The 144,179-nt window shown below is 39.8% G+C and overlaps 1 protein-coding gene across 1 annotated transcript; it reads left to right on the top strand.

Moving 5' to 3' along the window:
- The first annotated feature begins 28,006 nt into the window (after positions 1–28,006).
- On the top strand, positions 28,007–125,999 carry ENAH (ENAH actin regulator). Its single transcript, XM_080341825.1, has 15 exons — positions 28,007–28,114; positions 77,787–77,952; positions 79,380–79,557; positions 92,081–92,165; positions 106,874–107,193; positions 108,417–109,217; positions 110,959–111,266; positions 111,533–111,672; positions 112,083–112,137; positions 112,428–112,476; positions 115,257–115,323; positions 117,773–117,835; positions 122,079–122,157; positions 124,524–124,581; positions 125,716–125,999. The coding sequence occupies exons 1-15, from the start codon at positions 28,110–28,112 to the stop codon at positions 125,751–125,753; spliced, it is 2,412 nt and encodes an 803-aa protein (XP_080197951.1). The 5' UTR covers positions 28,007–28,109; the 3' UTR covers positions 125,754–125,999.
- Positions 126,000–144,179: the final 18,180 nt, after the last annotated feature.

The following is a 144,179-nucleotide window of genomic DNA, read 5'->3' as shown; positions in this document are numbered from 1 at the left end:
TCTTGAGCCTACACAGAAATTTTAACCTCAAATCTGTACGTTTAGCTTTTAATGAGATTTGAAGTATGTCAAAAATATGAAAGGAGATGTGGGTAGTGTTTAGGAGTGGGGGCAAGGCTGTGACTTTATGTCAAAGGGATAACTACCAACAAGATCTGAAATGTGTCCGAACAACTGCATTCTTGCTGAGGTGTTTTTCTCTCTTCATTAGCAACTTTTTGATTTCGTTATTTTATTTTATGCATACAAAGCAAGCCAAAGGTTGAAGTGATCTTGCTGCTTCAGGAATAAATGACAAGAGTTACCCCTTCTTTCAGAGGTGGCTGAAGTTTAGAGGTCACACAGACACCAGAAACACATATGCAAGGGATGCAGACAAAGGAGGAAATATTTACCTCTCTCATCATTTTAAAGCCTGGAGAAAGATGCAGGGCCTTTAATCAATTCCCAGCCTGATGCCCACCCTCCTTCCTTCTCTCCCTGCCTCTTACCCACGCATGGCTGGGAGGGAGAGGAATTGGGAACGGGATCTGCATGTTTTCTGAGGAGTCTCTGTACCAGATCTCTATTTATAAGGATTCAGCCAATCTGTGTCCCCCTTATGCAGCACAAAGAGATGAGGCAGGGCAGTGTGTCTGCTCATACATATTTCAAACACCTTTTTTAAAAAATAGGGTTGTTTTCACTTTTATTTGAAAACAGGCTAAATCTGGCTGCCCTAAAGCTATCTCCTCTTCTATGTAGTTTAGTCTTGTTGATTTAAAAACAAGAATCATGAGAAAGATTTGCCAGTGTAGCGTTTGCTATGCAAAATTTACATGCAGCTGCTTTGAACTGAATTCCCAGCAGAAGTGAAAGGATTTTGAGGCTTCCAGATCTTAGCAGACTGCTGGTTTTTTGCAGACAGAAATCTGTATGATATGTACTTCTCCAGAGATCCCTCCCAGCCAGCTAGGACTGTACTATCGTTCTACACTGCCGAGACATATTATCAGCTTTTGGGAGGGGATCCTTCTGGACCTAGAAAGTTAATGAGCTTTGCTTGCTGATGTCTGCCACTGAAGTGACTGATTACTTTTTGGAGGGAACGAAAACTCTCGTCTCTAGAGTTGAAAACAGCAAAAACATGCAAATTTGTGTAAATCTTGATGCTTATTTATCTCCTGTGGGGAAACACTCTTCTCCATATGTGGGGAAACTTTTCCAGCAGTTCTATTTCAGTTTCTGGAACTGTAGGTTGCATCATAAATCTAGTCTTATAGATGGAGATCAGGAGTGTTTGAAGGCTGTTTGCAAATCGAATGCTGGTAAAGTCAATTAAGACAGTCTTGCCTTGCTTGACTCCAGCCTGACCAGTTTCACAGAAGCTGAGCATCTGTTGACACGGATAGGTTTTTTTTGGGTAATGAAGCCATGATCTAATCAAGGACCAGAGCGGTAAACAAGTGGTTTGCTGTTTAGACATGTAACTAACACAATGAAGTTAATGCAGGCCCCTTATGGGTGAGGTAAAGATGTCTCCTGTGCTGACGCAGAAACCTCCTCACTCCTTGGTGGCAATGCTAACTTCAGCATGTGGATGCTTTTCTCTTTAGGAGCAGGATCAATTTGATGCCCCATAAATCTTACAAGGTATTCTGTTCATTCCTCAGAGAAGTATCATGAGGGTTAATTATTTCTCTGCTCTGACTCAGGCAGTGATTTTGTGCCAGAGGATTCTGGCAGTGCGTATAATCCTGGTGATACCCTCAGTGAGGAAACCATTGTTAACGGTGTTGATGAGGAAGCGCTAATGGAACCTGAACCACAGCCTGATATAGAATTTGAGAGACCTAAGGCAAACAAAGGAAAGAGGTTGGAAACTTCACTCTTTGCTGCCTTCAGAAGCACATCTTATGGAAAATAACTCTTTGTCTTCTTCCCCTTTCCTCCCCATCCGAACGCAGGCTGCGGAATGGCTCTCCTGAGGCCAAGCTGTGCTGGAGGGAGGGAGGGGATGAAGTGCTGGTGTCGATCGTTGTTCCCCTGGGAAGCCATGCAGCAAGGAGCAGGTTTCAAACAGAGTAAGTGTCTCTTCAACAGCAGAATGAGGCTGCCAGATGGGGGGCTGAGGCCCTCGCTCTGCCCAGGCTCCAGTGAGGCATCGCTCCAGGGCCGGTCAGCACTGTGGATTACAAACACATTGGCCCTGTTACTCTGTTTGGGACCGGTGCTGTGGAGTTAAGATGTTGCATGAATAAACTATATTTTCCATACTGTTTTCCTCTATTGGTATTTTATAAGCTCAAGGGGAGAGAACAGTGATATCTACCTGCTGTGTAACTGTGCTGTGAGGGGCCGAGGGGCTCCCTGTGCCAGCACACAGGGCTCGTCACAACTTAGCCCTTAAAAAGTTTCCCTTGTCCCAAAAAGATTATTTTCCTCTCCTAGTCTTGTATGGTTTCCAAGGCCCAGTTTAAACACATACAATGACATAGGATAGATAGCTATTTTCCATACATGGCATTGGTTGTTCAGCAGGAAGCATTCGTTGCTGTTAGTACTGAAAGGGATTCTGTTCTGCACTCCAAAAGTGAAGCAGGCAGGATTATCTTGGGTCACATCCTTCTTCTGTTAGTCAAATGGTGAAACCAAACATCTGAGTTGTTTCAGTCTGTGACCTTACCCCGTGCTTCCTGACAGATCTCACAGCTTTTCAGTTGTCCCTAGTTTGTATGCAGGATTCTTCAGTCCCCCTGGCAATCTGCATTCTTTCTTGAGGTTTTTCCTGGTGTCTCGGGCCCTTGGGAGACCACAGCCTCACCTTGGTTTCTATGTGGCTGCATAGCTAACCACTCCAGTAATTCACTGCCTTCATCTGGATCCCTCCGCTGAACAGGCTGAAAGGTATTCATGGCCTTCTCCAATGTTTCTTGATGCTATTCAACCTATACAGTGTTCTTTCAATTCGCATTCTTCCTGGATGCCTCCAGAAGCAGAACAGCAGGCTCCAACATTTCCTGACACTGTGGCCCTTTATAGCAACCAGCAGTTTACACATTTGTCATTCAGCTCACAATCTGCTTCCCTGTTTCTGGCATCTTACAGTCACTCTCTCATTTCCTAATGTGCTATATCCCTCTTTAGGCTCAGCAGCTGCTCCAAGAAGGTTCCTAAGGCTGGGGAGGCTTTTGCTGAAAACATTTTTGACTCTCCCTCATGCTCTCTAGCAATGATTTTTTTTTTTTTTTCTATTTCATGAAATAATATGTTTTTCCTTGACATATTTCTGATTGCTTCTTCATTTACCTTTGCCAGCCCCTGATACCAGTAGTCTGTGTTATTCCGCATAGCATCTGGACACTGTGACTTTATAATTTCAAACATCCTTGTAGCTACACTCAGCAGTTGTAGCCCTTCTTGATGCAACTGATTCAGTAACATTCCCTTGCGTTAGCTGACTGTCTTTTGCATCCCCAGCAATTCTCAGCTTTCTCTGGTTTTCATCATTATCCCGAGGCTTGCATCTCATAGCATTGTGAGGCTTTCTCAGACAGCTCTGTCATGACGATGTCTCCGCTGGTTTTCTGTGTCACCCTGGGACCTTGCTCAACAAACGTATCTTATTCAATTTCCCTCATGTCCCACAGCACTACACAGGCTTTTCCTACATCCTCAGCAACTTCCATGGTACTCTGATGTCCCCTGGCTGTTATCAGGCTCTCTTTGATCTTTCCCAGCTGAACTGCAGCCCTCTTAATATCCCTCTCTATATCCTCTATGATCTTCACAGGCACCTCTGGCTCACTAATGGTTATTTCCACATTCTTTTTTGACTCAAAACATTTTTGCTCCACTACAAACGTTCACAATCATGCAGCCAAAAAAGACTTTCTGGTAAAGGAGAAGTTCAAGCATTCATGTTTTTTCTCTGACAACATTTTTTAAAAGAAAATACGTGGCTGTCTTAATGAATTATGAGAACAGGAGGTTGTTACAGCATTTGCAGAAATGTGTATGAGCAGTCCAAGGCTCTTTCTCCAAGTGACTAAAGTAAGGTAAGGATTATACCACAGTGAGCTTGCTCCATATGTAAAGACTCTGCAGAAAATACGCTTGGAAATGCTCTTGAAAATTTGATCCATAATAGCAGTGGCTTTGCTTCTCTTTAATAAGATGCATATCACTGTTCAATGCAAATTCACCTAGCAGTATTTGTAAAGTACTTGAAATATTTGGGTGATGGGTACTGTGGAAGTTTAGACTGTTGCTATTCTTACATCAGACACGTTTACCCATAGTGATTAATAAAAAAATCCTAAGTTGGACATGATCATCATCAGACTCATGCCTGCTGGTGTAATGTAAGCAAACTGCATCCATTTTATGTGGATATCATTACAGACTGAATATTTCTTCTTCATAAAAATTCCAGCTCTCAAACATGTTTGTATACTTTGACTCTCTCCTTGTCCCCAGTGCTTTGATTGCAGTAAGAATCCTAAAATGAATTTGTTTCTGTTGTTTGTCTTGTGCAAACATGCGCACCCATTCCTGGTTTCCACTTACAAAGATAACAAAAAAAATCCACATGATATAAATCATACAATAGTGCATTACAGTTTTATTTAGTTCCTCAGTCAACCATGCTTTTAGTTATACCCGGCAGCAGACGCCATGTTTAACCACGCAAGGGCTACGTGCTTATGTGCTTACTTTATTTCCTTTCCTGCTGAAGTTTTAAAGCAGTCAACAGCACTTGAAATACGGATTTATTACTGCTTACGTACCACTGCACTGCAGGGGAAGGAGGATAAAAATGTTACCGAGTACAGTGGGGTCAGTTTCTTTTTTCATGAAAGGACTGTTGAACAGAAGAGGAAGGAGCTGGACCTTGTGCCAGCTATTTTTGCACAAGCCAGGTCCTGCCATCAAAACTGCTGTGCAGAAGGGTAAGGTTAGCTGAAGCTCCCAGGTATACTTTTCCACAGATCCCCGGTCCTTCCCTTCCTCTCTCTTCACTTCCCTCCCCTCAACCCCTTCTGGGACAAGTGCAGGAGCCAGCTCATCCAGGTGGACATCGTCAGGTAGAAGTCTGTGATGGTTGTGGCTGCTCTGGAGAACCTAATTCAGCAAGTGATCCAAGTTCAGTCACAGCCTAACTGCGTGTAAATTACTTTTTTAACATGAAAGCTGAGCTTGACCTGGCAGCTTTTAAAACCCGGAAGATTTGAGGGGCAAGGCAAGACAAAAAATACTGAATACATTACTCTTGCATCAGATAGAAGCTTCTTTTATTGTTTTTTCTCAGTAGGAATTTCCCTGGTGTGAAGAATTCCTCTGTGTGTGCAGACTGGACATGACCACCTTCTTACCCTGTGTAGGTTGCCATCATGGAGGCTGGAGCCTAACCACAGAATAATTTAGGCTCAAGTGGACCTCCGGAGGTTATTTGGTCCAACCTCTTTTCCAAACAGGGCCAAGCAGGTGAGGCGGCTTGCTGATCATCCTCCTCTGATAGACGGACCATGGTGAAAATAAAGCCTTTAAGTTTAGATTAGGAAAGCATTTCTTAAACTTCTTGTGAGCCCCCTCTAGAATAATTTGTCTTCCCAAGATTTTCCTGAGTGCAGCATTTCTGCCCAGACTAGGGAACAGCTAACTTCTGCTGACTGATAGCAACAGCTCAAATTCCTCCAAGGTGAGGGAGTGGGAATTGATTATAATTCACTCGCTTAAAGTGTGAAGATCCATTTCTTTGCCTTGGAAAAACTGCACTTCAGTGAGCAGCGAGATGAGCTTGTGTAAGTACATGCCGCCAGTTCTTATGCCCAGGCCCTGCAGGAAATGAGCAGCATCTACTAAGTAGATTAATTGCTGTTCTCCATCTTGGTTTGATACTGTATTTTTTTCCTCTCTGTAGTTTACCTATATTTATGGTTCATGCTTCTTAATTAAGAAGGAAAAGATATTTTCTCTCTCTTAAATGTTTCAGATTTCTTGTGATTCAATTTCAAAGTCTTTTCATTGCTGTCTTTGGCCTAGCACTGGGTAAGTACCAGAATTGGAGAACTGCTGCTTAGCAAGCAGGTTGAACATGGGCATTGCAAAATTAAGTTTTCTATTGCTCTTGCTTTGTAGTTTGCCTCAATATTGATGAGGTGGCATTGCCTCTAGCAATGCTCATTTTCTCTTTAGCCTCTGTATTGATATTCCTCCCAATAAGTGAGAAATCTATTTTTGTGAGCATCTTGTGACAACTGGCTCAAGTGACATAAGCCACTGAACAGCTATTGAACAAATCTAGGCCAGATTCAGAATAGTAAATTAGAGGCAGAACTTTCCACATTCAAATAGTAACAACAGATTGATCTGAAACAAACTTTTGTCCTTCAGCTTCTACTTTGTGTGACAACTGTTCACTTAAAATAGTGTTCAAATGACAAAGAAAGGCAGCTGTGACAGTACTTGCAGTCCCCCTGCAGAAGGTGTTGGTTCACCCCAATACATAATGCACAGCCTCTCCAAAATACATGTCCCATCTGTTCTCAGCATCCACAATGTGATGAAGCAGTTCGGAAAAGAAAGGGAAGAATAACTTCTCCAAATGCAGCTGGAGGGGAGAAGTTTGAGAGAGCCCTGGATATAATTACCTGAGCTGGAGTCCAGCCAGGAGAATGCTGAGCTAAGGAACAGTAAAGTCCTGACTCTGCAGAAGGGATCCAGACAAATTTAAAAGAAACTGCAATAGCAGAAGCGGGATTTGAGCATCTGGGAAGACGTTTGAGACAGTGAATGAATACAAACGAAGGCCTCTGGGAGTCTGATAGGAAACAAAAGGAGCAAAATCAAGAGCGGAGGAGTGTAATGGTAATATATGTGGCACTGACTCTCTTGTATTCCGTCAGTGCTACCTGGTAGAACCGTATCTTGTACATGATCTAAGAGAACTAACTTCTCTGAATTCATTTAACCCTCTACCCAAGCCAAACTACATGAACAAGGATGAAAATAAGACAAGCTATCTCTCCTGCATTTTTAAATAGCAATGAATAAGAACTGAGTCAGACCTGATAAATATGATAAATCTTTAACATAACAGCAGGTTAATTAGCCACCACTAAAGGAAAGCTTGTACAGGAAGAAGGATTTCTCTTTCCTCAGCTAAGGAGACCTGGTCTCAGCCTGGAAGGACTTTTACGTTTAATCCCAAATTCCTTCAAGGGTACTTACTCTAACACTTGGCCATTGTTTCTTGCCAGCACCAGTATCAAACCAGCGTTTCCATTTTCCTTCACTCTTTTACAAAGTCTTCACAAATCCAAAATCAGCAAACTGACATACCTAACGGAAGGATGATAAGGGGTTTGCTATTGACTACCTTTCATTTTAAGGTCCTGTTCTGTTTTCCCTCGTATTTTCTGGGAGCTAAGAGCATTCTCAGGCAGCTACCATTGATCAGACCATGCACAAAGCTTTTTGGTGCTCCTGAACTGTTCTCATTCAGACACTCTAAATGGTTTATAAGATTTGTCAAAGAAAATTGGTTTCAAAAGAAATGCAAATGAAAAAGCAGAGAGCTGATGGAGGAGAGCAGGGAAGGTGGTCCAGAAGGCAATGTTAAAAAACTAAAACTAAAACTAATAATTAAAAAAACAAAACAAAAACCAAACCAACAAAAAAATGGAAGTGGCTGGAGGGAAGTTGGAATACGGGGAAATCCAAGTGGGGTAGCATCCGGAATTTGAAACTCTGCATTCTTCCCACTGGCAGTTTTTTTCTTACTTTCCCGTAGCTCGCTCTTTCCTTTTCCCCTGGCTCATTTGTTTTATGCTAAGAGGCTTATTTGTCTTTCTTGGGTTATTTGTAGTGCTTCTGGATGGAGGCATCCTGATAAATCAGTTCCTCTGAAGACTGTGATTTAAAAATTAATGTTGGGATGGATTTTGAGCTAATTTAAACTGGTATACATCTGATGAAGTGAAGTTTAGCCTTGTAAAATTCCACCGCTGGAGCAAATGCATAAACAATGAACATTATTCGTCTTCACTGTGTCAGAAAAAGAAATTGCCTGCTTCTTCCAAAGAGATTATTTTAAATTTGAAACACATACCTATAAATGTCTGTATTTTGCAGTTTTGAAAATCTAAGCATGGAAATGTATTATGTTAACAACTATCACACTTCAAGAGATTGTCTTCCACTGAACACATTATGTCTGAGAAGCAGTAAACCTTTCATTAGTTTTATCTGCCTGAATAGATTGGTTTAATTTTGTTTTATTTGCTTCTATAATATCACGTGTATTATTGTGCTTCAGCAGACAAATGTAAGCTGGGGTCAGAGTGCAAGCTCAGATAACCGTTCGCAGTTTTCAGCACCCTGCAGGATTCAGCACTTAGTATTTTTGGGTTTTATTTTATTACTAAACACAGAATGAGAACACCATAGAACTGATTCATCTTGGTCACTGTTCCTATATGACTGGCTTGGAATCGAAAAAAGATATTTTAGAGACAGTTTTGCTTCTGATCTTAGGGAAAGCACTGATGGGAATTAGTTAGGCGCTGCTACTTATAATACATATAATTAGAATCCAAATTTTAATCATACTGCCTTTGAAAGCAAAACCAAATCAGTAATAATCTGAAATCATGTCCCTTGCCACTTTTCACTCTAGTCAGGGGATGCCCAATTCCCACCAATGCCAGGGGCGTTACTCCGCGTTGAAGAATGAGATCTGATGGATTTTGCCGCAGCAGCTACAGAAGTGGCTGCTCCACTGCAGGTGGTTGCTGTCACAGCAACGTCAGCAGAAGAGAGTACGTCACACCTCAGTTTCTTCATGGTAAGCCTGTTTGTCTACTTTCATTCACCTCAGCTGGATTTTAAACTGGATTTGCACCAGTGTCCCCAGGAAGGTAGGAGCATGGGCATCCTGCTGCGCACTCAGCCATCGGGTGGAAACCTCCGTCAGAAGGACGGGGCAGCTGAGAATGGTGGCTCTTGGTGCTACCACGGCGATACTCATGTCTCAGTGCTGGGGAAGTGTCAGCTCGGCGGTCCGTGATGACTGTGTGGCAACAGTAAATTAGGCAAGGAAAAAAAAAGGTAAATTAGGGACCTTAACAGGAAAATCAACAAAATCACACATCTATAGAAATAAGAGAAGGCCAAAATGCTTTAAGATCCAAACATGAATTTGTATGGTGAGTAAAAGGATCATTTATTGGAGAGCTACAATTCCACATCTTTTCTAACAAGGATTTTTCTCTCGCTTTAAGCTACAGCCGATGTTCTGACGACTTGCTTAATTAAAAAGAAAAAAAAAAAAACATACACAAACCCAAAAAACTAACAGAGAAAACCACTGGATGAGCTGGGGGCTTGGCAGTAGGAAATGAAGACTTTGAGCTGCATGTCAGTAGTCACAGTGCTGTCTGAACAGGTCTTGATTGTGTTACCAGCTAACGCTGCTGAGTGTCTTCTGTGAAATGGCACAAGGATGTCTGACCATCTCCTAGTGACGGCTAATGGAGCTTTGCATCCAACCGGGCGGTCAGAACAGAAAGGATAGAGGATGAGCAACCAGTGGACACTGAGTTATAAAATTGCTTTCAAGATGGCAAAAGATAAGTTAGGTTGGACAAAAAATGGGGATAAACAGAAAAAGATTTGTGCTTTTATTGTCATATGTGTGAGGTCCAAGTGACACCACACCAGTGGTGCTTAGGCTTTTTATTATCTCTGAAGATATGAGAATTACACTCAGAATAAAAGTGTGAGGACACTGTGCCTTCCACTGGATCTACTACCTGGCATTAGAAAAAAACCCTATAATCAACTTCAAACGTTTGGAGTTCAAAGATACTGGCACGCTATCCTTAACTAATGGATATTAGTTCTTGTCCCTTAGTCTAACCAGAGACCCAATGTTTAGACATCTGATTTCTTAATTCATTATTCACCTGAACCCTGACTATGAGCAAAATACATTTGTCCAGCAAACTGTGTGCAATTGCTCTGGAAACTGCTGAGCTCCTGCCTTTTAGGTTCGGTGCTGAAAATCAAATTATATAGCTTCAGAAACAGAACTATAATTAGGGTCGGTGGAAAACTGTGGGTAGGATAATATTGTGGATTCTGCAGTTTTTGTCATGTTGCTCCATAATATGCCAGAAGCCAGTGAGCCTCATTGCTCTGCAGTGTGTTAACGCACCCCCTGCTTACTGACGGGGAGCTGGCCCTTCTGTGAGCACATTGCCAGCGCTGGCAAAATTTACAGGGATCCACAACTGTGCTCCTGCTGGAGTTGATGGCAAAGCTCCTGTGAAGTTCTGTCAGAGCTGGGCAGGCCTGGGCAGGGAAAACAGGGATGGACGAGGAAGACGATAGAGCAGAGCTGAGGAGAAAAGAAGGCAGGTTATCATGTTTCATTATAATCTCTGCAGTTATCACTGGATCTCATACTGATATCACCAGGAGGTTTGTTCATAGATGAAAATTATGTTTCAACTAAAATTTAATCAGTGCTCATTTTCTCGTGCTCCATCACACTAAGAAAATCTCTCCTCTAGGCTACTGCTCCTTCTGCCTCTGGGCTCTTAAGTTCCTCCTTTTCCTCCCCAGATTTTCTTCTGCTTGTCCCTCATCCCCCCTGCACATCTTTCAGTGACTGCCAGATCTCACCCCTTGGGGGGCTTCATTTTCTCCCCTTGCACCATTCCAATCCCAAAATAGTCAGCTGTGTGCAGCCTAACGACTGGCCGTGATGTGCCATTGCCGGTCCGTTCAGCCAGGAGAATACACCTCTTAAGATCCTTCTTTCAGGATGTCAGCAAACTCAGGCAACTGTTAAAAGACTGATATCATAGTTGGAAGGCTGCCCAGAATCCGTTTGTAACAAAAAAAAATTTAAAGAAGCAAGTTTTAACTCTCATGACTATAGAGGTGGTCTGAAGACGTAATAAACGTTCAAATAATTACAAAGATAGTGCAGGATCCAGGCTCATGCGTCATTCCTTGTGACAGAAGAAGGAAATAAAAGTGAAGAAGGAAAAAAAAAAGTGAGCTAATTGTGGGAAAGAAGCATAAACAGAGAGGGTGGAGAAGGAACCAGAAATGGAGCAATATAGAACACTCTCATTTTTACTGAAAAAGTGTGAAACAAACAAAAAATAAACAAAAGCCTAAGGAGTGAAGAAGAAATAAAAGGAGGAAGAGAAGGAAGACTAGTGATACAAGCTGGGAGTTGGTTGAATTAAATTTGAGCACTGCAGTGAAAAGTTCCAGCTATTGAATTACAGTCCAGATTCTTTAGATTGCAAAGCTGTCCATGAAGAGACTGGCTCTCCGCTGTGCTTACACAACAACCACCAACTTAGGGACAACTGCCACACAAATACTTACTAAAGTTAATAATAAAATGTTGAAGTAATTCATGTGCAGCAGATGACTTGGAGGAACCTCTACATGAGGTGGCAGAAATAAAGTCTGTATAAAAATATTTGCAAGTGGTCACAGCAGATGAGCAACGGTTGCAAGGTCAACATCAATTATTGTTCTTCCTATTTTCTGAATGCAGTGACACTGCAAATACCTTCCACACTAGTTTATGTGTATATACACACACACACACATATATAAGAATTTCTTAGCTTTTTAAGGAAGGAAAGTTGATGTCCTTTCACGTTACTGCCTTTAGTTCCCTTTGTTTCATTAGAAGGGTTGGAATTCCATATCCACAAATTGAAGCAGAAGTCTGTGAACAACTCTTAGTATGTAGAAGCGTATCATCCTCTGTGCGGGCTGCAAGGAGAAAAGACATTAAGTTATTTTTTTAGTGGATCTCAGTAGGAAAAGTAGAAAAATACTACATGTCAGAAATGCTGGGTTCTGTTCCAGATTCTGGGAGGAGCAAAGCCAGGCACAGGGTCAGCTCTTAGCAAGCTCTGAAGTGTTCAGCTCCCAGTCCCTCTAGCTTTTCCTACTTAAAGTCCCAGTTTCTCTGCCTTTTACCTTTACATCTCCCTGTCTCCACACCTGTTTCTCAGTCTCCTTTCAGCTCCACCTTTTAGTCCTCACCATTGCTGTGTTCCAGCTGCCAGGAGCCCCTTCTCCCAGTCCTCATCCTAGGCTCCCCTGCTTCCAAGCTTCACTTCATTCAGATTGGATATTGGGTAAAATTTCTTCATGGAAAGGGTCGTCAGGCACTGGAACAGGCTGACCTAGGAAGTGGTGGAGTCACCATCCCTGGAGGTGTTTAAAAGACGTGTAGATGAGGCTCTTAGGGACACAGTTTAGTGCTGGATTTAGGTTATGGCTGGACTCGATGATCTTAAGGGTGTCTTTCAACCAAAATGATTCTGTGATTCCATGGGTCAGCCCCTGGTACCCCAGGTGCCCCTGGCACCTCACCATGGGGCTGCTCCCCTGCTCTCCCACCCAGCAATCTGTCACTCCACACAAGGTTAATCCGAGCTTGGCTGTTCTTGACAAAACAAGTGCAAAGCAATTTTCAGAGGTTAGGCCAAATTGGGAGGCTATGGGAGGTATGAACAGCAAAAGGTGCCTCCTTGATGCCATCATTTGTGATTCCTTCCTCCTTCAGGGTATGGATGGGCCAGGGTAGGATGGGAATGTTTGTGAGGCAAAACAATATCCTTCTTTCTGGCCTAGGTTACTTTGGCTAGAATTATCCAAAAGTATTCAGGTGAGGTGGATACCAGCATGGTAACTTTCAGCTGTCATATTGTAATGCTGTAATTCAGGTAGAAAATAATGACATAAATGGAGAGTGTAAAACACTCAGCTATAGGAAGTCTTATATTTATCACCCATAATGTCACAACCTACTTTGTGAAATAGCTATGTCTACTTTGAAAATTGCAACTGAGGACCTTAAAACATTTACACCTTTAAAACATTTGCAGTTTCTCAGCCTTCCTAGGAGGGGGAAATTGTTACTACACAAGCAGAAATGGAGGCACAGAGGCATCAGAAGGTGGTTTTGGAGTATCACAGGGGGAACGTGAGGAAGGAACAGATCCTGTATTACCCTGAATTCCCATTGTACACTAAATATCATCAATCTCTCCCAGTGGTGTCAACTGATTTACTGAATTACCAGTAAGTGAAGCATAGCATGTGCATTACAGGTGTGCCAGGACAGGCAGTCACCAGCAAGTTCTCCTTTTGCAGACACCAGACAGACACAAACAGTTCTTTTCCCAAAGTTGTTTATGACTGAAGATGCTGTTTGCTGTTGTATCCGTTAATTCATGCATGACGGAGCCCAACCTACTCAAAGATCCTTATGACTTGCAGGATCATGGCTTAAGAAAGGAAGTTAAAAATTACCTTATGACAGTTTTTTGCTGACTTCACCTCACCAGCTTATTTATCATTTAGCACATGACCATGGCTGTCACTGATTTACATATGAAACATAAGAGATGGTTTTTTCCCTCAGATCCTGACGTCCCAAGGCTATGCGTGTGTACATAAAGCATATGTAAAAGAGAGGAGCTCTGTTTTCCAAGTGTGAAAAGGAAATTGTTCTAACGTGACACATACATCATTGGCATCTCTCTCCCTTTGTTCCCAAACATGGTCAGGAGCAATAAAGCTGTTTGTGGGCTACAATGTGACGTCACATTGCACATGCACAGTTCTCATTTTTTAAATACATAGATGTATATAACAATCTCAGTGCGGGCATCCAAAGAATTCATGGTTATGAAATACTGAGCAACAGCAATGTATAAAAGGTAAATGACACATAGCAAAGGAATCTCCCTTCAAATCACATAGCACATGTAACCATTCTGGTCTGTGACAACTACACCACTAGATTTTTTCCATGTTTATCCAAAGTAGCTTAGTAAGCATATCATGCATGCCATTCACTAAGTCTGTGTACCAAAATACAGAGTCTGATGACCCTAAGCGATGTCTGCGGTGCTTGTAAGCTTGTCTGAAAGGGGGACTGGCTGATGTTGCCGCTGCTTTGAAGTACTTATTTCAACTAATTTTTGTGAGAGAAACAACAGAAATAGTTCCCATTCTACTACAGCTATTCAACTGTTATTTTGGTGGAATTATACCTGTGCAACTTTCTTATTAAAAGAGGTAGGAGTTGTGCGCATGTTCTATAAGCTAATGGGACTTCAGAAAAGGTTGTCAAGAATGGCAAAAGGCATACCTATTATTTTCAATTCAGAACCAATCCATTTATCTTTTCTGCTTTCTAAAAAGGGCAATTTCAGGTTTTTTCTGGTGACTGGAAAAAAATGTAATGCTAGATGCAGGCTTCCTTCTGTCCCATATGTCTTAAGTGTACAAAGCTTTTTTTAGAGAATAGCTTTCTTTCAGGGCAAACCAGTTCTTACTAAAAATAATTCCTATGAGATCAGATAAAATGAGAGGAATGTTGCTGGCAGATCCTGGTGCCTTATTTGCAAGAAAATAAGTCTAAATCAGCCTAAGCCAGGCCTATGCTACAAGAAGAGAGCTGAAGGACCTTCCCTGTTCCCCAGGGCTGTGGTTGATGGCTTGAGAGCTGTTTTGGTGGTTGCGGTTGGAGGATGCAAAGGGCTGGTATAGACACCTCCCCCAATCTGCCCCAGTCCCTGGGACTGGCCCACAGAGAGGGGCACGGCCACGTGCTGGGGTTTTTGAAAAGGCACAGGGACAATCTGGGGACCTGCAACCATAAAGCACAAAAGCATATCTTAGGTTAGTAGGACCTACCTAGATACTCATCTGTTTAACTTAAAAAATTCAGGTCTAGGTACGACAGAGTTGAGTGGTGAGGACTGCCTGCATGCACTGAGGGGGATTCTCCTTCCAGCAGGTCGTGGGTTGTATCCAGTATGATGCATGGACATCATGGTTGGACTCGATGATCTTAAGAGTCTCTTCCAACCAAAATGATTCTATGAAAGTAAAACTCTGATGGCATTTTGGTGTTAATGTCCTCTTGACTTCGAACTTTACAGTTCTGTCTCCTCTTTCTTCATACGAATGTCTTCTCTCAAGCCTTTAGCATTGAACAGTGCCACACCTGCACTGCCCCCCATCCCCCAATTTCTGGTGTTGTGTATTATTTTCAAATTTTTAGCCCATCATTGAGGTAGACTGCAAGCCTCTGAGGCAGAGGCTTGCGTCATGTAATTTAAAAAAACGCTCAGTAATTATTTATGATTCATTTGTGGGACAGGATTGCAGCATTTGCATTCATTATTTAATAACAGATATGGACCACAACTGTTCAGCAGACAGAAAGATCCATATTGTCAGGGACACTGAAGGTGATGCTGCTGATTGCACGTGTTGTCAAATACCTACATCAATAGGCAGATTGACTGCGCATGTATAATGCATTTGAATCAAGACAGCACACTGGACACCTTTTAGTTGCTTAAATATTTGTTCACACAAAGCATTGCGAATTGCCTATCCACACAGTTACTTGAACAGCATCAAGCTAGAATACATGTACTTTGTGGTCTGGTTTTGCATTTAGCTTCCTTTACTCCTCATTTAAGAGGAAAACTGAAAGGTCTGAGAGTGGTTGGGATCTTTTTCTCCAAATAATGTATTTCCTTAAAAAGAATTCATTGACTTACTGTGTTAAAAAACTGTCCCTCGATGACATTAATTTTATTTTCAAACTCAAAGAAGAACCCCGGGATCCAGTTGTTCATTTATAATTCAGCACTAAGCTGAAGAAACGAGCAGAAAATGCATAGTTGTAAATCACGCTAGCAGCCCCAGAACAACATAATGCTGAGCAGCCATTTTAGGTCTTTGGTTGCTTTATACCCTTTCCACATAGTGAAATCTGTTAAATGAATCCTTGTGGGAATCATTCAAGAGGTTTGCATTTTGTACACGAAATTTCAAGTACAAGAGATTGATTTTGCTAAGTAAATGGTAAAATCTGTAAAAATTAGTTCAAGGTACTTTTTTTTGGAAAGGCTTCTTGCCCTCTAAGTGTAACAATAGTATTATCCTTTTAATAAAATATGAATCCATTCTCTCTGAAAAAAAAAAAAAGAAACCAAACAAAAAAAGGAATAAGAGTTCAGTGGGATTATCTGAGTCAGAAAAAATAAAGGTGGCAAATGCAACTCCTCGTGTATTTTCTTCAGAAGGATTCCTAGATAGTCTATAGTTCCATTCATGGACTGGATCCTACCTTCTTCTCTGTTACAGAAATCTCTGAAAGAAACGAGCTGTTGGTGTTTCATTTCAGTTTTCAAAGTGAAGCCCTAACAGTGGATGGAGTAGAGGTTTTGCCTAGTAAACCTGTGTAATCCTAATCCACTTTTTTCCTAATGCTTTGTTGACAAAATTACCACTCTCTCTCTTCCAAAAAGTTGCTTGTGGATAGGTGTATTATTTTCCTCTGTGAGAAATAATCCAGGTGTCTAATCAACCCAAAGGTTGTACATTCATTATTTCTATTTAAGTCAATTAGAATGGTGCAGATGCCTCTTCTATTTGATGATTTGCTTCCAGAGAAAGATTAGAGAATTAATTAAAATACACAATCTAATTGAACTGAAATGATAAGATTTTGTTTCTAGGAAACAACTTATGAGTACAGATGAATCTGAAGTTATGCATTTATACCTAAGTATAGAATGTACCATTTCAAGCCGCTCTACCAAAGTTTGAGGCTGAGGTTAGTTTTCAGACTGCCAGTCTAATTTAGTTTCAGGACGGAGAGTACAGCTTAAGATTCCCAACACCCAGAGACCTGGGTGGGGGCGTAGGGGTTGAAACATGTGATTTTGGTTTCAGTTAATTTTAGGTTTATTTCTGTTTATGAGATCAGTTGTCTATTTCTAAAAGCGTTTTCATTTTGGCAGACTCCTTAAATCAAGGGCTTATTTCGAGACGTTTCCTGTTGAGTAACTGATGTTGCTGCTGCTGAGAGGTAAAAGAAGACATATACAATGATGAAGGGAACGTATGGTAGTGTCATGGTAATGACAGGCATGAAACCAAAGACTGCCAAGATCTTTCCTTCCATCACAGAGGAGCTTAACAGGCAGCACAGAGGGAGAACACAGTATGTAGCATTATCAGATCTATCCCTCCAGCCTTTTGGGTGAGCTCTATTAGCCATGTATTCTGAACATGAATTTACGATTTGTTTTTCGTGTGATCACAGCTTCTAAGCCTTCCAGCTTCTTGTACAGAGAACCCCAGTCAGCTTTGCAAATAATCAGGTTTTGGGGAGCACAAGGATTCTTCATCATTTATTTCCGTTGTGCTAAAGATACTGTAAAACAGCAAAGCGGAATTCTATATGATATTCCCATTTGGACAAAGACATGGTAAAGTGAAATAGCAGGAAAATTTCTGTCTTTTGAGGTGAACATCGAGAAATCTTGGCACTTTGATGAATTCTAGAAGACCACTGTTCCCAACTAAGCATTCGTTTCTGTCTTCCCATACTAATGACCACCGCTGTGCAATTACCGTGTAGTTTATGTACCCATCTAAAATTCTTATTCAGTTTCACAGCTTAATAATAAATTTAACATTAAACAAAGTGTTTCTTTATGTAATAACAGGAGAAGAGACAATGAAGATGCAATGCTAGACAGTTAAGATGAATCTTTTTTTAATTGCCTTGTCGATGCTCTCCGCTTACATTTAAGTTCTCTGAATATGCTTAGACAAACTTTTCTCTCGTTCTTACAGTCAGTCAGAACTCCTTTTGTATAGTTGCTGTAAAAATGCAGTAGCTGGATAGGAATCATTAAATGAGTGAGGTCAGCATCTCAGGAGAGTATGTCTGCAGAACTTGATAGGTATAAACGAGGTTATGGAAAGTTCTTCGCTTTTGAGGAAAACCTGTTGTAAAGGATTTAGCAAATGTACATAGTAGGAACAGAAACACATTTGTGGCTGCTTGAGAGCCCTCACAGAAACCAGTAAGATATGCAAAAGGTAAAAGTCAGAGAATTTGAGGGAGAAATGCTCATGTAGATGAGCAATTTTGTGAATTGCAGCTAACTTCACAAAATTCTTAGTGAAGGAACAAAAACTGCAAGGCAGTCTCTTGTGTGCTTATCTAATGTAATTAACTAATGCATTTTGAACCACTTTTTCTATGCAAAGGGATCTTAATTATAGCATAAAATTCAGACGTAATTGATGTGAAAGATCTTCATGTAAATGAAAATATGAGTTGCTATGTTTGAGACTGAAGGGAAGAGGAAATACCCTGTTGTAAGGCGCCAGCTTATGTGGGTCAGAGTCTCATCTGATTTGTACGTGCTAAAGGTCCAACTCAAACAGAAAGCCACATGTTCAGGTATTAATACTCACGTAGCATAGAAACCAGCTTTATGTCGTCATGGGTCAGAATGTAATGCAGAGATAACGAGGATAATTTTCTTGTGAGTTAAAAGATCCATTCCAAAATTTTCCTGAAAATAGTACAAATGAAGAGCTTTATGGAGTCAGTTCATTGAGCTCCGCTCAAGCAGAGCTCCTGTGTCTGAGACCTTCCTGCAGTATGTACCAGGCTGATCTTCCTGAAAAAAATAAACTGCTTCGGGCTTTCCTCGGAGTTTCGTATGTAAGTGGAGGCCAGAATACCTCTTTCTTCATTAACACATGAGTGCACCCACTAGTATTTGTTTACTGGGGTGAATATTCCTACGTCTTTCTACAAGTCACAGGCAACGATTCCAATGCAATGCTTTCAAGTCTCATTTTGTTCAGGTTTGAAGTTGTCACTTCTAGTGAATGTTCTTTGACTCAATATGATCTGATTTGTATGTAAACCCCCATAAGGCTCCTTGGACTGGTTCTTCTGGGCTTCAGCCAGCTCCTCTCCCTTCCCAGTTGTGGCTTTCAGCACCTTCTGGGCTTCTCTGAGGTACCACATGCACAGTTGAGCCGCAAAGACCATGATGAAGCAGGAATCCCTGCACGTTGACAGGATGGGGAGCACATCTCCCCTTTCAGCTGTCCTCCAAACACACTGTCTATCCCAGATCATGGAGAAGCACATGAAGAGAATGATGAATTTTGTCAAATTAACCGTGTAATGTGTCTTTTTTAAAAATACGTCTTTTTAGCTTCCCTGAGGAAGTTAAGAGATGCAAGGGTGATGCATAGCAACATTATCAGAATAAACAGCCAGCCTTCTTTGGTTTTAAATCTGAAACCAAAATGACAAATGCAAAGCCCACCTCTACAATGGCAGACTGACTTCGGTATTTTATTTTCTCTGAGATCAGACTTTAAACAATGGTATACGAAACACTATCATACAATATTTCTTTAAAAAAAATAATAATCCCTGCCTTTGTAGATGTATATATTGTTATTTTCTCAGAATAAAATGCTGACTAATTCCTATGGAGTTTTATTGCTTGTTTTTTTGTTTTTTGTTTTTTGTTTTTTTTTTGTTGGTTTGTTGGGGTTTTTTTTAGCATTATAACCTCACCACCTTTTGCTAAAATAACATTTATTTTCCTGCTCTTGTTCTCAGCCATTGCTTCAAAGGAGCGCACAAAGATTTCCTTTGCTGCTGGGTTTTAGCAATGAGCTTGCAAATCTTGCATCGCTTTCCATTCAGTTCTGCATTTTTCACGCTGTCAGTCACCTCTTGTGGAAAGGGACAGGCTTCTCATCTTTCTAGCATTTTTTTGTCTGAGTGTGTTCTCTTACCATCGCATCAGCTCGTGTTACTGACGATTTTACGAATACACCAACCCTATCAGATGCTAAGGGCTATGGTGGCTGCTAGCTTAGGTTGTTTCTAAACCATGAACAGGTAAGAGATGGAAGGCTTTTTATTTCTTTGCAGATATGCCAATATCCCAGTTGTACGGTTGTTTTAATAATAATAATAACTTCAAACATTACAAAGCTGGCACTTCCCCTCCACCCACTGGTGTAGTCACAGGGGAATGAATGGTTCATTGTTGTAAGAGTCATTTTGCTGCACAAGGCAACCTCTATTCACAATTAGAAGGTTAGAAGTGTTCAAATGTTCAGCCAGCCATGACAATTAAATAAAACTATTGTCTGAGCATCCCTTAGGGCTATAAGTCAGCCTGTCTTCACACAGTTGGTGCTACCTGCTTTTTGTTATAAATCCACAGAATCTTTTAGAGTGACAACAACCCTAGTGCAAATAGTGCCATGAAATGTGATTTCTGTTTCCACGTTCAGAAGCAAAGAGCAGTTTGCTGCACCTTGAAAAAAGGCACTAGTTTTGCGTACCCAGGTCTGCAAATATTGGAGGGAGCTTAGAACAAAGCCACAAAATGACAGGGGAGGCTTTTGAGAAACTGAGCTATGGGAACATTGAAAAATCTTGTTTAGTGACATAAAGTAGTTGATGTTTTAGGGGTAGGTGATGTCTGAAGAAGCCCATGATAAAATGTATAGCTATTTAGAAGAGAAAAATACAGGGAATGTAGAAGTTATCTAAGCATAGTAGGCCTAAGAGAAACAAGGAAAGTTTTGCAAAGAAGAACTTCCAGCGTGAAATGTATAGAAGGTTGTTTTTTTAAAAAAACTCTAGAAAGTCTCATGAGGAATGGTTTTTGGTTGGCTGGTTGGTTGGTTGTTTTTTAATTGGTCTTTTCCTACCTCTATTTATTTACGTTCTCCAGAAGAGCAAGGCTTTCTTACTCGCCAGTTAGAAACCCCAGCATTCATCAAGCGTTTGAGAAAAGCCGTGTTCCTGTGAAGACCTTTATTTGTTGAATGTAGACTCTCCAGCAGTAGTTTTTAGGGAGAGGTTTGCTCAGAAAGCAGTCGGTTGGCCGTAGTACCTAAATTCCTGACTGCACCATGCCAGTCAGTGGCAAACAATCGGTAGGATTTGTTTAGAAAGAAACCCCTGTGAAATAGGAAATAGGGTACGAGACGGTTGCGTTCAGTCTGAGGCTGGAAGGAGCAGGAGAAAATCCCTCACTGTTTATGTGGTTGTATTTGTGAAACATGGGAGCTGAACTAAGAGAGGAAGCTGAGAATAAATACTCGGCAAAGAGAGTGCTTATTGTTGAAACACAGATCTCTAGTCCTGGAAACATGACTTAGGGCCAATTGCAGGAATTCCTTCTCATTGATTTTATAGAGTATCTCTTAATTTTGAAAGCGTTGCTAACTAGTTATAATAATAATAACGGCATGTGTTAGTGTTGTAATCTCCTAAGAGCTCATTTCTTTGCGTCTTTTTATAGAAACATTAATTCATTTAGCAAACATTTTTGTGATGTTCTTTCTAAAATACTGAAGAAGAATATTTTTGCAACTGCTGCTTTGTGTATTTTGGGTCTCATGCATGATTTATCACTTACTAAATTTGAAATCCAAATTATGGAGTTGGCTATAGCTACTGCCAGAAAGCAAAATCTGCATTGCTGGAAAGGACTAAAGAGGTTATCGTCATCTTACCAAGCTTCTACCTTTCTCGGAACAGTATTTGTATTGTAAGTTACTTCCAGCTTTGCAGTCCACAGGTGCTCACTCACAATAGCAAAAGTGTTGTCATTCATCTATAATCAGGACATTATTTTTATTGCAAGTTATTCCAGCTTTGCAGTCAGTGGAAACTAACCAGTTATAGTAAAAGTGTTGTCATTCATCTATAACTGGGACTGCACTTTCATCGTAAGTTATTCCAACTTTGCAGTGAATGGAGATTAACCAGCAATAGTAAGCGTGTTGTCAGTCATCTAAAATAGAAGGGAGGAGAAAGGAAAAAGATGGTCAAAAGACAGAACGTATTTGCAATGGAGTCAGAGAAGAATATTCCCAGGGTTTCATAGCATCTTTTGCAATTGTTTGGGATGCCTTTTTTATTTGATCAGTTAAAGACAGATTGCAAAGTGCACGGTAGCTTTAGATTGGTAAAATTTGGTACAGGCTTCCAGCTGTAAAGGCTACACCACCTCCTTTAGAATCCCTCCACCTAAACTCGGGCACAGTGAAGGGGTACGGTGCATTGAACGCGCTCTGGTAAAGTCAAACCTCTGCCAGTGTTTGGGCCAAGAAGTGAGATAAGCAGCTGCTTGCAGAGCTCAATGCAGTTTCAGCTGGAATGTACCAGGTAACTGAGTGCAGTATTTTAAAGCTAGCTCAGATACGTGAGACTGCAGTATAGATGTCTCCTCAGAGTAATAGCTCTTTTAGGTCCTTTATTTATGCTACAAGTGCACTGTAGGCACTTTACAATTATTAATAATAACTAATTAATAATGGCCCAAATCCTTGGCTGCGGTTGAGGAACTTAAAACATAACTCATATGGAGTTGTAAGAAAAGATGGCTCAAAACAATCTTAACCAAATCCTGGGCCAGCTTTGTGCCTGGACTTTGCTCCAGCATAAGATAAAGCAGCAGAGTACAATTTGTTCTAAGACATTAGCAAGGGTGAGCAAAGAACATAATGAATAAATTTTATTGGTAATGTGTAAGAAGAATGCAGACTGGTGGCAAATAAGACCATTAGGGAATAAGAGTATAAAATTAGATGGAAAGTACGAGATTGGTCTATCGCAGTGGTCCTAAATCAACATGTCATCTCAGAAACCACAAAAGTCAGCAAGTGAGTGGAGGTGAATGAAAGACAAGGGTCAAAACAACAATCATAATTTAGCCGAGTGTCAGAAAAGCATTTTTACACTTAGTACACAATGCATTGATTTACACTTGATAGACAGTAGCTACACAAAAAGAGACTTCAGCCCTCACTGAATAGTCTGCAGCACAATACAAATTCTTTTCATGATAATCCAGAGGAAAAAACAATCTCTTCTTATTCGTGGAATTTTCACTTAAATATTTGAGTCTTCTGGGAACAGGCTGCAAGACACATACCATACTCCATACTCATGTCTACAGAGGCTTGTGGTTGGATTTGCTGATGCAGTTTGACAGTACGAAGGGCACTAGTAGCAACCGTGGTGGAAAGAGGCGCAGTGGAAGACTTCAGCTCTTGTTTTCATTCCTCTCCGGAGGTGCTTGATGGAAGATCTATGAATTGTTTACCAGTGTAACAAGGAGTGCGTTATGCTGATAGGAAGATGGAGACTCACGTTCAGGGGTCAAAGGACTGTGTTTGATAGCAAAAGATTTGCTTCCTTTTCTGGTGATGTTGTTTTGCCTTTTTTACAATGAAACAAAAATATTATTCCATTAAGAAAAGACCTTGCTGGCTACTGTTGTCCTTATCTGCTGAGTCATGCCAATAGTTGTTTATTTTAGCATTCCTAAAGAATTTTAGAGGTAGTTTACTCCCCCTCCCCCAGAAGACCATTGAGAAATACTGCAGAATTTCATAAATAAAATAAAGCTAAAGAGTTTTTAGTTGAAAGCATTGCCTTTAATGGTCTGCTATGCAACACTTCAGCAGTCGGCTGACTCATGGAGACCTGAAATTGAAAATGACTTAGGGGTGAGGGATAGAAAGAAGAGGCCAGGAAGAATTATACTAGACAATATATTTTAACTATCTATATGCTAGTCTGATCCTCATCTTGTTCAACTAACCATAACCTCGTGGAATTGGTACAGGCGTCAGCTCTGTGTCTGGTCCAGAGCAAAAGATGTATTTATAAATTAGATTAACATAATCAGTGAAGAGAATAATATATTAAATTACTTAATTCACTTCTGGTTTGATAATCTTAGATGCTAACAGGAGCATACTGTCAGAGCCATTTTCTTCTAGTCCACCATTTTTGGAAAGCCCTTCACTGTCACCAGAGAAAGCTCATGCTTTGTTGTTGCAATTCTCTCACTTCTATTATATAGTAAATTGCATTTCCTTTCTATACTAGTTCTATGGAAAATAATCCAAACAAGTGAAATAAAAAAATCTCCTCCTACATATTTGAAAACCAAACTACAGACACATTAAGTAAAAAGAGAATAACCTCCAAAAAACCAAAACCATCAGAAAAACCCACTTCCCCCCACTCTAGAAACCTCTCTGGCTGTGTATCCTGCATTATGCTATTTACAGATCATCAATGAAGGCCAAAGTGATCTTGCATAAGCACTGCTGTCCTAGGACACTGATTGTGGTAAGACATGAAGATCTCAGCTACTTCTTCCTCCTAAATACAAACAAACTTTCCAAAGAAACAAAGACTGCAAACTGGGAGATTGTTTCAGAGAAGATGGGGGGAACCTCACTGTGAGAGGAAGGATTACTTTACTTTTTGAAGCTTTTGGATTCCCCTGAATGTCTCCAGAACATTAGTCACGCATCCTCCTCATGACCCTGTGTTAAGAGTCATCCATGCTGATGAGACGTGGCGGATTCGGCTGGGTTTGCTCAGGAGCAGCCTGCCAAGCCTCTTGCATCTGGCTGATGCTAAACAGAAACACATTCTCTTCTGGTTTATGCCTGGGTGAGCATTCAAAAAGCATTCTCTAGCATTCAAAAAGCCTTCATTAGTCGGGTTGTTTGGAGAGGAGGCACACTGTACCGCTCAACCTGAGCTGGCTTCACCTTTGGAAACATCTGAATTCCAGACCTCGGTTGCAGCTGAGTGGCAGAAAATGCAAGAGGGAGGGATGTGAAGTGGCTTTGGGGTGTTGTGGGCTGCTTGGATCAGGAGGAAGGAGGGTATGAACATGGTCCTTGGATCCAGCTCTGGAGCCCTCAGTACAGGAGAGACACAGACCTGTTGGAGGGGGCCTGGGGGAAGCGACCAAGATGATCAGAGGGCTGGAACAGCTCTGCTGTGAGGACAGGCTGAGAGAGTTGGGGTTGTTCAGACTGGAGAAGAGAAGCAAGGCTCCGGGGGATTTTATTGCAGCCTTTCAGTACTTAAAAGGGGTCTATAAGAAAGATGGGTCAGACTTTTTAGCAGGGCCTGTTGCAGTAGGACAAGGGCTGATGGTTATAAACTAAAAGAGGGAAGATTCAGACTAGACATGAGGAAGAAATTTTTTACAATGAGGGTGGTGAAACCCTGGCCCATGTTGCCCAGAGAGGTGGTAGATGCCCCATCCCTGGAGACATTCCAGGCCAGGGTGGACGGGGCTCTGAGCAACCTGATCTGGGTGAAGATGTCCCTGCTCATGGCAGGGGGTTGGACTGGATGACCTGTGAAAGTCCCTTCCAACACGAACTGTGCTATAATTCTATGATACAGATTAGAAGAGCCATTAAGTGGCGGTGCCTCGTGAGTTGTCAGGGGCCTCAGTTTATTAGCATGACACCACCAGCCATGAAGGCTTTCTGCCATGTTTTTGTCATTGCCAGAAGGGAGAGCGGTGGGGGTGATACGGAGGGCACTAACACCCATGCTGTGCCACTAGGAGATCCCATCAGCGAGAAGGATAACGGCAGAATCACACAAAGTGACTTGGACACTTTGAATGATTACAGCTTGAGAACACGTGGGCCCACTACAAGAGATTACAGATTTCTCAATGCATAATTCAGTATCAAAAACATGTACACAACACTAACTCATTCTTCTGCTAGACTACTTTAATTTCTTGACAATAACATCGCTAAATTGACCTGGAAAGAAAGAGGCACTCAACATCTATAATTGATTTCTGCCCTATATCATTTTGGCTCTCCTCCTTCTCATGTAACTGCTAATATGAGTTACTGCAGATTTAGTATTTTGTTACAGATTAATTCAATGAGATTTTTGACTAAGCTGGCATCCAGAATGACTTTGCACTTGGTGACATCTGCGATGCCAGCATGCAAAATGATTCTTCTGGCATTTTTACAAATTCTATTGTACCACAGAGTACGTCTTGAGAAATCCAGCTAGGACCATATCTGATTTGGCTAAGAACACCAAGTAATACAACATAAATAGCGATAATAGTTATTTTGCGGGAGTAACAGCTTCTGGCTATTTTCATTGCCTCTCAGGCAGACTTGTAGCCCAGGCATACTTTCAGTGGCTTTTATATACCTGTCACAGGCACACTTCTTTTAGATTTGACTAATACGACCAAACAGTTGTATCAGAACTGTCACTTTATGATCCTGATTTTTTCTGGCACAAAACTGGGATCTTAGAACAAAATCCTTTTTCCAACTGTCTCTGCCATTTATGCTACTGATGTATCTGCTGAAGCCCATCTTGGATATATCTATATGGATATGTATATATCAGTTAGACATAGATCTTAACATTTATATTTGTCTGCCTTCAAGATACTTTTCATTGTCAGAATGGTTTTCTTTTAAAACCTTTTATTTGGAGGATGTTCTGGCAATAGGAGGCCCAGATCTTAGAAAATTCACGATTCCTAAAGAACCGAGGTCCACTGTCAGTCATTAGAGTCCTCAGTATTTCCCGGAAGCAATTAAGGTAAATTTATTTACCAGATTCAATTGTGTTCCCTTTTTCAGACTGCATTTAAATTGTTGTCAAAGGTACCCACTTAATTTTGAAGTGCCGCTGCTTTTCTTCTGATTACTCATCTGCATTTTGTGATTCACCTCTACTGCAACATTTTCATTGACATCATCCCTATGCCAGTAAAAACATGTTAATTGTCTTACTAAACTGTTATTCATTAGCTTCCATTTCAGAGCCTGTCCTTTTACCTGAATTAGTACTTTCTAACAATTGACCATCTTTTTCATTGACTATCTCCTCTCATACTGCTTTATTGACACCATTAATTGACAGTGGGTGACTCGGCCTCAGATACCATACTGATCGAGGAGCTTGTATACGTAGTGTGAAATAACTGAGATTCACGGAAAAAAAACTGAAATGTGTGAAACTTAGATCAGAAATACATAAAGAAGACACATATATATATTTCTAAAATTCTTTACCTTTTTATATCTAAAAGTCTAGACATTTATAAAGACTGGGATATGGTTGAGTGTCAGAGTTAGATTATGGTTGGACTCGATGATCTTGGGGGTTTCTTCCAACTGAAATTATTCAATGATTCTATAAAGAAAACATATACATGTTTACTTCTCATGTACAACAATTTTTTACTAACTAAACTGTAGAAAATACTGGTATTTGTTAGGGAACAATGAAATCAGAGTTGTAAAAGCACCAAGATGCCTTATCCTCACTGGAAATTGCAAAGATACTCGCTCATCACTTCTCCTAACGGAGATGAAAGAGATCGGGTATTTGGTGCTTGACAGAAGCAAGCTGAACACGAGCTGGGTTAAAGTTACGCATTCCATGTGCTGGATGCGCCGGGACTGCTAAAAGCAAACCGTAAATCTGTATTTAGCGCAGACGCGGGGTCAGCGAGAGATGTGAAGCTGAAACACATCCCTGGAGTCCTGAAAAACGTGTCTTAGGCCACACGCTGCTGAGGGCACGGAGAGGCAGCCTCAGAGACCCGCAGTGATTTACCTGCCGGGCTCCAGCTGCCAGGGTTCGTGTTCCCTACACGGGTTCCAGCGCTACCGCGGTGCCGGTGGCCGGGCGGACGGAGCCCGGCGCACGGAGGGGAAGGATCTGCTGACGGCCACCCCAAAGCCTCAGGACGCATCGAGCTCCGCCGGGCGGGTCGCGGCTCCGGGGTCACGGCACGGGTCCCGCCGCCGCCACCCCCGGTTCCGCTTCCCCCGGTCCAAGGGGTCTCCCCGCGGTGCCGGCCCCGCCTGTCCCCCGGCCCCGCACGGGGCGGCCGGGCTGAGGAGCGTCCCCGGGGAGCCGCTGCCTCACCTGAGGACGGTCCCTCCTCCCCCGCGCGGGGCCGCCGAGCCCCACGCACCCCACGGGTGGCCGGTGGGCGCGGCCTCCGCGACCCGCCCCCCCGCGCGGCGCCGCGCCCGCCGCTCCCTCAGCCCCGCCGGTGTCTCCGGCCTCCCCCGCACTCCCCCCGCCCGCCCATTCTCCTCCTCCTCCCCCCCCCGCCCTTCCCGCCCGTTGGTTCGCTCCTCCCCGCCCCTTTCCCCCACCTCTCTCGTCCCCTCCCACCCCCCGGCTCCCCGCGGTGGTCTGGCCCGGCCCGGCGGAGCGGAGGGAGCGGCGGAGACGGGCGGGGAGGCGCTGGCGGCCGGGGGTCTCGCTCTCTGTTGACGCGCCGGTCCCTGCGGAGCGGCGAGGAGCGGGGCGGGGGACAGAGCGGAGCGAGCGAGGCAGCGGGAGCGGCTCCCCGACCCCGGGCAGCACCATGAGGTGAGAGGCCGGCCCCAGAGCGGGCGGGCCGGCCGGCGGGGCACGGAGGGGAGCGGGGGGGCGCTCCGTGCTCCCCGCCTCTAACGGTCCGCAGCCGGGGGGGGACCGGCGCTGTGCCGGCGGAGGGGGCGGGCGGCGCGCTGAGGGGAGCCCCGCGGTGGGGGAGGGGCCCATTGTTAGTGGCGGGTGGGGGAGGGGCGGCCCCGCCGTCCCCGTCCCCCGCGGCGGCGAAGTTGCGCTCGGGGGTCGGCAGCGGGGCCCGGGCCGGCGGGGGGCAGCTCCGCTCCGGCGCCTCCCCCGGGCCGGCCGCGGCGCTGCGAGCCGGCACGGCGTGAGCCCCGCTCGCCCGGCTCCTTTCTTTCCCTCCCGGTGTGGGTTTTTTTTCGCCCCTCCGCCTTAACCGGCGCGTGTTGCATTGCAGCAGCAGCTGGGCTTTTCCCTCTGTAATCAATAAAGAGGCGTCGGGGGAGGGGGGATCCCCCTCTCGGCAGCCGGGAAAGTGTCGCGTTGGGAGGTTTGGGATGTAAACAGTGAGGGGGACGCGGCTGGGCCCGGGGAGGAGGGCGGTGGGTGCTGCCCGCCCGCCCGCCGGGACTCCCGCTCCCCGCCGGCTCATTCATTTGAAGGCGATTTTCTGCCTCCCTGGCCCGTCCCCCCCGCCCGCCCGTCCGGCCCCCTCCGCCTCCCTCCCCGGCTCTTTTTTAGTGCCTGTTCTGTTTCCATAATCTTCTTTCTGGATTGGTGCAGGACCCGGTGGGAAATGCGGTTCGGTAGCCCGAGAGCTGGTCTGTCTCTCCGGGGACGTTGTGCTCCCTGTAGGCCTGTCCCTCAGTTAAACAACTGGGGAACCGAGTTGCTTTGGTTTTGTTTTGTTTCTTTTTCCCCTGGAAGATACTGCCTGGCTTGCGGTTGGATTTGAACCTTCTTTGTCTTAGAGGTGACTGTAAATCCTATACTCCTTTGGAGTATAGCTCCTCAAGATTTGGGTGATGAAAATAAGCTAATTCCTCTGCTGCATAAAACTGACGAGCCATTCGAATTCTCTGCAAATTACAGTGAAATCCTAATTACATTTTTTTTTTAACTTGAAGGGCTCTCCCCCACCCCCATGTGTGTATATCTTCAATGGAAAGGGCAGCACTGCAGCGGGAAGCATGGGAACAATCTCCCTGCGGTTTTGTTTAGAAATGTGTTCCTGTATTTCCCTCTAGTTTTCTTTGTTAACTGCAGGTATTTATATCCCGCGTTATTTTAAGCTTTGTTTGGCTTGTGATAATTTATTTTCACTTATTCATGTTGCTCATGTAGAAGTCAGATGCCCTGCAAATAAAAAGCTGCAACTTATAAAACTTACAGTTCGTATCCAGATCCTTTAAACAGAGATTTAAAAAAAATAAATTATTATCTTGACAGTCTTCAACACAATGAGTGCTGTTAACGTAGCAAAAGTTGGCATAAATATTTTGAGAAGCCCCGTATAAAGTTGCTTTTTGTACTGGCAAAAATAATAGTGCGGGCGATGCTGAGTGAAGTAAGGTATATACCAGTAGGACTGCTCTTTCGCTGATGTAACTGTGTGTGTGCTAGGACTTCTGCCAGCTTGGAGGGAGCACAAATATTTCTCTTAACCAGTGTAGCAGGAAAGTGTCTAGGTGGAACCTACCCTTAGGTTGCTGATTTAGGTGTTTGAATAGTTGACTTGAAGCAGTGAGTAAATATAGGCATATGAATATATCATAGGTCTGAAACTTTGTACATGCTTTTAAGTACAGAGCGTTGGGCTGGTAAGAGGGAAGTGGAGTTGCGAGTTGGATGGTCGCTCTGAGTGGTCATCTGGTATTTCAAAGAAATCTGGCTTCAAGAAGGCTGGGTTCCAAGCCTCTCAAAAAAAGAAGCAAACTGTACCAATTAAACTACACAGACTAAGAAAATGATGTGGTTAAAGAAGTATTTTCTCTCTATAGAGGCACTATTAAATTGACTCAGTTTTGTTTAATTGGGCCAACTCCAGGACAATGGCAAGCTTTCACTGCACGCTCTCTCTTTGGACTTGTTTAGACTAGGGTTGGCGGTATAGTTCTGAAACATGTTTAAACAATATCTTCGTGCTGTAATTTGTTGGGGCAGTGTCTTTTAATGCGTATTTGCTGGTCAAGGCAAGTTTGCGATGGGGGAGGAGCAACAATGTGGATGAGACAAGTGACCAGCATTTCATATATATATATATATATAGCTCCTCTGTTTGCAGGTGGTGTTAAATCTTAGCGGTTAATATTAAAAACATACTTTTGATGCAATATTGATGGAATGCATAAACCACATTCTGCGATTGCTGTTCTCCAGGTAAGTATGCAGTCAGTACTCCAAAGAACAGGAGAAGAAATAAATACCAGAAGTCGTACTGAGACGAGTGGGGGGGGAAGAATAAAAAGCCCTCAGTTTCTGTTCTGTCCTTTGGTACACACCAAACCATATTAAAAGAGCCTCATCTTCAGCCGGCATGAGCCTGATTCTGGTGATTTCAGGTTAAGATCTCATATCTGGGTGGTTAGCTGGTCAGTTACTGAAGAGCAAACTGGCTTTCCTTATGTTAAATAAAACTTCACATTGTGGTGAAGAGCATTTTCATATTATAAAATAACCGGCAATTCAGTAAGACGCAAACATCAGCTGTACAAATTGACCACAAGAATTAATTCTAATAGAAGTCTGTTTTGTATTCAAGTGGAAATTATATGCCATTTGAGTAGCATCTGTTAGGAGTTTTAGGTTGCTGATGAACTTGGAATATTAAATATCCCAGTTAAATGGTCTAGCCTAAGTATGAAGTTACGGGTTCAGGAGCCAGCTTGAATAGGGCTTGTGTGTATCTTCCCTGTTTTAGGTAAACAGTCGGTTCCCATGAACACCTGTTGCTCTGGCTGTGTTGTGGTGAGCTGACTAAGTGCTGCTCCTAATAGAGTTTTCTGAATGCACTTATCTCATAATAGGGATCCAGGAATAGGCATATTCAGTGAGTTTTCCATTGACTGGGATGCGGTGTCGGGGAAAGGTGGTTAAAATCTAGGTAGTGGCACAATCTGATGCCCTGGTTCTAGTAATAGTGTAACTTCCCATCATATTTCGTACAAGAAGAACATGTGTGAACAGACTTTTATTGAAGCATATGTTGAAATCGGTATTACGGAAGCTGACAAACGTAACTCTGCTGCTAGTGCTGGGATTCTGCAGTGAAGATTAACTGAATTATCTTTTTTTTTTGTATCTAGCTCATTTTGTATGCTAACTCCAATAAAAATAAATGGGCTTTCCAAGATACTGACTTTTTAAAAATCAAACTGTACAGCCTTCTCTTGGGATTACTACATCCATTTCTTTGTGTGGGAAAGAATTGTTTTTCATTAGTGTGCTAGTCAGAAATCAGACTACTTATTCTGGTTTCATTACCCAAGTTGCGGGAACTGAGAAAGAAACAGTAGTTTCTTAGAATTTTAAATTCTAGTGTTTTCAGAGCACAATATATTTATTTGTGTTTATGACACGCTACTCTGCATATCATATGTGTGAATGTTCATTCTGTGTTTAGATAGGTCAAGCAGCTAAATTATTATAGATTTTGCTTTTTAAGAAAATTGTGTCATATCCTCATTAGTGTTTTCAAGGTAAAAAGATAGCTAAATTTTTGGTCTCCAAACCATACTAAAATTTCTACTTAATTACATTTGGCAGCTGTTCTGCTCAAGTATGTTGCTTTAGAATATAATTCATGTCATCTTTTAAAAGTCAGTGTATTTTGCACCTGGGTTAGTAAGCCTTCATTATATTCTAAATTTTGTGCTAAGAAATCCAATACCATACTCCTTGCTTTTTTATGTCTTTAATACATAAGTGAAAGCCAGCAGCAAAAGTAACAAAACATATACCTTCATTAGGACTAGGAATTCTTGAAGGAACCCACGCGAGTTTCCTAGAGTTTCCAGAAAAATGGGCGTATGAGACCATTGTGTTATTGGTGACAGTAGTGTAGTTCAGTCTACTGCGATAACTGCAGTTGTTTAAGAAAATAAAATACCAGAGTAGCAAAGTCATTAATTTCAAGGGTGGCTTTAAGTTATTGTGTACGTCAATATGTAGGGTAACGCTTTGGAATTGTGCCTTTAGTTTTAATACTTGCGCAAATAGCGTGTTTGAAGTAGAAAGTGTAATTTCGTTGAGAAATACTTGACAAAATGTTGGAAGTGCAAGCAGGCAGTTAAATTAGACTGAATACGCATAACGGCAACCAATACAGTTCCTAAAATTGCTCATATCTCAAGAGTAAAATTGGTGGTGTAGGCAGTTTTTTTTTCAGGTGGATACAATAATTCAGGTTACTTTCCTTGTTCTTAAGTAAACTAACAGATGGACTGAGTCATCTGTCTGATAGAAGTGCAGTCTTTAGTTAGCACTTCATTTGTGACAGTTGCAAGTAATTTTTGGATGGGTTGTTTCTGCCCACCTAATAAGGAATCTGACAACTGTTTTGCCCTCAAGGTCTCTGGATAGTTTAGTGACTTACTTTGATAGTAAAAATACAAGTCTTTAAAAGATAACTGTGTAAATGGCGGGTTTGGGAATCAGAATACTTTTTTTTTTTTAAGAAAAATCTATTTATGACCATGTTAGCGATTATGTTGTCAGCCTCTAAAACTTAGAAACGCTCCGGGATGCTATCTGGAAGGGTACGTGCAAGTTTTTTCTTGACTCTGATTCAGGGCTTCATGCTGTTGGAGGCCAGAAAATAAGACTGAGTTAGTGAGCATCCTACTTCAGACCGCTATAGCATGAAAGCCTTTTTTTTCTACGCTTCCATAAAAAGGAGAGGAATTACTGTTCCGCACCTGTTGCAGCGGATGCTTTGTGGGCACACGGGTGCCCTGAGTGTGACATCTCCCAGCGCTACCTTCCGCGTGTGATGGGAAACGCTTCTCGTAGTGCCAGTGCATTTCATGCACAACTATTACAGAAGTAGGTTATTGAACCACTGAATAGAGTCATTTGCTTTCATTACTAGAGAGCAAATGTAGTTTGTGAAAGAGATACTATTCCCTTCTGTACTTTGACCTTTCATCTAGAATTACTCTTGACAGTTCATGCCTGCTTCCACTCATCAGTGTGGAAATACATGTGCCAGCTCTCTAAACATCCAGACATGTTTAGGTTTTAAGAGTGCTGTAGTGCTGAGAGAAAGCAGAAGATATGTACTTTTTGCGTTTCATTCAAAAAAATTGACTTTTAGTAGTACCCAAAATAAATGTAGCGGAGAGAGAAGCCACCCAAGCCTTGTTGAACAGCTTCAATATATTTAAGTAATTTTTGGTGGTGCCTGCCTCGCTTCTCCACCCCACTCTTGGCTTTCCCTGCCAGTCCTTGTGAATTGTATAAAGCTGTGTTCTTGGGCTGTTGGCATTTCTCTTGGGATTAACATGGGAGCAAAGCGACTTTTGTATCTGTCGGTATTTAAACTGGCTGGATGAAAAGCCAGTCCCTCCCTACCGTAACTTCCCATGTGTTCTCACAAACCTGGAAAAGAATGAGGTTTGTCTGTAGCTATTTTTTTTTTTTTTAAATAACATACAGAATCATTTCCCTTTTAAAAATGGCTGCACTACCTTATTCTAATTTTCAAATTTAAGAAATAAAAACATATCTCTAAGTAACTGACTCTGAAGTAGTTTTGCCTTGTTTTAAAATGCTCTGTACCAATACAGATTTTAGAGGAAAATAGTGAGTTTTATTTCAGATACTCCTTATTAATTGTTCTTATAACTGGTAAGCCTCTCCCCTGCTATCACTTGTGACAAGTCTCCTTCACTGTAGCTTTTCTGTGACTAATGTTTAAAAAGTTAAAAAAAAATAATGTGAAAATCATGCGTACCACCTTTTGCTAGTGTTGGACATGTACTGCTCCTACTGTTATAGTTCTGTAGACACTTAAGGGCAGCTTATGGAGCTACTCCTTGGGAAGATGGTGTAACATATTCCTGGGTTTACTGCCCAAACGCTGGTGACAGCCCAGTGAAGAAAACGGGACAGTTCAATGTGAATTGTCAGTCTACTTTGGATTACTCTTCCCGGTTGAGCTGCTGGTGATAAGCATGTATTTTGGGAATCAGTGTGCAAGTTAATGTGAGGAGTGGAAGCAAGATTGTCTTGTTCTCTGTGAGTAATTTTCAGGCAGGGCTTATTAAAAGAAAATACCTTTCTTGCTTGAATATTGCCTGTATCTGCTCTTAGTTTTCATATATTGAAAATTCTCCAGGCGAAGCTGACTTATATAAAGGAAGAACAGCAAAACTGTTTCAATTTAGTCCAAAACTAGCATGCTTCTCTGCTAAGCCTTGTAAGTTAGTGTTGTGGTTGTGTTTTTCTTTTTTTTTTTGTTTTTAAATTATGGTAAAAAAAGATGCTGGCACCTAGTGAAGTACAGGGAAGAGAAGTGGAAAGTGATGCCCTCCAGAGGGTGGTACAAAAATGCTGCTTTGCTGGACTCATATGCTGCCAGAAATAATTCTCTCAACTCCTGGTTTGTGGCACAAATAAGATTGGAAGGATTTTGTTTCAAATGTTCTCTCATCTTTTTGTTATTCTTAACTAATTTGAAACTTCAGTTTCCTGAATTACAAAGCAATCTATATTTATTGCAAATTCCATAAAGGAGGTGAGGTGAGATTGTTGTGTGTTCTGAGCATACCAGCTGCCCAGCTTAAAAAAGAAAAAGTTTTTAAACTTGGAATTTAGCAGAATAGTAAAACAACAAGAGTAATCGCTGGTATAGCTAAAGTCTGTTATGCCTTAGTTGCAATTTTCTAGCAACTAGAAAAATATTTTAGTTTTCTTTCTAGAGGAACTAGATTTCTTTGTATGTGTCATTCTCCTTAAAGCAACTTCCTAAAATATAGTTTATTGCTTAAATTTTTGTTTAGGCCACTGACTGCTGTCACTTTATTGCAGGTTACAGTGCAGTGATGCCAGATTTTTAACTGCAGTGCTTTAAGGGGCATGTAGTTAGAGGAATGTTGTACTGTGATCTTGTCTGGCTGCTGGTAAATGCTTTTATATTTCAGTTGCATAGACCAGTATACGTCTCCATATGTGGTCATATCCGCTAAAATTGTATATTTTGTAGAGAATTCCATTGAAGTTACATTTTTTTCTTCTCATAGGGGATTGAAAGTGATGCTAAAAGGGAAGATGATTAAGATTCTGTTGTAGTTTGTTTATTTCCGACAAAACTTAAAGTATTGTTATATTAATGGTATCTTTAGGTTCCATTGAGGTTTCTGGTTGACTTTGCAAATCTGACTTAAGCACATGCTCTGACTAAATCTGGGCCTTGAACCTGGTAGTGTTGATGCTGAGAATCGTGAACTCTTGAAATAGCTTTTGTTATTATAAATGTTTTTCAGGTACCAAGCTTCCAACTCTAGGCTAGCAAGAATTATTCTCTTCTAGCTGCTGTAGATGTTTATGTCAATGATGAGTTGCAATGAACAATATACACTGCTACTTGTTTTGAACTCATTTTCTGGGTCTATTTTCTATAAAAATCTCTTTCGCTTCTTTGTTTTCTTTGAAAAGACTGGAGTCTTTTATAAACAGTGCATAGTGATGTATACATATTTTATTTCTTTTCTTGTGTTGAGCTCTTGTTGATATTTGAGGAAAGTATATGATCCTTTTGGCAAACCTTAGTCTGTTAAACAATGCTGACTCTTCTATAAAAGTACTCAGTCGAAGTTAACAGAACAGGTTTTTTTGTATTTTCTTTTTAAACTTGTTGGATTTGTACTTTAATTTTAACACAGTGACACTTTCTTAGTAAACTTGTACTGTGCTCTTGAACACATTTACAAAGCCCATTTTTAGAAAACTGCAGTTGGCTACTGCGGATTAAGTTAAATGGACTTTACAACTCGAGAATAAACATTGTTATCTATTGCCTGAAGTAGATGGTGTGGCTAGACTGACAAAACAGTGAAGCCTAATACAAATGAACCTAATTATGGAGAGATGATAAATCAAAGTAGTGAATGACAGCATTGTTATGAAAACAATGAGTACTGAAGCTCAGCATTTATATGTGTAAGTCTAATCACTGAGCATATTACTTAAGAGCCATCAGAGTTTGGGTGTAGTTACATATATAACTATGTAAAAAATACTTTTTTTTTTTTAAATTAGGTTTAGAGGTACTTTTTTTTTTTTTAGTTTGGGGTACTTCTGCTTTGATGGGAGTCTCTGAATGTAGTCAGAACTCAATAAGCTATTATTATATTTCAATTTATTGTTATAATACACTGATATATTTAGTTGAATCACTTCAGTTTGAGTAGAGCAGGGGAATGGTGCAGGAAGTAGCTGATACACTGAATGGAGATACAAAGTATGTGTATACATGAAATAAACCTATTTTAAACACAGACCTGCCTTACCAGTCAGATATGAACCATCTGGGCTGAAAACAGAGTATGGGGACAGTAGTCACTGTATGTAGTGGTCACGACTTTTCTCTGGAGTAGATCCTGCTGTTCGAGGAGTAAGTGAAGACATGGAAGACCTGTCCAGTTCAATGTTGTTCTGACCAAGAGAAGACCGAAGAGATAGGTTAATCTTAGAAAACGAGCAGGGAATCCATGTCTAATGAAGAGAAGGAAGAGCAGATGAATGGCCAGAGCACTCAAGTAGCAAATCATTGGTAATAAACTTGAATCCAGTACTTCAGCTGCTTCTTCAGCATTGTATATTTTGGAGAGTAATTGAGAACTGAGGTTGAAGTTTCATAGCATTGCAGCAGTCTTGGGTTTTTAGCTACTACGTGGAAATGCAGTACTGGGTTTCGGACGAAAATTTCAATGTGAGATTGAGGGAGAAGACCAAAGCATCAAATACATAAAAGAAGTAAATTAAACAAATTTTCAGCTCTACAGATCTTGTGCTGTAATCTCCAGGATTCTGGTAGTGCCATTTTTCTAGTTTCCACAGAATGGTGCGATGACTCTAGCAGCTTTTAGTTTAGTGGTCAGCTCACATATGAATTATTCTCAAAATTATTACTTCTGAACTTTACACGTGGCCTTACAACTAAGTTGTCAGATGATTAAATCTGGACTGCTGGGTTCAGGGACTTCATTTTGTATTTTGGCAATATCTTGGAGTAATCTTTCATAAAGTTTGGAAGAATAGCACATCTAGGGCTTGTTGGTTTGGCACTCTATGAAGAAAACTTTAAAACCAGTAAGTATTCCTGTATATTTTTTATTTGCTATACCTTTCTTATTCACTGATAGAACAGCTCTATGTTCCTGTAATTGCCACCGTTTCCAACAGTAGCTAAATCTGTGAGTGGATGGCAGTAAGATAAACACAAAGGTTGTCTTGCAGGTTATGGATGCTGCTGCTGTAGCTGTGTTGCTCAAAGGATATAAACAAGACAAAGGTTTTATAAGGAGAGGCAATATCTTTTATTAGATCAGCTGCTGCAGTGGTGGGGAACAGGACACGGACAAGCTTTCAGATGTTCAAGTGCTGAGTTCTTGAGAAAGTTATTCAATTCTTTGGAGACACCATGTGGAGAATTTGTACTGTGTGGATTTTTGCAGGCATGTTGCACATACAGGTAAATGCTCCTGTGTGTGTTATTTTTATAGGTAGCTCATAGTTTTGGTGTCTGACCTAGTAGCAATATTTGGTATAATTCTTATTTCAAAGAATAAGAAATTAAGTGCTTGGTAAGGTGCTTAGATAGGCAGCTGTAGGATACTATTTAAATTGCTATTTGTTTTTGCATTACTCTGCAAATATGATGTCTGCATAAAGGAAGAAGAGACTGCATTGCAGAGAAAAGTGTCAAAAAGTAAAACTGTGAAAATACTTTTTCAAATGTTACTGTTCCTGTGTAGAGGATGAAGGTGTTATTTTCCTTTGAAGCATCTGACTACTGGGCATCACTGGAAAAAATCCTCGGGAGTGCCTTGTTGGAGAAGCCCATCCGTGTTATTTTTGTGGAGACATGGTCTTGGTCACTAGTGCGACTTGTGTGTAGTAAATCTGTGAGGTACAGATAAAAGTGGATTGCATTGCAAGGGTTGCATCTTTAGACATGACTAATGCTTAATAATAGTTAATAGTAGGATTTTATTTTTGCCCTGTTGAAGTCCCTAGTTAGTCATCGCAGAACAGAAGCGTGTACATTTAAGCCAGTTCTGAATATCTTGCTTTCAGTTCATGTGTATCATTCTCTTATGGCAGATGGATGCAAAACAACCAACCTCTCCTCATGCACTCCTCCCTGCCCCAACAATAAAAAGAAAACACAGTTCCTGATACATACTGTTCACTTGTGTGATGCCTGTGCATGAAGGTGTTCCCTTGTATAGGATTTCCAATATTTGATGTGCTATCTTCACCTGCGATCAGGTATCTGATTTCTTTCTGCTCAGTTCTGTGGCTCACCAGTTGTGAACGAAGAGGGAGAGAAGTGACTATGGCGTGAGAAAGCCGTAGCTCGTTTGAGCTGGGAAGTGTTTGTAAACTTGTTCATTAATGATATGCTTTACATTATCTAGGCCTTATGTAGTAAGGCTGTCATAACTTTTTCCCTTAACTTATTCTTCTAAGTAGATTGCACATATTTTGTAAGTGATGTTAGGATGAAGACTGAGCTGTTCGTGTAACTTCTAGGAATGCTTTCAGGTTTGGTGATTTATATTGTGGCAATCTCGGTATCCAGAGTCCATATATTTGAACTCTCGCGTTTTTTCCTTCTAAATAGAACTGAGCTCCCTGTCTTGAAGCGTGTCTGCGTTTGTGGTGGGTGTAGGGAGTGGATTAGCCCCAAAGCCCAGTCATTAGATATTTTGGTTGTAGTTCTCAGGGAGCTTATTGTGGTCTTGTCTGCGAATGGGGAAGGTGTTTAAAAAAACGCAAAGAAAGAAACGGAGAGGAATCTCCCTAATTTGGTGTTGCGTATTTTCATATAACTTGTGATGTATCAATGTATTGATTTTTCTCTATCAGTTGAGTGATCATATTTTTCCTGTTCTTTGGGGAAGGGGGAGAGATTTTGCCCTGTTTCCCTGAAAATAAGACAGGGTCTTACACAATTTTTGCTTCAGAAGATGTTTACTTTTTTACATGTACAGCTTCCTGGGCACTATTTAAATTGACTTTTTAATGGTCTATAACTAGGGCTTATTTTTGGAGTGGGGCTTATATTTTGAGCATCCTCAAAAATCCTGAAAAATCATGCTAGGGCTTATATTCAGGTTAGGTCTTATTTTTGGGGCAACAGGGTATGCAATTCATACTGTTTTAAAAAAAAACCCTTTATTTTCTGTGAAGAGGAACACACTTTAGATGTCCACACATAGTTTAGCTTAAATTCAAAACAGATCTTGAATCCGAAATAGTTTGGATTGATGTAATTTTTATATTTTCATAAAACAAAACCAGCCACCCCCAAACAAATGCACATAAGACAAGCAAAACAAAGCAAAACTATTTCAAAATAAAGCCATAGGATTTTCTTGTACAATTTAAGAGCTTTCATTTTTTTTTCCCATAGTATGACAAAAATCTGGTATAAAATGATGAAAGCACTTGACAATGGAAATTTTGTAAATCCAAGAACTTTTTCTTGGACATTAGTTTAGAATGAAAACATTGCTGCCCATATGCGCTATAGCAATGAATTTTCTCTCAGCAGTACCATGCCCTACAACCATTTAAATGTGCAGAATCACTTTATTGTAAAACAGAGTAAGTGTTGGACATAGCATCTTTGGTTAGATTGCTGACAAGGGTTATGTTTATGCCTTGGATGTTCCGTTTTTCAGGAAGACTGGGGTTAATTGTAGCTTGGCAAGTGGAAAAAAAAAGTTCCATATTGTTTTGTGCAGTAGATTCCTGTTGCTATGCAACAAACAGAATGTCACTTAGTACAGGATATATTGAATTTGTATTCCCGGCACATATCTCCGCACGTTCATTTTCTACTTTAACAGGAGGGTCTGGTTCTGACTTCCTGCAGGACTGTGGTATGAAGCATATATTTGAGTTTCTATTCTGGTGCTTGCTGTAGCCGCGGTGATGTCAGGGTCCTTGCAGAGCCTCTCTTTGTTTTCGGATGGATGGGACACCTGTGCAACACCAATGGGTTTCCAGCCAGCTGAAAAGGGGGGTTGTTGATCTTCCCCGAGGTTGGATGGCATCGCCAAGCAACGTGTTACAACTTCAAAAGGGAGAAATTTCTTGTGTGGAAAAAATGTTATGCTGGGAATTCTGAAAACCTTTAAATGCGATACAGAGAAAGTTAATGCAGATGGCACTATATGAGTCTTTAAACCAAAAGATCCAGTTAATTTTTAATGATTAGAATTAACTTTGACATTTGAATATGTTGACACCCCCTCTCCCTACCTCTCCATTTCCCCTTCATGCTAAAACCAACCAATCCCAGCATCCAAACTCTTTACATTTGCTCTAGATGGATTCTGGAATACATGTCCAGAGTTTCTTTGGGGAAAATTACCTTCTATGGCTCTGGAAACAGTAATTAAGTAATGGACAAATGACAACATCTGGTAAGGCATTATTTTATAATCTAGTTAGACTTCTGTACCAGAAAAGAAGGCAAAAATATTTGAAAGCTATGAGGGTGGTAATTGGATGTTTGCTGCAAAGGCTGTTGTGCAATGTAGGTGACTGAAATACTGAAACTTGAAAGCTGTGGATTTTTAATGCTGTGCTTTTAAGAATAAAATGAACGCATCGTGTCGTACGTGCTGTGACATTTATCCTATATAATAATCCATTTTATTTTAAGCAGTTCTCTGAATTTTGTTGTGGAGTTTGAAAGCCAGCTTACCAAATCTAAGCTGAAATTAAGTTACATACTAAAATTAGCAGGTCAGTTTCTGTCATGTTTTCTGCTCTTAGAACTGAAATGTGCCGTTGCCTAATGTCTCTTTAAATTGTCAGTCTAAAGCAGATTTCTAAGTAGCTGGTTTTTTTTTATGTTATTGTAAACTTACTTGCGTGTGGCTTCGTAATAAAGCAGAAGTCAAAAGGAAGAGTCAAAATGAAGTTAGGAAAGACTCAGAACATCTCTCAGTACTGTTCTCTTGCTCATTTTACCAAGCTGGTGCCTCTAATACCTAAAGTATCATTAAAAGAGCAAGAAGCCATCAATAATACCACTTTCTTTCTTGTAGTCTGCTGCTTAATTCAGAGCTCAGTGCCAGCGTGTTGCGTGCCTGTTCCCAGGCAGACCCCATAAAAACCATTTCTGTGTGTACACAAAGAGAACCTGATGCAACCTGAAAAAATTCTGATGGCATTCTATATTGGGCGAGATCAAACATGAGCTCTGTTACAGAGAAATGATTTAAAGACATGGACAGGGATGCTTGGGGGCTTTTTGCTTTCTGTTTTGGGAAAATGAATCCTTGCTTCTGTTACAGAATGATTTGGTGAGAATGAAAATACTGCCTGTGGCTTTCAATGCTATGATGACTTGTTTTAATGGTATCTTTTGGCACAGGAAACAGTAGGAATTTGTAAAACTGCCCCTTCTTCAGGAGGGGGGCAGAAAGTAATTTAATTGTGAAGCTAACAGTTTTATCTGTAACTTTAATGAAATGAACTTATTTTAATGTGTAGAATGGAGAAGTTTCTGAATATGCACAAGAAATTGGGAAATTTGAGATTACTATAAGTAGTGTGTTGGTAGGTTACTTAGGTAGGAACTCAAAGCAGAAAATACATGTTCTAAAAACTCTCTGTTTGTAGGACAAGAACTTTTAAATGCTTGAAAACACCAATTTATTTTTATCTTCAGGTGTCTAAACTACCCACCCCTCCGCTTATATCTGATTGGACCCTAAATACAACTGTAAAGGTGTTGGAGTAATCTCTTAATTTCTGTTATCATGTAGCCCACTCTTCTTTTTCCTCCAACTCTGGTAACACTATGATTTTTCTGACAGTATCCAGGGCTAAAGAATATCTCCAAAGAAGTTTTCCAAGTATAACTTTGGGATGGAGAAATTAACACCCAGGAACAAACACTGTTTAAGATATTTTTTTTGCTTTTGCTTCCTCCAATATTTTCTTCCTTTTTTTAAATGTTGAGGGGTTTGTACTGTCATGCTTCATAGTATAATGGAGTAGCAATCCAAAATGTGCAAAAAGGTGCAGTGGGTAAAGCAACAATTCCATGTTAATGGTTGCCAGATGAAAGTAATTGGTGTATGGGTAGCACATACTATTTTGATATTTTTTTTAAACTCAGGTGCTATGCTGCTATAAAATAGGGCTATTACAAAATAGCCACATTTTCATATCCATTATCTTTCTCCCACAAATGGAAATTAAATTAGGGAAATCTTGTAGGTTTGATAAAAGAGGTCCAAAGTTCTGTTTGGCTGTTGAAAAGAAGTGATTATATTCTTTATATATGTGTGCTCAATCATACTAGCCTACTAGCTCTTGGTCATTAATAACTGTATGCATACACCATATGCAGAATTATGTATAAAAGAATGTGGAAGCATGTGAATGATTATATGCTATTTTTCCTCACCTACAATAGAGGCTGGATTCTGGTTTGCAGAAAGAATTCGATTGTGAAGGCTGGTTTTTGTGTGTTTTTTTTTAAAATTTCCCCCCCTAGGTTGTGTTTCTCTGTTGCAGAGGTAGGAAAGTCTCTAACGAATGAGGTAGGGAACTACTTGAAGAGAAGATGATTTCATGGTCTCAGCTCACTGGTTTCTGCAAGAACTGACTGCTTTTTATTTTTCAAAGAGTTTCTGGCCTTTGCTGGTTGAGTTGTTTGGAGTTGAAAGATGTTCATTAGCCGCGTCCTACTTATTTTCTTATTGACTAACTTAAGACTGTGGGCCTGATCTCTCAAAACATTTTTCAGCATATACCTTGATGCTTCAAAGCACAGAGAACATTGCATGGCCACTGGAGACAAAGGGCCCTAGATCATCTTGGATTAAATAATCAACATCAGAAGACTTGGTACACCAGTTATTGTGCTTCAGCTCTGCAATGGAGGAAACAGCTTCCCATCTGTTTCTCCTTTAATTTCCAACTTTTGCTAACTTCTTAAAAACAAGTGTGCTCAAGTTTGAAGCTATCAAATGCTGTATTTTATGACACTGTGCTAAACCGCAAATAACTTCTGATTTTTATTCAAAGCAAGTTTTTGATTAACCTGCAAAAAATGTCACTACATATTGAATAAGGAAGAAACCTACTAGCTATTCATTTACTCCTCAGTCCATCTGTCCTAAGTCAGAGTTAGTTTGAGAAAAAAAGATGAGAGAGTAAGTGTAACTAAGTGTAAGTGCGTAACTAAGACTTTTAAATGGTTTTACAACCATAAGTCACTCCGTGTACACAAGCAACCAGAACTTCTAGTTGTTCTTAACTCTTGTACTTTTTTTTTTAACTCCGCAGGTTCATTTTTAACCGTATTAGAGTTTAATTTCTCAGGTTCTCTGCAAATTGAAGTAGTAAGCCAAACATAATGTGCCATGATATTTGAAATATGCATAGATTTGGAACAGCTGGATTCTCAGCGGCACGTGCTACCTGATACCGTTGTAAGTCTTGGTAGTTCTTGTCCTGCTGGTAGAGCATGCACGTGAGGGAAACTGTGATCACAACAGTGTGTGCTTACCAGAGAGGAGCTCTGTAACTTCAGGTTTCTATGTTCTGCTCATACGGTGCTTAATCAAGAGTCATGAGCTTCAACCAAACTAAGATCCATCAATGTTTATTTGTCAGTTTTTATGACAGGACTAGGAAGAACCTCGACACTTGGCTCGGTGTTCTAGTGCTTTGTGTGGGTTAGACCATATGGCTTTTTCTGAAGATGCTTTGAATTCGTCTATCTTGATCTGTCCTTTGCCATGTAACTAAAAGACAGTTAATGTTCACCTGTCTTATATAATGGAACAGTGTACTTAGGTGACTCCTTTTAGATACTTGGAGGTGCAACTGCTCCCTAGTGAATGATGGAATGGGTCACTTTTGTGTGTTTTGGCTACATGGCAGATGCAGGCCTGGTTATTAGAGAAGGAGGTGGTGTGGTACCCTTGGAGCAGAAAGGAACAGGTTTTCAAAATACCTGTATATGCTGTCTGGCTCTGTCTTGATGATGCCAGGGAGTGATCTGGGCAGGCTGATTTTTCTTGCAGACTCTGGTCTAGACTGCAGTTTGGGCACCTCAGTTAAATGTATCTTTAATCTGAGATGGTATTGCCTTTATCAGGAAACTTACTCTGATTCTGAATTATGTTTGGAGTTTTTGTCTCACTACATGATTTAAATCTTTCTTTCTGTATATTGAGGCTTCCATACTGTGGACAGCAAAGAACAGTTTATTCTCCTCTTTGAAGCTACCTCTAGTGTATGTGGGGGTTTATGTTTCTCCTAAGCCTCTTCCAGACTAACATCACCAGTTTCATTAACCTCTCATTGTGGGCTGTTTTTCAGACCTCTTGCCAGTTGTTACTCTCAGTCTGCAGCATTTGGAAGCCAAGGCTGATTGTTGTCTAGTTTGTCATATACTGATTTACATCTGCTCACTGGAATATATCCAAATGTAGACCTGAACTCTTTTTTCTCCAGTCCCTTTTCCAGTATACCAGTATCATTTGGAGTTCTTACTTATCTTCCTTTCTGCTTGGATCTTCTTCCACGCCTCTATCCTCTCTAATGATAACAAATATACTCTTCCATTTCTTTATGGTTCTGCTGCAGCACAGGCATTTTAAAACTGCACTTGAGTGTAGCATAGCTGCTATCTGAATATGGTTTTTGAAACTCCTTTCTATTCTCCTTGCAGTAATTTTTGTGTGTATCTTATGAAAATGCCCTGTAAATTCTGTCAAGGACCAAGTCATACTACAGCAGCTGCTACTTCTTAATGATAGTTAGCGTAGGACTCCAGAAGTCCTGGAGGAAATTAAAATTGTTTGATATTATTAGTACTTAAGTAATGTTGAAGATGTATTTTTTTTTTTATCTGTTAGCAGGTTTTTACTAGTAGTTTGTGCTGCTGTTTTTCTTAGGATTGAGGTTTAATACAGGATCTTTATAAACCTGTCAGCTTGCTTTCTTCCTGGTGCAGAACCTTGCGTCTCATCTGAGAGGTAACCACTGCGCACAGGCTTCTGCACATCTGACCGACGGCCTTCCATGGTTTGAGGTTCTGAACACTAGCTGAAAATACAGTAGTAATACTTGCATGGAAAATTTTGCTGAGTCTCTCCTCAGCTTGGAATGGAATCTGTTCAGTCTAAGCCCCAAAACGGCAGTCTTCTGAAAACGGAGGCATAGAGCTGTGACATTCAGGGTTTTCTCATGATGGGGAAAAAATCCACACTAAATGCAGACACAAAGTATACAAAGAAGTCATCTGCCGTGGTGGAAGCTTGCAACTTTTTACGCAGTTGGAAACATGAGCTTTGTAAAAAGCAGTGTGGGGCAATCTGTTGCTAGTGTTGCTAGTAGTATTGCAGAGAAGAGACTACAGTGTAGAGAGTGAAAATGGAATGAGATTCTTTGGTAAGGTTTGAGGTGTCGTAGAATCATTTTGTCTGGAAGAGACCCTCAAGATCGAGTCCAACTGTTAACCCAACGCTGGCACTAAACCATGTCCCTAAGAACGTCATCTACATGTCTGTTAAATCCCTCCAGGAACGGTTACTGCACCACTTCCCTGGGCAGCCTGTTCCAATGCCCAACAACCCTTTATGTGAAGAAATTTTTCCTGATATCCAATCTCAGCCTCCCCTGGTGCAACTCGATGCCATTTCCCTTTTGAAAATCTTGAGGGATTACCCTCCTGGGATCCAGGTAGGGTGAAATAGCTTATGGGGAAAGCTGTTGGGCTACAGTTTACTGCTAATAACCTAAAAGAGAGGAGGAGGTTGGTTTTGCAGGTATAACCTTCTTTTTACCATAAACTCTTGCTATAGTTGCACAACTGCAGTATGCTTCAGATTTTGTTCCCTTAGTCATGTGTCATAGATGCCTGATTAAAATCCTTTCTGTTTGACCCAGGCTGTTGTTTGCTGCAGTGAATTGTACGAGTTTTATATGGAACCTGAAATGCTTGAGCTTGCTTTGACTTTCAGGAGAAACTCCGGGTTTTCATCAGAATGAAGTATATTGTCACAACAGGAATCTACGTAGTTTAAAAACCTTCAAAGAAGTGTGGTACACTAGAGAATATTTTGTGACTTATAGTCAGTATGTTGTTCTGCTACGGTATAAGCTAATTGTTTTTAGAGCAAAATGGCTTACTTGAAAATAAATCTCTGATTGAAGCTGTTTTGGTTTGTACCATGAGAGTTAATTTTGCTGAGATGTTATTAGCAGTAGCTGTGGCTTCTGCATTTGGCATAAATACTACCTGAAAAGATAAGTGCAGTTTGCCGCCTTTGTACGTGGTTTATTTGTATTTCGCAGGAGCCTGAAAATGTTGGAACTATGACTACACAGTGTTATCACATACTAATTTTCTGCATAGCTTGTTGGTACACTAAAGGGATAGGCTCTTAAACTGGTAATCATGGATTACTCCTAGAAACTAGCTGAATTTTCATTAAAAATTGTCAATGTGACAACTTCTGTCTGCAAAGTAGCTCAAAAATGTGGAAACCTTTCGTTTTGCTTTCCTCTTGTGTTGCAACAAGCTACTCTTTGTAGTTACAGTCTTTTCATGGAGTCACTTTAATTTACTGTGCACTGCTGAGTATCTTTAGGTTTCAGTAACTTCGTGCTGCTTGTCTCCATTTTGGATGTTAGGATTAAAACACTTCGTAGATAATACGGAAGAACAGATCAAAAAGGGCATAGGAGTGGGGAGAGCGTCCAATCTTTTAATCTGGCTCTAGCGAATGCACATACTGAAAGAATTTAACTTACCGAGCTAAGTAAAATGCAGAGGTGCGACGTAAGTGACCGTTTTTCTTAGCAGTAGCATCACATTCCTTTCAAAAAATGAATGCTACTTTTCACTCCACCTGTACATCTTAACTAGCGGGGCCAGCAAAGGCACAAATGACAACCTGAAATAGATATCTGGATTTTAAACCTCTGTTGGTGGAGCTCTTAAGGAAACAGATGCTTTCTCCGTTCACTTGGCACTTAATACCTTTCTGTTGGCTCAACCTGCCAAGCGTGATTTCCGGATGATTACTGTAGGGTTCCAGACACTCAATTTCTGATGGCACTTCTGAGTAGAATCATAGGATAGAATCATAGACTTTCAAGGCCAGGCTGGACGGGGCTCTGAGCAACCTGATCTGGGTGAAGATGTCCCTGCTCATTGCAGGGGGGTTGGACTAGATGACCTTTGAAGGTCCTTTCCAAGCCAAACTATTCCATTATTCTATTCTATACAGATACCTGTAGATGGGATGATCAGGAGAACATCCTCAAGGCAATCTTATAGCTTGGGTTTGTAGCCCAGAGGTCCTGAAGCTGCTACCAAAACATTTAATAGGGTCAAGAAGACGTGATTGGTAGGGGAATTTTCAAACTTGTGTTAATCCACGTAGCTGTTCTCCTTGTTTTCTATTTTACCTCAGTAACTGAGCACAGTTCAGGGTTTTGGAATTTATTATGCTTTGTCAAAATAAATGTTGTTTGTGAAGCTTATCTGATCTGTGCTTTATCTAAGCTTCAGTAAATGCTGATGAGCAATGTCTAGCACTTGCTAAAATTGTAATTAATTGTGAGCTTTGTGGAAATTAGAAGCAGAATAATATTTTTTGTCTAAAACTGTATCTCTGGTTTTTTGCCGTTATTCTTAAGTTTTGAAATTTATTGAATGTTATTATTATTGAACGTTATTTTCTTGTAATGGAAATGAAATATTTTTTCTTGGTGGCTGTTTTTTTTTCTCCTGTGATTTGGATTAACTGGACAAACTTCAGCTGAATGATCAATCCTAAACTTAGTTTGCATTTTTTTTTTTAAATGTCTTGTTTGCAAAACAGATTCTTGTTTAAAATCAGGGCTTTAGTTTCCTAGCTTTAGAATGTCTTGATCTACAGTCTAGGCAAGGCGTGTTCAGCTCAAATAACTTCAGAACCTAATTGCTTACACTTGCCTTCAGAGACTATAGTTTAAAAAGCCATTTTAAAAAAGTGGCTGCAGGCTAGAGAAGCCCCAAGACTTCCCCCAGTATTTCCTCAGTTTGGGGAGAAGCTCAGTGACACAGCCCGTGTACTCTGCGTGACCGTGGCGAAAAACGCTGGGATTATTTGCAGCTCTATTTGATCCGTGGAATGCACAGCGCCTATTGTTAGCTCTCCAGCTGAAGCAAGGGCAGGAGTTGTTTTTCTCTTCTGATATTGTCTGGCCAGACCTGCTGCTCTGCTGTACCGCTCTGGAGTAGTTACAGGTGATAGCACTGGCAGACTTCCCATCCTTTTAGTACCTGTGGGGGAGCTGAGATGTGGGAGACCATAACTTATGTGGCTGGGTTTGCTTTTAAATTCTGAAGGCTGCAGGCAGTGTATCTCTAGAAGCCTGTAAAGTTCACTGTGTTCAGCTTTCCCGTTCCGTTTGGAGTCTCTTGGAAGTATAAGCGCTCTTACCATGGAGATTAAACACCCTTGTGTTTGTGTGTGCGATACTAATGAGGACAAGATTGTTCACATCTAGCTTGTAAATACAACAGTGTCACTAACCCGCATATGCATCCTTTGCTGTTGCAGAATGTAATCTCTTTTATTCTTCGATGTAAAATTTAGACACTGAACACTTCGCGTTCTTACTGTGGAGCTCACACAGATCCATTGTCTAAAATTCAGTCAGTCTGTATTGTACTTCAGCATGTTGTTTTTTTAAATTTCTGACGTCTGATAACATGCTACTACAGGGGCATGTAGCAATGCTTTTCTGATGCTGCTTGATAACTAGAGAACATGGCTTTTGGGGACTTGATTTAGGTTGTGCTTCGTTGTGAAATATTAGATAAGAATATATGCAGTGTAGCGTAGCAATTGATTGCCTGCGAAATCATGCAAATATGTTTGAAAGCTGTTATATCTAAAGTTAATGTCAGATTAAAAAATGAAAGCTTGCAAAGATTTCCCTGGCGTTGATCTCTGGGCAGTGTGGCTGGTTTTTTAAACTGGAACTTCCTTCTGACTGCTTAGAACAATAGAAAATGACTCTTAATCTAAAAGACTTTGCTTCCTATCTTAGATGTAACCCCCTTGATAACAAAGAAAACAGGATGTATAATTCAAGGCAAATTTCAGAGTTCTAGGGTTCCCTGCCCATGGAAGGAGTTACATTTTACATGTAACTAATTTAGGGAGATTCTGATGTCACAGTAGCATTGCAAATGAGATCAGTGTCCTATTGGGGCAGCCCAGTGGCCGATCCAGTCCCATGCTCTGTCCTGGAGAGTGGCAATAGGAGAAACACCTTGGAAAAAATGACCTGCAGCCACTGAGCAATCCCTTGTCCTTCCCCTCTGCAAGCATCCTAGAAACCAGTCTGATTTGAGATGTGCCTGTTGACTATTATTATTATTTAAGAACCTGTTACCCATGAACTCTTCAATTCCCTTTTTAGCTTGCTGATCTTATCTGCCTCTGTGACTTCCTGGAGCAATGAAGTCCAGAAGTTCACCGTCTTTGTATGTAACTTTTTAACCTTGAGGGTGGTGGGGCTTGTTGTTAAGTCAAATTGAAAGTTCAAATTTGGCAGCTGGCTTCACTTTCCCCACCTCATTGTGAGTTCTGTATCTGTTAAGCAGTTTGGTTTATGGTATATAGTAGAGTATAGCGAATACATTTCTTTGAGAGTGGTATGAAATGGAGGAGCAATCCTGTTACTTGTGCTACTCTAAGGCCATAAGGGCATCGTTACTTTCTCTCGGCATGGATTAAGTGGATATGCAGATGAAATAGTTTAGACTATCCAAGTAGCACCTTCCAATTTATTCCTTTTTAGCAAATAAAGGTCTGCACTAGTAAGGAAAGATTTTTCTAAACATTTTGACAATTTTTTGACAGGTTACTTCAGTGATTGCTCTAGCAGTTTGGAATATTTTTATGAAACCGTTTCTATAAAAGTGTTCTTTGTGTACGTAGCAGAGAGGCAGTACATGTTGCATAATTGTTATGGCTGGAGGGAAGAGCTTGAAACTTGTACAGCTCCTGTGTGTGATTTACACTATGCAAGAGCAGGGCTTCCCTGCAGCTATTTCTTCAGGTCACTGTCCTGCTCCTGCACCTCCTGCCTTACTCATATTACAGCTACGTGGAGTTCTGAGTTCTGCTTGTTTTTCTTTTTTACTTTTTTTTTTTAACTATACCTTGGTTGTGTATAGAAAGCAAACCACAGAAAACTGAAGCAGAAGTCCTGTGATGTAGAGGGATATTACATGAGCAAGTGTAGACCTGCAGTCCAGAAATGTTAGTAGTAAGTCTTAAACTTTAAATTCATAGATGCCTGTAGCTCAGGAGAAAAGTCAGTAGATTTTTATGGTGCAGTAGTATCATTTGACTCACCCACATTCCTTTCCTCAATCTCCTTGTTATGAGAATTGTAAAACCAAACTGGAGAAAACACGGTGACCTCTGAAGACAGTTATGAGGTCAGCGCTCTGTATAGTGTGACTTTGATAGAAGTGTTTTACTTGCCACTTGAGGTTTTCAGTGTAAGTATTTATTGCCTGGAAAAAAATCCGCCATCTATAATATCACATCTGAAATCTAGTTAAATGCTTAAATTTACTCCTCTTTTAAGTTGTATGCTAGCTATTACGTTCTTGTTGCTCATATTTGTGGGTTGGTATAGTTTGTGTATCATGAATGCTAGGACTGCTCTGGGAATTTTAACATAAATTTCTAGATGTTTTCAGTCTTAATCTGACACTGAAGAAGGTTTTGGGCTTGATTAGTCTCATTGTCTATTATCATGAACAGGAGTAGTACTTCAGTGGTGGCAGGTGGCAATTTTGTGGGCTTTGTGTATTGAAGAGGTTAATAGTCTAATGCTGAAGTACAGGCAAGAAACTTCCTCGTTTCTTCTGGGGAATCTGAAATGCTATTTTAAAAAGTTCATATCTAGTGTATACACAGGTGTATTTATACCAGGTTTTTTTTTTTTGTCTGACAGTTGCTAGCTGTAAAGAATGAACGTAGCTGTATGTAAGAAAGGTTGTATTCTACTTCATTCAAAATTCAATTAAGTTTCCATGTCAGGACCAAAAGCTGTCTTTATTTACACTTGTAAAGCTCCCGCTGAAAGCAGCATGGTTATGTAATTTAAATTTAGGCCAAACTAGGTTCTCTTGGATGTTTTTGAACAGTGAATAATGCAGAAAAGGCCGTACTTGTCTTGTTTGTCAGGATTACGAAGAGGTAACACCTAATGAGAACATATGCTGACCACAATGAGAAGCCTTTATAAATGACTTGGGTAGAACTCCATTTTAAGGTGGATAACTTTTTAAATACATAAAATCTCTGCCTTTTCTTTTTGCTTTAAAAACCATTGTGAACCTAACAAATTATCTCTTTGTTCCAACTAAGATGTCAAGCTTTGCATTTAACTGTTTTGTTTCTCTGCAGTATTTTTGCAGACAGCTAGCTGCAAAAAATTAGAGCATGCTTAGGTGTTTTGAATGTAAATTATTTACATGTGCTTGATTTTGTCCCAAGAAATCAAACTTCTTGACCGAAAAGGTGTTTCAGGTCTGATGTGTGTTGTTTTCATGTTTTCTTTGTTTCTTTCCTTTTAATAAATGAGTGTGCTATAAATGTTTGTTTTGATATTGTTTTCACAGGCACATATAACACCATTACCTAGATTAAAATACAAAAAATAATGCAATAAATTGTAATTCCTACTAAAATTGTAGTGACAACAGGCAGGAAATGAAATTCTGTTTATAGCAACTTCCTGTTACAATTGAGTCATTTGGTTTGACTTTTATCACTGGAATACCCCAAACTGAATATTGAGGAAGGGTGGACGTGATACTGGCTGGTGTTGCCCCAGAAGTCTTGCAGAGAACAGTATTTCTTAGCTGTTCTGATTCTACATTGGTGTACAGAAAGCAAACTGAACAAGAAGTGTCAAGTAAGAAGAAATAGTCTTCCAATAAAAATCAAAGTGATGGGATTGTTAGTTAAATATAAGTATAGATACTTCAAGTGATTTAAACCTAGACTACATCGGGTAAACTAGACCTAGACTACAGTGCTAATCATTGCAGTATGTATTAATTTTCTGCCATGGCTTTCTCTTCAGAGAAACTGGGAGAAGTTTAAGTGGATTCTGCAATAACTCACTGTTGAAGTAGATACCACTTAAAACTGTGTGAAACATGATACAATGACAGAAGTCAGTGTTGGGCTTCTGATCATAAAGAAGCTTCAGATACATCAGAAACTGAGTGCAACTCTTTGTTTAATGTGTAGGACTTTATGGAAAGTTCTTTTAAACAGCCTCAGAATCAAGAATATGAGGCTTCGTAGGGCAGCTTTTTCTTGCCAAAGTTGTACAGTTTTTAAGACTAGGAACTGCTTTAGAATAACAAGTGATGTTATGGTATCAAAAAGCATTTGAAGTACTTCTGAAAGGTTTGGGAGAGAGAATTTTCTTTTTCTTGAAATTAAGGAGATATTTTTCCATTACAGCTGTGGCCATGCAAACTCAGTCAGTATATTCACCAATTCAAGCTAAAAGCTGTTATGTGAAAAACGAGGACCTGTTGTCTTTCAGGTTGCACTTTGATTCAAACAACGTGCACAGAGCTGGAGACTGAGCAGACATTCTGCAACAGGCCTTATGTTCCTTCTGACTGCTGTTTTATTTAATTCGATTTGTTGTTAAAAATGTAACCTTTCCGTATATGCTGCAGTTAAAACGTTCATAAACATAAATTTGCTGTAAGTATCTTGGTGACTGCAAATATTGCTAATACATGTAAGTTTTAAGTCTAAGCTTCCATTAGCCAGCATTTTTAAAAACATGGCTTTGTATACAAAAGGAGAACATGGATAGAACCAACCTGATTCTGGGACAAAGAGTATCCGTGCAAACTTTCCTGTGCAGTTTTTTTCTCTCTATTTTCTTGCAGACGAATTCAGACTGATCTATAACAAAAGCAGAAGAGAAGGTTCTGCATTTCCTTTTCACCCTTCATACATATTTATGTGCTTGGCATTGAAGGTCATTCGCAGTGGCTGCAGCTTTGGAGGGCAAACAGCAGATTTCAGCACCAACACCTAATACCACACACTCAAAAATGCTCAAACTTTTTTTAGGAAGAGCGAATTAATAGTTACTCAACCTTCAGCAGTTAATTGTCCCGAGGTGTTAAAAATGATCAGAACATTGTAGGATTTCAGAGGAGAGCTGGTGCCTGGTTTCTCAGAGGCACTGGTAAGATTGATTGCTCAAGCATTTGTTGTTCCTTATTGCTGTGGCAGTGGTAGCAGCTAGAGGATAGACATCTGAGGTTATTGATAACTGAAGTTAACTTAAATGTGGGCTGCAGCATCTGAGGAGCGAATGCTGGTGTGGTTCTGCAGCTGTGCTGCGGGGACGGTGTAACCTTGGGTGGGTGGTGAGCAGATACTCAATTGCCATAGCTGCAATTGCCAGCCACCTGCAGATGTTTATGCTGGGTTTCTAGAACAACTCGAGTACAACAGAGAGCATTTTGATAGCAAAATTGACAGTGTGCTACACGTGAGGAGAAGCTGTACGTGGTCAGGAGTGTTGGAACCATCTGTACCCCAAAGCTTTGAAAAAAAGCAGATAGAGATCCAGACTGTTTGAGGGAAATACTTGAATTTTCTTATCAGCTGGAACAAACACAATTTGAGTAACCACAGTGGAATGAGTTTCACCAAGCACCTTTATAATCTGAAACAACTGAAACTTAAGTATAATAATACTAAAACCCAAATGATCTGTTTTACTACATTAAAAATTGATGGGAACTGCAACTAAGAGTCTGTTCCTGGGCTGTTTCGAGTATTGGTTGTTTCATTTTAAGGAAAATTATTGCTGAAAGCTAATGGGTTCTAGAAATTATGAAGACAGATGACACTTTATTTTGATTATTCATCCTCACTCTTCTCCTTTTCCAATTTTCCATCATTTGTGAAGGCCCATAAGGATATACTATAGTGACACATGGAATATCTCCTGATTCTCAGAACAGTACTGTGAATGCCTCCTGTGGAGGTAAAGGAAGGATTTCTGTTTTGTTTCTTCCCCCAAAGAAGTTATTTCTATGTGTGCTACTAAATGTAATATTTGAAAATTGGAATGAGAACATTTGTCTCTGATAACTTGTCTGAAATCTTTAGGACTAATGCTGCTTTTTAACCTTGAAAATATATTTTAGTCTCTCCATCAGCATATGGGAAACACTTAATTAGAACTGTTATTATGCAAGTTGTGCCCTCTTTTGGGGCAAGCGAGAAATGGTTTATTTGTTAGAAACCCTGAAAATCTTCAATGTATCTTGTGGAAGAACATTCTGCTTTAACCATAAAGAGCTCATTCTGTAATTTGTTGTATTGGGACTCAGAATAAATGAGGTGCCAACTCATAACTTGCCAGGAACATTTCTGGACACGACTGCATTTGAGGGACTGTTTATCCTGGGCAGATAAGGCAAATACAAATCAATTGGAGAAGGCTGAGAGAAAACAGTAATAACATTTCTAAGGATATAAAGCTGTATGTCACTTGTGTTGATGAGATATTCTGAATTCAGTGAATGTTTTTTAAGAAGTCTCTCCTCCATTTCCTAAGCTACTGATATAAGCATGAGTGTTTAGAGCCTTGCTCAGTTGGTTTCTCACATTTAACTTTGTCTTTCAAATGTTAAAGGAGCTTGGGATCTTCTGGGCATCTTTATTCTTTTTTTTCTGCCTCAGATATTGAGGGCTGCGATGCAGAGGCTCAAATGACACAGCACGGTGTTTTTGGGCCACCAGCTGGTGCTGTAATTGCAAATTAGTTCAGCTGCAGCCTCAGCTCCTAACGAAGTTACCCGTGCTCCTCGGGTGTTTCTCAGGTGTGGGACCCGAGCCATGGTCTGGGAACACCTGAGCCACGTTCATTTGGCTGATGGGTTCTGACTCCGTGCCTTCTGGAACGGCAGCCTGCTGATCCGAAAACGATAAACCCCGCACCTGCTGAGTGCTGCAGTGCATTTAGTAACTGCCTGATCTTGACCTTGCTTTGCACAGAGCTGGTGTCCGTCTCTTCTGTGTCAGGGTCCCCACAAATGGAGCCAGTCCTGCCTCCTTTCCAGGCTATTCCATCAGGTTTCATAAGATTTCTAAATAGTCCCTTCTAGTACTTAATTGCTGTTACTGTTAGGGGAATTTTGCTGTTACTCATTTTTGCTTATGGACGGTGTTGTTGGTACATTCCCAGGTTTTTTCCTCTGCATTGCATGGTTTGCTTTTTTTATTTTGTGAGCCCCATGTCTTGTTTTGAGATGCTTTGCCTTCCCCGGTGTTTTCCCAATTTATATGTCTGCTATAGTCCAAAGCATGCTTCTTTGTGCTCCTGTTTTTGGAAAGCTTTTCCTTTAGATTTTGCATCTGCCTCCATTTTACTGATTATTTATATGGTGATGTTTTAAATATCAAAACCATTAAAAAAATCATGTACTTTGTGTGCAGTGCCTCTTTTTTATTTGTATTCCAGAGTAAATTGGGTAATGATGAAAAGTAGCGCCTATCTCTTTTGTGTGATCTCTTGTCCTCATTGGTAGCAAGGTGGTAGGTTGCATATACTCTTGTCTGTGCCTGTGTTACCTGAGCCAGATTATCACCAACAGCTCCCAGATGACCACTAGAAATTACAACTTTCTTTTTTACATGCGCTATTTCACAGCAAGCTCCTCATCAATAGTTTAGTCACAGAAAAGGTTGTGAAGTGCTGAATCTTACATTCCACAGCTAACTGGGAATCTAGGTTTTTATAAACATGTTTTTCATACTTCAGGGTAGACTTGCCTTTTGGTAGGAAGTTCTTGCTCAGTTGGCAGTAACGCTACTATTTGAATTATTTCAGCCAAGCCATTGTTAACATCTCTAGATTTTACAGCATGAATGCTGGTTACTTAACAGAATGAAAGAAATTGTTTTATACATCTGCTTTTTTATACTTTTTTTTTAAAAAAACTTTGTATAAAGGCATTCCCTGTTGTGTTATGCTGCTGTATACAAGACTTGATTTGTGTTTTCATGACTCTGCTCCATAAACTGCATGTCTTTACGTGATTCAACAGTAGTTCTGAGTAGTTCAGGATGCCGTTTCACCCCTGTGAAGGGTTTTCTAACTTGTTCTTTAACTGGTGAGGTGAAGGAAGCACTGGTGCTCGTGGTGGGTTCCACTGTATGATGTGTTTTGTGAGGAACTGTGAGCAGTATTTGGTCCATGCTCAGGCTTTACCCATTGCTTTGAAGGCTCACTTAAAATGTGTTGACTAATTTTCTTTTCTACCATTGTTGGGCAGGAAGAGGCAAGGCTGCATGCCAGTGCTTGTCCCTTTGTTTTCTCATTTAGGTATTTTCTTTAATGTGACAATCAAAGTCTTGAGCTTTTTGTGTTGGTTTTGGGAATTTTTAGAAAATTCTTGCTCCTGTGAACATCTCTGTATGGGTCTACTTAATTTAACGGATATTAGTTTGTAAAGAACACTGCCCGATATCCCTGCCCGTGGAGGGAACTGTGGTGCCATATCTAGATAGAAGTAAATTTTGTGTCCTGCTTTGAGTACAGATGATGCTGTTGATCTGACTGAATGGCATAAGAAAAACAGCTACTGACATTCAAACTACTGGTTTTAACAAGGCCTGGATTTGATTAGTCTGCCTAGGTCACTGGCAGCCTTTGCTGGAATTAAAAGCTGAAGTAACTGATTTCTAAACCAAACCAGAACTTTGGATTATTCAGTGAGTTGTGCTGACGGGGTAGCCAGCCAGTTTACTGGGGCTTCTTTTCTCCTCTGGTCTGAAACAGCCTTTCTGTAGCTTTCTGCTTTGCTCACTGCTGGCAATCAGAACCTTGAGTCCCCCAGCCTGTTTTTGCTTTGCATGAGCCCATTTGTCTTCAGTTTAATTTTGTAAAAAGCCACGGAGCACTTCTGAAGCAACTTGTGTGAGAATGCAGGAGCAGAAGAGCCGCGTGGAGCAGCATGTGCTTCTCATCGTTCACGCTGACATTATCCTCACCGGCATGCTGGTAGATGGATTCAGAAGTAGCGTGCAGTCTGACAAAATATGATTAGTCTGCACTTATTGGTACATGCAGTGTCTGGGAAACCCTGATGTAAGTCTTGAAAGGCTTTATCTGAACAGTCTTGCGTGATAGCCTCTGGGAGCTTTTTTCCAAAACAAATGACTCACCGCCCTTGGGTACTTCATAGATGCAGTGAATGCTGTTCTTTGCACATAGGAGGAGGGGGAATGAGCAATTTACCTCTTTGCTTTTAAAGAAAATGATAAACTTTAAAAGACTCAAAACAAACAACCCCCCAAAAAACTTCACAACTAATATGCTGATGTAGGGAAGAAAAAAGTTCCTAATGGAAACAAGTTTAAAGGATATAATTTTCTGAAGTCTATAATAAGCTGTTTACTGTTTTCTGAAACATTACCTTTTCATTTTCTTCATACAGAAGTGTAAACGAAGTTCTGTTGACATTGGTTCATGTTACATTAACCAAATTTTAATGTTACATTTCATCACCTGCTTTTTGAAAAGTGGATTTGGACAACTGAATGTGCACAAATGGGAAAAGGATTATACTATGTCAAGGAGCTGAACTGTGGTTGTAATGGTGCTCACATGTGGCATAAAATTCATAATAAAACTTTTCTGTGTGTCTCCCCACAAAATATATATTTATAGTTGCTACTGCACTCTGCCTGGTTTAGTTTGCTTGCATTAAGTTTGCAGTTGATCACATAATATATTCCAGAATATGAGTATTTAGCTAATCTGAAAATGGAATATCATGTTAAGCCCCTTGTCTTGTGCATTGCTGACCTAAACAAGTGCTGTTGTAGGGCTGGCAACAGCTGGACATAACTGAGTCTTGTTAAGTGTGTAGCTGGTGTTATCAAAATGATGTGTGTGCTACAGCATGTATATAGCTTGAGTTAAAAACAAAAAAAGCCCACCAACCCAAACCAAAAAGAACTAACTAAATGAAAACCCCCAAACTGCCTCAAAACTCTTTGTTTGCAAGGCCCTGGTTAGAGAGTAGGATTCCCAAAGCTACTGTGAAGAGGGAAGATGCCAGATCCCTCCCTGTGTGGTTTAAAGATTAAATTTCTGAGTGTACCTGTTAGAAGGGTGTCATGATACGGGAAAAACCCGGCCTGGCAGTAAATGCTGTGAATAGCAGAACTTTGCCCTGTGTCACCGAGCTTAAGATACCAGCACTTAAATGACTATTGCAGAGAGTAACATAATACATTAAAATCCTGATTAAAATAGAGCAAGATTGCCTGGAAAAGGTGGTTTCTAAAATGAAGTTATAGCTGGAGAGGAAAGATAATACAACAGTTGCACTGTTGATCTACAGTAATGAAAGCCACATTAAATTTCCAGCTCCATACCAGCCATCTTGTACAATGAGAGAGGCCCATGGGATGCCCACTGGATTGTGCTGCTTTTATACTTTAAAATAGCATTTTGCGATAATTACAGATGGATTAGCTGAGCTGCTGGAAATCCGTGTTCAAATAAAGCTTTCTGGCACTTCCAGCTAGCACAAACCTGAACAATGGGTATGCTGATACGGAGTCTTAATTTTCCAGTGTGATCACAATCATTCTTCACCTCACCTTTGTGTTATAGTTACTTCGTTAGCACAAAAAAAATCAGTGAATACATAATAATGATTGTTTGTTTGTTTGTTTGTTTTCCAGTTCAAACTTATAAATGTCTGGGGTTTTTCTAGTATAGGTCTCTAGCTTTTTGCTCCTCTGCTCTATTTTTAATAGTTTTAATATTAAAACAACAGATTAAAAGCCCTAATTGGCTAGAGCTCCTTCTCTTTTTGGACTCTTTATATTGGTGCTTTCTGCACTGAGCTTATATCTTCAATCTAATGAGAAATATTTGCTTATGTAATGATTCACTGGAGTAACTTAGGTAATAAAAGATTAGCAGAAAAATGTAAGTACACAGTAGTAGTAGCCGTGCACTACTTTGGGTTTAAATACTGGGCTTTCAATGTGAGATAGAGTTACATTCCTTAAAGAGGAGGAGACAGAATAACTGACATCTGATTATAGCTAACATTAGCGAAAGTGTCTAAACATCTCTTCCAGTTTTGATAGCAGTGTAATAAATGCACTCTTTTTAGATCAGTTATTTTTTATATTACTGCTGTTTTGAAAACTTTATTTTCCTGTTTTTCTAGTAAAGGAAGCCAGTAGCTACTTTTCACTCTGCCCTAAAAGGAAAAAATATTTTTGTTAGACCTTTAAGGAACTTCCCGATTAGTGCTGATAATACCATTGTGTAGAAAAGATTTATACAATGGAATTTTTTAATATAATGCATTATATATCCAGTATAATACATGACATTTTTTCATTGGAGTAATGTTGTCTGCAGATTTAGCCCACTCTGCGGTCAAATCTTGTGCCTAAATATAAATAGAACTTAATTATTTGTGTATGTTTATGCAGATATAGTTAAGAAAGGTATAAATTGTCCTTTAAGTCGAGAGGTCTTTTGGGAAATACAGTCTCCTTTTGCTGCTGTCACCAGTTGATGTGATGCTGATTTCTGACAACCAATGGTAAGACAAGGGGCAGTGGGTACAAACTGGAACACAAGAGGTTCCACTTAAATTTGAGAAGAAACTTCTTCTCAGTGAGGATGCCAGAGCACTGGAACAGGCTGCCCAGGGAGGTTGTGGAGTCTCCTACTCTGGAGACATTCAAAACCCGCCTGGACACCTTCCTGTGTACCCTCATCTGGGTGTTCCTGCTCTGACAGGGGGATTGGACTGGATGATCTTTCAAGGTCCCTTCCAGTCCCTGACATTCTGTGATTCTTCTAAAACTTGAGGGTGGAGGTAGGTGGTATTCTAATGGAACAGGAGTTCTTCAGGTGAACATGGTTATGCCCCTGTTACTCTAGAGCTTAGAGTTTAACAGCTTTGCCTATTTAAGATTAAACTTACTGTGGAGTTGACTTTCCAGTCCTAAAATTCAGGTGTGTGGTGTTTTTTTCTTTCTCGAAACATTAACATTTGCAAAGTGGAGAGAACAACAGGGGATGCAGCTGAATTGCACAGGAATTGAGACCAGGAAACAATGGCAAACAGTTTCTCACTGTTTAACTTGGTAACTGTTTGTTGTTTTTTTTTTCTGGTGTGAAGGTAGATCTCAAACTGTATTTAAGAAGCAAACAAACAAAATATCCTATGATGAGAGGAAATAAAGTGTTGCAATCTTAGACAATAATTACTTTGCTGGAGGTTTGAAATACTAGAAGAGCTGGTCTCTGGGAAAACAGTGCGTGGTGATAAAGGTGTTGATCAATTTTATAACTTGTGTGAACTTGCCTCATATTTTAGTAATTTCTTATACGTGTGTGTTTTCTGCTCTGGAGTAAGACTGTTCTTTGTTATTTTTCACAGGGTATCTATTTTTGTAGTTTTGATTAAAAAAACCTGTTTAAGAGAGACAAGATAGGTTGAAAAATAGTTTTACTCATTGAGATGGCACTTAATGTCCTTTTATTCTATCTTCCCTTCAAGCAAGTGTTGAGAGGACCCACCTGCATTGATCTGCTTCTATCCAAGGGCTGTGTGATTGATTACTGCCATTCGCTCTGGCTGCTTCATCTTTATTGCAAGAGATGTGTGAAATAACCGGCATTAGTGAGAAACTCACAATGGAACTCGATGGTTCATGGTACATTCAGATCATCCCTTTTTCTAGGACATAATGTTAGATGTAATGAAAGCACAAACGTTAATGTTAATTATTAACTAGGTTGAATTAGTTACTGCAATAGTTGGTTGGTGTTCAAAGTTAAAAGTGGGTCACTGAGAATCAAAATAGTATTGCAATGAATTCTGGCATTGATTTTTGTATTTCTGCTTGTGCTGTTCTTTGGGTGGTGTTTGGAGAGGAAGAGTAGAACACTTCAGGCCTCATTAATCGAAAAATAGCTGTCACTTCTGTTAGAATTACTGTAGCACATACATTACAATACTGAATAATTTGAATTCCTTCACCAGCTCCTGAAAAATTATTTTCTTTTAAAATCATGCATGGCTACCATAAAACAGTAGTAGAGTTTTTAGATCAAATCACCTTTACTACCTTATTATCAAAATCATTAAATGATGAAGCCAAACTTCAGGCTTTGGGAAATGAGAAAAAAATTAAATATTATTAACTTGTTAAATAACACTGTATGAAGAATACTCAGAGAAAAAGCTTATAGGTCTATATTATTATAGGTTAATTTAAGCTGCATTTAATAGAAGAGTGCATGAAAGTGGGTTTATACCTAGTGGACTAGATTTTAAAAATATGAGCCTTAGTATCTTAATGGAAGTGTATTAATAAAAATTTCTGGAAGAAGTGAGGGATTGGGGTGTATGTAGGGTAAAATCAGGACTTTTTTTCAAGTTAGAGGCTAAAACCTGACTGACTGAGTCAAACTTGGAAGAATGGCTTCTGAAGTGGCTGTGTGAATAACCATTTGAAGAAGGATATTACTAATAAGTAGGGTACAGGAGGAGTGAAATAATAATGACTTGCTTAAGAAGTGATATTTAGAGCTTAAGTGGTGAGGGAGAGAAATCAGAGGTATTCAAAATAAGGCTGAATTAGACTTGCCAAAAAGTAATTTGGATCAAAGAAGTGAAGTGTGAAAGAAAAATGTGCTATTCAGTGAGTAAATGCAGTAGTTTGGCATGAAAGTTGAATTCATATTTTAATATAGGTGATAACTTCGACTGTGTTCAAAGGCAAATGTAAATAAACCATAATTGGAAGCAAAATGCTTCCAGATTGCGGCAACTTGATGATGATAATCTCTCCTTGAGTTGTGGTGGAATTTGTATGGGGAAACCCAAGCTCTACTGTAGATTGGCATGTAAGTGGAAATTTAGCATTTCTTTGTTTTACAGATGATCACAAATGTCTCTACTGAATATACAACATGAGAATGCTCCTTAGATGTTCCTGTGGAAGGAAGCAGTTGTAACTACAGTAATTTTGACAGATGAGTATTTGCTTACTACACCATGACTGGTCTCAAGTTAAGAGTGAACTTGCTTAGAGTTGCTTGAATAAGGCCTGTAACTTTGCTGTATCCTGGAGCCCTCAGAAATAAGGACAAGATCGTCATGAGGTGTTTGAAGTATTTTGTAATACAGGCTTGTTAAGAGACTTCAGAAATTCATGAATTGATCTTACGTGCTTTGTTGGGAGGAGAATCTGCAATAAGCAAGGCTTGTTGCACAAAAGACATTTTTTGTCTTGCTGACAAACCATATGTACTTCTACCACAATGTTTTTCACTTTTTATTGACTCAGAAATAATTACTGAAAATTGTAGGATTCTGTTTAACATGAATTCAGTTTTTTTTTTTAAGAGGTTTCTACAACAGGTTAATTTAGTATTGTCAGTTATTTCTAATATTTTTGATTTTTCAAAGGTGATTTTTGTGTATAATTGAAATAAAATCTAAAAATGTGATGTATGTGTATTGAAAAATACATATACATATATGTGAGACACAATGAACTGGCATGAATGCTAGAACAGTTTACTAAGCTGCTGTGTTAATGTGCCAGGTTAGGAAATTTATTTGTCTTAAGTCTTTCAAGTAGAGAAAATTGTTGCCTCTTGCATATGCTTTAAAATACATGTACTGCTTTCTAAAGAAGAAGAGGATGGAGTAGAAGAAAAATGGCACAAGACAAAGGTTTTAGCAGTACATCTGTTTTAGGGAACAGAAAGTATTTAAAGATTGACTTGAGAAAATTGAGTTGTTGCTTTGTCTTTGCTGTTGCTGCTCTTTGTGAAGAGTAGCAAAGAGCTTTGTGCAAAGTACAGGATACATTTTCAGAATATTAAGACTACTAACATGATGGGTATTTCTCTGGTTTGGCAGTTGCCTATAAAAATGATCCTGAACTTTTTGTTTCAGTGACTTGAAACTAACCTGGTAGTTTTTCTTCTAATTTTATAATGGTTTTAGAAAATACTAGTAGACTCTAGGAATAATCATTGTCATGATTGTAAGCAGATCTATAATGTTTAGTGTAAATGTCATCCAGCATCATTGCTTGGAAATTAAATAACTTGAGTAGGATACTCTCTACGTTTGAGGTGTGCCCTGGGCTGGTTGGTGAGGTGGTAGAAAGCAGACTAGGGTGCCTATCAGACACAGCTGCTCACCCTAAATACTGAGTTTAGTGTATTTACTGGAAGGCGGCCTGGTAGGTGAGCAAGGTGTGGCTGTGCTGACTTGGCAGGCATGGTATTTATGAGTACTGAGGTGTTTAGTTGCACAACGTCATGGTGTGATGCGAGGGGGTTTAGTTGGAGATGCAGGGGTTTTTTTCTTTGTTAAAAATAAAACTTCAGTATCTCAGTGTTGTAAAAAGGTGTGTTGACACCTTTCTTCTGCAATATTTGGTAAATATCAACTGCTATGTCAAATGAACTGCTGTTTATGAGGCTAGTGTAAGTTTGTTCAGTGTTGCACTCTTCCATGTCAACTTAATGATAAATTAACTCTTCTTGTCAACTTAATGATAAATTCTGTGCCCTGCGAGATACTTCCCTGTGAAAACACAGACTAGTCGCCAGATTTTACAGTTCTTTTTCTGGCAGACCATAAATCAGGCGAGCATTTGAAGCATACGGAAAAAGAACACTGTTTTATGAAACGGGCCTTTTCTTGTCCGGCAGTTCTAAATTGGGGAGAGGCATCTCTCTAGTGAACATGTCCAGGCAAATGAGGTGCAGATCTCCGTGGGATCTGTGCCTCTGAGGCCTGTTGCCAGTTCAGAAGAGCAGTTTAGGCGCAGGCTCATCTTATTACTAGTTCGTAATAGGGGTAATATATGATGAGATGGAGACTGGTGAGACTGGGAAGCAGCGAGGAGCGGGAGGTTCTCCTCCCCCTTTGCTCTGCCCTGGTGAGGCCACATCTGCAGTACTGTGTCCAGTTGTGGGCTCCCCAGTTTAAGAAGGACAAGGAATTACTGGAGGGGGTCCAGCAGAGGACTACAAAAACAATGGGGGACCTAGAGCACCCTTCCTATGAGCAGAGACTGAGAGAGCTGGGTCTGTTCAGCCTGGAGAAGAGCAGGCTGAGAGGGGATCTCATCAATGCTTATAAATATCCTCAAGAGTGGGTGTCAAGAGGACGGGACCAGACTCCTTTCAGTGGTGCCCAATGACAGGATGAGGGGCAACGGGCACAGACTGAAACACAGGAGGTTCCATCTGAATATGAGGAGAAACTTCTTAACTTTGAGGGTGCCAGAGCCCTGGAACAGGCTGCCCAGGGAGGTTGTGGAGTCTCCTTCTCTGGAGACATTCAAACCCACAAGGACACATTCCTGTGTGATCTGCTCTGGGTGAACCTGCTTTATCAGGTGGGTCGGACTGGATGATCTCCAGAGGTCTCTTCCAACCTCAACTATTCTGTGATTCCGTGAATTAGTGTTGGGCTTGGTTGTGGGGAGGGGTGGTCTCACCTGGATTAGCGAGAAGGGCACCTGTCTGGGATTAGGGGATTTGAGGAGTTGGTCACGTTAACCCAGGGCTGTAGAGTGTGTGGAGTGAGGGTGATGGCTGGGGCAAGGAAGCAGAAAGGACAGGAGGGAGGAGGTGGAGGAGCAGGGTGGTTGCTGAACAGCAGGCGTGAAAAGGGAAAACGTTGCCTGAGGACAGAAGGAAGAGAAGGTTGTGAAGAGCTTTGGCGAATAGGAAATCTGGACTGACCTAATCAATTGGTGTTCTCTTTGAGGAAGAAGGTAATAATGTGATCAGCCTTGACAGGTATCTTGTCGAATCTTTTCTGAAAAAGAATCTCAAATGAAAGGGGATTCTGGCAACTCTTTTGATTAACAGTCCTGGAACATTGCTACAGTTATAATTAAGTTCTTCTCATACTTGATCGAAATCTATTCTTAAAGCTTCTTTCTTCTTCCTTTTCATGTGCGTGGAAAACAACTTATCACCTACTTTTTTTTAAGACCATGCTTTACATTTTCTGCCTTACGCCAGTGGGAGTACTGGTTTTGATTCCTGTCTCTACATATGCTGTGTGCTTTAAAAAGGGGGCTGAAGGGGCCACATTAGGATTGTAGAAGTATTGCATAGAAGATATTTGAAGTAATGCTTCCACTTTACTCTGAGCAGTGTCTCAATTGAAGTAATGTGCTCAAATTTTTCTCCCTCACTTCATCATACCTTTAATAGTTTCATTGGGCATTTTAGTTTTCTTAATGGTAGAAAGCATTACGAGAAGTTTAGGAAGAGCTACAAATTGGTGAAGACTGAAAACTACGTTGTTTTGATGCAGAGAGGAAGATATCCAGGGGTCTGCTCTCTCTTGGATCTTTACTTACCAAATCCTTGAGTTTTGTGGGTTTTGTTTTGCTCTTGCGTGTTCCATCCAGAGTTGCGAACGGTAGCAATTTGTTTCCTTTTCACAATCAAATTCAGTGAGTTACTCTGCTAAGCATAATGATTTTAAATAGCGTGGTAAAATGCTATTTTAAATATTCAGACACAGGTCAGTGATATAAATACTACATAGTTTATTTAAACCTCTTTTAGACATTGAGCATTAGTACTACTAGTGTTTAAAATCTTTATTTCTAGGATACAGAAGGAGAGGCTGGTTGAAACTTCAAGTGTGAAACAGATGATGTTACTTTTGGGAAGAACATTCCGATAAAATGAGATGCTAAGGAGGTTATTGTCCTAAGTAAGGTACTTATGTCTGCAAATCAGTGGGACCTTCTGAAAGGAATTCTGTTTCTTCTAGAACCATAGAATGACTTAGTCAAGGTGGGAGTTCTCGGAATTCGTCTGCTCCTGTCCCCTGCTATCCTCTTAAGTTAGGTCGGGATGCTTGGGACTTTGTCCAGTTGAAGTCTCCAAGGGTGCAGATTCCCTAGCTCCTCTGGGCAGCTTGTCCCAGTGTGTAACTGCTCTCTAGGTGCAACTTTTTGTTATCAGCTTGAAAGCTCCTTTTCTGCAACTTTTGACCATTACCTCTCATCCTTCTATTGTGTGCTTTTGAGAAGATTCTGACTCCATATTCTCTGTAATGACCTGTTGAGTAGCTGAGAAGGGCGGTCATGTTCCTGCCTTAGCTGAAGACTGAACACACACACTGCTGTCTCAGCTTCTCCTGCATCTTTTTCTCCAGGCCCCTCAATGGTTTTCTGTTTGATTTGCTACAATTTTTCAAAGTCTTTCCTTCTACTGGGGAGCCCCAAACTGGGCACAATATACCAGAGACGGTCTGAATAGAGGGGAATAATCACCTTCTACAGCCTGGTGGTTATTTTGTCCCAGCTGCAAGTTTTTGTTCTTGCCTTTCTGAGATTTCTGCCACCCAGTTTCACCAACTTGCTGGGACTCCTCTGAACAGTAGCTCTACTGTCCAGCATTATCTGTCTATCCTAATTTAGGGAAGACCATCTATAGGCTTGCTGAAGTTACATTCCATCCTGTTTTCCCAGTCATTAACAAGGACATGAAACAATATCAGAGCTGTTATTGACCCCTGAGAAACTGAGCAGTGATAGTTTACCAGTTTGATGTTGAACTGCTACTGCAGCCCTTGGAGCCTCTGGATCTCTGAGCCTCGGTTCTTGCACTGCTGGAGGATGGTCACAACATTTCCATGTTTCCAGCTGCCAGGAACTTCCCTTGATCACCTTGTAAACATGTTGGAATGGCCTCATAATGTCACCACCTAGATGCCTCCACCCTTGTTGGGTGCGTACTGTTCAATTCAATAGACTTTCTGTACCCCTTTTATCTAACTGGGGCCCCTAACTTCATTTTTTTCTGCTGCAGATAGTACTCCAGTGCTCATGCAGAGCTGGGAAGTCAGAACAGAATTTCCCAGCAGAGACCAAGGCAAATACATGTAGCCTTTTCTGTGTCCTCTGCTGCTGTCTCATTTCTGCACTGGACACACATTTTCCTTGGTTAGTTCATGCTAATGTCAACTCGGTGTTTAAAAGAAAGTGCTCTATTAACATACAATTTTTACTTTCATATTTTTAGGTGAAACTAGACACTTCATACAAGAATCTTTCTTGTGATGAACTATGAATTGTGTATTCATATATTAACACTGGGGCTATAATGTCTCAATCAAAGATCAGCCACGTTCCCTTTACACAGCTCTCTACATCAGAGACAGACATTGTATTAAATAGGTAATGTAAAAATGCTCCTGGCTCTCTATTCCAGGAGGAGCTGGGCGTTCTTTATCTGAAAGTAAAATGAGTTACCTGATCCGCAGCAATGGCGATGTAATGACGGATTCTGTTGCAGTGTGTGTTCGGGAACTCAGATTGCCTGGGGAATCTGGACTCTGAAAGCTGTGATTTCTACCATGTGTTGCAAGCTTAAGAAATAACATAATAAGGTCACTTTTTGTTAAAATATGTATAGAAGATAGGAAATGTATGTTAAGTGTTTTTCGCAGGAAATCGTCAACTGTCAGTCTAGTTGCTGAAGATGTTGTTTTTCATGCCCACTTAAAACAGCTTTCCACAATATGACTGGGCTCAGATTCATGGAATCGTAGCAAGGAAAACAACAAACCATCAAGAATAGACTATTTGTAGGAAAGACGCTAGCCTTTGGTCCTGTCTTTAAGACCTTTAAGCTAAAAGATTTTAACTTTTAAATCTGTCATGATCCTATTCAGTAAAGGTATTGATTTTATGGCTGTTAGCTTTGTTCAGTTACGGCGTATCCTCGTGCTTACAAATTAATTCATTCCCAGATTGTGCTATAGAGCTTGTTTTCCATTAGCTTTGTCAAAAAGTAGACAGAGAAGCTGATTTTTGATAAAAATCTGTCTTGAAATGGGTGAAAGATCATGGTAGGAATCTTCTGCTCCTGGTTTACTGTGCGTGAAATGGCTATCCAGGCAGTTTTAACCTTACTGTGGCGAAACCTTTGGCTTTCAATGCCGCTGTGTCGAATCTGCATTTAGGAAACCTAATCTATTTAAATTATTGCATAGATTCTGCGTAACCATTTAGTATAAATAAAATAGTAAATGCCCTTGAGAAACCTGTTAGAAGAATCAGTGGAAAAGTGGATCAGATTCTAACAATGCAGTATTTTCAGGAGAAATATCTGGCTAAATTACCAAGAATGTCATGTCTCAGAGGACACCCTGTGTAAGAGGATAAAAGTAAAAAAATAAGAGTGAGTGCATGGAGGAAGCGTAAACTGAATCATGTTCTGTGGAGTATAAATGCAAAACTGTATTTTACCAGTATAAAAAAAAAAAAGGCCAGTAAGATTCCCCTCTGCTCCAGTGCAAATGTGTTATAATGAAGTACCCACCCACTGTGTAATTCTGTAATTCTGACTCCACCCTCATTTATTGGGGGGGGGGGGGTGGAGTTTGAAGCTTTGTGATTCTTTATAGGATGAAAAAAAATCCAGAAGATTCTAGGAAAAAAAATGGGAAAATATTGCTTTTGTCACTTGCGGGTTTCTTAATTGAAAATCTTGTCTCAAAACTAAATAGTGAAGGCTTTTAATTAAGTATTTCCATGAAGTTATCACTAGGTTTTGAGTAAAAGGCTAGGACCAAATCTCACGTAAAAATTTCAATATATCTAAGCTCTTCTCCATCTCATAACTTGGATTTTTAAGTAAACCTAGTAAAGTTTGTACAAACTTTGTAAAGTCTGAGTGGCCCAAGTAAATTCTTCACTGAGATTTAAAACCTCACACTTTGTTTTAAGCATCCAGAATATCATCTGCACTAAGGCTGAGAGTGCTCTTTGGACATGTAGGACATTCTAGTGCTGCGTTCTGTTCTTTTCAATGCAAATTAGTTATAAGGAAAACCTTGAGCCCTAAGTGAAAAACTGTTCTCTTAACAAACACAAAGGATAAATACGTGGGTAGTACAGTAATACAAAGAAGTAAAGGAAAAAAAAATCAAGCTTATCAAGTAACCTGTGGAAAATTAAGTGATGGAGATGAAGTTCTGAGTTGAATCATGTTTTTTAGATAACAGTTTCAAGTATCTCTGGGTTTATAGAAGGCAATGTGTACTGTGAATTATTAAGAATTTTATTCTTTTGGAAAAAAAAGATGGCAAATGGTCATTCCTTTTGTCTGCTGAAGTAGTTGCTTTAAAAACATCTCTTCCTTTGTATATCAAATTACTTTAATTTCTGTTCGTGTTTGTAAACCGATACCTGTTTTTGAGTAATCTTACAATCTCTTTAAGGTTTGGAAAGGGACTTCTTGTACTGGTTAAATAGCTCCTTCCATGAAACATTTCATTGGTATGACCTACTTAAGTCACTTCAGAAACCTTTTTTTGGTTTTAAATTTTGCTTAATCTGCCTGTAATGGTAACAGTCATTTTTAATTTAATGTCATCATCAGTTTGAGATGAGAATTGGAAGGTGGACTTCAGAAAGTATTTATGAATCTAAGTTGGGGATGGAGATTGTAACTACATATAATTAGTTACATGTGCACAAGGATATATGATAGATAGTAATATAGTAATATTATAGCACATTATATAATTGCATATTACTTATAGTTAGCCATAACTAATTTCATGTTATTCAAAATCAATGGTGTTCAGTCTGCTATTTAATTCCCATCAACCCTTTGTTTTCATTAAGAGTTGTCTCACCAATACAACACATTCTGTGTTCTCATTTCTTAGGTGTCCATTCTAGATTGTTTCAGTTTGTGTGCTTGCTTTAAGTGTTGTTGTCCATTTAAAACAAACAAACAAACAACAAAAAATAAATTTTTAAGATGAGTATTTTTAGAATACTGTTCCAGACTGTGAGCTTTTCAGCCTGACTCCAGCATCCATTTTCAAACTGAAGTAGCATTTCTTAAAGAAAAGAATAGCTGAATTTCAATGTGAATCAGCATATGACAAACCTAGAGACAGTACTGAATTGCAAACTCAAAACAACTTTGTCTGTTGCATGAAATAATCTTATGTTAAATATGGCATGTGAAACAATGTAGAAAAAAAATTCCTGGGAATATAAATTGGTAAATGTATGTGAAATGTGGACTTTGATTTTGCATCAGGCTTTTGTTCTGAATATTTATTTTTCTGCCTGTGTGTCCTGCAATGATTTCCTTCACCTGTTTGATATTCACCTGCTGTTGTGGAACAAGCTACAACTGCAGAATTGTGAAGGACCAGATTTATAGCAACAAGAGAAATATATTCTGTGAATTGCACTTGTTCCAAGAGCAGATTGCTCTTAAATTAATTTTGAATGCTTTTATACCCGAGATAAAAAACAATTTTATTTCAGTGGAAGGTGCTCATTGAGCAAAGAAAGTTTTGCTTCAATAAACTGTGTACCAGCTAAGGTTGTGGAATGGAGCATTGCAGAATTCTGTGTCAAAAGCAAAACACCTTGGTCTCTGCCAGCTGTTAATCTCAGGGTTTGGATTCAGTTTCCCCTGTTCCTCAGCAGTAGTAGTTCTGTTTGCAGTTGAGACTTTCCCATACGGAATTTCCTTCTGGTTTCTGACGTTGCAGCTAATCTGTATTCTGAGTAGTTCGCGAGAAGAAAAAGTGGGAGAGATAAATGAATCTCTCGGTTATCAGAGACAAAAAATGTGGGAGAGATGAATGAATCTCTCAGTTATCAGTCAGAAGTTTTCTAGGCACAGACACAAGTACTCACTTGTTAGCAGGAGAGCTGTTGGTGAAGCAATCTGGAGCTGCTCCCTCTGTGTTCACTGCCTGTTTGAAGAGTGGCTCTTCTTTGAGTTGGACCTGCTGGAAGAAATCAGCAACCACACTTGTCCTCAGGGGGGTTATAGTGTCAGGAGAAGAATCTGCAGCGCAAACCTGTCAGATAAATCAGCTGGTCTCAATTTAGTTGTATTCTAAAAGCTGAATAGCAACTAAATTCTATACTAGTTATAGAATAATAGAATTACTTAGGTTGGAAGAGACCTTCCCGATCATCAAGTCCAACCGCTACCTAGTACTGCCAAATCCACCACTAAACCGTGTCCCAAAGCACCACATCTGCATGTCTTGTATAGAATCGTAGAATCATTTTGGTTGGAAGAGACCCTTAAGATCATCAAGTCCAACCATAACCTAAATCCACCTCTAAGCCGTATCCCTAAGAGCCTCATATATGCATCTTTTAAACCCCTCCAGAGATGGTGACTCCACCACTTCCCTGGGCAGCCTGTTCCAGTGCTTCACAACCCTTTCTGTGAAGAATTTTTTACTAATACCCAATCTAAACCTCCCTTGGTGCAACTTGAGGCCATTTCCGTCTCATCCCATCACTTTCTACTTGGGAGAAGAGCCCAACCCCCTCCATGCTACAACCTCCTTTCAGGTAGTTGCAGACAGCGATAAGGTCTCCCCTCAGCCTCCTTTTCTCCAGGCTGAACAGCCCCAGTTCCCTCAGCTGCTTCTCAGTTGGGGTGGACAAGCCACATCATTGGAAGCTGAATGGAAGCAGCACAGCATGGCGTAGTTCCTTCTGCTGTATCAAGCACGTAACGTGCCCCTGCAGCAGCACATTCAGCTGGGTTTTATTAATGCAGGAAAAAGTTGAACTTCTTACCTGTCAGCTGAGGATGAGTTGCAGAGAAAATTAATTAACCCTCACTGAGCCCAAATGGATTATATTTTCTCATGATGTCCTGTTGATGGTATGGATGCTGGTTTAGTTGGCAGGAGGAGATAGTAATTGTTATACTCAGCTTCCTCTGAGATTTGCTTTTGGCTCAAGTGTCAAAGTTCAAAAAATGAGTAAAAAATAAAGCAGTGGATTGCAAGCTAAAAACTTCAGTGCCCCAAAGTTCTTCCTCTCTACCCACTTATGTCCCACCCCCCCAAACAAATCCAAACCCATCCCCTGCTCCACAAAATAAATATTAATCTATGTAGCTGATTTCAGTCTGGTTCTCAATAGATCATAATGTGAGGAGCATATTTGAAGGCATTGGGAATATTTTCATGTTGACTGTAAGATAATAAGTAGCTTAAGTGTTGAGTTAAACCAAATGAGCAGCTTAGAGTACGTGACAACTGTGTCTACAAAGTGTCTATTTTAGTTAATAGGAGGTAGTGGTACAGTACACAGTATGTTGTAGTTTGTTGTTTGGGGTTGTTTTGGTTGTTGTTTTGTTTTAATAGTGGAGAACACACTTTTTCACTGTGATGTGCCAGTTGGGGTTCAGGAAAAAGCAGGGAAAATCATCTTATGAAACACCACCACCAAAGTACAAAACTTGATATCCGGACCAGCATTTAGCTGCTTTTTAAAAATGTATATTTTAAGATGTTAGTATTGGAAATGTTTGGAGTTTCTTTCTAGCTTTGCACTACATGGTTTGAAAATCCAAAACAGACGTTTGATGAATCAGCGTCTCTTTCAATTTCTTCTGCCCCACAAAGACTGCACATTTAAGAACATGTTGTTATGTTTCTGTAAATTGAGAACATAGCAAGAAAAACCCTGAATCACCAGAAGAAGTGGTAGTGGGATATGATTTTCAAAAAACCTCATTGTTACATCACTGACAAAAATAGAAACAGAGCAATCATAGCCTTTCCTTGCTTTTGTTAGTACATTTAAATAATCTTTTCTGTGGCTGCAGTCGTGCTGTTTTCATTTAAGTCTATTTATCCTTTTTAGTTATTGAAGGAGGAAAATGAAACCTTCACTTCTTGGGAGGAGGAAAACAGGCTTAGGTCAGCAGACTGTGCATTGGTGTCACGGTGCATTTTGCTTAAGAACTTGGGATCTGAAAGAATGAGCACATTCCATCTGGGTGAAGGGATGATGTCTGTTAGGGTTCAGTTTGCTATGGTTTGAGCTTTCCATATGATCTCATAACTGGAGGAGGAAAGTATATTCTCTCATAAGAATAATCTTATGATTCATTACTACTGTGTTGGTTTTTTTTTATGAGCCTTTTGGGTGCCAGACCTCCCCCCACTCTTCCACCCCAAATAAAAAACAACCACCCTGTCTTTGGCTTTATATGGTATTGCTGTAGGTGGGCTTATCCAGAATAATGGTTGGCTTGAACAATCAGAGCTTTACATCTTTGTCTAGAGAAGAACTCCTCCTAACATATATTTATCCAGCTATTTGTCAAGCTTTACATTCTGGGAAGGGAGCTTGTACACTTTGTTTCCTACGGTTTGGCAAGCCCTATTGTGCATGAATCTTCCTTTTTCTCAATTTTCCCTTTTCTGAGTATAATTTTGTAGACTTAGTGTGGTAAGTTTACATGGGAACAGACAAATTCTTTATTTTCTTAGTTATTATTCAGATTGTCGCTTTAGTTCTCCAACCCACTGCCCTAGTAAGTCAGCAATCAGATCTGTGAGCAGCTGTGCATTTTGGCAGGAGCATTTGAAGCTGGAGATTGATCCCTTCGCTCATTCTCTTGCATCCACTAATGAGCTGTCATGTTGGGAGGGTGCAGGCTAATCCAAATGTGATGGTTTCTGGAACCAGTACAGCATACTAGAAAAAGGAAAATTTGTAGATAGACAACCATAGGATGCTTTTGAAGGCTTAACGATGTGGCAAATAGATGAAAGCCTGTTTCCTTTTCTCTTGCAACATGACTGTAGACAATTTGTTTATTTCCTGCTGGTGCTAAAGTAATCTGGAAAAAAAAGGGGGGGGGGGGGGTGGTATTTGGGATGAGACCAAAGTGATTCTGGTGCAGTGGACAAAGTAAGACATCTTTGAGCATTTTAGGCTCAGTTCCTGCAGTTTAAGGGACACGTGTGTTGCAGAAAGCCCTGTGGGCTGTGAAGAGTCCCCGTTCAAATACTGAGATCACTGAAGACCTGTCTTCTGTTAAAAGTACAGCAGGAAAGTGTAATAAGATTGAAGAGCAAGAAGTATGATGAACGGCACTGGTCTGATTCACTTGGCTCCTGCTCCTTTGAACTGAAGTTTAAGCTCACATATAGTAGAGGAATACAAAGGGCGCTGGCTCAGGTTCTAGTAACAGGCTGTATGATACGCTCAGCATTTTCAAAGGAAAAGGTTGATCACGGAAAGAAAACGTAACCTTATTTTTCATTGGACCTGTCAAAGATCGTCATGAGCTAACAGCATGGATTTGCGATTTGGTGTAGCCCTTTGAGTTTAGTGGAGTTAAGATGTGCATGTTATTTTTTAAAAATGACACATTTTGAGTCTCATGGTATCTAGTTGCTGTAATATACCATGTTCAAATGTTAAACTATCAAATGGTCACCGCAGAGCAGACCTGAAGATTCTTCTGTGCTGAATTTCCCACCTCCATGTAGTAATGTACAATTATTGAACCCTGGCAAAAGTGCACTGTGATGGTTTAATTTGTTTCTGATAGTGATAGCTTCATTTTTCCATCTTACTGCTGCAGTCTGATAAACAAAGTGATGGGTGGTGGGCGCTGTTGGCAGGAGGGGAGTGTGTCACCTTCAAATTGGTACCTGGATATGAAAATTATAGACCTGGAACATGAAAATTTTAGTTATAGAATTTGTGTGAAATGAAGGCAGGAGGCTTATTGTGTAATGATTGAATAGGTCAACTGGAAATTGTTTTTATTTGTCATTTTTTAAAGTATGTGAATCATCTTATAACTTTATATGGTTAAGAATGATCCCCTGCTATTAAGAAAATTCTTTTCTTTTAAATGGAGCATGAAATATTTGAGACCTAGACTTGAGTAATATTTCCAGTTAGAAGGCATAGCCTAAGAAGTGTAACTAAAAATAGTGTAACAGTTGTTAAAGAAAAGCTGGAAATTCTACTCAAGGTCATCTTATTTGCACTTACGAATTGTGCCACTTGAATACCAAATAGTTCTAAAATGAGTAGGGTTTTTTTTCCTTGTTATGTTAAGAAAAAAAAAAAGTAAATACTTTTGTAAAACGTAGGCCTGTGGTAGGACCATGGCAGGGCAAAGAAAGAGAATGCTCTGAATAAGAATGTCAGAACTTGATGGTCTGTCCTGCTAATTAAATCTTCTGATCACTGTACCATTACTCAATCACTCTCTGCTTCTTTCTTTGTAATTGGAACATATTAGCTTATACTCACAGTCTCAATTTTTAATAGAATCTAAATGATATTTTTTTTAAATCTGTCTGACACATGATTGAGATGAAGTTACTTTTTGGCAAGAACTCTACAAAGCACATGGCTCTGCTTCCAAATCAGTATCTAGATCCTGTCACCTATGGTTTATCATGCCTGTGATTGATCCAAATTCAAATGCAGCAAAAATCTGGTTTGGGTTCAGAGATTTTCCAAGTTTTCTGTAATAACTGTTACACATTTTAGAAACGCACTACTGTTTGTCCTGTACTTTGTGAACGGTGCAGAATACCGCTGGGTTTGAACCTTAAGATAGTTATGTGCCCAAATAATATAAAAATATGGAAATCTAGTAGATTCTTGCGTTGTCCTCTCAGGTGAGGCAACCTTCTTCTTTACCTGTGGCAGGCTTGTAATGGGACTGTGGAACACCTGAAACATTTAACTAATTTTATTTTCTTTGCAGTTAGTCTTTCTTCTTGGATCAGGTGTGATCCTTTTGGTCTAAACTGTAAACTATGAGATGAATTATGCTGAGAAAAGAAGGACTACACATAGGTATACACACACATCTATGTGTGCGTACATGCACACACATAGGTATACACACACATACATATATATACATATGTGTGTGTATATCTATGTGTATATACATGTGTATTATAATCTTAATATCCCTATATTGAATAAATTTCTGACTACAAAAAGGGAGGTCTAATTATAGGTTGTTTTGCCATTCTGATCTAGTTGCTGAATAGGTGATGAGACTAGAACACGCGTGTTTTTAAAAGTAAGAATGAATTTTCTCATCTGATCTTTAATCTCTCGCAAGCATACCAGCCATAATCTCAGTATTCTCTCTTTTCTCTAAGCCTTGAAAAGCATCCCAGTGTTGAGTGCTTTTCTAATTGTTGGAGTGCCATGGAAAGTGTGATACTAATTGATGCTATGCTTTCTCGAAAACGTCGGTATTGAAATTTAAGAAAACAGCTGGATACACTGCTGAATTTTCATGTGCCAGGAGATGGAAATAAGATATTGGGGAAATTGAGCATGATCTTTTAAAAAAAACCCCAACAAACTAATATTCACCCTCCCTGAACCAACCAACCAACCAAGCAATAAAAACCCACCAAAAATTCAAGAAAGTCTCAGGGGGAGTCGTGTTCTCTGTCATTCATAAAATTTGAAGAAATATTTCATGACTTTCCTTTTGTAATTTATGAAGAATGCGTGTCTCTTTGGCCTTTGGAGTCTTCCAGATGGGAGGCTGCATTCCTTGCAAGCCGGGCATTGTGTGCTTTCCGTAATGTGGATGTGCTGGAGGGGCGTGCTCAGAGAATTTGACTTACTGATAAGAAATCATTCCTTTCTGTTTTTATTTCCTGTCTGTGTCTGGGCATTTCCCATAAAGACAACTTGTGTAGTGTCACCCACTCCTCTACTAATAAATTGTGTTTATTGTATGTTTCGCTTTCTTGTGTTTCTAATATGATGACAGTCATGATCTGCTCCCTTTTGACTTTAGGCTTCTAGGTGACTACCATAGTCAGGATTAGCTACTGATAGCAATCTCCTAATAGATTTGCACTTTTCAGTAATCAATAGAAGCTTCTCACAGGGAGAAATGTTACATCTAGGTGTCGACTGTTGTAAAATACATCAAAACCAAAAAGCATTTCATTTATGAGCAGGTGAACTTTTTTGTGCTGAACTTTATCTGGGGTGGGGGCGAGAGGTGTTTTCTTCTATGTATATTAAAAGAAGCAAGGACCTTCCAATCCTTGTTTCTTGTAGAAGTGTTATAATTGCCCATGGAAAATGTAAACTATATGAAGCTAGTGAAACTCCAGATTCTTTGTTCTTCAGTCTTTGCAGAAAACCTTGTATATGGTTTTAGAATTTAATTAAAATTCATGGTTGGTGGTGAGGAGAAGAGGGGGGTGGGGAAAAAGACTGTGGGTAGGAAAGTGAAGGAACAAAAAGAAAGTCTCTTCTTGATCTTTTTCATTCATAGTTACGCCTGTTTGTCTTACCAAAGCTTTTCAGAATGAACATCTTTAAGCAGAATGTCAAAGTGCTAGTAGTTTTGTATTAACGAAAGGTGGGTGTTTCAGCAAATTGAAAGGAGTTTTACTTTAACATTTTAAGTAAAAAAAAAAAAAAAAAAAATCACAAATAAACAGTGATTTGCCATAAGTAATTTTATGTTCTAATCTAAAATAATTGTATTTTAACAGTGAACAGAGTATCTGCCAAGCACGAGCTGCTGTAATGGTCTATGATGATGCCAATAAGAAGTGGGTACCAGCTGGTGGATCAACTGGGTTCAGCAGAGTTCACATATATCATCACACGGGCAACAACACATTCAGAGTAGTGGGCAGGAAGATTCAGGATCATCAGGTAAGCCGATCTCTGAAAATTTGGAATAGGAATCTTAAGCTATTTTTGTGATTGATTCTAACATGAAGCAGTTGGTCTTCAGTAAAATTATTAGAACCACAAATTAGTTTTCTTTTTAATTGAAGTAGCAAAACTGTATTATGGCTTTCTCCCCATAAACATAAAAAATAGTCCTTGTGTGCTCTTTACCATTCCTTCCTACAGACAAATATAAAGGCTAGGGAGGAAGGATAATGATACACACAGAAGTCACCTGATTCTCTTTAAAGCGAAGTGGCAGCCTAAGAACTTTTCTTCTTCCCTACTCTCTGCTGTAGCCGCAGCCTGCGTAGGTACCAACAGTTGTCCTGTAGCTCTTCCTGTATTATGAGAAGTTATACGCATGATTTCTTATCTGATCAGTTCATTCAAAAAACCTTCTGACATTTGGTAATGCTGATTATCTACCACTGTGAGAGGTTGAGAAGGGAGCAACAACCATTACATCTTAATTTCTGTGATGAAGAAGTTATTAGATCTTGAATAAATGGCAAACTTAGCACTCCATCTTGAAATATGCTCTACCTTGTGATACTTGATGTGGGATTAAAGATCTTTTTGTTTGAGGAAAGCTTATATATCTTTTTCCCTCTCTCACGGCATTTAATAAAATTCTTTTGGTCTGTTATTGGTCATTTATCACACACTTGAAGCATAGGCTGATAGTATCCTCTGTGATTTGTCATTAAACACTTATTCCAAGTAATAAATGGTCCCTGTGCATTCATCTGAGAACAAATATGGGTGTTTTTCTCCCATTATTCAGTGGAAAAAGGTGAGAGGATATAGTTATCCAAGTGCATTGAGATGTTCTTAGTGAATGGCTTGTAATAAATGGTTTTCCTGCTAGCTAGAATTTAACACCTTGTGTGTGAGCCCTGACGATCTCCTGAAATGCTACCTTGTGATGCATGGTAGAAGTCCATATAAACTGCCATTGAAAGCACTGCAAGCTAAGGGGTGCAGCAGCTGCAGTGAGCAGGTGATAACTTGGTTAAAAAAACAGTTCTGACAAGTACTCTGTGAAGTTAATGGAAAACTGAGTTTCAGAAATACAAGTGCACATTCCCATCAAGTACACTGCTACTAAAAGTCAGAACTGTTGCTATTACTGCATTGCTGTTACGAAACATCACCACATCATCTGAAATGAGAACGCTTCAGTCACAAAAGCCCATACAAAGCATCACGTTAGTCCCCTCGTGTATTCTCGTCAATGATTTCGTGCAGCATTGGAATTAAAATTGAAATGGATATGTGTTTCAGTGTGGAGATCTTGTGGATTGTGGGACTGGAATTAACCCTGGAATAAAATCTACATGAAGCTGAATCTTGTCATGGAACAGCAATTTTAAACATAAATAATTTTCTTTTTTAAATGATTATAGGTGGTAATAAATTGTGCCATTCCGAAAGGGCTAAAGTACAATCAGGCTACGCAGACCTTCCACCAGTGGCGTGATGCTAGGCAGGTGTACGGTCTGAATTTTGGGAGCAAAGAAGATGCCAATGTCTTCGCAAGTGCCATGATGCATGCCTTAGAAGTATTAAATTCACAGGAAGCTGGTAAGAGCCTCTTATTATTATTATTTTTTTTAAGATTGTCCATATGTAGAGATGGAAGAAATTCAAATGTTTATGCATAAAAGTCAATAAGTCTTGTTTATAATAATGATTCAGCCTCTAGCCATTTTAATTATTTGGATGTTTTTTGTCTGCCTATGCTGCTCCTTACTAGTGATTCTCAACTTGACTTGACATCCATGTAAACACAATACCTAACAAGTAAACCTGTTTTCAAGTAATATATTACATATGTGTTAGAACCTTGCCTACTTTGCTTATTTTTTTTTTTTTTTTAGGAAACAAAAACACTTAACCAAGAAATGTGCAGCTCTTAATAGGGGAATTTTTTCAGGATTTCTAGAGGCATTCGGTGTTCTTAATGTGTATTGGTATTTTTCCTTCTCCTTGAGTACTGGTTTATTATAAAAACATCAGGGTTTTTTTTCCTCCTCTGAACTTTGGAATTCAGGTCATCCTCTTTGGCAGTTCATACTCTACAGAGTTTTCTATCTTGTAGAAGTTGGATCCAAGGGTAACATTCAGATGGGCACATATAATTTAGACAAGCGATCATTAATTGAATTTGTTTGGAGCACAGGATGACACAGAGGGTTTAAAACATTGGTGGAAAACTTTGACTTCAGAAGGTGTCTGTAATGTATTCTGGGTAGGCTCTACAGCAAATTCGTCATTGTAACACTGTGACACACACAGAGGGAGTTTTTATTTTAAGACTTTAAGAGACTTTTTTGTTCTTGTAAGCAAATAGAATTCTTTTGTCCTCATTAAACCTTAAAGATTGCCTGTGTAACAAGAGATAGTACCTCTGTGCCAGTTTTCTTTCTCCTGAACAGAGACAGGCTGTAGATAACCTTACTATGGCTGTCTCAACTACAGCAAAAAAGGGTGACTTTATCAAGCTGCTTTTCATACTGATTGTTCTTTCAAGACTTACCTTTTGAAACTAAGCTATCTAAACCAAGAAGAATGATACATTCTGCAGTGCTTATGCTGTTATGCAGCATCCAAGGCCAAAAAATAAAGGGTAGCCAGAGGTATAAGGCATCTCTTTGCCAGCTAAAATAATCCAGTTGTGGATCCCATAGTCCTGCCTCTCAGTTGGATATTTTTTCCTCTAAATCCCTCAGTTCTACTTTCTCCAACGGTCACTTGGTTGTAAACATCTCATGCATTCTGACTGTTCTACAATCTACCTCTCAACCAACATTTGGGAACACAGTGTTGGTTTTTGCTCATTTGATGTGAAGTTTGAGAAGGCCTGATTTGTGGTATTTACCACAAGTCTGAGTGGTTTATGTTGTTTCCCATTACCTGTACTTGAAGTGTTTGGTACAACATGTCTCAAATAAGTATGTATGTGTATATATACACAGATATATTTTCATAATTCAATTTATCTCTTCCTCTTAACACTAAAACTGAGCTACTAGATTGGCTGAAATGACATAGGCAGGCATGACATGCTCATTTTTAAATTGGTCAGTGCATCTGTATTATCATTTCATGGATTGTTGTGATTTGTCTAATGACTAGTTCTCTTGCTTCTTTCTGAAAAGTACATGTGTGCTAACAACTTCATTATTGTATTTTTCAGTAGAACAAATTATATTGAACTAAGATGCCCCTTCAGTTTGTAAAGACTTGGATAAAACTAAAAGTATTTCTAGGAGTGTCTTTAAATTTAAGTTTAGTAATTGTCATTGAAACAGTTCCCTGAAATCAGTGTAATTCCACAGGAGGAAACAACACAATTAAAAATAACTCTTCTTCCCGTTGCATCACTTTAGTAATTTCTTAAATGATGGGGGGAGGAGTAGGAGGGCTAGGCTTTGGAATGAGTCTAGAAGTCACTGTACCTGGAATTCAGTTATCTGCTCATCCCAAATAATTAATTCTTCCAAATAATTCTGCCAGTAGTCTTCTTCTCTGAAGTCGCCCTTCAGTTTGAGTCTGTCTGCTTCATTCAATATAATAACAGTTAATCCCTGATGATTGGGAGGTAGTTTTGTTTTCAGGTGGATTTTTGTGTGGTTCATGAAATGAGAGTTTAACAAGACTCTTAAATCATAGAATCACAGGATCATTTCGGTGGGAAGAGACCTTCAGAATCATTGAGTCCAAGCATAGTCTAACTCTGGCACTAAACCGCGTCCCTAAGAACCTCATCCATGTGCCTTTTAATCACCTCCAGGGATGATGACTCCACCACTTCCCTGGGCAGCCTGTTCCTGTGTCTAACAAGCCTTTCTGTGAAGAATTTTTTCCTAATATCCAATCTAAACCTTCTCTGGCTCAACTTGAGGCCATTTCTTCTTGTCCTGTCGCTTGTTACTTGGGTGAAGAGACCAACACCCTCCATGCTACAACCTCCTTTCATTCCTGGTTGCTGGCTATACTGCTGTAGTCTACCTAGTTTGTTCGTAATGGCTTTGAGATATAGGTGAGACAAGGACATTAATTATGTTTGATGTGACTGATTGTAACCTTTACGTTTTCTGGATTGTGAGGTAGTCAGTTTGTTTCTCTTTCCTGTGATTTGACTTGGTAGTGGTGGGTTCAAGTCAAAATGCATTAGCTGCTTCACCAGCTAATGGTGGACACCACGTGCACAGGAGGAGAGCACTGTTCTTATATAACTTCTGTCAACCAAGAAGGACTGTGGCCGATTATAAGCTGTCACGTACCCGTTTCACAGACAGTATAGGTGTTTTAGCTTCCATCAGAATGAAATAAAAACAAAGCTTATATCAGCATCGCTTCAGCAGGTGCCTGAAGATGAGTAGTTTTGCACTACTACTTGCAAAAAAATTCAGAATTTACGCATATATAGTCACTTTTAAAGCCTGTTACCATTTCCAGACAATGTTTACAGTTACATGTTTATAATGTGTATGTGGTAGAATACTGTCAACAAGTGTTCCTAAGTTTTATCAGCTTGGAGGTTTGTCAGTGTATCATGTACATATTACTTAATTTTTCTGACCTGTGTCAGAGTAAGAAGTAAGAAAGATCGAGTATCTTTCTGAACATGTCTGGTTCAATGATAGAAATAAGATACTAAGTAGTTTGCAGTTTAGAAACAAGTTAATTGGACTCCTTGCTCAAAGTTTAATGCATTTCTTTTATCTGTAGTTGGTGTACTTTTCTAATAGAAAAGTACAGCCAGAAATGAATCCTTAGTGCTATTTTATTTTCCTAGCATTTTTCATAGCTGAATATTTACTTAGTACACTGGCTCTGAGGCTCTAATATTAATTCTTCATTGTAGGAAATGGATTGCAACTGCCCTCCCTTTTTATAAACAAACGAATTACCCTGTTTTGAAAAGGTGGTGGGGAGTATATGTTATGAAAGGAGTTTGTGCTAATTCGGAAGATCAATACATTATATATTGATAGTTTTGTTTCTTCAAATTTATCTGCTAGACTTTGAACATATGCAGTCCCTGGTTGGTGTTCTGATAATAGTGCTTCAAAAATCTGTACCTGTAGAGAACAACTTGTCTCCAGTAGTTTATGTAAATTACAGTGTTTCCTAGTATATCTAGAACAGTATATAGAATCACCAACTTTGAGTAAAATAAATAATTCCTATAGAGAGAACTTTTCTCTTACTCTAGAATTGCCTACAGTTAAAGTTTGGTTCTTGCAGTATCCTTATTTTCTGCTATGTTTTCTCATTTTGGCAATTTCTTTTATTAACTTGGTTATTTTAAGTTGTATTTTACTCATGAAAGGCAGGAAGTTTTAGTGTAACTGAGCATGCTGTTCAGAAATTCAGAAAGCTGTAGATGCATTTTAAACTTTATGCAAGAGTTTGCAGAAATCTCAACAGCTTCTGAGGAACATCAAAGATTTTGTGGACAACCTTTTGGTTCATGAGTCAGCTGTTACTTACGGCTCTTGCTCTTTAAAAAGAATAAAATCATATAGTTACCTTTTCTTGCATATATTTGAAAAATGTCAGTGATCTTGCTTGCAGTTGACATCTTCACGTTATACTGCTGACATAACTGGAGGTGGTTTAATTGAGGATATCCCTGTAGTGGATCTGCAGAAGCAGAGGGGAAGATGCTGGGTGCCTGTACCACCGCGCTCACGGTGATGGGCTTTTTGTCATCCTTATGAGTTCAGGATGCAGAGTGGAGGTGTCTGAGGTTGGAGCAAAGGCTTTACTGCAACTAGCATTTTTCTCAAAGGCTTCTGAAGTGATGGCTGCCGCATCAGTGAAACTGTTTGAAATACTCTCTGTGTCTAGTGTTTTGTTTTGTTTTTTTTCCTCTCCCTGATTTACAGCATTGAACGTGTGATCATCCTAATTTCTGTTATGCTCGATCTCTGCTTATTTAAATCAATGTAAAAGTGAAAAGTGTGTTCACTCTTTCTAGTTCAAATGGCACTATTAGGGTGTCAAACTCATTTTCACTGAGGGCCACATCAGCCTCGTGGCTGCCTCCAAAGGGTTGAATGTAATTTTAGGACTGTATAAATGTAGGAGTAGCTACATTTATGATTATAAAATGAGTGTGTCACCCCTGTATTAGCTAGCAGCTACTCAAGCAGACTCTGTTTTCCTGCTGGCTAGTTAAGCAGATTGCAGGCCACCTGTAAATCCAGAAGAGAAAGACAGGCAGGACTGCACTTTCTCTTGGAATTTTAAGGTAGACTACTAATGCTACGGGTTCCTGCCCTATACTGTTTAGGAGATGTATTAAAAATGAGCCAAGATTTGAAAGACTTACTCATTAAATAACTGTAGTCAAAAGTTACACCTCCATCAAGTGGTGAGTATGTGTCATCAGTTTAAGAGGTCATTTGAAGAGGATTTCTGGCTTTAAGGCTGTGTGTAGTATGTTCACATACTCAGTAATTGGTCTTAATTGTCTAGAGTAAAAATGACTGCTTTCTGCAAAGGATTTTGCATTGCATTACAAAGAAAATTTTCATATCTGCATTAAGTAGAGCTCAGTGTTCCCATCAAAGTGACTCTGGAATGAGAGAAAAGCCTCAATGAAGGGCAATTAGATGGCCGAGAAAATTCTCTGATGTGTGAGAATACGGATTATTCCTTTGAAGGAATAAGGGCAAGTGAGGGCAGTGTGTGTTGGGAGATGGGAGGAACAAAGGGGTATCACACTGATGCTTTGCTGCAAAAATTACCTTCTAGTTCAGCTGGAATTGGTGTTGTTTTGTGTGGCATCTGTCTTCAGTCCCAGGAAAGCCTTGCTAAGAGAATAGCTAAGTATGAGATTTATATATGTATAATTTGCATTTGAGGGGGTACTTTGAGTTCATTGCAGAAGATGAAAGTGACAGAAGAAGAACTAAAAATAAACCTATTCCAATTCTTTCTATTAGAATTACATGTATGTAAGGTTCATGATTTTTTTTTTACTAATCTTTAACAGTTATATATTGATTCTTGAAAAGATTGAGGTTAAAGTTCTTTGAAATTATTAGTAACCCTAGAAGTTAGGTTGTTCAGTTATTAAATAATCAAACCTTGATGGGGAAAAGATACTTGCTTTTTCCAAGCTCTGTACTGATGTGCAGTCCTTTCTCTAACAGCAAAGACAGTTCATTAAAGCTTTGCCAATAGGGGAATGCACTTACTCATATCATTGATTGAATAATTTAGTATCTTTGGGAAATGCAAACTGAAACAAGAACTGGAGTTGCCTAATTGGAATATGTGTAGAGACTCTAGGAGACTGAAATGAGAAATGCATATGCAGGGCTAGGGGGGATCTCAGATGCTTCTCCTTGTTCACATCATGCATGTTTTCGTTCACATCGTGCTAAAACTTGTTTTGAGAGAAAAATTATTCTACTGCAATGAAGTAATTATGCTCTACCTGTACTCTTGGCAAGCCTCTGGAGCAAGCTGTCAGCGTTCCCCATCAGAATGGAAGTAACATTATCTGCCTTGTCAGAAGTTGGATTATATCTCTGTTTTTGCTAGCGAGTTTTTTCTTTTCCTTTTACACGTGGAATTCATTAAAGAATCTATTCTTGTAGTTAGTAGATTTTATAATAGCTAATCCTTATTTATATGCCAAAATATTGACCTAAAGGAAGCTTTAACTGTTTATTGAGCAAAATACTTCAATTCCATTTTAATTGCACGTAAGATTATTGAAAGCGTCATCAGTGTTATCTGTGGTATTTGGAAGGGAAGGGCAAGCTGCTAAGTTTTCAGAGTTATACTCACTTCTAAGGATTGCCTGTGTGGTATTTCTGATTTGTGTGATTCTTCAGGATTAGTGTTGTATCAGGTGAAAGCATTGAAGTTTGGGTGGGCAACCCAAAGAATTTAATTAAAATTTGGTATTTGGTCTTCACTGCATGGCAAACTTATGTGGAAGTACATTAATTTGTGGATAAAGTTTTGTTTAATAAACGTTGGGGAATGCTAATGTATTTTTCTCTTGAGGGTTCATATTGTTGTCTTGAAAATATTACCAGTAGAAGCTGTAGTTGTATTAAAACTACTGCCTTTTGGAAACAGGGTGTTGTCATAGAATGAAGAGCATGACTGCGGAATTACAGCTTTGTTAGGCTCATTTCTGTAGTATTGTATGCAAATGGTGACAGTCATCATCTATAACATTGCTATTTAACAAAGTTTGACAGAACTGAGGGGGGAAAAAAAGAAGTATAGATGGTATTGATATATTTAACTTTTGATACTTGGTTTTTTTACAATTGTGATATTGTAGGTGCATAAAGCAACTTTCTTATGAAGAGAGACTGAGAGAGCTGTTCAGCCTGGAGAAGGCTGAGAGGGGATCTTATCAATGTTCATAAATATCTCAACGATGGGTGACAAGAGGACGGGACCAGACTTCTTTCAGTGATGCCCAATGATAGGATGAGGCGCAATGGGCACAGACTGAAACACAGGAGGTTCTATCTGAGTATGAGGAGAAACTTCTTGACTTTGAGGTGCCAGAGCACTGGAACAGGCTGCCCAGAGAGGTTGTGGAGTCTCCTTCTCTGGAGACATTCAAACCTGCCTGGACACCTTCCTGTGTAACCTCATCTGGGTGAACCTGCTTTAGCAGGTGGGTTGGACTGAATGATCTCCAGAGGTCCCTTCCAACCCCAACCAGTCTGTGATTCTGTGTAAAGCAACTGTAGGACCTGACTGCTGAAGCTTTGTCTCTGTCTCCCCCTTCATGAAAGGACAGGTGAGAGGGGAAACCCCAAACCTACTTGAGGTGACCCAGCCAAGCTGCTGAGCCGAGCCCAGCACCCCCATATCAGCGCTCCCTTTCCCAGGCCCTGCTGGCGCTGATAGGAGCCTCTGCTGGCAGTGATAGGAGGGGGCTTATCGCTGCTTAAATTCAAATGTATTTTCATGAGTATTTTTGTTGTTCTTGTCCAATTTTATTACCTTGAGCAGGTAAAAGTGCTTGGGAAGCGAAATGGAAAGCATTTACTTTCAGCAGGGAAAATGCAATGTAGTTACCACTCTGCTAAAATAAATGGAAGCCAAGAGTAAATTAATTCAGCTGGAGGTGCTTAAGAAGTGGTAGCTGTATGTGAGGAAGCAGATACTTGAAAGAAAGTGAAGTCTCAGCTGGAAGGTGATTCACACAATTGGAAGTACTAGAAAATACTTTTGTCACTTGTTAATGCCTTAGTTTTTGACCGTCACAATCTTGCAAATAAATCCAGAATACGAGTCCAGGTCTTGAGGAGTGGTGCCATTTTGCTTCTGCTGGAGGCTGGTGAGCAAGTCTCCCCAGACTTTGTTCTGTATTGTCCTAGAGCAGCACAGGATCTGCATGGGAGGAGAAAGAGCTAGAGACAAGGGAAAGAGGTTATTTCACCGTGAGCTATTATAAAAGAGGAGAGATTCAGGCTAGACATGAGCAAGAAATGTGTTACAGTGAGGGTGGTGAAACACTGGCTGTTTGCCCAGAGAGGTGGTAGATGCCCCATCCCTGGAGACATTCCAGGCCAGGCTGGACGGGGCTCTGAGCAACCTGATCTGGGTGAAGATGTCCCTGCTCATTGCAGGCGATTGGACTGGATGACCTTTGAAGGTCCCTTCCAACCCAAACTATTTATTTTATGATAATTTTTCTTATTACTTCCTAGCATAGATCTCTGAAAAAGTCTGCTTTCCATTCATTCAGAAAACCTTTGAACATTTAGTAAAACACTTTTTTTTTTCTTAAGTTCTTATCTATAACAGAAATACATATTTTTTTTCTGTGGTGTCGAACTCTTGCCTGAGGTGTGTTCTTTGCTTAGTAGGTGTACTCAAACTGTCCTTAATGAAAATCTCTTCTGAAGATTATTTGTCAGTACACTTACCTTTATAGCATATGCCTATATAAATTGTTGTCTGCTTTTAATCCATTATTTCTTTGAAAAGCCAGTCATACTTTGATTTGAATATCAGACTGTATAGTTGGAATGTTGCTTGGTCTTGGCACTAACATACTGAGATACGAAAGAGTGGGAATTCTTAATTACTGTGGTGTTTATATAAACTCTTTCTCTGGGGGAAAAATTGAGATCTTTACCTCAAGCTGAAATTCTCATGTGTGATGTTTGACCAACATTTTCTAAAGCCGCTATAGGTTGGTTGTGTGTTTTGTTTTGTTTTTTGCAACTTAGATTTTTGTCTTTTAATGCTGTACTCTGAACAGTACATTAATTGCAGGAATGTTTTTGTTGTGTTTTGGTTTTTCTGGGTCTTTTTGTATGTGCTTTGGCTTTCTTGACCACTAGGGCATGCGGGGCTCTGAGGAAGATTTCATGTGATCTGAGTCTTAGTGGTCCCCCCAAAAGAACTTCACAGATTGTTATTTTACCAGATCCCGAGGGAGCCTGTCCAGCTAAATGAAAATGCACATTGTAGCTCATTGTATAACCTGTAGTATTACATGTAATATATTATTGTTCCTGTCTTAAACAGTAGATACTCAAGGGTTTTTAGGGCTGTTACCTCATAGGAATGTGATGTCCTCAGTGTCAACCAGGTGCTATGTCAATGCTGCTTGTGTAAGGCAGGTGACATTAATAGAAATGGAGTGGAGAGTTTGGTGTGAAACTCCAAAGCAGACAGTGTAATTGCAAAGATTAAAGGAATTGATGAACCAAAAAGCATGAAGGGAGGAGAAACCATGTGCTTCCATCTCCATCTTGTTAATTATACTTTCATAGGTTTGTACAACTATAATTAGTTCAGCTCCTGAATGGAGATACAGAGGTGAGAAGTCAGTTGGAGGTAAAAATGAAGTAAAGGAGTTTGATAAACTACAACTCTGGTTGTGATTTGAAAAGGTGATGTTGGGGATGCTGAACTCATCTCAAGCAGCCCCCAGCAGCCTGATGTCATTTTCTGAGCTATGCTAGCATAGTTGTCTGTGTGACCGCATGAAGAACCAGAACTGATCCTGGTCAAAAACACTTCTTGCAGGTTTTCTTTCCTCTTGAGATTTTTGATGAATTAGATTTCCAGTCCATCTCTCGCTACACAGAGGCCTGAACTGTCATAGAGGAAGGGTGATGTGAAGGTGAGAATAAGCTGAAAACCAGAAAGCATTTAAACTGGAATAGCTGCTGAACAAATTAGTATGAAATTATATCCTCTGTCTGACAGACTGTGCCACGGAGTGCACCATCTGTGCTTTCCTTAGAAAAAGAAAGATGTTAGGCTTTCCTTAAAAATCAGAATGAATAGACCATTCAGCCTCGTCTCTTATTTGGGTTGTACCTGTCTCTGAAGATAAAGTGATCCTGTAGAAGGATCAGAATTTTTTTCCAGGCAGTATCTATGAATATTTCTCTTGAGGCTTGATGTTACTGAAGTACCTTGAAGTGCTCAAAAGCCTCGTGAGAGAGTTTATTAGTTAGTTCCTGCTTATTTATTTCTTATACCATCTGTCCCGTTACTGACAGTTATATTTTAGCAATGAAGTGCTGGTCTTGGCTTGCTGTAATAACTTAATTTTATGGGATAAAACATACTTTTCCACCTGATGTGTACCTTTAACTTGCCAGTGCCTGTTAGCGTGGAATTTGTTAGAGAACAGGCCAAATGACAGCTGAAATTTACTTTCCTGAAAGCCTTTGGTATGCCCAGCTTTCATTTCCTTATGGCAAAAATGTATAAGAAATCCTGTAACAACCATGTTAATTGTTAGCAGGGGGTTGCGTTCAGCTCCTTTGAATTAATAGCTATGAAAGAAGCACATAACTTACTGGAGTAGATTGGCCAGGTTACGCTGGCTCGACTTGGTGATGGTTGTGCTCTACAGAATTTACAGAGAACACGATTTTCTGTCAGAGTGCCCTACAATGCAATTTGAGGCTATGAGAACAGGTTTTCTGATAGTTGGGCTGGTTTGAATAGCCAGTGCAAGTGACGCCAGATGGTTGGTTTCCAGTGATGCTGGCAAAAGAAAGAGTCGGGGGGATGCTGGTGGCAGGGTTGTATGTTGGCATTCCAAACTCACCTACTGCAGCATAATACCTTGTTAAAAACAAAACAAACTTATTAAATACTCTTAAAGATTAAATGAGCAGAAGTTTGAGGTTTTCATTTCTATTTTCAGTACAAAATAGTTCCAGTTGGTAAATGGCCAGAGCGTGACCATTTATTATTTTTATCCTTTGTTATTAATTTTTTAGGTGAATGTGTTTCATACTGAGAAACGGCAGATCTGAGGGAAGGGATTATATCAGACGTGGCAAGCGGTGGGGGTACATAGCACCTTTAAGCAGCAACGCAGCTGCTGCCGGGTTGTCTCTGCTTCTAGAAGCCCATGAAAGGCTGCAGCGCGGTGCAGACAGCGAACAGCCTGGCTGCTCCCCCGGCTGCTTGGGAGCTGCGGTCATGGCTTAATGGGCATCAAAACCTCCCACCTGTCACCCAGGGGAGGTGATGGAGGAGGATGTGTGACTTCGGAAGTCGTAAAGCAGGAAAGTTTTCCAGATGAGCAATATGACAGATGTTCCTACTGACTGATAAATTATCAGTTATCATTGCAGTTAAATCTTTTGCGTTGAAAATAATAAGGATTTATATCTGTGGGTATCTCTTGGAGATACTCCAAGTGAAAATAGTACATCCAGGGCAACATCATGTATTTGGGTATGAGGACCTAATGCTTGCTGAAAAGAATAACAAAGGGAAACGCAACCTCTGTAGTACACCTCCTGCTTTTATATTCTAGAAGTAAGTGCTCACGCTACTTTTTAACTGTAGTTTACAGTAGATAGTATACACTTTTATAATTTTCAGGATTCGTTGCCTTTATGACCACAGTGGAAACAATACTATGCTGTTTTGAGTAAATGAACCTCTGTACAGCATTTAAACAGGGCACTTGTTTGGTGAATGTGAGGCAGATCACTTGTCTTTGATGTCTCAGTATGCCACACATGGTCTCCATGTTTTTGATGACTTTCACAAGTTCAGATGGCAAACAATTTTACATTTTGATATTTGAGATGTGGAGGATTTCAATACTAACTCCATTATTCTAGTTTGATGGAAACTAAGCAAGAAGTTATTGATTTGCTTTGGGACCTTTTCAGAACTTGATAAGTTTTTATTTGTTTTTAATCCTACTTGCTTATAAATTCCATAAACTTAAATTTAGCTGTAGTCTAAATAATTTCCTGGTTTACTGTCTATTTTTACAGAAACAGTACATTTGTGATCTACTGTATTCTATACCGCAGTTCTTAATCCTTCTATTAAATCTTTTAAAATGATTTTGTGCTGTAAATACATTTGTAAGAAAAATGGAAAAGCCTGTTTGCTTTTAGAAGCAAGATCTAGAATATACAATTATTCAAAAGATGTATGATTCAGAATTGCCCATCAATAAAAGCTGAAGATGTATTTGCATGTCCTCTTTTGCATTTAATGTGCTGAGCAGAATGCACAATTGGTACATTCACTGTATGCCTCTGTTCATTCAGACACAATACTTATCTATCCAAAAAGGAAGGTCTTTGATCCAAGTCGATGAGCTAAAAACTGAGTAAATTGTGGTGTGACCTGTAGAAACTTACTTTATCTTCCTTCTCTCAATATGGTGATAAGCTTCTGATGTTTTTTCTCCTGTTTGTTTTTTTTCTTTTTTTTTTTTTTCATTTCCAGTGTTCTATTTAGGTGAGTGTTTTAATTTTTTGAGCCTTTTCCTCCAAGAGTACTTGTTCATTGTTCTAAGAAAATCTCAGACTTGGAGCGCTTTTCAAAGCTTTCGTGAAGTGCCATCATATATAAAATTTATTTTGCATTTCTGTGAAACCCTTTCATCCATGTGAAATAAATCCATTCTGTAAATACATAAAGTAACATTTGTTGCAGTTTTTATTTGCTGTATTCTGTTGTTGAGCTTCTTTGGCTTAAAAAGCAGAAGTAAACAGTTCTTACAGTGTCATGTGATGGCTTGGCCTTTTGCCTTGGTTTTGTGCATTTTTTGCATAGTAAAAGTTCAGATTGTTAATTTATGATCTGCCTTCACTTTTAGGTCCTACATTGCCTCGACAGAATTCACAGCTTCCCCCTCAAGTTCAAAATGGTCCATCACAAGAAGAATTGGAAATCCAGAGAAGGTACAGTATTATAAGTGAGCAGTTGTTCAGTTAACGCATGTAATAACTCCTCACTAATGATGAGAACTTAAATGTCAAGGACCTAAATTACTCTCTTGCATTAGGGCAGCATTTGTATGTGTGCAAAAACTTTGATTGTAGCGAGATCCCTTATTTTTAGTCTCCAGCCATTCAAACATTGCAATTGCTATTGGCCTGTCATGGAGAAGTTGAAGATCAGATGGGAATCTTTGGAGGCCTTCACTGCTGTTATTTTTCAACCAGACTAATTAATTTTCTAGTGACTGTTTTGTCTTCAGTTTTTGACACGTTCTTATAAAGAAGGAGGCAAGGAAGGAAGCTTTAACCTTTAGAAGCAGAGAATTAAATCATCATGGAGAATGACAATTTTGCTTCCTGAATGTGGCTGCACTAATACAAAATGTATAGGAAAGTTTGTTCACCTTTATACTACATCAGTTATTTATCAAGGAAACCTTCATTTTCTGCTTTTAGTATATACATTCATGGAACCTTTTAGGAGTTAAACTTTTACCTGTAGCAATACTGGTTGTATCTGTGCTGCCCTCAGGGAGTAGTCCATGTTCCCCTGACCAGTTTGCACTCCTCCAGGCTAAGCTGTTCCCTTCTATTTGAAGCCACTGTACCTTGTCCCATACCCTGTGGGTAGCCCAGACCTGTAGCATTTTTAACATATGGAGGGTTTTCGGTTCCTTTTAATAATTGCTATGTATCAATCATGTGCCTGAGTTCTGGGAACAAACTTTCTAGTTGCCATATTCCTGTTTTTGTTGTGTGCCAATATGGGTTAGTGCTGTAGGTCGAGTGCCTGGGATGTGGGTATATGAAATGGCAAAGTCTTCTAGGATAGTGCCATCAGACTGGGTTCAGCAAAAGAGCAAGACCTTGAACTGTCTCAGGCATACTGCCTGTGGTGCAATCCTGGATTCTTTTACCATCAAAATACTCCCTAGAGATTAGCTGTTCCCTTCCAAGAGGGATGCTGGGAGCAATTTAGGTCACATGTGGTACAGATATAGGGAACAAGATCCTTGAATAAATAGGATGTGATCCAGAGTGATGGTGTGAATTCATTTAATAGCTTTCAGTGGTAACTGGAAAAATATTTTAACATGTTTGGTCTAATTGGCACTGAAGTTTTTCCTGTTTTGATATTTTGATAATTTGCATTTGTTTATGCAAAGGTGAGCAGAACCAGCTTGCTAATTTGGGAATAATTCATATTGTAGATTCAACAAACTAGCTATATGTGTTGAACAAAGATTTGACATCAAAATTAGTCATACCGGTTCACCTATTTTCTGCAATATATTCTTAAATGTGAGCAGGGATCGCTTTATCTGAAAGGCCGCTTGTTTAAAAGCAAATAAGCAAGAAGCTCATTACAAATCTATCTGTTTGATGTGTTTATGTGCAAGTCTGCTGTCATAAGAAAGGTCTTTCATGTCACTTCTTTTGACAGACTTTTAAAAAGCATTTTTCTTTTGATTTTTTTTTTCTGTTCTACAGTAGTGGCTTTTAATATTTTTATTTCCCCTCTGTTCCTTTAGAAGGCTGTATTAATGGAAATTTATAATGCTGAAATACTTTTCAGAGAAGTGTTGTAGATGGATGTTCCTTCAGAAAAAAAGTGCTGCCCCGTATTAAGAGCTCTGCAAGTCTTGCTTGACATTTTCTGTGTGTAAAAAACACAGTCAGATGGCATTCTTATGGCTTCCCTTTCTCATCTGATCAGTCTGATCCACTTGTTTTCATCTAATAGAGTGTCTTCTTTGAAGTCTGGTCCTGGTTTTGATTTGTTTTTCCCCTAAAAAAAGGATAGAGAAGTGGAATGGGTGTTTACTCATCTTGCTGGTCAGATTGTCTGTGGAAAGACTATTGCCATTGGGTCTTTAAGCCTAAGAACAACATGTAAGTTTATTACAACATTTCACAAATGTTTCTCTGGTCTCTTTACTACTCTAACTATATGGTTATAATACATTTCAATTAACTCAAAGCTAGAACTTGTCTTCTGCAGTAACTGCCTTTCAGCTTTCAGAGTAATAACAATGGTCTTACTATCACAATGTAGAGAATAGTAAATAGTTGGGAAGAAAAGGTTTAGGTATATATTACTTTTAATATATCTCCAAGTGACATTTCCAGTCTCGGTAAAGGCAGTGTGGGCAGAATTGAATTCTGTGGGGAGCAGTGAGGCTACAGGGAATGCAAGAGAAGGGAATAACTGTGACTGTGTGGGAAGGAACATGGGGCTTGTGATGGATCAGTAGAAAGGCTTTGCTGAGTCTATTGCTCATGAAATGTGTCTGCAGAGTGGAGGTCTTGTTTAAAATGTGGCTTCAATAATATTTGGGTTTAAGTGCTGGTCTCATATCCCTCCCCTTAAGGGTACCTGATTCAATAATGTTTGACTGACTCCTAAGTTCAGAAAAATATTTTTTTAAAATGATTCTAAGCCTGGAAAAAAATGCTCATGTAAAAATTGAAGTTGAAAAAGGGACCCTTGGAGGTCAGCTAGTCCAACCCTCTGCTCAAAGCAGGACTGATTTCAAAATTAAGTTATGTAGCTTGTAGCTTCAGGGTTTTCCTAGGCACAAAAGGAAACATTTCCTCAGAAATGTTTTGCCAAAGGAGTGACTGGTGAAGAATGGCGTATTAAAGAGAACTCTACAATTGATCCCATGTTTTCCTTCACTTTAATAACCGGTGTCGACGAATCTTGGGGAAATTGGGAACTGAAGAATTACATTAGATCATTGTCAACAAAAGTGTATTATTTTGGTGCAAAGATTTTTCTCTATTTTAGAAAGGATTTAGATGCCTTACTGCTTTAGCACTTCTTCTCAAAATGTAATATTACTTTATTTTGCTGCAGAGCCTGTTACTTGAATGTTTGCATTGTTTACTGTGCAGTGATGACAGGCTGGAAGGTCATGAGGACCAGATGTGGGATCTAAAACACTGAGGTTTTTATGTGGCCAGGATTACACAAAAGGCGGCGAATGTAATAATTTCATCTGGTGAACTGATAACTTTTGTTACTTTCTTATAAGAAACCTAAACACATGTTGTATGCTTTTCCTGTTAAAGCAGGGAGTACTTGAAGATAGCTGTATTTTTCTGTAACTTGCACTCACTTAAGAACAGTAATAACAAGCTTTAAAACACTACAGCTTCCATTTTAAATCCTCAAAAATGAAAGGATTTTTGTTGTCTGTGTTATTTTTCATTTTGTCAGAGTGGTAGTCAGGCAGCGTTTATAAATTCCACTGATTGTTTGATAATCAGCCAACTTTAGTTGACATACGTATTTGTTAATAACTGCAGAGTCACTTAATGTCAAATACCATTCTAAAATACAACATTAGTTCATAGCATGCTTCTGTATGCTACTTGTGCATGTAAATTTACCATCTCTTCCAGCCGTGATAAATATATTGTCAGAAATATGAGTCACTGAGTTGGTATCTAATATGACACTTGGGAATTTAATGAGTTAATGTTTATAAATAACTTCAAAATCATCACTGCTTCATAAATAAAGAGACCAAGAACACCAGAAACAGAGAAAGTGTATCGATTGTAGGGCATAATGAAGGTATACAAGCCACCTGTTGTCCTTCAGGGACGCAATGGACCAAAACTTGACCGACTCCTGTCGTAAGTACTCAAAAAAGATTGCAGTTCACGTAAACGCAGCAGCAGAATATTAGGGGGGACCGTTATTTTTAAATACTTCAAGTTTGCCTACAGTTTTCATTTACATCATGGATTGGGATGATACTGTTGAAGAAAACTTGGTGTGTGATTGTGGTAGAAAGTAGTATTGATATGGTGTGGTTTTCGTAACATCTTTTGGGAGGCTTCTTATAGACAGTACAAGTTCAGAAAGTGGTAAGAAGGTAGCACTTTCCTATTTGATGATAGACTTAAAGGAATGCCTTTTATTTTACAGATTAGAAGTATTTTTGAGATTTTGCTAATCTTAATTTTAACTGCGCTAAAATAATTTGTATTTTTTTCCCCATGTTAATCAGTAATTATTACATATGTAATTCCTGGGCTGCCTTGAAAACATGTGGAAATAAAGAAAAAACCTGCATCCCACAATTCAGTAGCAATGTATGTATAATAACAGGCTTAATGATCTTAAAGGTCTCTTCCAACCAAAATGATTCTTTGGTTTAAAGGAAAGAAAGTTTGCCTGTCACTTTGTGTCCCTGGTAGCCTGGTTTCCCACAGCCCGTGACCATTCCCTAGTTAACAGCCAGATGTCCTGTTTACAGTTTTCCTCTGCTTTTGAAATGGTGTCATTTATCTGACAGCTTATTTTGAGGACCTCAGATTTCTGTAAAGTCATATGAAGTGTTCTTTCCAGCCTCTGCATTGCATAGTGGGTCAGGAAACAAAAGACGCAGAAGAAAAGGGACCCATCAGTGTTGTTTAGCTCATCCTGAAGGTTTCAGGGTTCTTTTTTTTGTCCTCCTAATTTCTGGAACACAGAATTCTGGTATAATAATGACTTTTTGGTTTTTTTTTTAGTGCCTCCCATTTTCTTTCCATTCACAGTTTATTCCCATTCACAGTGACGTTCTCCTTAGTTCTGTCAAGTCTCTCAGAGACTTAGTAACTGGCTTTATGGAGAGGTAGTGGGTGCTGTCTGCTTACAGTACTGAATAGATATAGATGTTGGGTAACATTGACAGGTTTAGCAAACTGGGAAGAGCCCTATTCCATTAAGCAGTCTTCTGACTGCATTGGCAAAATTGCTGCCTTAATTGCTGCAGTTTAATGTGAATGTTGCTTGAAGGGTGGTTCTCATAAGTATTTTAGTTAACGCTTTTAAAAATGTCTCTTTGAAATCTTACCCTTTGTCAAAAATGTTCAATTCTTTTTTTGTGTGTGTGGTTTGTGTATGTGTGTTGGTGGTTTTGTGGTTTTTTTTCCCTGTTTAATGCAAAACATGAAATTTGGATCAGAAACTCTTCTACATTTTTCCAGTTTTTTGTTATTTTGATTCCCTTTCATGGGATTAGTGCTGTCCTGACATACACACTAGAATACTGCTGAGGGAGCTGCCAACAGAAGTAGGTTGTTCTACTATAGAGAAGCTATTTTTTTCAAGCATTGCATGGGCACTGATGACTTCCTGTAGTCCAGCTTCTGTCAGGTATATAAACTAGCAGGACACTTGAACTTATGTTGAAAAGATCAAGGTGAGGGAAGACTTTAATAGATCCCTTTCTCTATTAGAAATCTGTATGTAAGAACCTTTAGATTGGTAGATACCTCTTCATGTCTTCGTGGCGGTTGGTTGCCAGTTTTCGCTTGACTTGATAAAACCTGGTTTTCTTAGTTTCTTATTTCCAGCTAATGTGACTTGAGCTTTTAAAATACGAGCTTTTTGTTAGACCTTAAATCCCTTTTGATCAAGGAAATGGAAGCCTGTTAGTTTGGCCTTGCACATATGAAAAGATTTACTACTTTCGAAGAACAGAATAATGAACCAGGTAAAACACAGGACAGTAAACTGTACCCAGATAATACTTTATTTTGCAAAAGTGGTGTTCTTGGGCTTTAGGAAAGCATTTGACAGATACCAAGAGGGTAGTTCCTACACGAGGTGGAAGAAAGGAGGATCACTGTGGAAGTGTGAGGAGCGTAGGAACAAGTAGTTCCTCCTACATCCTTGGAATTGGAAAGGTTCCCATTTTATTTGGTGTTTTGCTGAAGAATGCAAGTCCTTGCTACTGATGTGAGTTGAGATACCGGAGTACAAAGGAGAACAGAAAGAGTGGAATGATGTTGGAGATTTTGATGATCAAAGTGCAATGAGAAATAATACATAGCTGGAGTCCTGTTTTTAGACATTTTTAGAGTCCCTCAACCTGTAGACCAAATCATAGAGTTTAGGATGTCTTGATACTGGTGTACAGGAAAGATTAAATTCACAGTGGAAGTGTTACATGCAATGGTGATCAATCAGGGGAAAGCTTCTTGAACACTGGCAGTAGGTATAATGACCTGTAGATTCGCATAGTGTTTCGAAGTCATGATACATGTAGTCAATTAAATGCCTTTATAATTTTTGTCAACTAGTGTTGAAACTGAGACTAATTGTCAGTTTGATAGCATGTACATGAACTCAATTCACAAGCCTCTTACCTTTGAATGGTCAAACTTGCAGGTCTTCCAAGTGTCTGTTTCTCGCTTGTTTTATCAAGTCAACTGTTAATAGCTCTAGTCTGGGTATCTCTGAAGCCATGTGCAGTGGGCTCAGGTAGAGCCTGTTCAGACTGTCTAGCACTTGAGAAATGTTTGTTTAAAAAGACATAGCTAAACACAGCTAACTTTAAGAGTTTTAGTGAGAGCATCTAGTAAGAGTTCAGTTCAGATGATGCAAAGTGAAGTTCTTGCAGCTGAGAGCACTTAAAAAGATGCCAAGAGGTTAAATATTGATCGCTTCTGCTGAGGTTATGTTATTCGTGCATCAAGTGTACATTTTATTCTTGAAGACTCTTGGTTTCGGTGAAGGTAGTCTATGTGATGTAAATTTGCAGTCTCTGTTGCCATGATTTAGACTCTTTTCTCTTTGTAAATGAACCCTGACATTTTTGGGGTACTGTGTGTTCATTCCATGGTACATAAGCATTATTGAGATACATATTCAGTAGGTTTATGCGACCATACAGGAGAGTGAGCTTTGTGGTAAATGCTGAATTTTGGAATGATGAGTAAATACTTGCTATTAAAGTGCGAGTTTAACGTTGATACTCAGGTAAGTTCCTCCAAATTTGAAGGGCCATAGCAGACGCACCTGTTCCTTTTCTGAAGTTGTGCAGAACAAGATCAGAAGATGAATCTATTAAAACTCAAGCTGGCAGCAAAGTTCAAAATAATCAACGCGTTGAAGTTCGTTTCTGTTTCTTTCTACAAACGGTTATAACAGTGATAAAATAGATTGACCGTACCTTGTTAAACTGATGTCCGTAGAGCACGTGGGGCTACTTGCAGTCACAAGGTGGCTGCTTCTCTAGATAACACGGTGCTGGGGATGGAGCTGAGGTCACCCTGTGTCTGGCGCCAGCGCCTCCCGCTCGGCTGTTTGTGGCCTGTTTGCAGCCAGCTGCTCGGCTTGGAGCAGCGACTCAGTGCTGGGAGGACAGCCCTCGTGTGAGATGGATTCTAGTAGGTAGCGACTGTTGGATTAGATAATGGTATCTGTGCCCACATTCTGGGGCTTTTGGCATTTTAGAATAAAAGCCCAAACATTGTTGTGTTGTGTGTTGCTCCATAAATTGAGGCCGGGTTAGAGGAGCTGCCCTGAAAGCCCAAGCACGTGGAGACTCCAGGACTGGAGTGTTATGGACTTTTCTTGTAGAGCTAGGCACTACAGTGCAACTGTTAAAATTTGTAAATGTACTTTAATGGTGGAAATGTATTTTAAAGTGCAAGTTTAATGGCCAGATCGCCAGCAAAGCTTGAACAATTCCATTGGTTTGGGTTGATGAATTCAGGTTTTGATGATTAATTATAGTTGATATTATACGCTTACCTTTGGAACTTTGACGTAATGGCATTATTTCTAGATTTGTTGTTTGTGTTGGGTTATAAAATTTACATTTAAAAACTAGTGAAGCACAGAATGAAAGATGCCCATAATGCCTTAATGGTAACTTTCAGAATAGATAAAGTGCAACATATATTACTTCAATATTTTAAGCTAGCAATGGTCAACCTTCATGCTGCCTTTGGAGTGTCATCCTTGTGTCTGTCTTCTGCTATGCCACATTTGTTTATTTCAGAATAGATAACAGCACAAGCAAGAAACTGTTCTTCAAAAAAAGGCAAAACACCCAATGTGGGACACAAACTTGAAAATTTCCTCTCAAGTGAATCTGTCTTATGATTTTTTAATTTTTTTTTTTTTTAATTTAACACTTTGTTAGTGGCTTAAGTGACGAGTTTTGATGTCCTTTTTCAATACGCGCATCTTATTCATTATTTTTTGCCCTATCCTTGTTGTGTCTTTAAACAGAGAAAGTGAGGATAATATTCGTATTGATCTTTCTGAGTGATTTGATATTGTGCTTTGACACCAAGTTATTCAACAAAGAAAGAAGGGAATATGAAATTGGTGTGTTCATAAATGAGGACTAACAGCTGTCAAATAGTGTGTATTATCTGCCTGCAGCTGACCTCTTCACTCAATGCAGCAATTACTTCAGTCAGGTCTGTTCCTCGAGATATTTTGTTTTCTGCAGGCTTTGTCTTGTGTCTTTGTGTTCTACAGTGAATTTTAAAGTCAAATACTTCAAACCAGTTGCTGTTCATCTTGAAGTGTCTATCAGCTCAGTGCCTGTTGAATTTGGAAGTGATACAAAGATGCTTCTGTCTGTACTGTTCATGGAAATACCTCTGTTTTTAATGTATCTGCCTTTGTGACAAGAAGTCTTTTGGGTTTGTGGCTGAATTCTGGTGTTGATATATGGTCATCTCAGTGTGGTTTGCTGTCATCTTTTTAGGAAAAAAATTAATGGCTAGATCTCACATCCCAAACCAAAGCAAGTCCGTGTTTGAATCCTGAAGATTTATGTGAATGTACAGAAAAACTTGCACCTGAGGAAGCAAGGTGACCTGCCAGAGCAGACAGCCATTTGCTTTCACAAACTGTTTTGGCAATGGATTTGTTACATGTAGTTGTTTTTTTCTTTCTTTTCCATTGTGACACAAGCTCTGTTTTTTGGCACGGTGAGAATTACCTAATGCTGGGACATAGTTCCTCTTGTTACTGCAAATGTTGCAGAAAAAGACAGGTTCTCTCTGGCTATTAAGTCTGCCCTGACACAGAATATTGTTTTAGCAGAGAACACTGAGTTTCTTAATGTAGTTGAGATCTCTGTCTTCACTTCAACCCTTATGATAATGGTCATATTTTAAGAAAACTGATGGAGACTTCAATTATTTTGAATGACACTGTTGAAGTCCTTAGCAAAGGGACCAGAGGATCACAGTCAATCGTTCACCCCCAGGAGCAGAAGCTAAAAAAGCTTTCCCCCCCCACCCTGCCACCCCCCTCAGAAAATACAGATCTAAAGTTACTGAATAATATCATTTTGGGATAGCTCACTAGTTGCTGTGTGTGATGGTTGTTGAATATGGTGATGTTACTTGCTAGTGAAAGCCACGATAGGAAGTGATCTCAGTGCGCATGAGATATTGACTCATTCATATAACATCAAGAGCTGAGATAGTAGCACTACTTCTTAATTTTTATTCCCTTTTATGCTCTGATTCAGAACAAACTCGGAAGGCTTTGTGTGTAGCTGAGGAAACTAACAGCGATTCTGGCTTGCAGTTGTCACGTACGAGAAACTCTAAGTACTGTCACCATTGGAAAATGTGAGGTTTCTTTCAGCAGGGGTGCAACAGTGTGTTCTTAACTATGCTCTTTGCATTTTTCCCCTTGTGTTATTTCAAGAATGTAGTCATGCTCCTGATTCTTGGCTGCCCATAGAACTGGAGGATTAATGCTGATAGAGTTCAAAGTCACAAGTTACTATTGTAAATATGATTCTTTCTTCATCCTCTCTGACTATACCTTCTCTTTAATTGGACAAAAGGATGAGAAAAAGAGGGGAAAGAACTTTAGAAGATGTTGCAGTAATAAAGTAAGTTAATTTAAAAACAACAGCCAATACCTGCCCCCCCCCCCCCCAGTGAAGTTTCCCAAGACACTTTTGGCATGGAACTAATGAAATTCCCAAAAGAAAGTTTCATGAGTAGAATGCATGATGAAACTGGCAGCTGCTCTGAATTCTGAAGCTGATTCTTTGTATCTAAACCCATATGTAATGGTGCCTATGTCACTGTTTTCAACTATTCAGTGTAAATTAGCTCTTAGGTTCTAGTAACTCACACCTTTAAAATAATTAGAAGAATCACTTTGCCTTACCATAATTATCATTTAACTGTAACTAGCTTTCTGGGGGCATTTTCAATACCTCTTTAGCTTTTTCAAAAGTTGTCCTGGTAGCCAGGTACTGTGCTTTCTAAGGCTGAAGCATTTTCATATATTGGTTTCACAGTGTTCTTGAATATTTCCATGCTTTAGAACTGCCCAAGTCTTGACATTTCAGAAATGCTTTAATTGATGCATAATAACTCCTTTAAATCTACTAATGCTTTTGCACAATATAATTTTGATCTCTGACAATACTTTAAAAGAAAATTACATTATCTAATGCTAACTAAACAAAACCAAGGGGTTCTAATGCACACAACTTTATCCTTTTTTTTTTAAATTAGCAAAACGAGTCCTTAATCTTTTTAAGCTACAGCTGTTACACTTGTTAAGCTGTAGTTCTCTCTTAGTTTATGGAATTCACCCTTCCTTCTTAAGCTGTGTTGAAGCAACTTCGTTGCATTACTGGTATACTGATCTTTTGATCTGTGCCACTTTTGGTTTTCTATCTGAAATGTTTGTTAAGTCATTAAAACCACTGTAAAAATGTAGTGGGTTGTGGTGTGGGTGGTGGTTGTGTGTTTTGTTTTTTGTTTTCTCTCCTTTTTGACAAAGGAATGCTTCAGTGATGTAGAATGAGAATAATGTAAATTTAAAATTATCCTTAAGGATGGTGTATTTCATCTCGTATATCTTCCTGCGTGAGAATTTTAGATTATAGGAAATGTTTGCAAGGCATTTTGCTGCCCTCTCTCGGTAGAGCTTTTGGATTGTAAGCAAAGTGTTTAACTTGTTCACAGTTTTTATTTGTACATTTAAGAAATGGAAAATGAGGATTCTTTTACAAAATATATATTAAATACATTAAATATCAAGTCACTCAGTATTTAATTACGAGAACTTTTTCTTTTAGGTCCTGCATAGGTGAAAGTGAGTATCTCGCTGTCGTTTATCCAAGATGCAGACAGCCAATACAGTTTGATAGTGTTGTTTGTTGACTGAAATATTTTTTCCTTCAGATAAAGTGTATGAATGCTCAGGTACATTTTGTGGTGACACGTGGGCATTGTGTGTCATCAAGACAGAGACAAACCTCCTTGAGGAGGAGAACAACCCCAGGTAACCTCAGGAACACCTTCACGCATATTGGGAGTTAGTCAATCCCAAGCAAACAGTTTGGCTTGGACATACATCTTACACTTTAGCTAAAATTGCATGTAATTACATGCTAGACAGAGATAGTCTCATGTATATATATAGTCTCACTGTCCATGTCTCCCTTCTCCTCTCCTTGTATGTAGCACATATGCGCATGGACATGTCTCTCTCAATAGTTGGAAAAGCTTTAAGTAAAAACTAACAAAAGTCCCCACCTTAACTCCTGGAATACTCCCCCTGCTGTTCTCTAGTCCTCTGGGCATTTTTAGGTCAACAGCTTCTTGTGCGTGATGCAATTTTTGTTTTCTAAATGACTTTCTATGTTGTGTTTTCTTTTTGGGGCTTTTTCTTCTTCTTGCTTGGAATCGCTGTAGTGAGGAGTTCCACAGCTCATCTGCCTGATGTGCAGAGGTGCTCACCTTTTTTTGGTTTTGTTTTGTTTTGTTTTTTATTTTAATTATTATTATTATTATTAATAATTTACTTTTTTTTTGGAGCTTTGCAATTAGTTGCATCTACTCTTTCCTCCCAGCTGCTGTATTAGGATGTCCTCATCGCTCAGGATTTTATAGACCTCCAGTTGTCCTTTCCAGAATGCAGATTTCCAGGATCTTTAGTTATTTTTTTGAATGGAAACTGGTATGTTTGGTCATAGTTTTTTGTGCTCTTTGAGCCTTTCCAGTTCTGTTCTTTTCTCCCTTTTTGAGGTGGAAATGGAGAGGCAGGGTTTGTGGAGCTGGATGATGGCATTTTCTGTACTGCTCTGTAATCCTTTCCTAATGTGCAGCATCTGGTTTATGTTTTTGAACAGAACACATCAGTGAATGGATGTCATCGTAGAACTGTCTGTTGTAACCCTAATATCTCACTCCAGAGTCAGTGGCCAGCTCATACTCCAGCATTTTACATAGGAATTTAGCAGACTTTCCCTCTCTTACCTGTATCACTTCAGTTATATCTCAGTTGAATTTTATTTGCCAATTGTATTGCCCAGTTGCTTGGAATTAGAAGATCCATCAGTTATTCTCTGTAATTGGCCATCATCTTTGCTATCCTAAATAACATTAAATTAAGGAGCTTAGTCAAGAGCACCTCGCTGTTTCTTTTCCAGGTTGTTAATGAAAATACGAAATGGCACAGCTCTCAGTATGGTTTGTTGCAGAACTGCCTTGGTGATGCTGCTCTTATGTGAGAAGTGACCTATATCAAGGTTCTATTTCTCTAAAGGAATGAAGAACTTAAGAAAAAGAAACTTTAAATATTTGTCAGCTGTGTGATGTGTTATTGAACCCATACCTTCTAATTTCCTAAACTAAATATAACACGAAACATTTATAACCTCAAATGCTTTATCTCTGTTTTAGTTTTAGGACTAATAGTGTGTATGTTTCTAGGTAGAATATGATAGTTTCTGACAAATAAATTAAAAAGAATGAACAAAATAAACAAAAGCTGTGTTTGGAGTCTGTAGATGTTGACTCATGCTTTGAGTGGCTTTTTAGCTACAAACATCTGTGCATCCATCTCTTCTTTACTAAAAAAGAGCCCAAGGTGACAGAGCTGAAGTTAGCCATGATGAAAATCCTGCTTTCCTCTAATAAGAGATTTTATCTGAGGCTAAAAGAGCACATAGGACTAGTTTCATACAATACAGAGCAAGTTAAAATGTAATGCCGAAAATATTTTTAATATCCCTTTTGGAGCTTAAATTTTTGTGGTTTACATTGTATTCTCTTGATATTTTGTAGAAATTGTCTACTGGTTCCAAATATGTATCAGTCAACTACCAGACTTTTTGTTGGACTATAGAGGCTAAAAATCAAGCGTTTAACGAGCCGAGTTGCAGCCCTAATTCCTTAATAACTGTTGTTACAACTCTGTTATATGGGAGAGAGGGAGCTGGTGGCAGAACTGACACAGAAGCAGAACTATTTTGCAGCTTCTGAGGATGTTGATTAACAGGTTCAGGAGGGAGAAGTCCTTTTCTGTACATAACTGGAACAGCTTTGTTTATAGCAAGTATAAAATGTCCAATATTTTACAGAGGCTTTTGTTGTTGTTTTTTAAAGGAAAAACATTGTTCTGAAGGAGGATAGACTTCAACAGTAACAGTGTATGAGCTGGGGTTTCGAATTCTGCCAGTATTTTTTGAGCATGAATAGGAATGAAATATCTGAAGCTCCCTTAGTTTTCAAGCTTCAAGCATGGCTCTAAGTGTATAATATAGAATTACTAATGACCTTTCCAAATAAGATTGCCTAGTGGCATTCTATAGAAAAACACATATCTAGTAGCCTAAGGTGGCAAAATTTAGGTCTTGTTTTTGCTTTATAGTTACAAGCTGCCTCTGCTTTATATTTATTGAGAAGCTTTCTTCAGTTTGCATCTGAAGCATGGCAGAAAAAAATGGCTGTGTGCTTTTATGTACAAGTTCTTCTTTTTAAACATCATCACTTTTGAAAATAAGAATTCAAATAGAGGATGATAACTAACAAGATTTTCAGTGATACGTACTGACAGTAACATACTGGCCACAGCTTTGAGGAGGATACACCTAATTCTTCTTTTAGTAATGAGCTCCCCCAAGAGATGAAAATGCTTTGAAAGTCAAACAGCTGTATTTTAGCGGACTACAAACATGTATCTCATTTGAGTGTAATTTCTTTTTAAACTTACAACTTCTTTTTTATATATTTTTTTAAGGGGGCGGTGGGGAAGCAGCTTTTCACACTGTATTTTTGCAGGAAAGTCCTTTTTTTCAGCCAGCCTAGTGGGCTTGGCAGCAAATTTTGCATGATTCCTTCTTACCCTTGGGAGGTTCGTTATATTTCCTCTGCCTGGCTTTTACTTGTTTTCCTTCTCTCCAAGTCTTTCCCCGCTCTGTGCTTTCCCATGAGCTGGAAACCCCCCCAGCTCCCCGCAGTGTTTCCCCACCTGCTGCACCTTGGATTTTTTCCAACCATGTCCACTTTCCCCCTGTCTCCAGGATATTCTCATCTTGACGACAGTGAAGTTGAATGTGTCTGTAGTACTGCACGGGTGGAGACGGACAAAAAATACATTTTGATGCTTCTGTAAAATTTGGATAAATACTAGCTGACTAGTTCATCTGAAAAATGTAATTTGTTTGGGGGTGGCTTTTTTTTTAAATTTGTAATACTCCTATTTCACTGTACTTTAATTTACTGCTTCAAGTATAAAATGCCTTGCGAAGAACAAAGGTAACTCCATATCCCAAACTGGGAAGATTGCATCAGTTAGTAAATTATCAGCAATAGCTTTCTTATTCTTACTTCTTGAAAGCCGTCTCTCAGAAAGTTAAATTAATTACGAGGAAACTGAATATGTGATTATTTTTACTGTAAGCATAATACATCTATTGTCCAGCTCAGAAAAAGAACATGTAGAATTAAGAATTTTATGTAGGTATAAATGCTGTGCTTTTGTTCTCGCCGGTACAAAGATTGCTAATTAGTTTATCTCCTCTTGTCCCCTAACAGTTGCTTGATATTTTTGGTTTTCGCTTTGCAGCTTAGTCTTTTTCCTTTTTTCACGATTGTAGACAGTTGCAAGAGCAACAGAGGCAGAAGGAGCTGGAACGGGAGAGGCTGGATCGTGAACGAATGGAACGGGAGAGGCTGGAGAGAGAGAGGCTAGAAAGGGAAAGACTTGAAAGAGAGCGCCTAGAACAGGAGCAACTGGAGAGAGAACGGCAAGAAAGGGAACGGCAAGAACGCCTAGAAAGGGAGAGACAAGAGAAGGAGAGGCAGGATCGAGAGAGACTTGAACGACTTGAACGGGAAAGGCAAGAAAGAGAACGGCAAGAACAGTTGGAAAGGGAACAATTGGAATGGGAAAGAGAGAGAAGAATTTCAAATGCTGGTAAGAATTTCGAAGCGTGAGTGTATTCAAGTACTAGATGGCTCTGTGTGTTTGGGTGATGGAGCGGGAGAGACGCAACAAAGGGCAGTGAGTACAGTTGTGCAACAACGGCCGATATTTCGGGCTTCTATTTGCTGGAATTGCTTCCTTTTTATGGCAAGAAGTCAAAGATCTCTGGCTTTTCTGTCATAACTTTCCATTACCTCTGAAATATTTTTTTTGCACTATTTGCTCACTCCATTGCTGTACTCTCTGGTTGCTTGAAGAACTTGAATCATGTTGGGCACCTCCAACAATTGTTAAAGTATGATGAGTTAAAATTTCTAAATACTAATTTCATGGTTTGCTCTATTAAACAAGATGTATTCTCATTACATAATTTGGAAAAAAAAACCAAAACAAAACAAAATCAAACATATCAGCTTGAGTGTGTTAACATAGATGGTATGTACCTACATAAGACAAAGTAATGGTGTGAGAAATGCCTTTCAGTATGAAGTCTTGCTTAATTTATCGTTGTAGTAACATTTCAATGAAATGTATTATATGTATTTGTAGATAAGATAATGCACTGCCTGCGGAAATGTATCCAGCGATAACTGAAAGCTTTCTCATTTTGGTAATATAATGCCACGCTTTGTCAAGCACTTGGTTGTTCTTTAGTAACAAACTCAATTTACATAAGAAGTCAGTTCATGGTAAACAGTTGCAGAATACAATGTAAGAGCTAATCACTTCAGAGCAGAGGATTTATTGGTAGTTTATTCCCATTACTTTCAAGTTTGCAGTGGAGCTTTTTCTGGGGGAGAGATACTTGCTGCCTATGGTATGAATTTTGTTAGTGGAGTTGTAACAAATGTTAAGATCACTACACTTGCTTGCGGTTTGCAACCAAACAAGGAGATAAAAGCTGATAAAAAAACTCATTAATCAATCCTGTATCTAATCCATCTCACAGATGGGATTTGAGAAAACTTACTCTAGGATGTACTTGTAAATTCAAATGTTGGCACAAAAATAGTTGTTAAAATTTAAAAACAGCTGTTGATAATATGTAAAACTTTCCTAACAGTATTTTCACTTGTGCCTAATCCTCTGGTACTAACTGTAGTCTACATTTATGCATTTTGTTTGAATGCTGGTTTTGTTGCTTCATTAGCTCCCTTTTTCTCTTTCTCCTTTTTTTATCCTGCCTTTGCTGCTGCTTTCCATCTTCTGTCCAGCTCCATCTTTCGACAACTCCCCGTATAGCACTCCACTTCCCGACTACTCCAGTTGCCAGCCTCCTTCAGCGCCTCCTCCATCATATGCAAAAGCGGTTTCGGCACCAATGTCGGAGGCCACACCGGAGTACGCTGTAGTGACTTCTGCACCACCGACTTCCACTCCCCCTACACCGCCTCTAAGGCACTCTGCATCGCGTTTTGCTACATCTTTAGGCTCAGCTTTCCACCCTGTTCTCCCCCATTATGCTACGGTTCCTCGTCCGCTGAACAAAAGTTCTCGGCCCCCTTCTCCTGTCAATGCCCCAGCGACTTTGCCTCCAAACACAAAGCCTGTGGCCTGGTCCGCGCCCAGTTTCGCCCCTCTTCCCCCGTCTCCTCCAGTTATGATAAGCAGTCCACCAGGCAAAGCTACTGGTCCAAGACCCGTCCTCCCAGCATCGGCTTCCAATCCAGTGACCCAAATGTCCACGTCTCCCATGGCTCCTAACGGGCTTCCTGAAAACCTGGCTTATCCGGTTCCTTCACCTTCTACCTCAGGTCCAACTCCACCTCCGCCACCTCCTCCCCCCCCACTGCCTTCCTTTCCGCCTCTGTCACTCTCTGGACCTCAAGCTTCTCCTTCTCCCAACTCCCCGAATGCCTCGACTCCCTCATCCAAGCCTAGTGTTCTCCCTTCTCCCTCTGCAGCTACCCCTGCCTCTGTTGAGAACTCTCTAAACTCTGTGCTGGGAGACTCCTCTGCTTCTGAGCCAGGCTTGCAGGCAGCCTCTCAGCCGGTTGAACCTACGACCCAGCAGGGTAAGGCTTTCTGTTATTGCTACTAATGCACTAACCAGGAATGCAGTCGAAAACGATTGGTATCAAAGCCCGTAACTGCCCTGGAGAATTGATAACGATGCTTCCAAAGTTGCAGTGATCTTAATACCACAATGAAATACTATTTGGAAAATGGGGGTAAGGGAAATGTTAAAGCTCCGCGGAGAAGAGCCAGCATTCTGTGGCCTTTCATAAGTAAAATTCTGATTTCTGAAGCTCTAACCTGTCGAGAGGAGAGCTTGTGAAATGCTTGCTTGGTAAATTTTGCACTGTTAGTTTCTTTGGAACATGGTGTTAACAGGCAGCATCATTAGTTTCCTGATGGCAGCCAACGTGGAAGAACATATGTGTGACTTTGGACACGTGAATGACCTTAAGCAAGGAGTAATCTGAACCACTTTTGTAATTTCAAATTTGGAAAGTAGTGTGTAACACCTACAGCATTTCTTTTTATACAGTGGTTGAATTTTGATACATGGCTGCATGTACTGACATATATGAAGACAGGTCTTCCTGTGGTATTCTAACTAGCACAGCTAAAAAGACTTTAGAAAAAAAGCTTGGTTAAGCAGGTGGCAGGTTTAATGGACACTCTACCAATGTGATGGAAATGTATTTTACATGGGTGTAAATGTCTTTGTTAACCTGAATCTTGCTTTTCCATTGATTTAATAGATTTAGGTCTTTGTATGTAAGTCTGCAGTAGCTCAGCTATAGGTGAGGGCTTTGGGGGGCTGAGCAGGTAGTGGTTTCATCACACACAAGCCACGCAGAGTAGATCCTGGAGGGAAAATAGCGGGAATGTCCTCACTTGTAGTAGGGAATAAAAGTGTCCACTTGGATGGTGAGTGACGCTGTTACATTCACACAGTGGTTAGCAGAGGAAGAAACCAGGAATACTCACTCACATGTGACATTCCTGCCTGCAGAGGTTGCTTAAGGTGGTTGCGAAGCATTTTTAGTAGTTTATGGCAGATTGAGCGAGGTGAGGGGAGGATGTGTGGGGCTGCTTTGTTAGTCACAATCTCTTCAACTGTTCCTATAATAACAACACAGTGATCATCAGATTATTCTTTCTTCAAAACACATTTTGTCTTGCATACCAATGTGAATTTAAAGCATTAAAGGAATCGTAGATTAAAAAATAGAATAGTTTGTTCCCATCAGCTTAAAATATGTCAGTCTTCTAACTCACTAATTAGTGTTTGTGTTAAATTATTAAAGTAGATTCCTGGCATGTTTTTTAGAGAAAAGATTTTTATACAGTATAGAAATTAGCATTGAAACTCAAACAGTTCAGAGGTTCAGATATTTGGGTGGTGTGTTAAATGCTTGTTAGCACAATGAGAAGCCACAGTGTTTAGCACTATTTGAACACACAGTATTTTTCCTACATGATATGATGCTCCTGCCTTACTTGACCCTTTATAAAAGCTTTGTCTGTTTCCCAGTGTAAGATTCTTCTTGGTTGCAGCACAGAGCCTGACGGGGGGGGTTTGGATGTAAATGTCTCTGAAACTGTCCGATCTCTCATAGTCTATTAAGTGTTTAATAAGAATGCTTCTCTCCTATCGAAACTTGCAGTGTTTTCTTGCCCATAAAAAGGACCTTTACCAGTATTAACGTCTCACCCACTGAGCAAAAGAACCGGTATTTCAAGGGAAATAAGATCTTTCTTTTCTAAATTCTTAATGTATCCTATTTGTTTTCTCTTTGATACTAGGTGTTGTCCAAGGACCACCTGCACCTCCTCCCCCACCTCCCCTACCCCCTGGCCCAGCTCAGTCTTCGGTAGCAGCCCCACCTCCTCCTGGCCCACCACCACCACCTCCACTCCCACCGTCAGGGCCTCCGCCACCGCCGCCGCCACCTCCTCCGCTTCCCAGCCAAGTCCCTCCCGTCCCCCCTCCGCCTCCTGCTCCCCCGCTCCCCGCCTCGGGGTTTTCAGTGGGATTCGTGTCCGAAGAAAATCGCCCTTTGACTGGACTAGCAGCTGCACTTGCTGGAGCCAAGCTTAGGAAAGTCTCACGGGTAAATACAACTCTTGCTTCTTTTTCTGATTCCTGCCCCTAAAGCCTGTCTACCTGAACCATGTGTAATTCTTGTTCAAGATTAGTCACAGTATCAAGACTTTTGGGGTAGGCTTAATTAATTATTAAAAAAGGATTACAGGACATACTACTAGCCCATCACTTTTTTTATACAGTTGTTTCTTTCGTGTATGTGAACTATGCTTCTTTCATTAAGTCGGCTATCGTTTTATTTGCACATCTGCTGTTACTTTGTGTATTATGAAGGGTGAAGACTCCTCCAGTTCAAGTGGAGGAGGAGGAGGCGGCACTGCTTCATCTAAAACAGATGGTGGCCGTGGAAATGGACCACTTCCCTTGGGAGGCAGTGGGTTGATGGAAGAAATGAGCGCCCTGCTGGCCAGGAGGTAAGGAGCTGTTTCTGCTGCGCTCCAGCTGCTTTGTTATCACAGAGGTAGGATTTTGGGTGCTTGTTTGCAGCTGGCTAAGGATCAAATAAATGTCGGATTGCCCGTGTGGTTGCTTTGTGAAGTTAATAACGTTTCATGAATAGCCATTTTCACTTGAGTGTAATCAAATATTTCTGTGTAAGTCTTTGTGCAGCATTAGGGAAGGGAATACAAACTTCAAGAGGAGAAAGAACTGCACAGTCACTTTGGCAGGAAGGCTTTGCCCTTGAAAGTATTTTGAAAGTCCTTTATAAACATTAATTTTCAATTCTCTTGCTATCAAGCTGTATGTATCTTTAATAGCACTAAACAACATTCTTCCATCTTAAAGCCATGATGATCTTGGTAACTTTTGTCTCTGCTTATAGGAGAAGAATTGCTGAAAAGGGATCGACAGAACCAGAGCAGAAAGAAGATAAGGCTGTGAGTTGAGAAATTTTATCTACTTAACATTTTTCAGTAATAGATTTTGAGAAAGATTTTAATGGTATATATGAGATTATTTATGTATTTATATATACACATAACCACTATATTGTGAAGTGCACATTGCTCGCACATTTTCTGCATACAATTGAACAGCACCATTTAAATCTCTACAAGAAGTGAAATAAATATTGAAAGAGTTGAGATTAATCTGTTAGATTCAAGAGTCAAAGGTTGTTTTTTTTTTTCCTCTCTTCCTCCTCTGTTCATCGCTCCCTTTTAATCAGGAAGAATCAGAGTCTTCAACTTCTAAGGTTTCTTCAACAAGCACACCTGGTAAGTAGCACAGGTTTGTGAACTCTCTGACTCTACCATGATAAAACCTGATGACAAATCTCAGTCAGCTGTGCTGCATTTTGGAGACTGCCTGTTCTCCCATGATTACACTCTGGCATTTTGCTGTATAATAGGTCCTGGTTCAGGAGTGTTTGAGAAGGTGACATAAAAAGAATATCCACTGGAACACTGCTCTTGGTATAGGGTTCTCTGATTCAGCCACTCGATGGTTTTCAGGCCTTAATATTGAAAACCAGTGGTAGAGGGTGAAAAAAACCCAGATGGCCACTGGCTGTGCAATAAAAAAGAGAGCTAGGACCTAAGTGTGTCTGGGTGGAAATAACTGGAAAACTGTAAGTATTAAGATGCAGCTGGTAGTCTAAAGAAATTAGACTGCAAGGCAATAAATGACTTGATACAAACCAAGTTTTCAAGTTCGTCATCTTTTTCTCCCCCTGCCTCTCCTCCCCTTCTTCTCTCCCCTTAGCATAGCATTTGCTTCATTCTGTTAAACGCTGAGATAATATTAGGCTTGGGGAAATGACTGCTTTTGGAACACTTCTAATAATATAGGCTCAAAGAGGGAAATCAAAAACAGTGGAAGTGAAGTGGTTATTTTAATTTGATGTCATGATAAGAAGCCTCATCAAACTTTTTATAGATGTCAAATGCATCCAGAGGTTTGTTTCCATCTAATGGAGAGATTTCACTTAGTTTCTTGATGTAAAATACTCTCATAATGCTGTGCCTCATCATTGGAACACATATTTTAAATGTTTAGGAGGAATGCATGGCATACTGAGCAGAGGCCAGGTAAAAAATGTGTCTAATTATGTCCAATTACCATTAGTAATATAACTGAAATTGTTACTCACAGACTTGCTAGCATTTACCTCTTTGGTTTGCACTTACCCTTCCTATGTGCTGCTGTTGTGAACTATCAGAGTTCTGTGTTCCTTGTCAGGAGATGTATGATGTTGAAAGGGGAGACATTTCTTCTGTCCTGAGCTTGGGTCTTCTTGCATTTATTTTGATATATTTCAACTCTAAGGGGCTGTACTTTCTCTCATGTTGTTTACAGAGAGAGTTACACCATGATTACTTACACATATGAGTCCTTTTCTGTATATGGTGTATTCCTTTGATGAAAAGAAACACACAGTCATGTAGAGCTAAGTAAAACCTAAGTTAAAACGTGTTAGGTGATAATATAAACAAAATAAGCTCAAAACCATGGGGTAGGCAACAGATGTATGACCCTTGGATAATGTTGCTGTTTCAGCTATATAATCACATGGTTCTTGAGCAGGCTGCAGCCATAGCAGAAAGTTTTCTCAATTTTGCAGATATAGCTAAAATTCTGCTAAAATAGCTCCTATGGCAGCACAAATCCTGAAGCCTGGTATATCAAATTAAGCTTAAGGCTTATTGCTAGCACTGGCAAACTGTAATTAGCCTGCGTCACAGGCTATGCTATGAGACTTCAGCAATTCAGATTTTCTTCTTAGTATCCAGTTGCATGCCAGAGAACTTCCTGGTCCATGTGAGACCCAGAAAGGGCATTTCTGCCTTTCAGCTTGCCCAGCTTAGCAGAGCTCAGCCTTAGAAAAGAAAGGGAGCAAAACAAACAAACCCCAAAACTCAAAAGCTTATAAGATTAGTGGCACATTAAAGTCTGCTGTAAGTAATGGTAGAAGTAAGTAATAGAGATCCATGCTACAGAAAGACTGTTGTAACATGTGCACATTGTAAGGAATTAAGCATTTCTGATGAAAGATGTGTCTTGAAGAAGGGATTTGGTGAGACCATTAAAGGAAAAAAAAGATCACATTCACCATGCAAGGACACAAAATAAGCAGTCCTTAACTATTTGCCTTGTTTTGGCTGTCATTTCTGTCTGTCTGCTGTTGACAAAAAGCTGCACAATAGAGCTGGGTTTTGACTGTGACTTTAGATCACTGTAATAGACTCAGGATAGTGAGTCAGAGTTTATTGGGTAGGATTCTAAGCAGAACTGAAAGCAGGCTCCATAGTGCAAAGTGAAGCATGAGCACATATAAAGATAGGTTGGGCTTCTTAAACTTGACTGCAAATTAGACTCATGCCTGTAGACTAAGCCCAAAAGCAGTGTCTCACAGAGTCGGGGGAGATGCACGGTAAAACTGTGTCTCATATCATAGATGGTACGTAAACTACAGTCTCTTCTAGATCCGAGGGTAATGTACCTTTAGTTTTTAGTCTTTGTTATTTTGAAAGAGGGAAATGATGTATTTCAATTTTAGAAGTATCCTTTTGTGCACAAGACTTCGGAAAATAAATACCTAGTTGTGTGAGGTTGTATCATCTCTGCTGTTGCCTCATTGAAATTGACACTGAATAAATTGTATAAAATTAATAGCTCGGGAAAACTCTTTTAGCTTAAAAACATCTTTCCCCAGTATCTGAAGCTGACTATTTAGCTATAGTTTCAGAATTCCATGTTTCAGAACTGAAACAATCAAATACATAAAGACAGACCTTCCCTAATTGGATTAAGAATCAAATGGCATTTACAGTGTCTAGAACAAAATTGAGACTTTAAGGTGCTATCACAACATAAATGGTAGTGTGATTTAAGTTTAATACAACAGGAGGTAGCTTAGCATGAAAGAACTAAAGCAATGTAGTAACAACAAAAACAAAGAAGCTAAATTGAGTTGCCAAGCACTTGAAGTTTAATTGCCTAAATAACACAACAAATAGAAGACGACAGTTTTTAATCTTCTCACAATGTTTTCCAGAACTAACAAGAAAGCCTTGGGAAAGAACAAACACAGTCAACGGAAGCAAGTCACCTGTTATCTCCAGGTACTCCCTTTTGTACCACTGCCTTTTCCTTATGTTTGCTGCTGTTGCTCTTGCTGCTAAAGATACAGCACTAAAATAGCAAAAATCACCTTAATATTAAAGCAAAGTTTATGGGTTACTGCTGTGAAACTGATTTTGACAGTTTTAATTAGGAATGCAGAGTTGCTTTTGGAGAATGCTAGTAAGTGAAATTTTTGACAGAGAGGTCAAAATTAAAACCCCAAAAGATTCCCTAACAATTGCTGGTGTATTCAATTATTAAGGTGTATGTTTTCCTACAGCAATGTTTAATTCTTTCTATTTCTTTAAATTTTAAAGTCTGAAATTTCCTGCAAGGGAAAACCAAACACAGTGCTGTGATTCTTATACTCTGTAGTAAATCTAGTGAATAGCTTCTCAGCTTTTAATTTGTGAGCTAGTGATAGAATGGTTATCTAGATAGTTACGCTATCATGGTAAGATTTGATTCTGTGATGATTTTTGGTAGCTGTCTCATAGCAAACCAAGGAAGTCCATCCTTCACAAGTGTAGAAATATTATACATCCTTCAGTGCATCAACCAGTCTTTGGTAAGTTGTCAGCTGGAACTTTGGTAGGCAGTGGGTGTTTTGGCAGGCGTCTCAGTAACACAAGAGAGTGAAATGGCTGCTTTAGCTTTTTTTTTTAGGCATATTTGTTGTTTACATTAAGCATAAGGTTTGCGGTTTGTTTTAGAATTCCTGCATATTCTGCATACAGAGGTTAAACGATTCTGACCTATGATAATCTGACAAAGTTACCTGGATTTCTTAAAAGAAAATAACATGTTAAACTTGAGAATGCTGTGTTTGAAATAACTTGAATCTTCCTTAAAATCCTGGCCTGTTGGAAACATCCATGCAAGATTTGGTGATTACAGAAGAAAACCCAATTATTCTCTAAGTGGCATTACTTGTGGTCAGGTTACCATTGAGGTCTTCAGTTCTAAACTGCAGCACTAAAAACACTCCCAGCCTGTATCAGTATCCTTGTCTGTCTTTCAGAAATAACTAAGTCCAGGAGCTTAAAGTGTCTCCAGCCTTGATTCTGGTCACTTGCTTTGGCTTTTGTCAAAAAACAGGGGACATTGGTGGTGATGTCCTCTCTGCTCTACTGGCAGTGTAACAAAATACTGCCTTGCCATTAGACTTGGCTTCCCCTTTGTCCACCGGTAGGTCTTACCTGCTTTAACCAAGTTTTCTTGTTTTCAAGCAGATTGAAGTATTGATACATGGCATTGAGAGGGAACTTGTCACAGAAATAGTTTGTGTTAGGAATCCTAAAGAATGTTTTAAGTTTTGCATTAAGACATTTGCTGACCTGACCCTTTCACTATAGATACCCTGTGGATAAGCAATTGAAGAAAATGAAGGGATCAATAAACAGGGCAACTTCCCATATCAGACTCCTTTGGGGAGTCTGGGATGTCCTTATGTCTTCATTCTGCCTGTCCCTACAGCCTTAGCTTCCTGTAAACAGTTTTAAGAAGCCTATTTCGTCGCTCTTGTTTCAGTCAGTGAAATTCAGAGGTTACCGAGGGCTGTTTAAAAGAGTTTTCTGACCTAGGGAGGAGTACAGACATTTTGAGGCTGTTCTTGAGGTGTATGAAGAAAATCTCTTCATCAAGCTTTTGTCTTCAGTAATCAAATGGAAAATGTTGATAGAATTGAGCTTGATGAGAACCTCACTGGATGTATACTCTAAAAGTACTTCCGAAATAAGAATTCCATGTTTATTGAATGTCAGTATTTTTTTCGAGTGCTGTTGTAACCTGTTGGATGTGCCTTAGCATATATTTTAAGACTGCTGGTACAGTTTTCTAGTCAGTGTTGACAGTTTGCCCTGCCAGGATGAGGAATATTTCATGGACTGAGAAATAAGATATTAATAGAAATCTCTCTTGAATATCTTTGCATTCTCATAAATTCTCTAGAGTTGCCAAGTCTATCTCAACAAGCTTGTTAAAGTAACTTTGAGTGAGTTAATCAAAGGGTGCTGCTATTTGAAACACCAGTACCATGTTTGCCAAAAGGGGATATCTTTCACCTTGTAAGCCTCAAGAACCTGTTTCTGACCTGTACTGAGAGGGTGTGAGTCATTTATGAGAATTAAACAAAGCACGCCTAAGAAATAGTCAAGTAAGCAAAATTTTCCCTTCAAAGCTTCCAAATAGGTAGACAATAAAGGAGTTGTTATTCAGAATGAATGTTCTAAATATTTTAAAATAACTGGTGTCCTGTTTAAGATCAGGTCTTTTTTTTTGTAGCAGGCTGTGAAAAGACTTAAGCTACATGGTTTTAATATTTCCTGAAACATACAAATAGAATTTGTGGAACATAACTAGTTAAACTCCATGGTATTTAAGGTGCTAAAGCTGCACATAATTAAGACCCATTATAGTTTGTTAAGGTGGTGTTTCTCCCCTTAGTAGACGGGAATCTCCATGGAAAAATCTGCTTGCGTCTGAAAACAGGTTCTATGATTCATTAAACAGGTATCATCCTGTTGGGACTTGAGACTTTGTAATAACCATTTTGACCAATTCAGGGTTGGACTTTTTCTACATGGATTGGTAATCACCACACACATCACCAGGTTCCTCTTCACATTTTGTTTGTCCAGTTGAGCCCATTTTTGGACTGGTTAAAAGCAGATGGTGTCAAAGGCAAATGGAAATAGCTTAAGAACCAGCTATGAATTCATATTAGATACTGGATTTTTGGGAATCGCCACCTGCAAAGGTGCAAATTCCTGCTGGATATACCAGGATTTTAGTGAACCACTTGCAGTATTTGGAGAAGCAGATTTTCAAAAATATAAGTTTAGATACACAGGAATAGCAGTTAATTATCCAGGTGAGTTTTTACATCTGCTTTTCACAAATGAAGTAAAGACATCAAATAGAGTTTTGCCTGACTTAAACATATGAAAGGGGGGAAAAGAGACTTGTTAAACATAAATTAATGTTTCTGTTGGGAACATATTCACCAGTTAGAATTAACTTTGCATATATTTTAAGATGTAAATCTCAGTTTCACTCTCTGTAGTGTTATTCATAAAATACTGACATCGAAAGCCCTTCGGTTTTCTGAGCTTTCTGCAGGTAAATGTTTTACAGAGCCCCTCAGAATTACTGAGTCAAATTCCAGCTTTCTTTTTCATAGAGGCACTCATTGTGGTGACTACTTAATCTTTTGTATGAAAAGTTCCCCTTTCAGTTACTGATCTTGGGTGGTGTATTCTGCATGTTGGCATGAATAAAATATTTATCTTGCATGTTTGATTTAAGGTGTTCTAGGGCCTGTCGAGGCTCATCTTCCTGTTAGGCAATGCTATGAAAAACCACACGGGAGAGCTCTTTAGCCATCTTGGGATCAAGTGGTTGAGACGTTTTATTCACCAAATTTCAGTAGTTAATGCTTTTCTTAAAGGCAACTCATTCACCGTTAGTCTTCTGAGCAATCTGATGAAGGAAAAAGGGGATAATTATTTAGTTTACAAATTGTGGTCTTTCGTATTTGAGTGAAGAATGCCTTGCATTTCGGGAAGATGGAATACAGTCTTGAGTAGTAGAGTTTAGAAAGAGGCTTTCCTGTTGAGCTGTTTGACAGCTAGCAGGAGTATAGGGTGTATGAGTGCTAAAGCTGTCTCTTTATTCTAAAGATCTGAAGCAAAGGAAACAAGAAGCAGTCTAGTTGTGGAGACCTCTTCTTCAAAGTAATTTCATTAAAATGTTGAAGTCATAAGTAATTGTATTCAAATATTAAAGTATATCCTTGTTTGGGTTCTTCCATTAAGGCATGTAGTAGGTCTGTGTTACCACTTGTCAGGAATTGCATTTGGGAGGACACTGATTCTTTTTGCAGTCACATGGAGCATAGGCCATAATGCCATGGTGTACGGGAACAAAGGGATGGTGAATGGAAATGAACAGGAACTATATGTGGAGAAACTGAAAAACTCGTGCTATTCTGCTTAAAGTCCGTGTTCATAGTTTCAGGTATAAACTGCAAGTAGCACATTAGTTATAAGGTATGTGATGAAGTAGCCATTGCCAAAGATCTCATCTTGATAAATGTTTTTGAGCAAGGAATTCTTTCATAAGGAACTCAGCACTGAAGAGTTTTCTAAAAGATCCCAGACTGTGGTTTGTCTCATAGCATTAGCACTTGCTATAGATCTTCTGATGGTTACAAGGTGAATTCTATATTCCAGTTTCTTCCACTATCGAATTATTGAATATTTTGTCAGCTGTCTTCCTTGATGGATTGTGTATTTCACATTATATTTCAAGGAGTATTAATAATGTTGGCAATTTCTCTCTTGGAACTTATGTTTTGATTGTCTAAACAGCGGTAGCAATTGAATATTGTGATTCCAGCTGAAGAACCAAACTGAAATAAAAATGCTGGATGTTCCTGCACCTCTCTAATGCAAAATCCAGCAGCAAAGGGACAGTTACACATTCCCTTCTGCTGCCTCTGTTTTGCAGTTAACTGCTGACAGTTTTGTCCTAAATAGGTGTGACTAAGCTTGACACAACTCATTTGTCAGTGCACAGAAATAATCACGAAGCGTTGAAAAAATTGTCGTGAGGTTCTGCCACCCACACTGGAGTTAACTGCCTTTTGAAAAGATGAATGGGCTCAGATGAGCCAATTTAAAATGGCCTTTCACCAGAATTACTCAGTAGCTATGAGGGTATATGAAGGCTTTCTTTTTTCTCTTTAATGCACCAGGCTCTTCAGTGGCACAGGCATCCCCTATTACAGATTACAGGGAGAAAATTAGGCAACTTGAGTCACATGTTGTTTCTTAATAGTTTTCACACTGGGAACTTAAAAGTGGTAAAAGTACGTGCTGGAAGAGCACAAACCTGGAAAGTTTCTGTATTATCAAACCAACATTTTAGTGTGCATGACCTTTTCTGTTGGGAGTTGCATTTCAAGTGTTTTCCTTCAGCTAGCAAACAAGAAAATAGTCCTCACAGGTTATAAAAGTCATCAAGACAATCCAGTATGAGGCTCATTCTGCTTGTACCAAATAAAGACAGTGTAATCAGATAATTTCTTCATGGATGAACCACTATTTTTTAAGGGAAAATGCATGAAAGCTGAAGGTGGTAGTTTTGTAAAAACAAACTAATATGTAGGTTCACTATTTTTTTGTTTTCGGAGTGAGAACACAGCTTTTTCTGTTGGCTAAATTAAAAATGCATAAATAAATGGAAAAAAAATAAAACAATGGCTATACTGCTTGTGCCCCTCACACATTCTGCTTTATTCTGAAAAAGATTTATACTGTGTATTTGAGAAAAGATAAAGTGCAGAACTGTGCCTTTTTTCCTGGTTTGTCTTTTTTTTTGGTTCCTGACCACTTTCCATTGTAATAAGTAAGGCTGCACCTTCAGATAACGAATCCAGAAAAACTCAGTGTTTACTGAATTCTTCCTATGTAAGAATTTGGAAGTGGGGCACTGAGTTCAGGCCAGGCTCTTTTTTTGTTCAATAATGCCACATACAAGGACAGTGAAATAGGACCCAGCTTATACCCTGCCCTACCTTAGCATTAGCATACTGTGATAATTCTAAACGTTGCGGAAAACTCCTGACATAAACTGTCAGTAATTAAGGAGAGCAGAACATTCCTCCCTCTTTGTCTTACTCCATCCATCCATCCCTGCTTTGGAGAACCATTTCTGTATTCCTGTTGTTGGCATCCAGGTTCATAGCTGTCTGCATGCAAGGCCATGTGGAAGTGCAGTACATATATCAATCTGAGTTACACCTTGTACAAACAAAGGGGATCAGAAAAGAGAAGTGAGAAGGTAGAAAACCCACTTCTTCTGAAATGTGTGTTAAAAATGCAAGATAATCTTGGTAAGCAAGTTTTTGATGTCTTTGGAGAATAGTACGTACACAAACATTGAACATGACATAGTCCAAACCACCAGAACTTCCTCTCATGTAATATCTTATAAATCTTGTTGCCGTTACAGTATTTGCTTTCACAGAATCACCGACTGGTTGGGGTTGGAAGGGACCTCTGGAGATCATCCAGTCCAACCCACCTGCTAAAGCAGGTTCACCCAGAGCAGATCACACAGTATCATGTCCAGACGGGTTTTGAATGTCTCCAGAGAAGGAGACTCCACAACCTCTCTAAGCAGTAGCTTTAGAAAGCAATTGTTAGAGTAATTTAGGTTGGAAGGCAGTTAGATAAGGTTGCTCAGCCTTGTACTCTCAAATGTTGAAAATCTGCCAAGGTTATTCCACAACATTCATACAGTTGCAGCATCAACATGAAATCATTAGTTAGTGGGAGTGTTTCTTTGAGAAAGCTTCTTGTGAAACGAGTAAGCAGTTGAAAAGGGAGAAGGGAAAGCATTTGGCATTTGAAGATATTCAGCTTCTCACACCCATTATGAAAAAAGACAGAAACCAATGACAGTGAAATCTGTCCGCTACTTAAAGTTTTTGTTTTGAACTAATAACTCTTATTCTTATGGTAATTAATATTTCCAGCGTGTGGAAAATGTTCTTGATCGTTGCTTTCTATTCTATGTGGTATTTTGGGTCTGTCTGATTTTTCCCACCCTCCCACTCCCAGCTATTTTTTTTCATTCTGATTCTTTGCTATTGTTTCGATAGACAACTGTTAGTGAGTTTGATGGGCAAGTGCTATGTATCCTGTAATAATGAGTGAGCAGTAATTCGTGATGTGTTTGTGTCCTGCAGACCAAAATCTACACCAACGGGGCAACCCAGTGCCAATGGAGTACAGTCAGAAGGTCTAGATTATGACAGATTGAAGCAGGTACGTATATAATTCTTTGAATATAAAATTTTAAGTGTTTTGTTAACTAGTTCCCTATTTAAATAATGATTTAGTGATTATTAGTCATTATTTTTCACCTGACGTGTTTCAGTGTTGTTAGGAGCTATAACTGTAGGATGGCAGCTTACACAGCCCCATTACTTTCTCACAGATGCTTGTTCCTGCTTTTGCATTAGGCAGGACATGCAGGATGGCGTTGATATTATCTAGAACTGGAATCTGGTTTGTCTGGAAAACCTTTTCTTCTCTCTACCCAAACAAACAAACAACAAGCCCTCAGAGCAGTTCTAGCAGAACAAGTATCACCATGTTTTAATATCAAATATGGGTACTCATGGTTATGAGTTCAGTGATGAAAGAGCATCCAAGCGATACCACCTTTGGTGTAGCTGTCCTGGCTAAGAGCAGAGTCAAGTCTTGTGGGAAGAAGGCAGCAGCCAACTTGTGCTAGATGAGGAGAAGACACTATAGGATGTTTGGTAGCAGTTACCTGTAGGTGACAGGCCTTTGTCAAGTGCACTTGCTAAACAGCAAACCTTTGCCACCAGAGTCCTGTCAGGGGATCTCTTGTGACTTGTATGAAGACAGGAGCTACCAGTATGAGTGATCTCTAGACTGAGCAGATGTTCTACACCTCTAAGAACAGGAGTCCTCAGAGGAGCAAGTGGGTGTAAAGTATTTGTGTTCCTCTGACTACCAAGAAGTATTTTTGCCCTGTTGTGCTTCATGGTGCATCTAGTAATCTTTAGGAACTGTGAAGCCAACATGCAGCAGGGGAAACTGATTCCCATGGGTGAGCAGCATTTCAGCATGGTGTCCTTGGTCTATGTGACATTCTTGAAGAGGTGGGGTGTATGCAAGGGGTAGCTGGCCCTGCCAGTGGCTTGCTGTGTGTGAGGCTTGGGCAAAGACAGCAGTAGCACTGTCTCAGTGCCAGTCTGAGTTGTGTGGTACGTGGAGTCATGTCTGAGATCTTGGTACTGGGTTTTGGCCACATTTGTTCATGTTGAGCTGGTGGAAGCTCCTTTTCTTGAGGAGCATATTGAGATGGTGCTAGTTACTTTTCTGACAGAGACTATGAGCACGCAGTGTATTGGTGTGATCTGCCTCTTTTCAAGGCAAGGCTCTGCTGAAGTTGGATCCCTGTCCTTGAAAAGGGCCATGTGGTGTGCTGGCTGTTGCCAGGGGGCTCTGCCTTCAGGAGGCTGTAGAGAGAGCATTGGTTTTATGGTGGGTGGGTTCCAGGCTTGGCAGGTTTGGGGGTTGTTGGTTATGGGGCCTTGGCTTTTGTTGGTGGCAGTGTTTTTTAGAGGAGGTGTGAATTGCAGAGTTGGAACTGGGGGATCTTCCACAAGCGGTGTTTGGATCAATGAGCTGGTCTCTGACTGGGGAAGGGAGTTTTGGAGTGGGTTCCAGCTTGGTGGTTGGGTCTGGAGCAGGTTCCACCTCAGTGGTTGGCTGTAGAGTAAGATCCAGCTTGGTGGTTGGTTATAGGGTGTGTTCTGGCTCAATGGTTGCTTCTCGATCAGGTTCTAGCCCAAGTGTACCAGGCTCTGGCTAGGCAGAGAGTTATAGATCAGGTTCTGGCCATGTGATTCTGGAGCCTGCGAGAGGTGTGTTTTAGAGTCTAGTTCAAAGGGTACTCATGTTCTGTCATCTCATGAGGGTTTGTGGTACTCTTGCTACAGCTTCCATGAGACGCTGATGGTAGCAGTATAGCTGCCTCAGCTGCCTTTTTTTTATTGTGTTGGGTTTTTTGTGTATGTTGTTTGCTGCTGACTGCAGATTTGGCCAGGAGGTGACAGTCCCCCCTGCAGAAACAGACTCTACCCCCCACCTCTGCTTGGAAAAACATTTTCACCAAATCATCAGTTAACACCATTTAGATGAAAGGATGGGGAAAACAGCAAGCGGGGGATGACTCTTCATCACCTTCGTTCCCTCACATTTCACTTGGCAACTGGAAATACCTTGATAACTTGATCCCTCTTTTTTTTTTTCTTTTGATGTTTCCATGGCTTGCAGGTTTTAGTTAGCTACGTTTTTGCATTCCTAATTTCAGTATGTCTCTTGTCCTCTCATAAGTTCTATAGGAATCAATTTGTAGGACTCCTATCTCCTATGGAACGTTTTTGTTTTCTTTGTTGTACCTCCAGTAAGATTGTTTTAGGGATGCTTTAGGTTTGCAGGATTAACTTGGAAGATAAAGGCTGAGTTATGCATTTCAGAAGGGTTAAAGTTTGATTAAAGGTTGCAAAAATTTCTCTCTGCAGAAAATTACAAGTGGCAAAACTAATCTGTTTGTGTTGCAAAACTAATCTGTTATTTATGCTCTGACACCGTAGGACATTTTAGATGAAATGAGGAAGGAGTTAACGAAATTAAAGGAAGAACTCATTGATGGTAGGTATCAACCTGTTTGCTGCTGCTGGTCAGTGTTAAGGTTATGGAGCTGCAGGTGCACAATGCCGTAAATACAATGTGCTTCTAGCCTGAGACTGATATGTTGGTAGAAGTAGGTTTGTTGTTAGTCTGATGGCATACTGTCATTTGTGCCACATCTCTTTGACTGATCTGCTTGTATGTTTTCCCTCCTGTGTTTTTTGTTTTCATCGCACATTGACACAAAGTAGTATCTTTTTACAAGTGATTTGCGGAATCTGTATTTGCATGATTTGCAGTTATCCTTGTGTCATGTGGTGCTAGATGGATTATTTTTAAATAATCCTGAGCTTCTGAGGTGTGTATTTCAAAACTGGTCATATTCAGACTAGGAATATGCTTCTAGCTTTTCCATTTTGGTCTGTAAGGTAAGAGTCAAAGAAAAGAATTCTCATTATTTTTATTTTAATAGAAGATATTTTAGTAAGTAGTCTTCTGTAATTAAGGGAAATTATTGAGAAAGAACAATCTTAAAGGTCCACCAGTCAAGAAGTAGATAAACTGTGTGTTTTAGTACCTTGGTGGGTGTTTTCTTGACTTTGTGGAAAGTGACAAGCTAGTGAAAGGGGGGGAAAGGGGAACTCAAACTGATATTACTGCTGGTAAAATATCAAGTGTCATCAAGTGGGGCAGTAGAAAAGCTGTCTGCTTTTGGGCTACAGAGAGTGCAGTGCTTTTCCATATATTTTGACTGCACTGTGTGCTGCAGCCTTGTCGAACAGTACGATGCGAACAAGGGAGGGCCCTGAGGCTGCTCTTAAAACAAACAAACAAAAAATTAAAATAAATGAGCTGACACACATGCTCCTTGATAATACCCGTGGTAGTGATTGTCATCGGGTAAGGTTGTAGACTTGCTGGTGATGCAGAACTGAAAAATAAGATGGTTAGAAAAATGTTACAGCTGGAAAAAGGGTATTGCCTGGTTGAGAATGGCACTTGTCTGAAGCCACGTGAAGCTATCGCATGTATAGGCTATTCACGATATGAGTGTTGGAACAGGGTGAGCCTTCTGTAAGGGATCAGTTATACATTCTGTCTTTCTGCCTTGACTTTGACTATTGGATTTTAATTTTTCTTTCTTTTTTTCTTTAGCTATCAGGCAGGAACTCAGCAAGTCGAATACTGCATAGAAAGACTAGTACTAAGCCGATGTGACTCTTTAACTTGGTATAAAACTGACTACGTTTTGTGAGCTGTTAGAAGAAAACGGAGACAGACAGACGCTTGGAAGGAGGGAGAAACAACCTATTCTGAAAAGCTTCAGACACATCACTCTGGTGATATGCTATTCCCCTCCTAGTTTGCAGCTTTTTTCTGACCTTTACAGCAGGGTGGAAAAGACTCTTAAAGTTACTGTAATGATTATGCAGAAATTCCTACACCTATCAGACGAGATCACAGTGCTTTGAAGTCTACTCATGTCAAGATAAAATTGCACATGTTTCAGAATTTGTTGTTAAAACAAAAAACAGGGAAAAGCTTGGGAAGGCTTTTCAGAGAGGTTTTCTTTGTTAATGAAGGAGTTAGCAAGTTATACTGTTGTACTTCAAATGTATCTCAGGTTTGTCTTCCTATCATATCTGATATTTCCATGAATAATTTAAAAGATCAGATGTGTAGACGTGCAGTTCACAGAACATGGAACAATTAGAAACGCGTGCTTTTAAAGGGCAATATTTGTAAGTGAATGGCCTAGACAGTGATGACATATCAAGATTTGGAATTTTATGATAGGAAGCCTCTCTATTTAGCCTTCATGCAATTTTATAGGAAAATTTAAAAAGCAAATACAAGTCCAGAGTTTAAAGATGTAGATGCCTTCCTACATTGTTACGATGCTTTACCAAATCTAAGACTTCTACATAATGCGAATCAGCAGTCAAATGTAAATCATTAGTATGTTGTAGATTTACAGTAGATTTTGGGGCTTTTTTTAGATTTATGCATGTGGACATTTTTGTAATGTAACACAACACAGCCAGCTTTTTAATTAAAAGAAAAATTGCATGTCACAGAGTAGCCTTTTCATTTGTAAGGCTTAATTTATGCCCAGAAAGACGTGGGATGAGGGAGGGGGAAGGTGACACATTTTTATTACTTTCTACACTTTTTCTTCATCTTACATGCATGTGTAATAATGAGGAAAATGTGACTTTTATCAGTAACCATGTTAATGGAACCAGGTACTTGATCCTTTTGTATCTTTTTTTCAGTTTTCTATTTGAAATTCAGTAATACTTCTGTGATGGTTATGAAACTCCCATGTGAATCTAACTCATTTCTCGGTGAGAGAACAAACGTGTAGGCATCTGAATTACTGAGGATGCACCTGTGTAAGTGCGTTGTCCTTTACCTTTTTACCATGACCCTCTGCTTCGCTCTTTTCTGAGACTCCTTTTTTGATTGTTTCATGTTTAGTTACCTTAGAACGACGGAATATCAGATCACAGTAAATGTCCCCTTCTCTTCCATTTAATTAATCTGCCACCCTCCTTCCAAAAACCCCAAAACCAACAAGAAAATCCACAGCTCCACACAACTCAAACCCTGAAAAACAGCGATGTTATGCCTTTGGGTTTGGTCAACAATTTGAGAATCATTTTTAGGGGAGATGATACCTTTTTGCTTCCCAGGGTTTCCAGATTTTATGCTTGTAATTCTTTTTTTTCATGTGCTACCATTCAGTGGAATAGAAATTTTATTAATTGGATCTGTAGTGCGTTGGACGAAGAATATGGGTCAAAATCTTCCCTTTTGCTTTGCACTGTCAATTTTTCTGAGCCGTAACAGTGCCATGTTTGCTTTGGGATCTGTGCTGATCCAGCATAAAAGTTTACGTCCAGCTTTTGGAGAGATTAATGTTTCAGCTTAAAAGCATATGCAGCTCCATTTGTAGGACAAATGCTTTCAATAACAAACTGTCTTAAGTGCTGAACACCAAAGCAAAGCAGCACTTACAGCTTTGGAAAGGCTTCAGTGGGAAATTTTTGTCCAATTCAAACATATCCCGTTTCTATAGGTTCAAATTCTAAGAGAAGACTACGGTGGAAATATTGCTTAACTCCATTTATTAGGCGTTTCTTAAAAGGAAAAACAAAAGCATTTTTCTGCATGCATTTATTGAAGGCATTTAAAAAGAAAAAATCTGTAGTAAGCTTGTCAAGTACTGTTTTTCTCAAAACAAGAGGAGGCATTTTCATCTTTGTCGATGTAACTTTTTGTTTTACATGGACTTTTAGAGCATTAAGGACGTTTACCCTTGTCAGAAATCATGTTTGATTTGTTTCTAGGAGAGTTCAGGAGTAGCATAGTGGAATAGCATGGATGGGTATAAGTGGTCCAAAATTAAAGGATGAACTACTAAATTGTGCAAGGAACTGGCTTATGCACTAAACGTTTTGTGCCTTGGTCTACAATTAACATGATTTCTGTTTAAAAGAAAAAGGAACAGATGTCGTCTTTTGTGCTGCTTCTACATCCATACTTTCTGTAATTCCAAACTGCCGCATTGGTTCTTTCCAGAAAATCGGATTGAATTAAAGATTACTGTAGACATTTCCTGTCCTGCTGACAGTTGCACCGTTTCCAGAGATTTCAGTATTGAAAATGAACTGCAGAAGCTAAGATTACTTTGCTTACTGGTAACTAAGTTCTTTAAAAACCATATTATGGTGGTTCTGTGCTTTTGTACAACGGATGTCTTAAGCTGAGGGCAGTTTAAGGGATCCTTTCTAATGCCAGGAAGGCGTCGCTTTCCTCAACACTGTGATCTGACCTGTGATAAACTTGTACTATAGGCAAGTGGCTACCAAGTCAACTGCAAACCAACTGAATGTAAAAATCTTAGTGCTGGTGCTGAAATCTCTTCAGATAGTCATAATGATTTCCAGTTCATTGTTTTAAGAAGTTATCGAGCATCAAGTGTCAATCAAAGACTGAAGAAGATCACTAATGAATGTTGACTTTTCATGCATTTAGGTTTACCTTCTTTTTAGTTTCTCAGTTCATTCTCTGCTATTTTTATCATATTGTGTCATTTTAAATTTCTTACATGCTAACGTTTTGTTTGAGCGAATGAAATAAAATTGCAATATATATATGTTGCCACCAGTTATTTCTGGAACTTTGTAGAAGACTCTCCAAGGTTTACTAAAATTCCCCAAATTTGTAATGACTCTGGTCATTCCTTACTCCTTGATTCTACGCCTCCTTTCTATTTCTCTGTCAGAAGATTCAGTAGAGAAAGATGAAGACTTACCTTACAAAGAATGTAACTGCAGGGACTGTGTAACATTTGTGAACGGTAACTGCTGTACATAAATTCAAATCCATTTTAAATGTAAGATTTGATTTACATTCTCACACGGCATCACTTTGGTCTCTGTATTGATGGAGAACTTGGAGGGAGGGGGAAAGATGGGGGAAAAATAATTCCGGTTAGTCCGACTTTTGCTGCTTTTTTGTTCATGACTTATTTTCAATACTGGTAGTAAAGAAAAACTACCATGAAAGATTAATATAGCTTTCTGTACACTAATGACAGTTTTGCTCAATTTGTCGTATAGCAGAATATTGAGAGTAGGTGTTTGAATGTCCTTGACTTAGCATCCTGAAAGCTGTACTTCTCTGCTCTTGTTTTTTGATGTTTGGTTGGGTTTTCTTTTCATTCACAGAGCTAATGGGATAATCCTGCTTTGGCAAACAATTGGTCCCAATTTTGGCACCACCCTTAATGAGTTATAAAGGGTATTTAAAATAAAATTATCACTAGATTCTAAAATGCTCTGCTCTTACTGGGGTAGTGTTTAGGCAACAAGTTAATTTCTGATTTAAATTTCTGAACGATGTTACAAGACCTGTCCGTTTGTGTCAAGAGATGTACAATATCTGGGTTTTTTTAAAGTTGTGTGCTATGACAATAGGAAGGTGGTCTGCGGTTCATCAAACTGGTGATTATCATCAGTTTATATAGGCTCTTCTGAAAATGTTTAGGCAGGCTCAGTTCCAGTGCTATAAAGTTTCTTCCCAGCGTGTCTTTTATGACTCACTATACAAAGCTTGCAAAATCAAGAGAATATTCCCTCTGTTTTTGGTACCTGAACAAGGCTGGGCTGATCAAGTGCAAGAAAAAAGTTCCCAAACTGGCTTTGTACCCAAGACTAACAATTCTTTGAGGGACTGTACATTTTCCTGACTCTGCAGGCTACTGCTGTGGGGTTTTTGATGGAGCACAGGTGAAAAGGGAAGGAGTTGGTGATTTCACTGGATCTGGGGCCAGTGCAAAGTACTTGAAGAACAGGCTAAAGTTCACTTAAATCGTTGGTCTTATGGGGTGATTTTTGGGTATGGAAGTGTTGAGGATTATTTAATGCTTAGTGACATGCTATCTAGGAGAGTCTAAATGGAGAGAGAAGTAAGTCTGTGAAATCAGCTGTCATAATACGTATTTATCCATTCCAAAGAGTATATCTTTAAGTCTGCCCACATGAAGGCCTGACAGGAGTTAAGTATTTACTTTCATTTCTTGGAGATGGTGGCCTAAGACTGAAATTGATACATCAGGAGTTATATTCAAGTGGATTTAGGTTTACAATCTTAATTTAAAAATGTGTCAATAGAACTTGGCATCATTGTCCAGGGTATGGAAGACGAGTTGTAATTCTAGATGTTGGGAAAGCTCAGCAAAACCTTAAATCCGCAGCACGACTGTCTGCGTGGTACCTGGTGATCGGCACCTTCATTTATTGTGCAGGGAGCTGGTCGTAACAGTGACACTGGACATCAAGGAGCTTTGTAAACTTGCCTCCGTTTTACAAATGCATCCCAGTTGAATTCTTAGTCACTACATAAACGTTTTTTCTAAAGTTTATTTTATGGAGCTTGGTGTCCTTAATCTTAATGAGTGTTCTTTATCTGGTGTCCTACCTTGAAAAACCGTTCAGTGGCAAAGACACGGAGCAGCCGCTGCAGATGAAGCGTGGTGCTGCTCCACTGTTGCAGCTCTCAGCTGCAGGCAGATGGTTTTCCCCGTTGAAATGTTTAATTTTGCCATTGTTGCTTTTCAGTTATGTGGACCACCTTCTCCTCTGTGTTCTGGAGCTGTTACTGGTGTGACATTTTCACTTCTCTTTGCAAGTGCAGGTCTCTTCTGCAGCTGCTCAAGTACGGTAGAGTTGGAAGTGATCTCCCATCATCATCCTGTGTTTACCATCTCTAACTGTAATTTTTTTATCACCAGGCAGCTGGAGCCACTTAAGTCCTTACCTGCTCTCTGAAAAACTTTCAATTCGGCAATAAAGTTATCTATGCTAACTACACTGTGTGTGGGCTGAACTGTATCCTGGTTTTCTTGCAAAGCCCCTAGGAGTCGGTCCATAAGCTGCTGACACAGCGGAGAAAAACATTAAACAGTAGCAACAGAGTGGGTAGAAGAGGAGAAAAGTGCAAAGGAGGTCTGGAAGTGTTCAGTGCAGGCTGGCAGGGAGGAAGCATCTGGAAATGAGCAGGGGCTGCAAGAGGCTTGAAAACTCACCAACAGGTTTTGAACCCAGTTTGGATGCAGCTGGAATCTGCAAATCTAGATAGCTGGCAATCTTGAGGCTGCTTCCCCATCATTGTACGCTTAGTACATACTGAAAAACAATTACCTCTGTGTTGAAGGTATGTGCTGCTTGACATTTTTTCCCAGTTACTGTATTGTGAAACCAGTTTGACCCTGCACAGCTCAGTAAGTCCTGCGATGCTGCAGAACCAGCCACAGCAGCTGAAATGTAGCCCTGAGGAAGGGGAGTGCAGACACCCTCCCAAATGCCTCCTGAGCACTGATCTTGGTAAGTCCCTCACTGCCATGAAGCCTTGTGGCTGCACCCGGTGAGAAACAGAAGTTTATGTGGCTTAGACCTTAATCTGTGTCAGTGAACGATGCTTGTATTTGAGATAAAATTGGCCAAAACTGTACTTTTATTATTCCTGTACAGTCTTCACAAACTCACATTCCCCACAGATCTCAAACTACGCAAAAGGGGAACATGCAGGCTGCATACTGGTGACAGCTTTATGTGCTCTCTAAATTAATTGCATAGATTTTTTAAAAAGTAAAGCATGCTTCGAAGACAAGTTACAAAATGATAATTTGCAAGCTGAAAATAGCCAGGTTCTGTATTTGTTATGTCTTGACTAATCCTTTTATTACTTTCTGATGGAACTCCAACTCCTAAAACACGAGTTTTCAGTTCTTTACACAACCTGTTAGTTTGCATTGCTTTTCAAATACATTTCCATCACTTGTTTCCCTTGTGTCACACTTGGTGAGCTGCTACTTGCTATAATACTTTATCAGAGAGTCTGTGGGATGCTCTGTGCTCTCACTTGGGAACAAACAGTTGTGTTTGAGTTCTGCTGAACAGCTGGGCTCTGTTACCACTTGTAGCAGAACAGGGCGATGGAAATGAAAAAATCCTCATGTGAGCTGTTTGACCTGGTGTAACAACGTGCATCTGAAAGGCATAAAATATGGTATTTTCTTGCTGTATTACTTTTCACTTACATGCATTTGTTTTTTCGTTAACGGTGTAGAAACATAAGGTGAAATATATAACTGAAGTTGTGTCTTTTATATATTTGACTAATATAAATAGAATTTCAGGTCCGAAACTCTGCTCCCTGAGCACAGAGCCTCGTTGTGTTACAGCCTGGGTTACACTCTGCAGACAGACCCAGCACAGCCTCCATTGCATAACAAATTATTAATTACATTTTGTTTATCTGCTGAAGGACAACATCATTGCCATGAAGTCACTGGCCTTCTGGGGAAAAATCTGATACCTTTAAGTGTCAGCCAGTCAGCCTGGAAATCCTAGAAGCAAATTAGTCATTATATAGTTACCCTCTACGTTATTCTGAAGGCAATAGGTTTTGTGCTTTAACTGGACCCCCCGATAACTCTCTGTGTATGCTCTCAGCTATTGTGAATAAAAATGTTGCACATCTTCAAGCCCTGTGTATTCTCGGCTTCTCTGAAGTCAATATGCATTGTATTACAGAGGCTGATCTTCTCAGTCTGAAATGTTTCCAGATATCTGATGTAATTGTTTTGCATTTATACATTTTACTAAATACTGCCCATCATTTTTTTATGCATCTATGAGAAATGTGTAAGCAATAAAATATAACGTGAGTTACAGGACATGGCTTCTTTACTGGAGACTGGGAATCGTGCTTCTAATAACATTGGAGGTGCAATAGAATAGCTCAAACTATTTTTAATTACTTATTTACCATCTACATGCTCCAGAATGATATGCCTTTTACATATGGTGTTGCGTGTTGTGAATGGCCTAGTAACTTCACATACTGTAACATGACTACAAAATAGTGCCTGTAGTATGCTGTGAATAAAGAACGAAGGGCATTTGGTGGTATTTCTAAACTAAAATCGATTTGCTAAATAACTGAGATACAGATACTGAAAGAATAAATAGCAATTACTGACAAGTAATGTCTCCTTTTTGAGTAAGGAGCTGGCTGGCATTGTCAGCTGGTGCAGTTGGAGCTGGTGTCACAGAGTGATGGAGCCATTGCAAGTCTTACGGGATTTTTTTAAGCTCTGCTACTGAGTTTCAGTAGAACTAAACTTGCTAGAGGTAAGGAAAACAGCTTTTTCTGGAGAATTTCCTCAATGCTAATTCAGAAGTGGCTTGATGTCTGTTATAAAAGGAATTAAAATGCTCCAATTACAGAGTTACTTTAGAGTCTCTTATTTTCATAGTACATCTGTTGCCTGAATTTGGTAATTGGACAAAAGCAGGTACGTACCTTCCCACTATGGCATTTAGTAGTTTTTCTACTGATCTTGAGCAGTAGTACTGGACTGCTGGTGGGACTCTCCGTATTTTCGTAGTTACACTAATCTTGTCAGATAACCAGCCACATCCAATTTTTATCTTCTGTTATATTTAGGCTAGACATAAGGAAGAAATGTTTTACACTGAGGGTGGTGAAACACTGGCCCAGGTTGCCCAGAGAGGTGGTAGATGCCCCATCCCTGGAGACATTCCAGGCCAGGCTGGACAGGGCTCTGAGCAACCTGATCTGGGTGAAGATGTCCCTGCTCATTGCAGGGGGTTGGACTGGATGAGCTTTGAAGGTCCCTTCCAACCCAAACTATTGTATGATTTTATGTGTCAGCTCTTTCTCCAAACCGCATTTGTGTTACACATGTTCTCGGTGTTTGGTTGCCAAGAGAACTCCTGAAGTGTGAGCAGCTTGTAGGGAGAGCAGAGCATCCAGGATCCAGGATGAGCTGCCCCTTTCATGTCAGAATTTTGCCCTTGTCACCTGCTTGACCGTGAGGGTCACAGGAATCTCATTTGATGCTGAAAGACCACACTATGCAAGACTCGTATTTTTTTCAAGTGTAGGAGACAAAATCTTTGTAGGCATTGGTTATATATTTGAAAAGTTTCTGGAGATGGTAACATCAAATCTTTAGCTCATCTAGTTAAGCATGTTGTAAATGTTGTCTGTCTTCACTTTTAATAAATGTACAATACATGGGAACATACAGGCATAAATATGCTCAGAGGGGAGACGGGGTTACCTTCACTCAATGTTTGTGTGGGTTTAAAGGACTTTTAAATTTGCTGTTTTCCATTGCTCAGTTTTCACAGTTGCAGTTTTGTGGTGTCCTTTAGTAATTTTATCTAGGTCTTTGTCTTCCCAAATAAAATCAATCTTTACTGTGACAAAATACACAAGATTGTTGGAGGACAGGGTGAGAAGCAAATGCAAAATGGGTCGAGTAAAATTATTTTCTTGCAAGTCACGCTTAAAATTCCTCAATTCTGTCATATGTAAAAAATACAAAGCTTATAGTAGGGAACAGTACAGAATCAGGCACATGAATTTCTCCTAGGTGCTGTGAAGATAAAGATGGCTGTTGTATAATGAAGTGCAAAACTGCTACATGGCTAATGTGTTTTCAGCATTTTTTCTTTCCAAAGCAAATGGAGTTTGCTGGCACAAGGCAGGTCTTGTGTTGGAGGGTGCGTGTTGTCTGTTGAAGGTCTTTGAGCCATCTTGATTTTTTTCCCTTGCAGTGCCAAGGCCTTGTAGATAACATAAATTATGTCATTTTCAAGTTAGATCACTGTGCAAAATAGGAGAATATACTCTAGAAATTGCCACAAATTATGCAACTTCATTGCTCAACTACCAAAATATTACTAAAGTTATGAGCTCAAGATTTGACTGTTTTTGTTGGCCTTTTGACATACAGAAGAAATACAAGGACAATACCACAAGGATTTACAGAAATTAACTTAATGAAGTCCAGGCTGCTGAACAAAGCAATTACTAAAATTCTATTTTATAGGATCTAGAACCACCGTACAACCTAGAATGGTATCCAGAAGCTGATCTAGAACAATAAATTGATCTAGAACCTCCTTCCCCTAGCTTGGGGACCCACCAGTTCATCTGAACACCAGCCAATGAACAGTCCTCACCTCCAACTCTGTCCTTTGCGCTACGGAGAATGAAGAGCTTTTCCCTGTACTTTGATCAGGGATTGTTTCTTTACAGTCAGAGATGATCTCTCAGGTAATGTTTTGACTGTGTTGTGTACCACAGCCTTTTAGAACATCATGATACAAACAAGGGAGGGTGCTGAGGCTGCTCTTGAGAGAAACGCTTGTCTAACCCACATGAAGCTATCTTACATATAGGTTTTTCAGGTTATAAGACTGTTGGAGCAGGGTGAGCCTCTTTTAAGGGACCAGTTGTGTATTTTGGTTTTCTGCCTTGATTTTTGACTATTTGATTTCCTAACTTTCTCTCACTTATGGTACTTAATGGTATTAAGCTGCAATACGGATTATGGAGTTTTATTCTTTTCTGCTGGTGCCTCAATTACTCTTCTTCCATAGCATGGTATTTCCTTTGTGTGCCGTATATTTAAGTCGTATGTTTTGGGGCATAAAGGGTACAAGTTTGTACAAAGAAAGGGTGTTTGACTCAGTTTAGAGACACTTCTACACTACCAATCATGTATGTGACCTTCAGGATCTCTTTTTTTCTTTAATGTGCTTTGGTCCAGAGTTAGTATTTCAGTCATTGAGCTCCCGGGGCTGCAGCAGATGAGATGTCTTGCTCAGTTCAGGTCAGAGACTGGAATTTTCTGATGTGCCTTATCAGCCAAGGAGTGGGTTTGAGCCTCTGGATAGGGACCTACTTTGCAAATCTTTGCTGAGGTGACTTTGGTTATAGTAATTAGTTATTAAGCTTAGGTTCCAGAAGATGTGCACCGCACCATAGTTCCCTGGGGCTTTATTAGCAATCATATACTACTATTGTGTTGGTTCACTGGAGCCAGAGTTCCACTATAACAGGATCTTCTTCAGTTATATCCAAAAATAGCAATGCTGTAATGAATGGAAAAAGAGTCTGGCTGCAGTTTCGGAGGAGGGGGGAGGAGGCAGGCAATGTGGATGATACTGCTTTTCATAATGCTCTTTGCCATTCAACAAGCCAAAAAAATACCTGACAATCCTCAGGACACAATAGTACAAACACGCAAGCATTTAGTCTGGTATCAAGAATGCAATTTGAAAATAAAAGCTTATGAAACTGGAGTGTTACTCACAGGGCTGTATATTAATGAGCAAATCATAATTTGCTGTGAAATCACCCAGCAAAGGCAGCAGCTGGAGTAAATCCCAGGGCGATTCCATTCCAGAAACAATGCCTAATACTGTGCTGTGTCATGGGAAGCGTGTAAAATAGCTGGAGCCGATGAAGAGGAAAAACAAGGTCTGTGGGAAGAAAGGCATTAATTGTAATGGGTGTATGCGTGTTCACACTACGCCAGCTTTAGCAAAAATACGATGGGGCAATTAGGAGAAGATGTTCCTGTGTATGATCCATGTTCCTAAATGCACAAGATTGTTTAAAATGAAAAGACTAAACAAAGATCCTTCCAAGATCTCAGGCTATACGGGATGCATGAAATGTCAGTCTGCATGGGATGGAGAGAGACAAAAGTATCACTGACAAATCTGGACAGAGACAGGGATAAGAAAAAAAAAAAAGTCTTGCATCTCTGCTCATAATTTTAGTTTCTTTTCCTAAATGTAAGTAAATATACAATATTGCATTTCAGTTCAAATGCCTCTACTGGCTTTTGTCATCCTGCAGAGCGAATGATATCATGTTGAACTATGCTCTGCTTTCTGCATTGCTCCCAGAATTGTTAACTGGGATACTTCCAGCTGTGGGATTGCTGCTGCTAATAAAGGTGGATTGCTGTTGATAGTGTGGGATTCCAAGGAAAGAAACAGCTGATTTCCAGAGGAAGGACTGGGTTTTAGAACTGACAATTGGAAGAGATGTTTGAGCCTGTAAAATTGAACAAGTTATAGAATGATTGGTGCAAAGCACATTGATGCTTTACAATGCTCTTGTAAATGTTTTTTTTTGCAGAACAACTGCACTGTAATCAGCAGTAACAATGCAGGCAGAAAGAGGCTTTTCTAAGGCATCTTCATCTTCCAATTTGCATTCAATAGGCTCCATGAAGTCATGGTTTGATGTTTGAATATAAATAATTGTTCTGTCTGTACCAGCTGATTTTGGTAACAGTCTGCATTACCAATGAGAAGAGGGTTGAAAAAGGAGGAGTGGAGGAATTGTGGATGCATCATTTTGATCCTCAAAAGATGCTGAAATTATTAAAACATGCCATTGTAAATAGTCAAAAGTAATTTGGTTTAAAAAGGAAAAAGCTGTTGTGGATTTGAAGAGAGCGAACCCATCCAATTTCCTTGAATGAGGTCATCTGCTTAGCTGGTAAGTAGGAAGACATCGAGATTGTATCTTAACTGCAATGATGCTCTGAGAGTGTCCCACAACCACACAAGGGAGGAGAAAGAGTAGTCTGGAGCTCACTGCTCTTCTGGTAATGGCTCAAACTGGTTTGGTGGAAGAAAGGAGGAAGATACTTACAAGGAATATTTATGTCCCTACCCAAATGAAGAGGGAAGATGATGTGTTGTCAAGTAGATTCCAGATGAACATCTCTCCTGGGCTTGCTGCTTTTAGACATTTGAAATAAATGATGGAGGGTTCAGAATAAGTCTGACAAGTTGAAGAGATGGCCGAAAATCTAAATACGACATTTGATGCAGATGAACTGCAGAATACTGGAATGCAAGAAAAACGCACAAACGTGGTTGTTCTATGTTGACCTGGTGCTGCGGAGGTGGGGAGTGGGATGACGTGGGGAAAACGGGGGGAGTGAGCTGGATGTCACACTTGATGGAAGCCCATGATGTAGTATTGTTGGAAGACACAAGAAGACCCCTGTGAAATAATTGAGAGGTATTTAAAAGCAGAGTATACAGGTGGTGTGGGTAGTGTCTACTCCATTCTATGTGGAACTGGGGAGGAGGGGAATAGATTAGTTGAGTTTACTCAAGAGGAAAGAGATTATCAAGAAGGCACATTGGTTTTCCATTGTGAAAAGTTTCTTTATAAAGATATGAAGATCCATGTTCTCCATTTCTCCTTTTCAGTAAGATCATCATCTTCTTCAGATGCAATGAAGACCTAGATTATTAAGAAATATCTTAATTTAAAATAATCTTAATAAATAATTTAAAGTTTAAAGTTACATAAGTTTTAAAATTATTTCACAGGGTGAAATCCTGAAATGGATTCCAGAAGTCTTTTTAGTTCTCATGCAAAGCTGAAGCTTTTCTTATTTGAGGGCTGCAATATTTGACTTTTTAAAAGAAGTTTTTCATGTGTTAAATATTCCTGGCAAATTATATAGGGAACACCACAAGAAACCTGTGGTCATTCCTCTCATTAAGTCATCATCTGCTATTTTATTAGTCTAGCAAAGCAATTTAATTCTTAATGGGCTTTTCATCCATGAATCTTAACTCTTACTTAACTTAAGCCCACAATTACAATGGCTTCTGCTTTTTGCAAGAGCGGAAGAGCTGCAGATGAGCAGACTTTGTGTTTCTGGGCAGTAAGACATACTTGGTGTGTTTAGTCTGCATTGCCTGTGGCCTAAAATTTATATTAAGCGTGCACAAACACTAGGTTGTGTTACAAAAGGAGGAGTTAAAATGTCAAGTGATGATGGTGGAGTACCATCAAACACCAGTAGTCTGTGGGGAGAAAGGAGGAGAGGTCTGTATCTGCTGCTTCAGTTCTGTCACCTGTGCAGTTGGTGCAAAGTAGTGATGTTTTTACTCAAGTGCATGTATTCTTCTAAGTAATTATATTGAAGGATTCCTTTATTTCTTTTATTTTACTCCAGTGACTGAGTGGCTCTTGATCTCAGCCCTTGGTGTTATGTTCAGGTAGAATTTTCTGAAAGGCAAAAAATAATCATCCTTCAAATACACAACCAGTAAAAAAAAAACTTCTAAAAAACATCCAACCGTGACACCACTGTATTTCGAAGAGCTCACCCAAAAACCTCCCGCTAAAATTGCAAGAGTAAAAGGGAGAAGGAAATCTTGGTTCTGCGGTTTGAATTATGTTATTTCCTGACATGAGGCAACAGGCTCGTGTACTGTAAGCATACAGTTAATCCGAGTTCATAGAAAATTGCCTTGTGGAGAGCTGCTAATCCCGCCAATGTGTTCAGAATCAAGACATACGAGTGGTACCGTCCTGTGGCTGGTGGAGTTTGAGGCTGGTAAGGAAAAGGCTCTGGGGAGTTAGTAAAGCTAGAGTTGTTGCTGATAGGAGCCTGGAAATATTACTTGTTTAGCAGAACGTTGGTGCTAATACACAGTGGTGTGTGTTGGGGAGCTACTGCATCCTCCACACCTTGCTGCAGAACAGATGCCCTGTGCAGTCTCCCTGAAAGTCTGCTCTGTCCACAGACAGATAGAGAAGCACCTCAGGAGTGGTGGTCCCATGTGTGGCTGGAAGAAATCCCTGCCTCTTGGGAACAGGAGAAGATCAGGAGCATTAATTCCCAAGAATAGTGCTGATAGCCCTAAAGGAAACCTACATCTTCAGGAGTGATTGGCACCGTGTCTATTTTCACAGGTTAGACCTTCAACTCTAAACTGCTCAGCCTATATAACAGGCAATGGAGGGAAATGGCCATCTCCAGAGCATGAAGGCTTTTTCTCAGGTTGTGGCTTGGCAATATGAGGCCATTGGGGCCATAGTTGCTCAAGGACCTCTTCCTTTTGGCTATTTTTCTCCCAAGGAATTTGTTCCATTTCCCACCAGTGCAGCTGGTGGTTTGCGTGGTATCGTAGGTAGGTTTCTATCATCCAGCCTCGGATCAGTGAGATCACAGAGAAAGAGAGATTCATTGAACAAGAGGTGGACTCATGGATGCACCTCCTTTCTTGAGGGCATTGTGAGTGAAGAAATTCCCTGCTGAGAAGCCTAAAAGCCCTGGGGAGACTTCTCTGTCTCTCCTCCCAGGAGGAGAGGGCTTTTCTCCAGCAACCTTCTCCATCTCTTTCAGAAGCTATGGGATCCCTTAGTTCATAGGATGTCTGGGAACTGTGTGGATGCTGTTTTTTTTGTTTAAATGTCTGCCTTGGTTCTATTGCCCCCTTCTGAGTAAAGCCATTATAAACTTGTTTTCTTGCCTTCTTGTGCCCACCACAACAGCGCTCAGAAGCAGTGATACATCAAGATTGTTCTGTGATTTGAAGGTACCACTCCATATCATTCAACCTTTCTTATACTACATGACCAACCGTACATAAACTCCCTCCCCCCTCCTTTATGGCACCTTTGTAACCATAAGTTTCATTTTAAATAAATAAAGACAAGATGACTAGGTGGCTGCGGGAGGCTGGGGCGTGGTGTCTCTGCCTTGCTGATGCGGCAAGCTGCTCCTTGGATAAGTCATAGGCCACTGCTGTCAAGTTCCAGCACGGCATTTTGAGCCTTATCAGGCTTCTCAGGCTGCCCAGCTGGCAGCAGGCAGGAGTGGGTCTGCAGCTGGGCTTCTGCTATCATGGAGGAACCATCTCTAGCTGATGTAGGCCAAGAAAAGCAGATGGGTTCTTCCACTGCTTCCCCACAGCCTCTTCAAGGACAGATGTGTATTGTCCGGCCAGTTTACTGGCAATAGTGCTGCTCTGACCTTCTCTGAAAAGTGTGAGGGTGTTCAGAGACTGAAAGACAGAGGCCCGACCAAGAAAATACTCCAGCTGAGGTGGAGCCTGATCTTCCCCAGACAAGGCTGCTGGTGCCCACTGATTGCTGCCTTCTGCTGCCCGAGCCCAGCCAGGTCTCTTGTATCAAGGAGCAACAGTTTATAGTCAAACTTCCAAAACACAACAGCAAAAAAACCAAAACTGAAACCCAAGCCCTTTTCTAGTCCTTTCCTTATGGAAGGAGCTGAGATGCGTCAGGCTGCCTGAGCACCAGCAGCTCCCTGAGGATTCGGGCGGCACAAACCGCAGGCAGGGTTCTCCAACTCTGGCTGTTTCCAGAAGTTTCTGTTGTGCCCCTCCTTGTCCACCTCAGCATCTGCCAGAGTGGGTTAAATGTGCTGATCAGTGCCTGACATGTCTAGCCTTTCTGCTCGCATCAAGCAGTACATTTGTGCTTTGCAATGCTGGGGGTGTCTTTCTGTGCTAAACCCAAGGAAACTCAGTGCCCTGGGAGGGATGGTGGTGGTGCAGCTTTTGGGGGATTTTATTCCAATGGCCAGCTTCTGATTTAAGTAATTCTGTGAAGCTGCTGAGTAGGTACTAAGACATACCAAGGAATAAAGGTCTTCATCTCGACTTCCATGTATTTTATAACAACTTTACTGTAGTGGCATCTGCTGGCAAGGTTTACAACTGCAGCGTTTTCTGTGATAATCGCTGGGATAGCTGGGCATTACTGCAGGCACTAAATAATGTTTTATTGACCTATTTAAAATGCCATATCAAGGACATTTAAAGCTCTGAGTGAGCAGGCTTGACCTTACAGCTGACCCTGGTTTCAGCCAGAAATTGGACATGGCACTCCTCACGTTTGTTCCCACTGGAATTTGCCTGTAATCCACTTTACAAGTGTAATTCTTTACTTCAAATGTCATGGAATAAACTCACGGATTTTCATTTGCTTATTTAAGGATTTGCTTTCCCTGAATCAAACATCTCAGCCCTGCAGAAGCCGCCTTTCTTTGAGGTCTGGCACAGATGAAAAATAGCTGAACTACGTGAATGTGTTCCCCTAGTCAGGTCAGGTAGTTCCAGTATTTTCCACTGAGATGTTGTCAAAGCAAGCAATACATCCTCAGAAAGGAGCAATGCAGGCAAAACAGGTACCTGAAGAACACTGAGCACATCTCCAGCTGGACGTGTAGGCATCTCCCTGGTGCTCATCCATATGTCTGCAGTCTCTCAGAGGTTAACTTAAGTCATTGATGTGGGTGCATACAAGACAGAGTGGATGTAATGCAAATCAGTCTTGAATTAGTTGCTGTGAAAACTGTGAATACCATGCAAGCTCAGGGAATTGTATTTCACCAATTGGGACTCAGGTAATTTTAAATGCTTAAAGAAGTCACTTTTAGACAAATATTCATTGATTTAAACTAAACAAGCAAAGCTCTCCTTTATTCTCCTTCAAGGCTCCCCACCAGAGAAGATCCAGGGTCATCTAAATTTCACATGTCAAGCAGAAGAACATAGTACATGCTTTTCGAACACATATATTTGATAATTATAGAAATTAAAGACTAAATTAGCCAGATGGGCGTACTGCTCTACTGCATCATAATTTGGCAAGTAAATGTACTGCTGGGGTACAAATCAAAGGCATAATAAAAATACTCTTTACCTTTTATTTGTGGAGTTGCAAGAGCCATTCATATGTGTAACATTCTCTACAGCAGGAAACAATAGAGAAATTATACAGCAAAGAACTGAGGAAGCTTTGTGAAACCTATTGTGCTCGGTCTTGGTGCTTTATAAGTGAAACTGTTTCCTGTGTTATTTTTCAGAGCTGCAATAGCATGAACCCAGCACCACTCAGACTATTTTAATAGAGTGGCATTTGATCCGAAGTAGCGCCCAAAGTTTTTATTGAGGCAACTCAATAGGACTGATGTTCTGACACAGTATATTATGCTTTGGGAATATTTCAATGGGATCTGTTTTGGAACAGAATAACAAAAGGCATAAAGGACCTTAATGTTGACCTAAATGATCCTGCTATACTGTCTTGCTGCTCGCTTCCTGACATCTTACTGAAGCTCCACCTGTTTTTGATATAAAACAAGTGCTCAGGGTGAGCACTTCGGCACTAAGGTGGAGAAATTAGCGAGCTGTGGCCGTGCGCAGGAAACCATCTGACGCACAGAAACCGCACAGCTGCTGGGATGGCCAGTTATGTGCGCTGTGAAAAGCTTTCAGCTCACATAGCACCAAAAAAAAGAGAAAAGAAAAAAGAAAAAAAAATGCTGGCCATTTCCTCCCCACCTTTCAGATGCTACCAGCTTGTCCTAAGGACGAGCAAGAACCAAATGAAGTTGGAAACGGTACTGCAAGCCTTTGCACCATGTCCTGCGAGCAGGAGTCTGCTCAGGAGCCCCCAGCAAACACATTTTATCCTGGGAAGGGCTCGGCTCCGTGTTGGGTCTGGCTCCACCTGCAATCTTAAACGGGGGCTTTACATGAACAAGCACTGAACCCGAATCGCTGTTTTCTTGTTCACCATCTCTTCTGCTTTGAGTAGTAAAATCCTCCTTCTTAATCCGGGTCCTGTGGAAGAGGCTGTGACTTCATGCAGCACAGCAGCCGAGGTGCAGGAATGGGCGCGGGAGTCCTGGATGTATAGCGGTTGCCCATACGTGGGTTAGCTGTGCACCTGTCCTGCATCCAGGCTCCCGCAATCCATCTAGAGCTTCCAGACATGCTGATAGGGAATGAGCTGAATTTTATCCAACTTGTTGAACTCCAACCAGAGATTTTTTAAAAATTAATTTAATTTATTAAATTGCTCAATACTTAGGAGTAGAAAAAGCCCCATTGCTGGGAAGATCCTGCCTTGGCTGTTGGAACTGTAGGAATTCAAATACGTGACATTGAAGTGTGTGCTGCTTATGTGGGAGAAGGGGGGTAAGAAAGCAGTAAATGTCCACATAGCTCCAGAGGATTCCAGGGATACCTGCACCCAGGAAGTCTGCAGGGACACCACGATTTTCTGTTCATTTTTCCTAAGGTCAGTACTGCAAGAGCTGATGTTGGTTTCCTGCATTTCTGTCTAGAAGTATCCGCTGTGAATGGATACGCTGAAAACTGACATGCATCAGGATTTAGCATAAAATACTGTATCTCACCTCAAAATCAAAACCTGTGCAACTTACTACCAAGTGCAGCTGATGAGGTTGCAGGTGTAAAGTTAAAGGGCTGTGTCATGGTTTAACCCAAGCTAGCAATGCAACCTCGACAGATGCTCACTGACCCCCTTCCCTCCTACACATAGATGAGAGAATCAAAAGAGAAGGGAGAAACTTAGATTGAGAGAAACACAGTTTAATAAAATAACAAAATGCTAATACACTATTA

Source organism: Nesoenas mayeri (genome assembly GCF_963082525.1).
Source record: "Nesoenas mayeri genome assembly, chromosome: 3".
In the NCBI taxonomy this organism is placed as follows: domain Eukaryota; kingdom Metazoa; phylum Chordata; class Aves; order Columbiformes; family Columbidae; genus Nesoenas; species Nesoenas mayeri.
The sequence above is the reverse complement of the archived record's forward strand: the minus strand, read 5'-3'. Positions and strand labels throughout refer to the sequence as shown.

What these genes read in the sequence shown, in the direction of transcription:
- ENAH (XM_080341825.1), top strand. An exon ending in ATTAAATTCACAGGAAGCTG is followed by an intron (nt 79,558 to 92,080) that starts GTAAGAGCCTCT and finishes CTTCACTTTTAG; the next exon opens with GTCCTACATTGCCTCGACAG. An exon ending in GAGAAGAATTTCAAATGCTG is followed by an intron (nt 107,194 to 108,416) that starts GTAAGAATTTCG and finishes TCTTCTGTCCAG; the next exon opens with CTCCATCTTTCGACAACTCC.